General features: G+C 45.4%; 3 protein-coding genes across 9 annotated transcripts; 2 read left to right on the forward strand and 1 right to left on the reverse strand.

Moving 5' to 3' along the window:
* The first annotated feature begins 1,847 nt into the window (after positions 1–1,847).
* On the forward strand, positions 1,848–40,725 carry RNF185 (ring finger protein 185). Of its 5 annotated transcripts, none has more exons than XM_046025730.1 (9): positions 1,848–1,983; positions 25,377–25,427; positions 27,732–27,952; positions 30,626–30,644; positions 31,818–31,930; positions 33,409–33,463; positions 36,592–36,709; positions 38,216–40,227; positions 40,258–40,725. In XM_046025730.1, the coding sequence occupies exons 3-8, from the start codon at positions 27,777–27,779 to the stop codon at positions 38,311–38,313; spliced, it is 579 nt and encodes a 192-aa protein (XP_045881686.1). In that variant the 5' UTR covers positions 1,848–1,983; positions 25,377–25,427; positions 27,732–27,776; the 3' UTR covers positions 38,314–40,227; positions 40,258–40,725. The 5 variants fall into 5 exon arrangements, with proteins under 5 accessions (XP_045881686.1, XP_045881681.1, XP_045881683.1 ...); XM_046025725.1 differs by having other exon boundaries at positions 25,377–25,423; XM_046025727.1 differs by having other exon boundaries at positions 1,848–1,979; positions 25,377–25,423.
* Positions 40,726–44,609: 3,884 nt separating this feature from the next.
* On the forward strand, positions 44,610–104,843 carry LIMK2 (LIM domain kinase 2). 2 transcript variants are annotated; one of them, XM_046024449.1, is made up of 16 exons: positions 44,610–44,770; positions 56,526–56,625; positions 88,187–88,322; positions 88,984–89,093; positions 89,669–89,857; positions 91,036–91,141; positions 91,512–91,708; positions 93,598–93,784; positions 94,615–94,701; positions 95,595–95,726; positions 95,888–95,944; positions 97,978–98,043; positions 98,990–99,164; positions 99,887–99,942; positions 100,956–101,113; positions 103,001–104,517. In XM_046024449.1, exons 1-16 carry the CDS (start codon positions 44,755–44,757, stop codon positions 103,143–103,145), a joined length of 1,917 nt encoding a protein of 638 aa, XP_045880405.1. In that variant the 5' UTR covers positions 44,610–44,754; the 3' UTR covers positions 103,146–104,517. The 2 variants fall into 2 exon arrangements, with proteins under 2 accessions (XP_045880405.1, XP_045880406.1); XM_046024450.1 differs by lacking the exons at positions 44,610–44,770; positions 56,526–56,625 and adding an exon at positions 78,264–78,665 and having other exon boundaries at positions 103,001–104,843.
* Positions 104,844–105,967: 1,124 nt separating this feature from the next.
* On the reverse strand, positions 105,968–117,234 carry PIK3IP1 (phosphoinositide-3-kinase interacting protein 1). 2 transcript variants are annotated; one of them, XM_046024452.1, is made up of 6 exons: positions 117,048–117,234; positions 115,976–116,092; positions 115,763–115,882; positions 114,617–114,781; positions 114,440–114,518; positions 105,968–107,655 (listed from the first exon to the last, which is right to left on the reverse strand). In XM_046024452.1, the coding sequence occupies exons 1-6, from the start codon at positions 117,115–117,117 to the stop codon at positions 107,451–107,453; spliced, it is 756 nt and encodes a 251-aa protein (XP_045880408.1). In that variant the 5' UTR covers positions 117,118–117,234; the 3' UTR covers positions 105,968–107,450. The 2 variants fall into 2 exon arrangements, with proteins under 2 accessions (XP_045880408.1, XP_045880407.1); XM_046024451.1 differs by having other exon boundaries at positions 105,972–107,655; positions 114,617–114,817.
* Between the last annotated feature and the right edge of the window lie 24,437 nt (positions 117,235–141,671).

Genomic DNA, 141,671 nt, shown 5'->3' on the forward strand with positions numbered 1-141,671 from the left:
TAAATATTCATTGAATTAATGAAATAATGAAAATGTCAAAAACTCCAGAGAACAACTGTCTGGGTGCAAATTGCATCTCCACCACCTATCAGTATGTGATTTGGAAATTCTTTTAAAAGATTTTATTTATTATTTATTTGTCAGAGAGAGAGAGCACAAGCAGGGGGAGCAGCAGGCAGAGGGAGAAGCAGACTCCCCACTGAGCAAGGAGCCTGATGTAAGACTCAATCCCAGGACCCAGGGATCACCACCCAAGCTGAAAGCAGAGACTTAACCAACTGAGCCACCCAGGCATCCCTGGAAATTTTTAATTAAAATGATAAAATTGTGTAAACTTTAAAAAGTTTTCCTTTACCCATTTGTAAAAGGGAGATAACCACCAAAGCCATTCAAAGGACTGTTGTGAGGGTCAAATGAACTATTGTGTGGAGTGTGCTTAGTTAGAGTTCAGCAATGTTAACTACTGTTATTTTCATGATATATAGTCTGTTAGTTTTGTGATCACGTGTTCAATATTTTTCCCACTAGGCATGAAAGCAAGATCTTGTCTCTTATCGCCAGTCCCTAACACAAACAAATGTTTGATAGATAAATAAGTAAATTGGCTAAAACCCAGGAACTCCCGCATTTAGGCAATAAATTTTAGTAATTTAAATAAAAGTTGCAAAAAGTATATAAGGAACTCCCATGTACCCTTCACCTAGATTCACTACTCTTCAATATTTCACCTCATTTGCTTATCATGCCCCCTCCACATACACGCATTTTTCTCTGAGTAATTCAAAATTAAGTTGTGCCCTTTTAACTCCAAAATACTTCAGTGAGTATTTCCCAAGAACAAGGGCATTCTCTTAACAAAGCCACAAGAGAGTGATCAAATTTAGAAAATTTAACATTGATACAATAGACATTAAGAACTAGTCCACAATCCATATTCAAATTTGTCACTTATCCCAATATTGTACATCACACCTATTCTGCTTCCCATTCCCCCTCCAGAATCCAATTTAGAATCACACACCACATTTTGTCGTCAAGCCTCTTTAATCTCTTTTAAACCAGTGTAGCTCCTCAGCTTATCTCTGTCACAACACTGACAGTTATTTTGTAGTGTCCTCGATTTGGGATTATTTCATGCTTCCTTGTGAGATTTGGGTTATACATTTTTGACAGAAATATCACGGAAGAGATGTTGTGTCCTTATCAGTGCATTTTATTGGAAGGACCATGATCTTTACTTGACCTATAATTTGGATCACTTTGAGTCACTTGCTCTTCGAGGTTACACCTCGTAAAATTACCATTTTCCCTTCGTAATCAATAAGTAATTTATGGGAGATACTTTTAATGTGTAATTACCCTGTTCCTCTAGTTCTACCATTCATTATTGTTTTTCTAGCTCCATCAGTTTTGTTAGTTGGGATTCTCCTAAAAGGAGGGGTTTTCCCTTCTCCTTATCTATTTACTTCTTTATGTATATCAGCAAAGACTCGTGGGTTACCATTTTATTTCATTAGTTACACTCTGTCACTATCATCATGTATTTTGATGCTCAAATTGCCCCTATTTGGTCAGTGGTATCTCCTTCAAGTTAGCTCCTGTGTCTTTTAACACGTTCTCATCATTCTGATTCCCATCATCCCTACATTCCGATTCAACAAGATGTTCCAAGCTTAGCTGGTACTTTCCCTGCCCTGTCTCAGGCTCTTTGAAAAAGCTGCCCACCAGCCCCCTTTTCTCCGTTTCCTGCCCTCAGGCGGAACCTTAGAGCCCCTGACCTGGGCGGGAGAACCGCGCAGCGGACCAACCTTTTCCGGTTATGGCCGGAAGTCCTCGGAGAGGGGCGGCTTTGTGTCAGGTGACGGGAGTCTGCGTAGGAGTGATCGCAGTTCTTACCCCGCAGCCTGAAGAGACAGAGTGGCGGGGCATCGGACGGACGGATAAGCTGGGTTGGCCTCAGCGGTGTTAGCTGAACAGAGGCAGGTACATGATGGGCTCGGGTGGTAGTTTAGGGGCTGTCGAAGTTGAGGGACGCGGGCAGGGTTTCGGCCTTATTTCTGCCTTAACCCGGCCCACAGGCTGAGACACCTGGCCCAGCGGCGCAGAGACAACAACCCAGGCTCTGCTGGGGACCCTCCGCTCCAGAAGAGAGGTGCAGTCGGCGTTGTGGTCTTTTATGTGATTATAGTTTTGGGAAACTGAGGCCCCGAGAAGAAAAAAGACAACCACGAGCTCTCCTTTCCGGGCGGGGACTCACTTTAACTTACTTTCTGTCCCCGGCTCGAGACAGCCTTTCTCAGGTGGATATGCTTTAAATGATTTTGCACCGTTGGGCTTAGGAGTGAGAGAGCCGAGAGACTTCGCTGCATACCGCCAGTTGTGCGTTATGGGCCCAATCCATTACCTTTGTTGAGCCTCAGTTTCCTCATTTGTAAAACAGGGCAGTGTGCCTAAAATATGGTTCTTATACTGGTTTGTTTTGAAATGTCTCGGGGTGCATGCTTCATAGCGCCGTTCTTAAATAAGACTTCTGATTTAGAATCTGGGTCGGAACCTGGGAACGTTTTGAACATAACACCTTGGGGGTCCTGTACACACTGATGTTTGAAGGCCACTGATTTGAAGTGCTTTCCTGCTGTGAGTACTAGATATCCGTATTCTTTGCTTTGAGGCAGCTGGAGCCGTCTCTGGATCTTTGAAAGAATTGGGATGTTTAGCCCAGAAAAGAAAAGTAGAAGGAAACTGTCTTTAAAAACGGAAAACAAGGGGGCACCTGGGTGGCTCAGTGGATTAAGCCGCTGCCTTCGGCTCGGGTCATGATCTCAGGGTTCTGGGATCCAGCCCCACATCGGGCTCTCTGCTCCGCAGGGAGCCTGCTTCCTCCTCTCTCTCTGCCTGCCTCTCTGCCTACTTGTGCTCTCTCTCTGTGTCAAATAAATAAATAAAATCTTAAAAAAAAAAAACAAAAACGGAAAACAAGGGGCGCCTGGGTGGCTCAGTGGGTTAAGCCACTGCCTTCGGCTCGGGTCATGATCTCGGGGTCCTGGGATCGAGTCCAGCATCGGGCTCTCTTCTCAGCAGGGAGCCTGCTTCCCTCCCTCTCTCTCTCTCTGCCTGCCTCTCTATCTACGTGTGATCTCTCTCTGTCAAATAAATAAAATCTTTAAAAAAAAAAAACGGAAAACAATTGCTATGGTGAAGAGTGCTTCACTTTTTATCTTTGGGGTTGAAAGTGGCAGAGCTAGGACCAGTAGGCGGATTCTCTTGGTTTAATAGAAGAACTTAATGCTGGTCAGAGGTGACCAGCAATGGAATGGATTGGCTCCAAAAGTAATGAACTTCCGGTTAAAGGAGGTATATAGATATTAGATATCTAATAAGCAGGAAGGTAAACACCAGCAGGAAGTCTTAGCTCAAACACAATCTATTTTTCGGGAGGGGGATAGGATGTGAGCAGAACTGGGTCATAATATGGAATCTTTGCTCCATAGGGCACTCTAAATATTGTTACAGGTTTTGTAAGAAATGTCTTTCCAACCTGAAATGTCTGATTCTGAGTAACTCTTAGAATCTTTCTGGTGCTGACTGACTTATATTTTCTGCCATCTTTTCTTGACACCTCCATCACCCCCAGCCTACATTTTCTAGAAGTAAGGCCAGTGGTGTGAATTAATGTAATCTGTCCCTGTGCACCATCTTTTTTTTTTCAGGGACTTTGGAATGGCCCATCTGACAAGGGCTTCTTAAATGTTGTTGAATAACTAAGGAGGTACCCCACCCCATTGGTTTGTAGCTTATGTTCTTAGAATAACTTGGAAATGCTGTTAAAGAGTTTGTGTTTGAGGGCACCTGGGTGGCTCAGTCAGTTAAGCATCTGCCTTCGGCTCAGGTCTTGATCCTGGGCTCCTGGGATCAAGTCCCACTTTGGGCTTCTTGCTCAGCGGGGAGTCTACTTCTTCTTCTGCCCCCTGCTCATGATCTTTCTTTCTCTTTCAAATAAAATCTTTTAAAAAGAGAGAGAGAGAAAAAAGAGAGACTGTGTTTGATCAGGAGAAGCCAGTGAACTCTTTGGATCACAAAATTGAGAAGTCTCTGTCAAGAAGGGCCCCTTAGGGTTGTTCAGGCCAGCCTTTCCTCCCTGGGTCATAAATCCCTCTTTAATCCTCTCTCCACCAATGTATTTATATAGCTCTTGTATCTAATGAGAGAATTTTTGCAATCTGTCAGCTAACTTTTCATCCAGCATTTAAAACCAGTCCTCCGGGGCACCTGGGTGGCTCAGTGGGTTAAAGCCTCTGCTTTCGGCTCAGGTCGTGATCCCAGAGTCCTGGGATCGAGCCCCGCATCGAGCCCCGCATCGGGCTCTCTGCTCAGCGGGGAGCCTGCTTTCCTTCCTCTCTCTCTGGCTGCCTCTCTGCCTACCTGTGATCTCTGTCTGTCAAATAAATAAATAAAATCTTAAAAAAAAATAAAAAAATAAAACCAGTCCTCCTAGGGATTTGACTTGCCTGCCAGTTGATCTTCCCTAATGTGTAATCTACAGGTAATGCTTCTAGCATATCTTTAGTGTTCTTTTCTTTTTTAGATCTTATTTCTTTATTTGAGAGAGGGCAAGCAGGAGCTGTTGGGGTGGGGAACAGTGCAGAGGGACAAGCATATTCCCCATGGAGTGCAGAGCCCCAGGCTAATGCTTGGACCCTGAGATCATGACCTGAGCTGACCGAGCCACCCATGCACCCCTAGATTATCTTTAGTTTTCTTTTTCTTTTTAAAATTTTATTTATTTATTTGGAGAGAGAGAGCGTGCGCTAGCGAGCTCAGGCACACAAGCAGGCAGAGTGGCAGGCAGAGGCGGAGAGAGAAGCAGGCCCCCAGCCAAGCAAGGAGCCGGATGTGGGACTCGATCCCAGGATCTTGGGATCATGACCTGAGCCGAAGGCATTGGCTTAACCAACTGAGCCACCCAGGCATCCCTGTCTTTAGTTTTCTAATCAAATGTTGAAGTTCCTAAAAGCAGGTCACATTTTCAAAACCTGTAAGAATATTTAGAGTGCCCTATGGAGCAAAGATTCCATATTGTGACCCAGTTCTGCTCACATCCGTCCCCCTCCCGAAAAATAGATTGTGTTTGAGCTAAGACTTCCTGCTTGTATTTACCTTCCTGTTTTGTTTGTGTTTCCTAGGATTAAAAACAAAATCGTGAAATGCTTATTCAGATATTATCCAGGTGCTGGTTTAAAATGATCGTAATTTGGTGATATCTTCAATGCTTAATAATCTGAAATTTTCCTTTTAAAAAAGTACCTGAATCAGCATTTCCAAAGTGTGTTCTTCAGGCCACTACTTGGAAGCGATGCCTCTGAAAAGAAGTGTTCCATAGTAAAAATAAGTTTGGAAAATGCTGTATATCATTATCTTTTCTTGGAACTTCTCAGCATATAATACCACATTAAATGTACTGAGATGTCCTGTAATAAAGAAACATACCTAATCTTGTTTCACCTAGAGTTGCCAAACTTAATTGATGTGCATGCAACACTTCTTTTTTAATTGAAGCACACATTGGCAAATTCTTTTTTTTTTTTTTTTTTTTTTTTTTTTTTTTTTTTTTTAATTTATTTAAGTAGTCTCTACACCTATTCTGGGGCTTGAACTCATGACCCTGAGATCAAGAGTCTCATGCTTTTCTGGACTGGACCCACCCTGGTGCAAATTCTCATCTGGAGAGTCTGCAGTTTATGGTATGTGGGCCAAATCTGGCTCTATTGCCTGTTTTTGCATGGCATGTGAGCTAGGGATGGATTTTATATTATTAAATGGTGGGGAATAAATCCAAAAAAGAATAACGTTTGTGATATGTGAAAATTACAGGAAAATTAAAACTATAAATAAGATTTTATTGGAACACAGCCACACCCATTAATTTACATATAATCTTTGGCAAAAGAGTTGAGTGGTTGCCCCAAAGACCATATGGTTTACAGTCTAAAGTATTTCTGGTATGCCATTTTACAGAAAGAATTTACCAGCCCCTGACTTGCATTGTGTACATTTTTTTAAGTTTTTTCATGTACATTTTTTAACTCTTTGACTTTTTTTCATTTTTAACTTTTTTAAACTTTTGTATAATTTATTTTATTTTGAAATAATTTTAGACTTACAAAAATAATACACAAACTTCCTGTATACTTTTCACCCAACTTTCCCTAATGTTAACATTTTACATAGCCATGTTAAAATTATCTAAATAAGTAATTTAACATTAATACAATACTACTAACTAATCTATAGACTTTATTCAGATTTAGCCATTTGTCTGCTAATGTTCTTTTTCTGTTCCAGGATCCAGCCCAGTTTCCCACATTGCATTTAGTTGTCAAGTCTCCTGAGTCTCTAGTGATCTGAGACAGTTCCTCAAGTCTCTTTTTTTAATATATATAAAGATTTTACTTATTTATTTGACAGAGAAGTCACAAGTAGGCAGAGAGGCAGACAGGGGGGGAGAGGGTAGCAGGCTCCCTGCTGACTAGAGAGCCTGATGTAGGGCTCCATCCCAGGACCCTGAGATCATGACCTGAGCTGAAGTCAGAGGCTTAATCCATTGAGCCACCCAGGCACCCCTCCTCAAGTTTTTTTTTGTCTTTTATGACTGTAAACTTTATTTTTTTAAGATTTTATTTATTTGTTTGAGAGGGAGAGAAAGTATAAACGGGGGGAAGGGGCAGAGGGAGAAGCAGGCTCCCCACTGAGTAGGGAGCCCCATGGGGTGGGGGTGGGGGACTCAATCCCAGGACCCTGAGATCGTGACCTGCATGACCTGAGCTGAAGGCAGAGGTTTAACAGACTGAGTCACCCAGGCACCCCCAACTATAAACTTTTGCAGAGGACTGACCAGTTATTTTGTAGAATGTCTGTTGATTTTTTTTTTTTTTTAACATTTTATTTATTTACTTGACAGACAGAGATCACAAGTAGGCAGAGAGGCAGGCAGAGAGAGAGAGGAGGAAGCAGGCTCCCTGCCAAGCAGAGAGCCCGATTCGGAGCTCGATCCCTGGACCCTGGGATCATGACCTGAGCCAGAGGCAGAGGCTTTAGCCCACTGAGCGACCCAGGCGCCCCTGTTGATTTTTTTTAAAAACAGAATTCACATGTTATAAAATTCACCATTTAAATAGTACAATTCAGTTTTTTTTTCGTATGTTCACAAGGTTGTATAATCATCACCACTATTTTAATCCCAGACCATTTTCATGTCCCCCAAAAGAAAACCTGCGCATGTTGCAGTCACTCCTTGTTCTCCCCTCTTCCATCCCCTGGCAGTCACTAATATGGATTCATATAGTATGTGCCCTTTTTTACAATGTGTGGCTTTTTGTGTCTGGCTTCTTTCATTAAGCATATGTTTTCATAAGATTCATCCATGTTGTGGCCTATATTGGTACTTCATTATATTTGATGAATAATATTTCATTGTATGGTTATAGCACATTTTGTTTATCCCTTCATTAATTGATTGACATTTAGGTTGTTTCTGCCCTTTGGTTATTATGACTAATGCTGCTGTGAACATTCATGTTCACATTTTTGTTTGAACATATTTTCAGTCCTCCTAGATGTGTTTCCTCAGGAGTGGAATTTGCTGGGTCATATGGCAACTCAATGTTTAACTTTTTGAAGAACTGCCAAACTTTTCCACAGCAGCTGCACCATTTTACATTCCCATTAGCAATATATGAGGGTTCTATTTTCTCCACATCCTCTTCAACACTTGTTATTGTCTCTTTTTGTTGTTATTATTATAGCCACCCTAGTGGTTGCAAAGTGGCATCTAATTGTAGTTTTTATTTTCATTTCCCTAATGACTGATGATGTTGAACATCTTTTCATGTGCATATTGGCCATCTGTGTGTCTTTGGAGAAATGTCTATTCAAATCCTTTGTTCATTTTGTAATTGAGTTATTTGTTATCACGCACAGTTTTGCATGTAAATATTAAAAGAGTTTGCAGATTGCCTGAAGCCCCTTGAAGTAACTGAGAGTGAGCTGAACTGCAAAATCTGAGACAATGCCAGTAACTCCCTGATCTGAATGAGGTTGGATTTGGACATGCTGAAGTACAGAGTAATTGTTCCTTTGAAACTGCTGACCATTCAAAGCTTCTCTCAGCTCCAACCACTGCTAATCATGCAGAGGTAGGATGGCCATAGTCAAGTAAAGGGGGTACTACAGTATTATTTGAAATGTGATAAGACCACTAGGAAGTCCTGCCATCTGAGAGCTACTCTGGTGGTTGTCTGGTCACAGTCAAGGAGTAGAGGAGTCAGTGGTGGTTTGGAATACTCTGGACTTGTGATATTGGGCACCTGCTTGGGGTGGCAGAGCTATCAGTGCACCCCTGCCTCTTTTGACTCCAGAGCATTTGGCTATACCCAAACCATCTTGAACATATAATTAAAAAATGAAACAGGGGGGCGCCTGGGTGGCTCAGTGGGTTAAGCCTCTGCCTTCAGCTCAGGTCATGGTCTCAGGGTCCTGGGATCGAGCCCGGCATACAGCTCTCTGCTCAGCAGGGAGCCTGCTTCCCCCCTCTCTCTCTGCCTGCCTCTCTGCCTACTTGTGATCTCTCTCTCTGTGTCAAATAAATAAAATCTTAAAAAAAAAAAAAAGAAACAGGGGTGCCTGGATGGCTCAATTGGGTAAGCATCCAACTCTTGATTTTGGCTTAGGTCATGATCTCAGGGTTGTGAGATCAAGCCCTGCATCTGGCTCTGCATTGTGTGTGGAGCCTCTCCCTTGGGGTTAAGCATCTACCTTTAGCTCAGATCATGATCTCTGGGTCCTGGGATCAAGTCTCACATCGCTCCCTGTTTGGTGGGGAATCTGCTACTTCCTTTACCTCTGCCCCTCTCCACCTCTTCCCACCTTGTGCTCTCTGCTCTTTCTCATGCTCTCTCAAATAAATAAAAATCTTAAAAAAAAAGATTTTATCTGTCCCTCTCCTTCTGCCCCTTCCCCTAAAAGAAAGTTTTTACAAAGAAAAAAGACACTTTAATTTTCAGTGTTTCTAATGTTTTAAGTTACAGTAAACTAAATGAGTATTAATTTTACTTTTTCACTTCACTGAGCATGTGTACTAATAGTAAGAGTGTTTTTAGTGTGATAAAATTTTTAAAATTCACAGATAATTGTGATTTTCCCATTGATTATTATGACCATTTTTCATAGTATCAGTTTGCATTTTTATTGTTCTGCTTTACTGTACCAAACAAGGGTTGTCTGCATTTTCCTCCAGCATTTTATTTGTTGGTAGAATTCATGTCCTTAATAAAAAAATGTAGTCCAAAATGCAGAATCTTTACATTTAACTAAGAGGAATTATTCAGTTAGACTAATGCACACCATCCCCCTTTTACTTCAGACTTATACCAGATAAAGAGCATTTCTAGCATTAGGGGCCTGAAGCTCTCTGACAGATAAATAAAATCTTTAAAAAAAGAAAGAAAGAAAAGTAAGGATATGTTTCCTTTTCCAAAGATTAGAGGAACTGGGGGATGAGGAATGAGATACGATAATCCTCACAATTAGGAACTAGATAGAGGCATATTCCTGAGAACCATTAATTGAGTAATTCACTCATTTAACAAGTATTTTAATAAAGTATGTAGAAATTAAGATGGGAGACATTACAGTATAGATAACACAGATTTTTCTTATTGATTTAGAAATAAAAGATTTAGCCAAATGCCAAACTTTAAAGATGCAAGGAAAAAGGTATATTTTGGGGAGCAAATACCTTGAACAGGTGAGAGGAAATGTAATCCATGGTATGAGTGGGTAGTTTAGCCTTAGTTAAGAGCAGAGATAGTTCATGCATGGTAGTAAAGAGAGAAATAAGAATATAAGACTACAGACAGAGCCAAGTCGTCCTGTTTGGAAGTAGAAAGATAAGGCAGCTCTCTTGTTTTTAGTTTTTTCAGGGAAATAATAAGGATGGTCATTAGTGAAGGTGAAGAGAAAGTAGGGGTTGTTTATAACTGAAGAAGTAAAAAGTTATGAAACAGCCATCACAGACTCATAAATTTCATTGACTCAAAATATGGTGAAAGGATTGCTAAAAATTGCAAGGGGTCTGGAGTGCCTGGGTGGCTCAGTTAGTTGTTGGGTGTCTACCTTCTGCTCAGGTTCCTTGCTCAGCAGGAAACCTGTTTCTCCCTCTCCCACTCCCCTGCTTGTACTCCCTCTCTTGCTGTCTCTCTGTTAAATAAATAAATAAAATCTTAAAAAAAAAAAAAATTGCAAGGGGTCTTGAGGTCATAAATTCAAGGTAAGCTGATCAGCAGAAAATCTCCTTAGGCCTATTCAGTTCTTTTAATATATCAATAAATAGGAAGGCATTATTTTACTGATTTACATTTTTTAAAGTCCTTTATGGTAACTAAGGGGGGGGGGAGGAAATTATGGAGGTATGCATATGGAGAAAAGGATGGACCATGAGATCTAAATAAGATAAAAAGGAACAAAGGACTTGAAGAGCCTTAATGTGCAGTACAAAGAGGGTAAAGTTAGTGAACCAGCCATCACAGGTATTTGAAGTCTTATCAAACTGAACAGTTAAGAAGGAATTTGCTAGAATTTGGGAAGTGGTTGTCAGATGATGAGACTACTGAAATACATGTTTTAATAGTCCAGTAATAGTTAATGACAAATTTTAGAGCCTGGCCACAGACCGGGGTTGGTGAAGTTGAGCAGAAAACAAGATATTAATGAAAAGCTTTAAGAAGCAAGTGGTTGGATCAGGTACCAGGCAGGTTATCTCTGGAGATATTGAACATACTTTTAAAAATAATGGGAAATGTGGTGGAGAGAAGTGCAGTTAGGCAGATGCTAAAATAGAGAAATTAAAGGACATGACCAGCTCAGTCAAAGGAAATACGTGCACTGATTAGATTAGACTTGGTAATCAGCTACACTGATAATCTATTGATAAGTTCTATTTAATACTTTATTCTTTGAAGTGATTTGTGTGTGTGTGTGTCTCTGTGCTATAAATTACACAGTGTTCTGTGAGGAGTTTGTAGAGAGGTACCTTTGCAGGTGTAAGTGGGGGGTCTGCTGACCATCATTAAATTTTTCTTTGTTCACTGATCAATCTAGGGTTGGAACTATGTTGTGAAGAAGTCAGAGGTGTTTAACAAGGAATTAGGGCTAAATGAAATACAAAGGTTTCTTTCAACCTAAATAAATTCTCTACAGTTAATTTTGGTTTTTAATAAGCCCTATTTCCCCTATTAATTGGTATCATCATTAAATTTTTCTTTGTTCACTGATCAATCTAGGGTTGGAACTATGTTGTGAAGAAGTCAGAGGTGTTTAACGAGGAATTAGGGCTAAATGAAATACAAAGGTTTCTTTCAACCTAAATAAATTCTCTACAGTTAATTTTGGTTTTTAATAAGCCCTATTTCCCCTATTAATTGGTATCACAGTACCTTAAAGAGGACACATAACTTTGGAACTTGTTTTTTGAAACAATTAGGAAGTTCTAAGTTGAAACTGTTTTGGGTGAGAGGCTCAAAACAGTAATTTTAATTGGGAAGGTAATACATGCTCATTTTGAGAAATATAGAAAAGCTTCCCTCTCTTCCTACCCACATTGTTTCTGAAAAGAGCTTTATTAAGTTGCTTTTATTTCCTTGTTTATCCCCCAGTGTGTACATTTTTAATGGTTAGAACCATTCAGTGCACATAGTTCTATAGCTTGCTTTTTCCTGTTAGCATTTTTTAAAGATTTTTTATTTTTAAGTAATCTCTACACCCAAGGTGTAGAGCCCACACCCTGAGATCAAGAGTTACACACTCTAAGGAAGGACTGAGCCACACAGAGGCCCCTCCTGTAAGCATTTTAATGTTGATGTCTCTATGCTTTTGTCAGCCTTTTTTGTAAGCGTTACTTCTGATACATACACTTAACCATTCAGTTTTTCAGTAAGTTAATAAGTATTGCTTGGGTATATAGAACAATGACTCAGCATGTTCTTAGTGAGTGGAAGTCTAGTTTCTTTCTAATAAGGGGCACAAATTCTTTTTAAAAACTTTTATTGTGATAAAATATACATAACAGAATTTACCATTTAACCATTTTTAGGTGTATAATTAATTTGGTGGCATTAAGTATATTCACAGTGTGTGCAACCATCACCGCTATGTGTTTCCAAAGCTTTATTGCTACACCAAACAGAAACTCTATACCCATCAAACAGTAACTTCCCATTCCCCCTTCATCCTAGCTCCTGGTAACCTCTAATTCACTTTTTATCTCTATGAATTTGTCTATTGTAGATCTTTTTTTTTTTTAATATTTTATTTATTTGACAGAGAGAAATCACAACTAGGCAGAGAGGCAGGCAGAGAGAGAGAGGAGGAAGCAGGCTCCCTGCAGAGCAGAGAGCCCCATGCGGGGCTCGATCCCAGGACCCTGGGATCATGACCAGAGCCGAAGGCAGAGGCTTTAACCCACTGAGCCACCCAGGCGCCCCTTTTCTTTTTTTTTTTTAATTAAGACAGCATTCACCCATTTTTACTGAATTTTTTTATTTTTATTTTTAAGTAGGCTCCACACCTATCATGAGTTCAAGAGTCACACACACTGGGGCACCTGGGTGGCTCAGTCATTAAGCATCTACCTTCGGCACAGGTCATGATCCCAGGGTCCTGCGATCAAGCCCTACATTGGGGTCCCTGCTCAGCGGGAAGCCTGCTTCCCCTCTCCCACTCCCCCTGCTTTTGTTCCCTCTCTTGCTGTGTCTCTCTCTGTCAAATAAATAAAATCTTAAAAAAAAAAAAAAAGTCACAAACACTACCAGCTGAGCCAGCCAGGAACTCCTGTTGTAGATGTTTTCTATTAATGGAATCATAAAATAAATGACACTTTGTGGAAACATAGGGATCTTTTTTCCAATTTTTTTATTGTAGTAAAATACATAGAATAAAATTTATCATCTTAAGCATTTTTAAGTGTATAGGTCAGTGGTATTAGGTACATTCATATTGTGCAGCTATTACCACCATCCATCTCCAGAACTCTTCATTTTTGCAAAACTGAAACTCTTGTACCCATTAAACAGTAACTCAGGGGTTCCTGGGTCACTTAGTAGGTTAAAGCCTCTACCTTCGGCTCAGGTCATGATCCCAGGGTCCTGGGATTGAGCCCTCGCATCGGGCTCTCTGCTCAGCAAGGGACTCTGCTTCCCCTCACCCCCCGCCTGCCTTTCTGCCTACTTGTGATCTCTGTCAAATAAATAAATAAACTCTTTAAACAAACAAACAGTAACTCACTGTTCCCTCCTTTCCCATACCTCTGGCGACCACAGTTCTACTTTCTGTCTCTGTGATTTTGACTCTTCTAAGCACCTCATATGACTGGAATCCTACAGTATTTGTTTTTTTGCAACTAGTTTCTTTCACTTAGCATAATGTCCCCAAGGGTCATCCATGTTGTGGTATGTGTCAGAATTTTCTTCCTTTTTAAGACTGAATAATACTTCATGGTATGCATATATCACATTTCGTTTATCCATTTATTTATGTGTGGCTGGATATTTGGGTTGCTTCCATGTTTTAGCTGTTGTAAATAATGGAAATGTTAACATGGGTGTGCAGATATTTCTTTAAGACCCTGCTTTCAGTTCTTATGGCTATATACCCAGAAACAGAATTGCTGGATCATATGGTTTTTTTTTTTATTTTTTTTAATTTTTAATTTTTTAAAAAATTTTAATTAATTTTTTTATAATAATTTTTTTAATTTTTTATTATTAATAATTTTTAATTTTTTGAGAATTGCCATAGTGTTTTCCACAGCAGCTGTACCATTTGACTTTCCTACTGAAAGTATGCTAAGGTTCCAGTTTCTCCACCTCAGCAACACTTGTTATTTTCTGTTTTTTGTTTCTTTCTTTTTTTTTTTAAGATTTATTTTATTTATTTATTTATTTGACAGACAGAGATCTCAAATTGCGGGAGAGGCAAGCAGAGAGAGAGAGAGGAGGAAGCAGGCTCCCCACTGAGCAGAGAGCCTGATGCAGGGATCGATCCCAGGACCCCGGGATCATGACCTGAGCGGAAGGCAGAGGCTTTAATCCACTGAGCCACCCAGGCACCCCTCTTTATTTTGTTTTTATAGTAGCCATCTTAATGGGTGTAAGGTGGTATTTTGTAGTTTGGATTTGGATTTTTGTAATTAGTGATGTTGAGCATTTTTTCATGTTGTTTTTTTTTTTTTTAAGATTTTATTCATTTGACAGAGAGAGAGAGAGCACAAGTAAGCAGAGCTGTAGGCAGAGAGAGAGGGGGAAGCAGGCTCACCGCTGAGCAGAAAGCCAGATGCGGGGCTCGATCCCAGGACCCTGAGATCACGACCGGAGCCGAAGGCAGAGGCCCAACCCACTGAGCTACCCAGGCACCCCTTTCATGTTGTTTTTGGCCACTTGTATATCTTTGGAGAAGTGTCTATAAAGTTCTTTGCCCATTCTTTTTTTTTTTTTTTAAGATTCTATTTATTTGACAGAGAGCGTAAGCAAGGGGAGCAGCAGGCAGAGGGAGAGGGAGAAAGCAGGGCCTCCCCCCCCCGCCCCCCCCTCCCCGCCCAGCAGGGAGCCCAATGCAGAATTTGACCCTGGGATCATGACTTGCTTAACCGACTGAGCCACCCAAGGGCCCCTCCTTTGCCCATTTTTGAAATGGACTGTTGTTTCATTGTTGTTGAGTTTTAGGAGATGTTTTTTTGTTTGTTTGTTTTTAAGATTTTATTTTTTTATTTGACAGAGAGAGCACAAGCAGAGGGAGGGGCAGAGGGAGAGGGAGAAGTAGGCTCCTTACTGGCAAGGAGCCCACCGCAGGGCTTCATCCCAGGACCCTGGGATCATGACCCGACCCAAAGGCAGACGTTTAACTGAGTCACCAGGGTGCCCCAAGTTTTAGGAGTTTTCCATATATTCTGGATATTGATCCCTTAGATACATGATTTGCAAATATTTTCTCCCATTCTGTGAATTGCCTTTTTATTCTGTTTAGTGTCTTTTGATGAGCAAAATTTTAAAAATTTTCATGAAGTCTAATTTGTCTATTTTTTCTTTTTTTGCCTTTGCCTTTGATGTTTTATCTAAGAAATCATTCCCAGAAATATAATATTTAAAGGAGGGAAGAAGCTTCCAAGTGGGTTCTGGCTTAAGAGTCTCTGAAGTGGCCTGAATTGTCACATAGCTACTACCATGACCCCCACTTTTCTACTCTTCATATCAGCTAGGATGTCATGAGTACATCTCATTGAGCAGTGGGAGGAAAGCACGACTGAATGGTGGTCTAAGGACGCACAGAGGTCAGAAGCAGCAAGCTGTGACTTGTTTCTGTGGAAATAGTCTAGTGGTCTGGCTGGCATTCCACTCTTGGTGTCATTCACCAGGTTGACTCCCCTGGTAGTCTCTGTAGCACCTGATTATTTGATATCCATGCTCCCAGTTGCTCCTCAGAAGTGCTGTGTGGTATAGGCATGGGGGAAGTTTTTAAAGAGGAACAGCTCTCTCAATATGGGAGCGGGTCCTGGGCAAAAGCCCAGGAAAATGACTTGTCTTTTCTTAGCACTACCAGCTCTTCGGAGGCATTTTTCAGCGAGATTCTTTTTTTAAAAGGAGTTATATTATGACTAGACCATAGATTTCTTGAGGGCAGGAATCAGAACTTTGTCTAATTTATTTTTATCATTAAGCATAGTCCTTGGTATTCTCCAAATATTTCCCAAACTGCTCTGATAATTAACATCAGGTGCCTCAGGGCACAAACCTGATTTGTAAAAGTCAGTATTACATATTATTCAAAATGGTATCATTTTGGTTTTATTACTTTAAGCTATAGTTGGTTTATCATATATATGTTCTCTTTTTTTTTTTTTTAAGATTTTTTATTTATTTATTTGACAGAGAGATCACAAGTAGGCAGAGAGGCAGGCAGAGAGAGAGGAGGAAGCAGGCTCCCTGCGGAGCAGAGAGCCCGATGCGGGGCTCGATCCCAGGACCCCGAGATCATGACCCAAGCCGAAGGCAGCGGCTTAATCCACTGAGCCACCCAGGCGCCCCCATATGTATGTTCTCTTGATGGTCCTTCTTTGGATCTCCTTTTCAAAGGAAAAGTGAAATCATTGTTTTGTCGAGTATGAGCTAGGTGTTATTAAACTCTTAGGAAGTGTTCTCCTTAATTAGTTAAATCTTATCTTTGGATATTTTCTTTTTATACTCTACCTTCAGGATATTTTAGAGCTCTTTAGCTCAGCCTCAGGTAAAATCTGAATTAATGAGATTATATAGATTCTGTAGTAATAAGGATTTACTGACCACATGAAAACAAAGGCAAAACTCTCATTTTGAAAACTTTTCTGAAAAAAAAGGAAGGGCAGACACAGTTACTCTATTTGCAAGTGAGGACCCTGGCTTAGTGAGTGGCAGAGCTGAGTGTCAGACTTGTTCTTCTGGTTCCAGATTTTTCCTTTCACTGTATTGTACTAGAAATCTACAGCCCTTAACTGAGATCTGTCCAATTTGAAGATTTTTTTAAAATTTATTTGATAGGGAGCACAAGTAGTTAGAGGGAAGCAGGCTCCCTGCTGAGCAGACAGCCCAATGCAGGGCTCTATCCCAGGACCCTGAGATCATGACCTGAGCCGAAGGCAGAAGCTTTAACCCACTGAGCCACCCAGACGCCCCTGAAGATTTTTATTTAATACAATATTTTATGCATTTGGTTTGAATTGAAATTGGTTAGAGCCCCATTGTTCATTCACGTACATTTATCAAACATTTGCTTTGTGTCAGGCACTGTGCTGGCGGCTCTAGGAGGTGTCTAACTTAGAGTGTTTACTAGACAGATAAATGAATAATTAGCACTCTGTATCAGTAGTTATCTCTAATAGAGGTGGTACCAATTTGGGAAACCCCAAAGCTTTTTCTGGTTGCAGATCGCCTGGGTGGCTCAGCGGGTTAAGCCTCTGCCTTCAACTTGGGTCATGATCTCAGGGTCCTGGGATCAAACCCCGCATTGGGCTCTCTGCTCAGTGGGGAGCATGCCTCCCACTCTCTTTCTCTATTTGTGATCTTTCTCTCTGTCAAATAAATAAATAAAATATTAAAAAAAAAAGGGAAAAGGATTGAAGTTTAAACCAAAAAATGTTTCTTTTTCATTTGTTTCAGAATTTTGAGCAATACTAAAACTTTATTACTCTAAAACGATTATGTGATATTTCCAGTTCTGAAAAACGTCCCTGAAGAATATTTTGTTCTTTTAAGACACTGATTTCCACAACTTCAAATGGCTAAATTGTGTCCGTTTGAGTTGTATAGTTCTAAGTCTGGCTATCAGATCTATCAAGCCACGCACATTTATGAGGTGTTCTTCAGGTTCCTGGCCCTGTGCTGAGTAAGGCACCTGGAAGCTGGGACCAAGGACGGAGACACACAAACAGCTCACTGAGATGTGTTTAGCACATTGGCTTGGGAGTTGGGAAGCTTTGCCTCTGACTGGCTCTGATCAAATGACCTAACTACTTTTAACCTTAATCTAACACACCAAGGGATGCTAACAATGATATCGTAGTATTTACCACAGAGGTAGGTTATGAAGATTAAATGAGATAATTCATGTAAAGAATGCTGTGTGTTAGCTGACATTATTCATGGTAATAATAAATATTAAAAATGGCTCCTGATTTTAAAACTTTTGGTGAAAATCTGATTTTGCCTGAATCAAATTAAGTGTATCCCATTCTGGATTTTTCTCATACACAGTTCTGATGTTGCACCTACTATGCCTTCAAAGAATCATGGCCATTCAGAAAGGGAAGTTGTGACTCATTCATTAAGCAAATTAACCAAGTACCTGCTGATTACATAGCTCTGTGGGGAATATAAAAAAGGATGACTTTTTTATATTTTGTGAGATCTTTGTGTACTTTGTGAGATCTGACAGTGAGGGTGAGATTAACATTTTTCAAGCACTTAAGTCTGCTGGCACTGTGCTAGTGCCTTATTATTTTATCTCTTTAATTCTTATAAACTATCCTGGGAGAAAGGTAATAACACGTTTTACACATAGGAGTAAAATAAAGGCTCGGAAAATAATGTCTAAAGTTACCAAGTAAATGGCAGAGCTGAGATTTGAACCCAAAGCCGTCAAATTCCTCTGCTATGCTAGTTTTGTTTTTTGTGTTTTGTCACAAAATTCCTTGTCATCAAATTCCTCTGCTATGCTAGTTTTGTTTTTTGTGTTTTGTTCTTTAAAGATTTTATTTATTTTAGAGAGAGAGTGTGGGCACGTGAGCTCTAGCACAAGTTGGGGGGAGGTGCCCCATAAAGAACATGTTAACGTGATAGAAAGGGTGATAAAAGGCAGCTCTCGGATGACCCATAAAAGTTTGTACAGTTGATCATCCAAATCTTGCTTTACCTTTTCTTATGAAACCTGGTAAGCTTTAAGGAAAAGCTTTGAAGGGGTGCCTGAGTGGCTTAGTCAGTTAAGCATCTGCCTTCAGCTAGGGTCGTGATCCCAGGGTCCTGGAATCGAGTCCCACATGGGGCTCCTTGCTCAGCGGGGAGTCTTCTCCCTCTCCCTCTACCCCTCCCCTCCCCCTGGCTCCTTCTCTCTCTCACTCTTTCTTTCAAATAAATAAAATCTTTAAAAAAGGGGCACCTGGGTGGCTCAGCAGGCTAAGCCTCTGCCTTCAACTCAGGTCATGATCTCAGGGTCCTGGGATCAAATCCCACATCAGGCTCTCTGCTCAGTGGGGAGCCTGCTTCCCGCTCTCTCTCTCTCTACTTGTGATCTCTCTTTCTGTCAAATAAATAAATAAAATCTTTAAAAAAAAAGAGGGGGGAGAAGGATTGAAGTTTAAACCAAAACAAAGAAAAACCCTTTCTATGCAGAAGTACCTGAAGACAACGTGAAAAGGTAGGAATAGCTGATCCCACAGTCCCCACTCAAATATGAAAGGCACAAGGACTCTAAGGCCTTTCTCGCTGCCTCAGTCCCAACCCTTGCTGCCTTACCATGCCCGTATGTGCCCTGGGCTCCAGCCACTGTGAACCAGGCACAGTGCATTGTCCACTTCTCCTGTGTTCTTTGTCTCCCCAGCATGCCCTGAAGTCATGCCCTCTATGCGTATTTCCGTCAGCACTCAGCAAGCTAGGCTGCCTTATTTACTTGTCTGTGTCCCCCTTTAGACTGAAAGCCTTTATCTCTTTATCCTGAATGCTTGGCATATAAGATCTTCAGTAAATCTTTTAAGATGGCGTGTCTGGGTGGTTCATCCAGTTAAGCATCTGCCTGCCTTTGGCTCAGGTTATGATCTCAGGTCCTGGTTGGTCTCCCTGCTCAGCGGGGAACCTGCTTCTCCCTCTCCTTGTACTCCTCCCTACAGCTTGTGCTTTCACTTCTATCTCAATTAAATAAATAAAATCTTAAAAAAAAAATCTTTGAAGTTAAGTGAGGGGTTAGTTGAGCCAGATAGGGAGGTTAAAGGATGTCATAGAAAAGGAGCAGTGCTGCCCCAAAGAAAAGAGGCCAATCTCAGCTTCCTCTGTTGTTTTGGACTTGGAAGGTCATTCATACCCATGATCCTGTATTTGAGGGCCACACCTCTCTTTAGGGACCTACCTAAACAACATTCAGACTCTTAAAATTTTAGAGCCTGGTTTCTGTGTGTTCCAAGTTCCAATCAACTTACTTAGATTTCTTTCTACTCCAGTCTTCTGTGAGTGTGATGTAGACATTTTCAGAATGTAGTTCTCATCTCTGCCTACACGTTGTCCAGCAGGAGCCTAATGAGCAGCACAGATAGGCTTGGGCAAGCTACAGTTCCTGGCAGAAAGCTTCCACGTGAGGGCACGTGAACAAGCATGTGCCCACAGGAACAAGAACTCTTCTGGGTATCCTCTGGGATTGTGCTAGTCATTTATCACCCAAATTTATAATCTTCATCACTAGGATTAACTTAGATACCTCGGCATACGCTGGTCCAGGAATTCTTAGAGTTTAAAGGCACTGAGAAGGCAGATTTTGAATGCCTGCACTTCTCTAGAACCTAAGAACTGAATACAAGAATGCTACGAAGAGATTTCTTCATGAGGTCAAGTTCCCCAGTGTTTCCTGAAGGTATATGCAACTTTTGCGTTCTCCTCCTTGCTCGGTTCCTGTGAGGTAGACCAAGCCAGCTCTGGGAAGGTAATAGGAGTGAGGATGCTGGGTCAGCAATAACAGCTTCCAGGCTCTGCATTCTTAAGGGATCATTAAGTATTGCAAATCTGCTTTAATCCCAGTACCACTTGTGCCAACCTGGACATCTCAAATTTAGGAAAGTTTTTTGAAACTAAGTATGAATTTGTTTCTTTAATGATAAGTTTTGTCTTAGATGGACCAGAAGTGCTGACTGGTCTGAGATCTCAGCTGACTTGTTTGTCTCCCATCCCCCAAGTTTATCTGACCTCTTTGTACTGTAGCTGGGGTTTGTACATTTGTACATTTTGAAGGACAGGCCCACAGGTTGCTGTCCCTCCCAAACTCTGTGTTGCTGTCCCTCCCAAACTCAAAATTACTTTGTGCTTAGGAGCTGGGTTTCCAAAACTTCATCAAAGAATTACCTGATGTGAAAGGTAGGGGCACTTATTTGAAAATACAGATTCTTGGTCCAGATCCAAATCCTATTTAAATCACTGAGTGGGAGGCGCCTGGGTGGCTCAGTGGGTTAAGGCCTCTGCCTTTGGCTCAGGTCATGATTCCAGGGTCTTGGGATCGAGCCCCGCATCGGGCTCTCTGCTCAGCAGGGAGCCTGCTTCCTCCTCTCTCTCTGCCTGTCTCTCTGCCTACTTGTGATCTCGGTCTGTCAAATAAATAAATAAATAAATAAATAAATAAAATCTTAAAAAAAAAAAATCACTGAGGGGTCTAGGAGCCAGATTTCTGAGAGAGTGCCTTGTTTAGGAAAAACAGGCAAGTTTGATGGAGCTCCTGGGTAAGAATTCTTATAATTATCTATGTGTCTTCTTTAGCTCTTATTCCAGATTCCAGAGCCTCAGCTTGGCTGTGGTCTTTGTGACTTCCCTCCACACACACGCAGCTGGTAGCCCCAAGCCTTAAATGTAGTTGGTGCTAGACATATATTGATTGAATGCATGAATACATGCGTCACACTCACTTCAAAGAACACAGAAGTTACAGCATTGCACAATAAACTTGATGGAAAACAAAGGCCAGGTATTTAATTTTGTAAAGCTGTATGTTAAAGCATAACATGTAAAAGTGAAAAGAGTGCCAGTGTTGTGTTGGAAAGTCTGAATTTGGCGCTGAATGGTGGCCTGGCCTTGGACAGGTCCTCCAACCTCCCTGGCCTGATAGCCTGATCTATAAAATGGAGTGACAATCAGAGTGGAAATAGATGTGAATGTGCTTGAAAAGCAGAAAGTAGATTCAGATCAGGAGTGAAGAATTGTCCTGAGCAGGATTGCTGTGTGGTCAGGTTGAAGTTCATTGTCTCTACTAGGACCAGGAGAAAGTTTCAGTAGGATGGCAGCTCAGCCATGCTCAGGACCTGCTTCCCTTCATTCTGTGCACTTCCTGAGTCAACCAGGGTCCTCTGGCCTCTAGCCACTGTCCCACTTCTGCTGGGTACAGAAGGATGTGGTCACATTCTTTCATTCTGCCAGTGTTTTGTAGCTAGTCCCCAGGGAAGGTTGCTCATCTCTGCCATGCTGCCTTGGTGTGGTGAGGTTCCTTTACATGAGGGTGGGAGGAGATGAGGACAAAAGGCTCCACGGATAGGTGCACAGCTCTAGGGCCCATGATGTGTTGCAAAGAGAGGTTTGTGAGCAGCTGGCCTGTTAATCAAAACCAGTCACACATGCCCACACCCACTCACTTCGCAAACATTTGAGTGCCTACTAGGAGAAGGCTTTAGAGCCTGAGTAGGGACCACGTGGTCAGTCTACTAAGAATTAGAATGAGAGTTAATGTGGTCTGCTTGGAGCTGAAATGTGCAGGCCTGTCCATCGTCTAACCTGCTGCAAGCCTGCTGCTATCTGCAAACTGACCTGTCCTGTTACAGACCTGTCCTGTTACTGACCCCTGACCATTCCCACCCTAACACCTGCCTTGATCCTGACTGTCCCATTAAGCCTTCTGTCCCTTAGGAGTATGAGTCATGCAGAGCCTTGTTGGGTCCAGGGAGTAGGGAGGGTAATGAACCAGGATAAGGGGTGTCTATGTACATCTGCCCAGTAGTAGTGGCCCCCTCCTACACCAACAACAAGACAGAAGAAAGAGAAATTAAGGAGTCAATCCCATTTACAATTGCACCCAAAACTATAAGATACCTAGGAATAAAACTAACCAAAGAAGCTAAGAATCTATATGCAGAAAACTATAAAGTACTCATGAAAGAAATTGAGGAAGACACAAAGAAACGGAAAAACGTTCCATGCTTATGGATTGGAAGAACAGATATTGTGAAAATGTCTATGCTACCTAAAGCAATCTACACATTTAATGCAATCCCTATCAAATTACCATCAAATTTTTTCAAAGAAAAAGAACAAATAATCCTAAAATTTATATGGAACCAGAAAAGACCCTGAATACCCAGAGGAATGTTGAAAAAGAAAACCAAAGTTAGTGGCATCACAATTCCAGACTTCAAGTTGTATTACAAAAGCTGTAATCATCAAGACAGTGTGGTATTGGCACGACAAAGCAGGAAAGAATGTCCAATGGAAGAAAGACAGTCTCTTCAACAAATGGTGTTGGGAAAATTGGACAGCCTCATGCAGAAGAATGAAACCAGACCATTTCCTTACACCACACACAAAAATAGACTCAAAATGGATGAAAGACCTCAGCGTAAGACAGGAATCCATCAAAATCCTTGAGAACACAGGCAGCAACCTCTTCACCCTCAGCCACAGCAACTTGTTCCTAGAAACATCACCAAAGGCAAGGGAAGCAAGGGCAAAATGAACTATTGGGACTTTATCAAGATCAAAAGCTGTTGCACAGTATAGGAAACAGTCAACAAAACAAAAGATATTCGCAAATGACATATCAGATAAAGGACTGGTATCCAAAATCTATAAAGAACTTAACAAACTCAACGCCCAAAGAACAAATAATCCAATCAAGAAATGGGCAGAGGACATGAACAGACATTTCTGCAAAGAAGACATCCAGATGGCCAACAGACCCATGAAAAAGTGCTCCGCGTCACTCGGCATCAGGGAAATACAAATCAAAACCACAATGAGATACCACCTCACACCAGTCAGAATGGCTAAAATTAACAAGTCAGGAAACAACAGATGCTGGCGAGGATGTGGAGAAAGGGGAACCCTCCTACACTGTTGGTGGAAATGCAAGCTGGTGCAGCCACGCTGGAAAACAGCATGGAGGTTCCTCAAAAAGTTGAAAATAGAGCTACCCTGCTGGGTATTTACCCTAAAGCTACAAATGTAGTGGGGCACCTGGGTGGCTCAGTTGGTTAAGCAACTGCCTTCGGCTCAGGTCATGATCCTGGAGTCCCGGGATCAAGTCCCACATCGGGCACTCTGCTCATCAGGGAGCCAGCTTCTATCTCTGCCCCTCGCCCCTTGCATGCTCTCTCTCTCTCTCTCAAATAAATAAAATCTTTAAAAAAAAAAAAAAAAGCTACAAATGTAGTGATCCGAAGGGGCACATGCACCCGAATGTTTACAGCAGCAATGTCCACAATAGCCAAACTATGGAAAGAACCTAGATGTCCATCAACAGACAAATGGATAAAAAAGATGTGGTATATATATACAATGGACTACTATGCAGCCATCAAAAGAAATGAAATCTTGAATTTGCAACAATGTGGATGGAACTAGAGGGTATTATGCTGAGCGAAGTAAGTCAGTCAGAGAAAGGCAATTATAATATGATCTCCCTGATATGAGGAATTTGAGAGGCAGAGTGGGGAGTTTGGGGGTTAGGGAAGGAAAAAATGAAACAAGATGGGATCGGGAGGAAGACATACCATAAGAAACTCTTAATCTCAGGAAACAAACTGAGGGTTGCTGCAGGGAGGAGATGTGTGGAGAGGGTGGTTGGGTTATGGACATTGGGGAGGGTACGTGATATGGTGAGTGCTGTGAAGTGTGTAAGCCTAACAATTCACAGATCTGTACCCCTGGGGCCAATAATACATTATATGTTAATAAAAATGATAATTAAAATGGGCACCTGTGTGGCTCAGTGGGTTGAGCCTCTGCCTTCGGCTCAGGTCATGGTCTTGGGGTCCTAGGATCGGGCCCTCCGTTGGGCTTTCTGCTCGGTGGGGAGCCTGCTTCCCCCTCTCTCTCTGCCTGCCTCTCTGCTTACTTGTGATATCTCTCTCTCTCTCTGTCAAATAAATGAATAAATAATCTTTTAAAAAGTAATTTAAAAACAAAAGAAAAAAACAAAAGCGTGTTTTTCCACATTTTAAAAGACATTTTCTAATATTTATATTTCATTATTGTTACTAATGTAATATTATACATACATTTTACAGTTTTTTTAAATGTACTTGTAAAAGTAATAACCTGCTTGTCATAAAACATTAAAGCAGAATGAGAATGTAAAATTCGAAGTTCCGCATTCCCTAATCCCAGAAATAATTGTCAATAGTTTAGTGTGTGCCTTCTAGACGTTTTCTTTGCCTGTGTGTGTGTGCGCATGTGTATGTATATATGTGTATATTCTTTTATATATTTTGTATTTTACCCAAATAAGTTTAGACACATACTTTTATGCACCCTCACCTGTTTTTTTAAATTCCTTTTAATATGGAAATGCGCAAGCACACACAAAAGTAAGCTAACAGGATAAACCCCCATTCATCATCTAGTTCCAGCAACCTCCACCTTCCCTGTTCTTAGTCTGTTCTTTCCATTTTCACTTCTCCCCCTGGAGTATTTTAAAGCAAATCCCAAACATCATTCCTTCATAAATATTTAAGTATATATTTCTTGGGGTGCCTGGTGGCTCAGTTGGTTAACCGTGTGTCTTTGACTCAGGTCATGATGCTGGGGTCCTGGGATCTAGCCCCGCATCGGGCTCCCTGCTCAGTAGGGAGCCTGCTTCTCCCTCTCCCTCTGCCCCTCCTTCCTGCTTGTGGTCTCTCTCTCAAATAAATAAAATCTTTAAAAAAATATTTCTAGCAGGTGAGTATTTTTAAATTATGCAATACCATTGTCATACTCAATAAAATTAACAGTTATTCTTCAAGATCAACTAATACCCAGACTAAATCTAATTTTAACAGTCATCTCACAAATGTCTTTTTACAGGTGGTTGGTTTGAACCTGGTTCCGGTGAGGTCCATACACTTTCAGTGGTCAGTATGTCTCAAGTCTCAATTTAGAACTCCACATCCCACTGTTTAGTTTTTAAGAACTTGGATTATTTGTCTTTAAAAGATCCCGCATTCTGGAGATTGTCTTCTGGAGTTGTTAAACACGTCCTTCTATGCCCCGTATTTTCTGTAAATGGGTAATTTATTTTGGAGACATCATTAGAGTCTGGTTTTTTGGGGTTTTTTTTAAAGATTTTATTTATTTATTTGACAGACAGATCATAAGTAGGCAGAGAGGCAGGCAAAGAGAGAGAGGGGGAAGGAGGCTCCCTGCTGAGCAGAGAGCCAGATGTGGAGCTTGATCCCAGGACCCTGAGATCGTGACCTGAGCTGAAGGCAGAGGCCTGAACCCACTGAGCCACCCAGGCACCCCTAGAGTCCATGTTTTAATATATGTGCTGCCGAAGTGAGCACAGAGTCCATGTTTTAAGAGTGCTTTATTATTGGTGATACGTACTTCCTATTGCATCACATCAGGAGACTATCATTAAGTTGATCAGTGAACCTGACTTTATGATTGTCTTTTCACTTCTGTATACATGGTCCTTAATGTTAAAGGTTTTATTTATTTATTTGAGAGAGAGTGAGAGAGAGAGATCATGTGCAGCAGGGAAAGGTAGAGGGAGAAGCAGATTCCCTACTGAGCAGGGAGCCTGATGAGGGACTTGATCCTGGGACCCTGGGATCATGAACTGAGCTGAAGACAGATGGTTAACTGACTGAGCCACCCAGGTACCCACACAGTCCTTAATTTTAAAAGATAAACATATTTTAAAGAAGCTCGCACAGGTCAGGTACTTGAGCTGGAATGACATGTGAAGGCCATAACATGGCCCTCAGAAGCAGGCTCTATCCTAAGAAGAAGAGAACAGTTGTATGTGGAGAGGAAGAAGCACTGGGTCAGGGGAAAGGTCTTGGAGCTGAGACCAGTGAGGCACTGGTGCTGCCAGCAGCCAGCTGCCCTTCTGGGACATTATGTAAAATGATGTAACTGAGTGAAAAAGTGGCTGTGAGCCGGTCTCCTCTCTCTGCCCAAGTCACAGAGCTGCTGTGGTGGTGAGGGATGCTCATGAGTCCAGAGTTCTGAGTTGGTGGTAGGAAGGCTTGTTGGTCTGAGAAGACTGGCTTTTTGGTCCTTCACGTCTTCAAACTTTGGAAGCTGAAATCAGAGCGGTCTTTTGGCACTCCAGTGGTGAGTCCCACACTTACGGTAGGGGCTCCCTACTTCGGAAAGAGCGGATGAGATGACCTGGAGTAGCACAGCAGCAGAGCTAGAAGGAGACAACTAGGAAACAGTTTAAAGATGAGGAAACTGTGACCCACAGAGGAGAAGGGAGGTTCTTAAAACATCTGCCAAGCTGGAGGCTCAGCTGAAGCCAGCATCCAAGCTGGTGGTTCTCTGGCTGTGATAACCAGCCAGCAGTTCCCGCTTAGAATTTCTAAGATGGTGGGGGTGGCCCAACCAAGCTTTTCACAGATTCTTAATCTGCACCCAGAATTTCTGGGTGTCCTTGGTGTTGGTCTTATCTACATTCTTGTTCAGTTCCAGGCAGGTTTTTTGATTTGGAGGCCGTATTAAACAGTGGTCTGTTTCTCTCAGCATTTGGCGGCCAGCTTGATCTGTGGCAGTGCATTAGTCTGAATACAGACTGGGTGTCATGAGTTCCCGGTCTCAGCTCCACATTAGTCAGTTAAAGGAGAGGTCTTGGGCTGCAGTTTCCTGAAGAAACTGGACCAGATCAAGTTTGCCCAAAGCATTATATGAATGTGCCACATGATTTGTATGAGGATAAGCAACTTTTCTGTCATTATGTATTTGTATTTATTTTTCACTTATGGTAACTAATAAGTAGTTTTTTATGTATAGCAGTGACATAAGCCTTCTGGTCTAAGCAGATTCACCCACCAGTATAGAGGCAGTCCAAAGTTAGAGGACAGTCTGTGAACATTTAGTTTTATTGAGCACATATTACCTGGGTTGGTTATCCTGGGAGAATGTAAAGACATGTGAGAAAGGGTCTCAGTTCCTTTGGAGAGCCATCTGCATGGAGGATGTTCTGTTTTTGTGCAGTATGTTTTGTGTGGTACTTTCTAGGCTATTCATGAAAGTTTTTGAGTCACTGTTCTCTGGGTGGTGCCCCATGAGTATCATCCTCTGCAGCCTCTGCAGAGTCTGTGTAGAGGTTCAGTCATCTGAACTTCTGGAGTTGAGAGAAGATTAGGGTATTTCTATGGAAGCTGGGGAGAGTGGTCTGCAGAAATGGATAATCAAGGCCTCTCTGCCTTTCAGGATTTTCCTGGGGAGAATCTTCAGTCAGTTTGCTGACAGCCAAGGATGGCAAGCAAGGGGCCCTCGGCCTCTGCCTCCCCTGAGAACTCCAGTGCAGGGGGGCCCAGCGGTAGCAGCAATGGTGCTGGCGAGAGTGGAGGGCAGGACAGCACCTTCGAGTGCAACATCTGCCTGGACACAGCCAAGGACGCTGTCATCAGCCTGTGTGGCCACCTCTTCTGGTCAGTACCCCTGCCACCACCCCCAGAAGACACATGGCCATGTTTAGAAAGCCTGTGGCTTGGGCAGCTTTGGAACAGGAGGTTTCCCACCCACTTTGGGTCTTCTGATACGATCAGGTCCAAGAAGCAGAAGCCCTGGGTTCTTATCCCAGTTCTGCTTCTGATAAGCTGAGTGATCTTGGGCAAATCCTGTCCCCACTCTGGACTCTGTACCCCCACCTCTAACGTGAAAATACTTACCAGTTAGTGAGCAATTACGATGTGCCACTTGCTGTGCTGAGTGAAGAGGCAGTATGTACAGTGGTTATACTGTGGTATACCATTCAGCAAGGACAGTGGAACCAGACTTCCTTGTTCTGAATCCCGACTCTGCCACTTCTGTCCTGGATGACCTTGGGCAAGGTGCTTACATACACTCTGTTTCATATTACAGGGTTGTTTGTGAGCAATCAAATGACTCAAAATACATAAAAAGCTTAGAAGAGCACATAGCACACACTGCATACTGTGTGTTAGCAATGATCCTAATAATTGTTGCTATATTTTATGTATATCAAAATGAAGTGGGAGGGTTAGTTTCATTCTGGCCTCCATCATAGGAGTCCCTCATGGGTCTGAGGTTCTGGGTAAATGTTACGATTTTATTCTTCTCCTTTAATTTTGAGCTGGACCTTGAAGGGTGAATTGGGCTAAGTGGAGGGGTAAGAATGGCAGATAAGACATTGAGTATGTGCCCCCCAGGGCAGACATTTTCTAGGGATAGACATACGCACTTTTGGGTATGAGACTTTAAGACCCTGAGACTGCTGTGTACCTCAGATAGCGCCCTGGATAGGGGACTGGGAAGTGTTAGGGAACAAGAGTGGTTAAGAGAGGGTTGGGCCAGATTATCAAACCCAGATTTGATTGAATAGGACATAAAGCTGTGGGATATTTTTGAGCAGGGAAGTGGTGTGAAGAAAGGGTCATTTAAGTATTTAAGGTAGTTTAAGATAAAGAGATAACTTTATTGAATTAACAGAATGGGGCATATTTTGTTCTGGCAGCTCTTGCCCTAATCATTAAGTTTTATGCAGAAACCATTGTTTGCTAGAAATTGAAGATTCTCTGGGCCAGTATAAAACCAGGACTTGAAACAAGTGACAAAATTAAGAATAAATCAAGGTACCATTAAGAACAGACTCTAAAATGAAACAGATGCTTCCTGTCAGAGTGGTTTATCCCTGGGAAAATCTGCAATCCTCTTTCTACCTCAGTATCCTCTTCTATAAAATGGAGTTAATTACACTTTGTCTTAGGTTAATATGACCCTCCAGTGACATTAACAAATGGAAAGCTAATCAGCCATGTCCTGGCACTCAGTAGTTGCTTAATAAATTGAAACGATCACCATCTTTGTTATAATTTTGAACTTTCCACTAAAGGAAAGTCACCTCCACTTCTCCCCCATAGACTTCAAGGGAAGTTGCCAGTGGAGGAGATCTGTGCTTTCGGGTGCATTGGGCTCAGTTTGGAATGACATTGCAAGGTTAATGTAGGAGTCAGATGTCAGGTGTCTGTTACATCCAGGAGAGTGCGTGTCTGGATGGTGGGGCTAAACTGTGGGTCAGGAACTGGGAAAGGAATTAACCTCTGAGTCCAACAAATTTTACTCAGCTAAAGGAGTTGTGTTTTATGAGGGACAGAAATTGTGTCCACATTCTCCACTGTCCTGGCACACAGGAGGTGTGCAGTGGATATCTGTTAGTTGGATGAATAAACCAAGAGAGTAAAAATGAAAAATCTAAAGTTAGAGTAACTTTTCCTTCAATTCTGTGAATGTCATTTTTTGCACTCAATGCTGGGTGATAGAAGGGACAATAAGCTGAAAGTCAGGAGACTTACTTTTCAGTCCTGGTGCCACAGGCAAGTTGTTTCTGAATTTGGTTTCCCCATTTGAAAAATGAGAGACTGGGCAGCTGTTCATTGTAGTACAACTCATTAAGCTGTGAAGGTAGCCCTTTCTGCCAAGCAGCATCCCTGTTTTCATTATTTAAAGATTTTTTTTAATAGTAAACTTGAACTTTTAAACAGTTTCCTGCCAGCAGAGCACTCAAGGTTGAGGACAGCCTGAAGATTCTCTTAAACCAGATCTAGAGTCACACATTGTGAGTCTTTGGTTAGGAACCCACTGAAATGGAGTCTAAAATATGGTGTGTTTATGTGTGTGTGTGTATGTGTGTGTGTGTGTGTGTGTGTGTGTGTGCGTGCGCACACGCGTGCGTGCACGCTGTGCGTATGAGAATGCCTCATGAATTTTTCTGCATAGAGGGTCTTTAGCCTATATTGGATTCCTTCAGAGGTCACAATCCCTCAGAGGTTGACTTGTAGAGAAGCTGAGTCTGGGATGGTCTGGGACCTGGGGGTCCTTTACAAATAAGATCCCAGAGGTAGAGACTGGGGTCTTGTCTCTATTGCCTGATTTTTCCTGTGATTTTAGTCCATGCTTTTCTGATTTCTGGTACTAGTGATTCCCCACAGACACTCAGGGGGGTTGTAGTGCTCCATAGTTCCACCCTGTGTTCCCATTTTTTCTGCTCCCACCCTTGGTGTTTTTGCTAATGAAAGCATTTTTCTTCCTTTACCCCCATTCTCTTTCTCCTTGATGACTGGTTGCCCTGGGGACTCTGGCAGTTGGCCGTGTTTACATCAGGTAAGATGCATTTCATTTTACTTTGTCTTTCATCAGCTATGGTTGCACAAGACACCCCTAATCTCAGGGGACTACTGTCAGAAGCTGCAATCTCCCCTGTTTGTGGACTCATTTGATTGTTTTACCCCCCTCAACCCTCTTTATACACCTGCCCACTGACAGGTACTTGCTGAAAACAAGGGGTCAGTATAGTACCTGGGATGGTCCTGACTCTGTTATCGATGGTCTTTGTGGCCTTTACCAGGTCTCTGGCTCACAGTTCCCTATCTGTAGCTTAGCTTGGATTTGATAGTATGTGTGGGTTTTATTTCTGAGATTCTGCCTCTACAAAAAGAACCTCCTAGCATATCAACTATTCCCCCTACCTGTAAAGGTCTTGAAAATGTTAGGAAGGAAGAAATTTTTTTGGTCTCAACAGAAAGTTTTTGTGTGAGGGGGAAAAAGTCCGTTTTCTCAGCTTTAGATCATTAGGAAAACCAGTCAGTTAAGTATTCACCAAGACCCAGGCACATGCTTGGTGAGACAGAGCAGGGCCCGGCATTCACAGCTGGCTGTGAATAATCACTGTGAGCCGACTGTCTCCACGGTTGTTGGCAAAAGAGCACCACACTAGTAGGTGGCTTAGGAATGTAGGGGGAGGACAGAAGTTCCAGAGCTCTAGAGTCTCAGAATCAAGATAGGAGAAAGAAGCAAAGGAAGGAAGGGAGGGGTTCCCACTACGTTTAGGGCTATGCATTCTGACCTCCAGCAGAACCTAATAAATTTATAAATTTATCTGCTGGAAATTTGTAAAGGGCACATAAGTTTTGAAGCTCTCAACAGTAGGATAAAGGAAGTGGGATATAAAATCATTAAATGCTGCTTTCTCCTTGACCCCTTGACACAGCTCTAGGCTTGCAGTTCTTCCTGCTGTGTTGCAGGGAGCCCCTAGAAGTAATGAAGCATGAGGAAGCCTGTTTAATTATGAGGTGTTTACAAGCAATTTTGATTTCACCGCTAGTAAATACTTATTGAGTACCAGGAGCAGGAATCAGAGAATTGAGTTCCTTGAAGTGTCCCGTGCTGGTATCAGTGTTTCCAGTTTGAGGCCCCTGGCCCATGTTGTTTCACTGTCTATGATTGCTCTGTAGTGGGCTTAAACACCATTCGTGCATTTTTCTCTCCTGTTTGCAGTGGCTGGAGACCAGACCTAACAGACAAGTGTGTCCAGTTTGTAAAGCCGGCATCAGCCGAGATAAAGTGATCCCGCTCTATGGCAGGGGCAGCACTGGGCAGCAGGACCCCAGGTGAGGCCTTGGGGCACCTCTCACACCTACTCCTCCCTTTGGATATGAATTTACTTCCATTTAGCACCTTCTCACTCCACCCTCTAGTTAGTGCTTACAGACCCTCAGTTTTGAGGCAACTGGGATCCAGATGGGAGTTCGTCAGGGAGGGAGGGAAGCCAAGTTGCTCCTCACTGGGCTATAATATGAATATCCACTGAGCATCTGCCAGCGAGCAGGCAATGTGCTAGGCAGTGCACAAGATAGCAGAGTTGTAAGTATGCAAAGTGCTGTGAAGGAGCAGCTTGGGAAGCATGGTGTCTAGCAGGAGAGTCTGCAAGGAGGGGGGTTGCTGCAGCAGTGATATATAAAGTACAGAGGGAAGAGGGGACAGGAGGTCTGGGAGGCTTTGTGGAGTTTGGGGTGAGGATGGGTCTGTCATTCTACAAACACAAGTTCTGAGAGCCCCTCATCGTCTGCTCACACAACGTGCACACGCTCACACACCCCCAGACTCTCCCAGCAGTGTCTCATACCATCTCTTACCCCACCCCAGCATACCCTGTATCCACATACACTGGACTTCTCCTAAAGGAACTTAGCCTTTCACATTCATGAGCCTTCATAATTGTTTTCCCTCTGCCTCTTCTGCCCTCCCCAGTCCTGCTCAACACCCTCCTCCTCCACTAATTTCGGTCCATCTTTAAGGAGCAGTCCTGAAGTTACCTCCTCCTTGAAGTGGCCCTTCTTCCTCACATCAGTTGCTCTCACCCGTGCTTCCACCCTATGTGGTTGAGATCTCTGTTCAAGAAGTCCCTTCCCAGCAGGTTTCCGTAGTGTAGTGGTTATCACGTTCGCCTAACAAGAAGTCCCTTCCCGTGCCGTATTGTCATTTGGTTGTGGCCTCTTTTAAACCATAAACACCTCAAGAGTAGAGTCCATCACGGTCTTAGTATTGGTAGTGTCCTGCCTAGTGCTTCATGGCTAACAAGCCCTCAGTCCAGTATGTTGAGGATGAGTGATAGAAGAGGCTAAGACACAGGGGCAAAAAGCAAAGTGTATAGAGTACTTACCAAGGAATAGTGGGAAGTAGAGCTGAAGTTAATAGGGGCAGATAGAGAGATCCTGAATCTCAGCCCTCTATGCTGAAAGGCCATTCCTGTTTCAGTTTGGATTTGGGATTTTTAACATTGGCGACCCCTATTTACACAGGTCCAGGGAAGGTGACTGGCTAGCATTCATAACCAGTCTGAGTCAGGCTCCTGTGAGAGGAGTAGGCTCTAGTGCAACATGATGAACATCTTAGAATAAGCAGATTTTTCTCTCTGCTCTTCTGTATAGTTGGCAAAATAGTCGCAAGTAGAATGAAGATTAGGATTTGGTTTAATTTGGTATAAGTTCCTATGCTGCGCATAGTGGACCTGACCCTGAGCTCCTACCCCACTCGGAGCAGCTGAAAGTATTTTATAATTACTTATTTTACAATGTTTCTGTTTCAGAGAGAAGACCCCTCCCCGTCCTCAAGGACAGAGGCCAGAGCCAGAGAACAGAGGGGTGAGGAACATTCTAGGAGAAGCTTCTAGAAATGAGCTTATGGCTTTAGAGGTTTCCATCTTGGCCCTATATTTTTTCTCCTTGATTTTAAAAGTAATGGAAAGATTGAAATACACAAAGGAAAGGAGGGGGGATAAAATCACCTAAAATCACACCATCCAGAGATAACTACAGGAAATATTTTGGCCTATTTTTTTCTATTCTATAATTATATACACACACATGTAAATTTTATAGATCTATTTATGTGCATGTATTTTATAGCTATATTGGATATACACATATTTTTATTTTTAACAATACTTGACTCCTGTTTCGTAGCTCTTTTTAAAAATTTCACTCATTCTATATTAAGTGCCTTCAGTATGCTGGGCATTATTCTAGGCACTGGTGATAGATCAGTGAACATAGCAAAGATTCCTGGCCTTACAAATTTTTATCACACAGAGGGAGACCTGTAATGAATATCTTGAGATTTTACACGCCAGGCTGTTTACTGTCGAGTTGTATGAACTTAACATTATTTGATCCTTTGTTGGACATTCAACTGTTTTCTTTTTTTCATTTAAAAAATACTGTGATGAACTTATAGATACATTTTTAAGCAGGTTCATGGTTATTTTACTAGGATAAATTCTTAGAAAAATCACTAGCTCAAAAATGCTAATTTAAGTCCGATGTTAGTGTTAAATTTTTCTTTTTTTAAAGATTTTATTTATTTGACAGACAGAGATCACAAGTAGGCAGAGAAGCAGGCAGAGAGAGAGGAGGAAGCAGGCTCCCTGCTGAGCAGAGAGCCCCTGATGTAGGGCTCCATTCCAGGACCCCAGGTTCATGACCTGAGCCGAAGGCAGAGGCTTTAACCCACTGAGCCACCCCGGTGCCCCAGTATTAAAATTTTCTTGTTAAAATATTGAAGAAATTGTAAAAGCAGAATATTTATCCACACTACCAGAATCCCCAAACAAGTATATTTTCATTTCTCCAGATTAAAATATTAAAAATTTTGAGGGAAAATACCTATCTGTATCTTGTCTACATCCCTACGTATTGTCCTGAGGATTCTTTTGACCATAGTGTTCAGTTTTGTCTGACAGTGTGGTCACAAGAGTTTTTCATTTTCCCACAAGAATTAAGAGCATGGGTTTTTTGGACCATATTGACAGGGTTTTTTTGGTTTTGTTTTGTTTTTTTAAAGATTTTATTTATTTATTCGACAGAGAGCACAAGTCGTCAGAGAGGCAGGCAGTGGAGGTGGGGGAAGCAGGCTCCCTGCTGAGCAGAGCGCCCAGTGTGGGGCTCGATCCCAGGACCCTGAGATCATGACTTGATCCGAAGGCAGAGGCTTAACCCACTGAGCCACCCAGGTGCCCCAGGATCATATTGACAGTTGACAGTTTTTGATCTAAACGCTATTGACATATTGACAGTTTTTGGTCTAAAAGCTACCCCCTTGACTACCAGGTGACATCACTTTAACTTTCACAGACTCTGTTTCTCAACAGAGAGCATCAGCTCCTAACCTCAGGAAGCCAGAGGTCCTGACCTTAATGACTATAGTGCATAGCTGTAGCACATACAAGTACCTGCAGCCACCAGTGATGCTTTTTGCCTACATTTTCCCAGGAATATAAACCCTGCAAATGTGAGGGCTTGTGGAATTGTGTAGAGGTTGCTAAAAGGGAGGCCAGAGGGTCAGTCCTCGGGATTGCTCTCAGTGAAGTGGTAGTTCGTGATGAAACAGTTGCACCTTCCTGGGTAAGGCAGCCTCGGTCCCAGGAGCCCTCAAACTCAACCATGCTGGGTCTGAGTAGGAGGCATCTGCACTGAGGAGATGGAAAACTGGTTGTTTTTCTTCTCTCTAGGCTTACCCTCTTGTTATATCTGTTACTACGTTTTATGTAGGTAGTGCTGCCCAGCAAGATGTTTGGAGCTGGATGCCAGGCTGCTTGGTATGGGATAGGGAACAGCCACTTTCATGACTTGCAGAAGACTCATAAATGAAAGCCAACCAGCTCTTTGTGGAGCGCAGTTGACCCAATACATTTTCTACTTATTATTTTTTAATCATTTGCTCTAAAGATCTACTTAGGGATGTAGGGGAGGAGAGAAGATTTAATAAGATGTGCACAGTAATTAAGAGCATGGGTTTTCAGATCATATTGACCTAGTTTCTGGTCTAAACTCTACCCCTTCTACTATCTGTGCAACCTTGGTCAAGATAGAAAACGGGTTACTTTTTCACAGTGTTAGAATTCCTACTAAGTCTTTTCATATGAAAGATGATGTGGTATAGGGGAAAGTTGAGGGTGGGAGAAGGAAGGGGAAAGCTGAGGATGTTACACCATGAGGATGGTGAATAAGGAGACCTCTGACTTTTTACGTCAATTATTCCTCTAATGTGTAAGTTTCTTATAACAAGCATATATATGAAAATAATCAGAAAAAAATAGTGTCTTGTGTTTTTTTAAATTCTTAAAAATATTAAAACTGAGGGAAAATACCTGTTTATATCTTGTTCCCATACCTGCATGTTGGCATGTACTTGTGACCATAGTGTTCAGTTTTGTCTGGTAACTTGGTCACAGGAGTTTTTCTGTGTTGCTGCATAGTCAGCATGATGGTCTTTAGAGAGTGTGTATCAAGATTTTGATCATGACCTCCATTGTTGGTTAATTAGGGTTCCACTTTTTTTTTGCTATTATCAGCAATGTGCCGCTTGTTCCAATGTTCCCTTGTAATTAGGTATAGGGGTTGTTGCCAGTTTTGCTTGTTATATTTCATATATATATGCAATATATATATATAACATGCATGTTATTAAAGCATGTAGAAAATTTTATTGACTAGGGTGGGGTTCTGGGAAAAAACCTGGTGCTCTAAGAACCCTGACTTGCACCAGCAGATTGTTTTACTTTGGGCAAAAGCCAGTCCTTTCTGGCATTCACAATTCCTTAGCTGGAACCCCTTGCAGGCCAGGAGGGCAGAGGGGCCACCAGGGTTCCTCTGCCTTGCAATCTAAATGGGATTGGAAACAGGTGACAGAGGGTAGGGAGGAGAGGCAGGTGCCACCTGTGGGTGACATGTTTGACAGGTTGCTTGTTCTGAGTTGCATTTCTTCCATACAGGGATTTCAAGGATTTGGATTTGGAGATGGTGGCTTCCAGATGTCTTTTGGAATTGGAGCATTTCCTTTTGGGATATTTGCCACAGCATTTAACATAAATGATGGGCGGCCTCCTCCAGGTGAGACCCTACTTCCTTGATAATTCTGCTTGAAGGCTGTTTGGAATTCATTAGTATGCAGATTACAGATAACTGTCCCTGCTTGGTCAGTCAGCCTTTTCAAAATGTGAACTCTTTTCGGATTACTGGTAGTCATGATAATGTATATTGCCCACTTACTAAATATTAGGCATGTTCAAAGTGCTTGTCATCACAAATGCAGGGGATCCTCACCATAAGCCTGTGAGATGAGTGTTCATTTAGCTCTCTTTTACAATCAGAAAATGCTCAGTATGTTTTCCAAGACGTACTCTGTGCCTATAAGATGAAAAAGAATAAAATGATACCCAGGATACCTAGCTAAAGACCCAGGATACCTAGCTAAAGAAAAGCCTAGTCCTGTGCATGTCACATTTAGGGACAGAAAGGAGTGAGGCAACCTACCAGGATTCAAGGCCTTTCTATTCTGTGGTATCTCTGTCCAGCTTCCCTCAGGGTACATGTGGGGCTTGGGACCAGCCCCCTTTCTCCCTTTCTAGGTCTGTTACCTGCTACTACCTTTCTCTCCAGACAGCTTAAAGGTGCCAGCTGCACCTTGCTGGGCAGCAAGGTGGGTGCTCTATATTTTGTCTTAATCTGGCACCTGGGCCAAGATCCTCACCACGGAGTCTGCAGAGGTGCTGAGGTCATTTGCACTCTACTTGGACTCACTGGAACCTCCTGTATGCTGGGCACAGTGTGTGGTGTAGAAGGGATCATTGTGTGGTTCCTGGTCAGGAGCTTATGCTCTAAGGACAGAAACCTATTCCTGGATCATCCCAGGAATTTTCCTCACCCCCTATCCTGGTGCTTGGCACATTGCAGGCAATCAGTACAAGTCTTTGTTGACTGACGGCCTGCATGAATCATCAGAGCACCTACCTGGGGAATAGTACAGCCCCAAGAGATCTTGGAATGCCCTTCTTTACCTCCTCTACCTCAAAGGTTTCTCCTTTTCTCAAAGGAGACCCCAAAGGGCAGGGTGTGCTCTGCTCTGAAGGAGGGACAGGGCACTATGGAGGCAGCAAGAACCCTTGGCAGCTTGCTTCCCTTCTTGCTTCAGGGCTCACCCTGGGTTCCTTAGGTAAAGAGAGTTCTACAGTTGGCTTGACTCTGGATCCCTTTATCTCCTTGCCACAATCACAGTTTTCCTTTGTCATATTGGATAAAACTTGCCCATCCTGGATATAGATTTCTTACTCTCCTTTCCCCAATGTCTGGACAGCTACGTAGTAGCTTTTCTCAAAGCAGGGAGGAGTGGAAGCCTAGCTCTGCACCTAGTTTGCTGTGTGATAGGCAAGACAAGTCACTTTGCTTGTCTGGGCTCTACTTCCCCTCCTCTGGAAAAGGAAGACACTCTATGTGAGGCTCTCTGCCATTCTGCTGTAAAGAGATGAAGATTGATGCTCTCGACTTCTGCCCAGTTTGGCAGCAGTGTGCACAGCTGCAGCGTTCTGACAGCCTCTCTTTTCCCTCCTGTCTCTGCAGCTGTCCCTGGAACACCCCAGTATGTGGATGAGCAGTTCCTGTCACGCCTCTTCCTGTTTGTGGCCCTAGTGATCATGTTCTGGCTCTTGATTGCCTAATACTGGGCTCCCAGCCTACATCCATGGCAGGGCCTCTGGACTGGTGACATGCCACACCCACTCTTGGTGTTTGGCTTCCTGGCTAATCCTGACCCCTGGAATCGGTGGCGTCAGTAACACATCAAGGAGTTTTGCTTCTCCATCAGAGCTTAGGGACTCAAGACCAGTTGTCAAGGACTTTAGAGTATGGCCACTGCTGTAAACACCCTGCTGTAACCTCAGTCCTTGGCATTGAATCATCTCTCATGAGTCACACCCTCAAGTCCTGTTCCAGCCAGCTCAGCAGGTCCTGACTCTACACAAGGAAGAGGCAGGAAGAGAGAAACTGTCAGTACAATTTCACCTGAGTTTGATACTAGGAAAACAAAGGGATGAACCAAATAGAAACTTTGTTTCATCTCTTTAAATACCCTTTGGTAAGTGGCCTCCCAAAATCAGTGGACTCCTCTTATAGAGGTTCCCCCCCATATCCCAGTGCTCCTCGGCCCTATCTCCTCCTCCTGAGCAGAAATGCAAGAAATTGCTGTTCTATGACGATCATAATTGCAGCAGCTAAAGCTGGACTCATTTCATAAATTAACCAGAGATCCAGAGATCTTGTATTGGCTCTGAGCCATGCTCAGTCTCTTTGGCTCCAGAAAGTGGCTTGAATGACCTCCTGGTTTCTTGGAGTAGATTATCCCCAGAGATATGTGGCTTCAGTCACAGATTTCCCATCATCTTTCCCTCCCAAAGTATGCACATCTGCCAGAGGACCCACAGTGGAGACTACTGCTGAAGCTGGGACTGACTGCTGCTCATTAGGAGAGACCTGCCAGTGGGACTCTGGTGGGATTTGGAGCTCTGCTGCAGGAACAGCTGAACAAGCAGCCCTGTCCCCAAGGCTACAGAAGTTCTGGGTGTATCCAGTGGAATGCTTTGTCAAGTCAGCTCAGCTGCATGTTGAAGACCGTCTTCCCAGAAGCCAGATTGTCCTTTATGAAGAGGCAGGAATGGGAAGACCCACATGTGACCCCGGTTTTGCTATGGTTTTGGTGGATACCCCTGAAAACTCCTTGTGTGTGTGCTAAAGCCAGAGAAGCATGAAACTGCGGAGCAGGCATCTCCTGATGATTTCTAAAGCCAAGCAGCAGGGCTTAGAGAACCTTGGCATGATGATATGATGTGGTCTTCCCCAGGAAATTTCCAGGGGAAATCATCTTCCCAAGCCCTTGACTTGTTTTTTTTCCATTTCATAAACTTTTTCCTCAGAATCTGATTGAGGGAGTGATTCCAGGCAGGAGGACAGTTTAATTGTAGAATGGTTCTCACTCTGCTGGTCGGACCTCTTCCTAGAAATCCAGTCTCTCCCAGGATATTCCAGGGCTGGAGGGCGATGGACATCCTCTGGAGGTCTCGCTATCACTTTTCCATCCGCACTGCTCCTGGCTCACCTGCAGCCATAGCCAACAAGTGGTAGAAAGCCCCACCTAATGGTTTTTTCCAGATGTGGCTCTGCATAGCATGTGGAAACCAACATGTTGAAGAAGATGAGGGAGGTCCTCCTGTCCTCTCCATAGGCCCCACCCCTTCCCCTCTGTACCTGTCAGTACCAGATTTCAGTGTTTAATCAGACAAAATGTAAGTATTGAATAGGTGGTTGGTTTGCCAAATTCATTTGGTAGGACTAAGCCACTAGCTTTACAGTGTCCCTGATGGATTTTAAACCTTGGGACACCCACTCACGAGTGCTTTTTTTCCCTCTTTAATCACCTCCTGGAAATCCCCAAAGTTGGGAAAGTTGCAGGGAGGGGGATGTCCTGAATTCTCAGCACAAGTGGTGAGGATCTCTCAGTGTGGTAGCCCCACCTAGTGGTGAGAGAGGACTTCCGTCAGATGGGCCCAATCAGAAATGGGTTTCCAGAAAGAAGAAAGGTTAAAAAAAAAAAAAAGAAAGAAAGAAAGGTTAAAAAAGAAGGGTTGTGGATAGGAAGAGAAATCACTTGGACTCTAACAAAGTAATAAGCCCAGGAGAACTCCACCAGCAAATGCATCCCAGGAACCTGTAAGCAAAGCCAGGTTTGTCATGTGCCCTCTGATTTTGAACTTTCTAGGTCCCTACTCCGCTTCTATTGGGAGTTGGGGCAGGAGAGCCAACTTGGGACTGCTGGCCCAGCCCCAACAGGAAACCCCCTTCCCACCACCCCTCTGCAGGTTCACCACCTTGCCCCTCTACCAAGGCAGTTTTCCTTTCTTTTGTATGTTGTCTATGTTCTTGGCCTCCACCCCCTTCTGCCACCTTTGTGGATTAGGACCAGGTCCCACCCACAGTCAGAAAATGACACCATGTACAGTGGCACACCTTGACCAGTCACTAATTTTCACTGTTGTGAAAGTGATTTGATTTAGAATTAAACAAATGGTTTTACATTACTGTGAGTTGTGGACTTGTCTGTGTAAGGGGATGGGGTGGGGCATGAATGGAATGGAGAGTAGTCACACTGGTCTGGCCTCTGAGAAACAACCCTGCATACATGAGAATGTCACATTGAGGAGCAAAGACTCAGGTAGCCATCGATAATTAGAGATGAGAAGTGCTTCATACACAGCCCTGCCCAAGGTGTGACCCATCTGACGGTCCTGGTCCTGACAAGTGTATGGAATTCCTAAGCTTGCAGGCTACCATGATGGAGCTTAGTTTGTGGATAGTCAGAACCTTGAGGACAATGACAGGTTATTCAGTGTCTGCATCTCCACGTGTCCTGCAAGGGGGCAGATGGGCCCCTGGCCAAGCCCTCTACCTAGAGCAGTGGCTGTGCAGTTTTCTGAGGTTCCTCAGTAGCACAGTATGAGATGGAAGATAGTGAGGTTACAAACCTGGCCTAGCCTCAGGCTCCCCAGCACACCAGAGCTGCAGGTCATCTCTCTGAAATGGTCTCTTTTCTTCCTCTCTTCCACTTTGACCTAAGAGTTATCAAGTTGAGTAGCACCAAGATTTGGTAGGAGATACGAAGGTGAGGGATTTCCAAGAACTTCTGAGCCCAATAAGAAATGGAAAACAAAATCTACACTGAAGTAGAATAGGACAGTTAAGCCTCTATGTACTAGTGACCCAACCCCAGTAATCATCAACTTGTGTCCAGTCCTGTTTCATCCCACCCTCACACTGCTTCCTCTCTCCTGCCTGGACTATTTTGAAGCGAATCCTAGTCCTATGCCATCTGTTAAATATTTTATTTTTTCATTAAGTATTTTAAATATGCATCTCAGTGGTAAGGATTTTTTTTAAACACAACCAAAATACTTTTTAATGTACCTTAAAAAAATTAACAATAATTCCTAAATGTCATCATGTATCAAGTCTTTCTGGTTGTCTCAACTTTTTTGTTCAGTTTGCTTGCACTGAGATCCAAATCAGATCCATACCCTGGTATCAGATTTCTCTTCAGTCTCTCTTACAGCCATACATTCCCTCTTTTCTTTTTCTTGCAGTTTATCTGTTAAAGAAACCAGTTCATTTGTCCTGTTGATTTTTCCCACAGCTTCAGTGTGGGAGAACTAGCTATATGTATCACTGTGGTGTTAAGAAGCTCCTCTTCCTCTTATATTTCCTGTAAATTGGTTGTTAGAGCCAGAAGCTTGACCAGATTCAGGCTTGTTTTTTGGTGTAACTATGTCATAAATGGTAGTGTATACTTCTTGTTGCATCATTTCAGGAGGCACATAATGCCTGGTAGTCCCTCTTTGTGATGTTAACAGCCCGTCCTGATCATTGTCTAAAACAGCACTATCCAACAGAATTTTCTGCCATGATGGAGATGTTCTCTATCTGCACTGTCCAACACAGTAACCACTAGGCACATGTAGCTAGCAAGCACATGAAACATGGATAGTGGACTGAACTTAATTTTCAGTACTATTTCATTTTAACTTAAATAGCCCCTTGTGGCTAATCGGGCTATCAGTGTGGATTTTGTTAATGTACAGGGTTTGTAAAATGACATAATTGAAAATAATGTGTTAAGCATTTAGAGATGAGTGGGTAGAATAGGGCAATAAAATTACAGAGAACATGGGTTATAGGAATGGCAGAGTGGTACAAGGGCAGAATGTATTCAGGAAAAAGAGTTCTGGAGTGAGGGAGAGAAGGCTGCAAAGTGAGATGTAGTTCACTCATGAGGGTCTGGTTTGGCCTTTATTTTGTTGGTAACAAGGAGCTATTGAAGGTTTTTGAGAGGCAGAGTCTGAACCTTAAGGCGGTTTTCAGTGTCCAGGTTCTCACTTCTATAGGTCCAAAGAGTTGACTGTGAATCAGTCAGCAGGATCTGGCCTCAGGGACTGACCAAACTATGGTCAGGTAATCAAACTGAACAGGTGACTTGGGCACTAGAAACCCCCATCTTCTCCCTACACAGGACTTTTCTGTCCTCCAGAAGTTCCCCTCAAGTTCACAAGTGATTTGCGACTATTCTTTGGATCTATATTGGAATGCTATCTCTTGGTTATACCATTTCTACAGATTACTTTCTTTACATTTCAATTTGTGTTTCTCAAGAAATACCTAAACTTACTTGGAGGGAACTAGGGGGAGTTGGTTATCCCTGCACTCACTGTTAGGGAACACCTGGAGGCTGGAGGTGGGAAGGAAGTGGAATGAGAGAGTTAGGAGGGAGAAGAGACAGACCTGAGTGTGTTGCTATGGGGCAGAGGAAAGGGGGCAAACAGGGGTCTTGGTTCCAAGGCGTCAGTGCCTGTGAGCCTGGGAATACAGCATGATTTCTTTGCATGTATAGGATGAATAAAATCCCTTCTTCCTTTATGCTAGCCACAGGCGGCTTGTCAGGGTCCCCTGGAACCCTGTCACTTTAATTCAACACATAATCCTGTGGCCATTATAATCAGAGATTTCCTCACTGTAAAAACCAACCACTGGAGGTTCCCAGGAACTAAAGGAAGTCAGGCACATCCCCTCTCCCACCCCCTCAGCACTTTCTCCACACACAGGACTTCAGGAGCCACCTGCCACACCCAGAGGAGAACCACTGACCTGCATCCGGTTTGGATTATAGAGGGCAGGAAGAAAGAGAATTGTGCTCACCTTTGCTTACTCAAGTGCTGGAACCAGATACAGCATGATTGAACTTTGTCCTTGGTAGGAGCTTATGATCCATTTCCTTGAGCCCCATCCCTGCCTCTTCCTGGTCATTTGGACACTTTTCCCATGACCTAAATCTAGTCTGAGGAAATGACAGCTGCCAAACATTCAGTACCAGAGAATTAGATGGGAGGGACTGCAGGTCCAGCTGATGTAGTCCATCCTTTGTCACATGGAAGACCCCAATTCCTTACTAAGCCCAATGAAGGGAAGTGGTTCTCAAGATCCCTCAGCCAGCTAACAGCTGCCAGGAACCAGGCTGCTGTTCTAACTCCTTTTCCACTGCTCTTTGCTCCACAAAGAGGAGCCAGCAGGGCAAATCCACTCCACAAGTGTTTCCTTTGGTCTACATGACTTAAAAAATTTCCAAATGTTACCAACATTTAAAAAGTGGGAAAATTCACCGAAGTACCTGGAGTTTTGGCTTATCTTGAAAAACTGGAAGATCTGGTGTGCTGGATTCATTTATATACCTATTTGGCTTCAAGAAGGATCTGCCCCTGGAATGCTGGTTGCACCACCTTCATACCATCTTTGACCTAGAGATTATCTACTGGGTGCCAGTTTACTCATAGTGGTGCAGATAAGTGGCTTCTCTGAGCTGGAAGCTTCTAAGAAAAGTCCACCCTCAGCCTCCTCAGTTTTGTGGGGTATCTTCTCCATATTCATTTTTTAAAAGTTTTTTATTTTTAAGCCATCTCTACACCCAACGTGGGGTTTCAAATTTACAACCCTGAGATCAAGAGTCACATGCTCTACTGACTCAGCCAGTCAGGCATCCCTTCATACATATTCTTGATTCCAAACACTACTGGAAAGAGCTTTTGCCTGGGAGTTAGGAGACCTGGGTTCCTATCTCACTTCTGCTTCTAATGAGCTGAGCCATTTCAAGGTAGTCAAACTTGTTCCCTCGGGTCCTAGGCTGCCCGCATCTGTAAAATGGGCTGAAGGTACTCTGATGAGACCTCCAGGGAGTCCTGAGGACTCTCCTGAGGAGCCAGCTCAGGGCCTCTGACAACCACCTTTACCAGCTCCGCGCCAGTCGCAGTAGGAGGCGTCAGGGTCCCCACAGAGCCCGAGCCAGGGGGCGGGGTCTGGCCCCGGGGGCGGGGCGGGGCGGGGCGGGGCGGGGTGTCGGCGGGCGGACCCCGGTGCCAGGTGCGGTTTGGTCCTCCCCGGGCGCCGTAGGCTATGCATCCCGCTTGCGCCCGGGGCTGAGTTCCTCCGGCGCCTGAAGCGGCTGGCTGCGGGATCTGAGAGTAGCCGTTGCGGTCCCCGCCACTTCCCCATTTCCGCGTCCCGGGACCATGGCCGCGCAGGCGGGTAAGGAAGGGCCTCCCCGTCCTGTCCCGCCGTTATCTCGGAAGCCCGGGCCCAAGACGCCTAAGGGGAGCTGGCAGCCTCGGGGGTTTCGGGCTGAGTGGACTCCCGTCGGTTCCCGCTCCTTAGCAGAAATGGGGGGCGTGAGCATAACACTCCGCGAGGAGGTTGTGGGGCTTCGAGAATTGGGGGACCGGGAACAGAAGGCCCCGGGGAGCAGGCGGGTTGGGAGGCTCTCCGAGAGTTGAGGTCTCTGAAGGAAAGGATGCTGGCTCTGTCAGGGGGCCAACTTTTCTTGTGGATCTGGTGACCACAGGCCCTCAAATTAAAACTCTAAGAAAGCTGGGGGTCTGGGTTCCCTTGGCGTGAGGGATATGTGGAATATGTGGAGGGCGGGATCTTCAGGGTTTGGGGCAGTTATAAGGGGATAGAGAGTTACCCTGATTTCTGCGTTTTCTGTGGGAAATGGAGAATAGTATGACTTCTCCGACCGGATCCAAGGCTTCTCGCGGATATCTTGGTGCCTGTGACTCTTGGTCCTTTGCCAGAACCCGGAGCGTGGGCTCCCTTGGCGTTTAGGAAACGGATTAGAGGTTAGAGAGAGTTTGGAGCATTATTCCTGGGGAATGTAGGCCCCGTGGGGTTCTGGGGCCTCCATGGGAACTGGGTCCTCCTTTGGCCTCTCTGAGACAAGAAAGAAATGTGGCTAAACCCCTCTTGGAAGGAAGAGTTGTCCAGAGGTGAATGGTCGCTTTAGAGTTAGGTTAGCCAGGCCTGCAGTCCCTTCCCAGTCACCTCACACACCACCCACCCTACAGCTTCCTGCCCTTCTGGCCTATCCTCCCTACACCAGGACTTTGTGTTGGCTATGTTTCCCAGCCACCTGTGCGGGTGGCCTAGCCTCTGGGTCGACCAGGGTCAGCGTCCAAAAGATTTCTAGAGGTGGCAGGAGGGAATGGTGGAGGAGGGAGGCTGTCTTGGATATCTGCCCCCACTTCCTGGCTTTCAGCTTGTGGACAGTCACTTCCTCCATCCTGAATACAAGGACCAGGCCACCAGTGGGTCACTTCCTCACCATGGAAGCATGGGATTTTTCTTCTCATTCTTGATAATAGGCTTCTGGAGCAAGAGGGCTGGGGTATAAATATCCCCTGTCCCTTTCTCTGATTTTTTTTTTTTAGCTTCCAGAGTTCTTCAGCTCAAATGATTTCCAGTGACTTTTCTAACCTCTGTGTACATTCCGTTTTGAACCTTGATTCACAGAAACTTGTAAAAGATCCTAGAGGGTGATAGTGTTTATTAGATTCTCTGAACCAAAAGCTTTCTAGAGGTACTAAAGTGTCTCAGTGCATTAGTTTAGACATTTGTCCATAAAAATATTTGTTGGATACTTCTGTGCCATGCACTTAACCGAGCGCTGAGTAGTATAATGGGCTATAATGGACTGTATATACTACTATAAAGTAGTATAATGGACACAGTCCTTGCCTTTGTGGTGGTTACAGTTCTAGAAACTAAATAATTGAGGTAACAAGGGAAATAAATGCTATAATAATTGAGATAAACAATGGAGGTAAATGCTGTAAGAGTAAGGGGTTGGAGAGTGAATAAAGCAAATTTATGCTGTTCCTTGAGGATAAGTAGAAATTAGTCCAACAAAGAAAGGGCAAAGAACATTCCAAGTAGATGTAACATCATAGAAAGGTGTCTTTGAAGAGTTGAGAGTAGGCCAATATGACTTTTTTTTATGTGTGGGGAGACTCAGGCTCAGAAATGACTTGTTCAACGTTCTGTAGCCAAATAAATGGCAGTGGTTCATATTGTCCAACTTCAAATTCAGTGATTTGTCCTCTCACAAACACCAGAATCCTTTATTATCACAAACACCAGAGAACTCCCGTGGAGTCAGAGAAGGAAGTGGGGCTTAAACTTTTACTTGTTCTGTCTAAACTGTTCCAAGACTACTCAGGTTCCTGTGTAACAGGAGAATCAACAACAAAGAAACCAAATATTTACTGAGTACCTGTGATGTCTAAGGCACTGAGCTGGGCCATGTTTTACCTCTTATAAATTTTAACAGATGCTAGAGCCAGGAGAGACTTGAGATAATGTAACTCTCCTGGTTTTACATATGAAGAAACCCAGGGAGAAAAATGGATTTGTTAAGGGTCACTCAGCTAATGGTAGAGACAAGACTAACCTAGGATTTCTCCTCCCGTGCTCTTTCTGATATTCTAGCTGCTTGAGGTAAAGAGTCTGGTACACAAAAAGTCTGTAATAAATATTTGTGGAAATGAATAATATGTGGTTTGTCCCTTTCACTCTCTCTCTCTCTCTCTCTCTCTGTCAAATTAAATATCTTAAAGAAAGAAAGAAAGCCTGTATGTGATAACATTATAGAATTTCAAAGGTAGGGGAGAACTCTATTCATACATCTATCCTAACAAACATATATTGAATTCATACTATGTGCCAAGCATTTCTAGGCCCTGGTGGAATCAGCAGGAAACTAAAGAGACCAAATCCCTTCCCTAATGGAGAGTATGTTCTGGTGGGAGAGATAGACAATATGTAAATATATGAATATTAAACATCAGTCATAAATGCTCTGAAGAGAAAGTAGGATAAAGTCGTAGGGATAGTGGGAGGTCAGGGAAGACTCCCTGGTTAATGACATCTAAGCGAGAAATGAAGCAAGGGAGTGAGCTATTTGGATATCTGTGGGAGGAATGTTTTAGGCAGAGGGAATAAAAGGGAATGAGCCATGGCCCTGAGCCAGGAATGTGCTTGGCATGTTTGAAGAAAAGCAAGATATCCAGGGTGGCTACCAGATCTGGCCAGGAAATGCTGACCAAAATTTGAGGTAAAATTTGTGAAGTGTTAGGTAGATTAAAAGTGACGTGGAGGGTGGAGTTGGGTATGATAGCCTGGTAGAGAAGAAACTGGAAGTAGGATGCCTAGCTGGGCAAGTTTCAAGGTTTTCACAAGGGATAGTGAATTGATACGTGTGTAGAGGCCAGAATGCACAAATGGGGAAATTACAGGAAGTGAAAGATAAAGCTGAGAGGGTAGGTAAAGCCAGACCATACAGGGTTTAATGCTAGACTTGTGGAATTTGTAGAGACCATAGGTTTAGAGACTGGGAGAGTCATGATGTATTTTATTTTTAGACTATAAATCTGACATTGGTGGGCATGATGGATTGGACAAGGTTGAGGAAGGCATTAATCTGGGGGTGGGTACAGTGGCCCCTGTGCTTAGGTGTTAGTGACAGGAATGGGGAAGGTAGCACAGACCATAGGAATTACCTCATGTTGGGCAAGGCAGGGTGACTTGGATGCCGAGGATATGGGATGGAGGGAGCAACATAGTGTCCAAGAGGACCACAAAGTTTTAAAGCTAAAAAGAAACCCATCATGTTCAAAGGGCTCTGTTAGGTTTCCCATGTCTTCTGGTGGCTGAGCTGATTACCATTGCAGAGCTGGCTTTTGATCAGTGCAAACCTGGAAAGGGCTAGGGTTCAGGGGCATATTAGGAAGGGGTGCTGCATCACTTTGGCATTTCGGTGAGAGGACCTGGAGCTCTAGGATTCTTTTACAAGCCTGTCAACCTTCTCACTCTTAACCTTTGTTTATATAAAAACAAGAATTAGACTCTTTTACCTATTAATATATACCCAGCAGGAGCTAGAATATGAAACCATCGCCTAGTTCTGTTAGAGTATTCCTTGAGCATCTACCTTGGCATTTTATTGTCAAGTCTTTCTGCCTGTAATTTCTTTATTCTAGGAAAGAAAATCTAAAATATAGTTAAACACATAGACTTTGGAGTTAGCAGACCTGTGGTCTAAACCTAGCTCTAACACTTGTTAGTTGAGCTTTTTAGCTTCATCTTCATAAAATGGAAAGAGTAATAGTCCTTCAGTATGAGTCTTCATCTTATAGGATCTTTATATTCTATTAATTCATGCTCACATGTGCTTAGGACACCACTGTCCAATTATAAGGACTCAAAAGTAGTTGGTTTTTTCCCCATATCATTGACAATGGGTAGAGAACTGCTGTTTGGGAACATATTAATTGGTTAACCAGTTCTCTGATAAGAAAATGCCTTCCCCCAGATAAGAAAATGCCTATTCATTCACAGTTAAGGAGACTTATGGTTGGAAAGGAGAACCTGAACGCTAGAAAGCCACAGGAACCATCTCTCTCATTTGTTTCTCTACCAAGTGTCTTATTACTCTACCAAGTTTGCACTGCTCTCAGCACCTAGTTTGTCCCTCTCTGACATGTGTTATTTCTGTACACATCCTTGTCTCTTACACTCCATGACTACTCACCAAGGACCCCAGAAGTTCATGACCTAGTCTTTGTCTTGCACACGGGTATGTAGAAAACATTTGTTGAATTTGTTTTGAAAACATTTCCTTAAGATCTTAGAGGTTAGTGTAATTCAACTCAACCTTTTCCCTAGCCAACTCTCTAGATATACATGAAGGAAGAAAAGAAAAGCTTTCAGTTGCCAACTAAGTGCCAGGCACCGCAGGAGGTATTTTCACAACCATTAAGTTATTTCTCTTCATCTTCTTGGTAATCTTGTAAGGTAGGTGGTTATCCTCTTGTTAAAGATTAAGGGACAAGTTCAGAAAGGTTTAATAATTTTCCCAAGGACACAGAACCAGGTTTCAAACCTAGGTCTAGCTCCTGCTCTTCTTCTTGACCCTTACAAGGTTTTTCTAATAAAACAAAAGGCAGATGGAAACAACAGCAAGAATGAAACCTTCTGAGATGTCTGTGTATGTGTCTTAAGCCAAAAAATGAGAGTCCCCTGGTTTGGTGTCACCAACTCAGAGCTAGAAGGAATAATTTGATCCCTCCTCTTATGAAAGAGAAATATAAGGTTTGGAGAAGTCCAGAAGCTCCTTTAAAAATCATCTAATCCTTGCCGGTGGTAGGTGGGAGGGGGTAGGAAGCCAGTGGTGGGGTTATGGACATTGGGGAAGGTATGTGCTATGGTGAGTGCTGTGAAGTGTGTAAACCTGGCGATTCACAGACCTGTACCCCTGGGGCTAATAATACACTGTATGTTAATAAAAAAAAATCATCTAATCTTTTTTTCCATAGACACTTGGTAATAGTTGGTAAGCTAGTGAGGAGGAAAACCCTTTGGGATATAAAGGAGAGTATCTAGAGGAATGTTAATCATACTGTTAGTCTTGTTGGTACTCACTTCATTAAGGTGTGATCTTTTCTCTTTTGGCTGATCCCTACCAGTTGCTGCTCTGCCCCTCTGCTTCCTTCTTTATCCTGGGACAAGTGGGATTTATACACCTGACCTGCCAGTTCCCAGGGAGCACAGCAGTTACCATACAGGTTGTTTTGTGCTGCACTGAACTGGCTGGGTTTTGTTCCTGCTTCTCATTGTCTAGTGGAACATGAGAAGCATCAAAGATTTTTCTCAAATGAAAGGATTGGGTCTGTGCATGTTGGTTCAGGCTAGGCTTTATGGTCTCATGAGCTTTCAGTACCTGGAATTTTCTCACCACTTTGAAGTCTGAAAAGGGCTAGTTTGCAGAAACCCAGTTCTTAGACCAAGATTAAGGTGAACGTTAGTGTCTTGTGAGAAATGCACTGGCACTGAGCTGGGGTACCAGGCTGAGCCCTTCCACTGAATAACTGTGTAGTCTTAAGCAAGTCCTAACTTGTCTGAGGCTGCATATGATAATAAAAATGCAACTGGTCTAGTAGTTTCAAAACTTGGATTTGAGCCCCTCCTGGACCAGCTTTCTGATGGTTAGGCAACTCGAGTTTCCTTCTTCAAATCCATTTTTCTTTAAGAAAAATAGAAAGACTGGAGTAGAGTAGATGATTTTGAAGGGCCCTTCTAGCCTCACCTTCCTGTCATCCTACTGCCTGCCCCAGTGGATTCAGAGATTATTTGAGGGCCACATCACCAATTATTAAGGCAGGAGAGAGAAGTGTGTATAAGCTGAATATATGTCTGTATTTTTCAAATAAATATATTTTATGCCAGGATTCAAAAGATCCTGAGGGTGAGAACCTTAGTAATGAGCCATTTATTGTAGTTCTCACCCTCTTTGCATTGCACACACATAACTTCTTTAAAGCATCAAATTGCAATAAGAACTGTGAAATCATTTTCTGATTATTAAACTCCAAATAAGGGCCCCTTATTGTTTTGAGGCTGCTGGGGACATTTAATTTGTCAAACTCCTTTTCTAGCCTCTGACAATCAGTAGGCACGGTTGATAAGTCTGCAAATATGAGAAGTAAATATTGTAGAAGTAGAGGGTGAAGGTCCTGGTGCAATGAGGTGTTTTCCTCATTGACGAAATATTTTCCAGGCAGACTGGACTCTGGATCGGTCTTTTACTGGGCCTCACAGAAATCTCCAGGACTTTGTATTATTATATTTCTCTTGCATTCCTTAGAATAAAGGTCGTAAAAGGGTTGGGGCACCTGACTGGCTCAGTTGGGGGAGGATTCAGGTCTTGATCTTAGGGTTGTGAGTTTGAGCCCCACGTTGGGTGTAGAGCCTACTTTAAAAAAAAAAAAAAAGTGGTAAGAGAGTTAAGATCATCAACTTTCAGGGCTATAGAGAGCTGAAGAAGCCAAGAGTTTTCTTTTAAAGAGTATCTGGGCTTGAGAAGCTGAAAGCTTTGGGTGAATATTCTTGCTCAGGTACTTTTTTTTTTTTTTAAGATTTTATTTATTTATTTGACAGGCAGAGATCACAAGTAGGCAGAGAGGCAGGCAGAGAGGGGGAAGCAGACTCCCCACTGAGCAGAGAGCCTGATGTGGGACTCGATCCCAGGACCCTGAGATCATGACCTGAGCCGAAGGCAGAGACTTAAACCCACTGAGCCACCCAGGCACCCCTCTTGCTCAGGTACTTAACTGAAAAACAGTGTGAATGCTCAACAGAAAAACAGGCCTGTGCATCTATATGTGACATTACCCATAGGTAGTTATCCTGAGAGCCCGAACCCTTATTCAATGGAATCATTTCTCTAACTATTGAAGTTTATCTTTGGAAATTACCTTTAGAGTTGGCAGTTGGTCCAGCTTTTCAGGTGGATTTGCCACACAAAGGAGTGTCTGTTCTGCATCAGGTTTTATGCTAGGCTCAGGAGATTTAAAGATGGTCAAGATGCAGCCTTTGTCCCTTAGATCTAGGAGTGGGGATGGAGAACACAGAGAGGGAGGGAATGAAACATAATGAAACATAATGAACTATAATCACAAAACAAATGATATAAAGCAGGTATAGACAAAGTGAAAAAAGTCCCCCTCTGGGGGACCATCAAAGAAGGATAGAAGTTTGATTAAGGAAAGAGACAGTAAAGTATCTTAAACACCCAATAGCTTGAGATGTGAATGTCAGTATGCAAGAACATGAATGTATGCAGCAGAAACAGAAAATAGATCTAGATGTGATTAGTAGGGTGCCTTGGTGGTTCAGTGGTTCAGTTCAAGCCTCTGCGTTGGACTTGGGTCATGGTCTCAGGGTCCTGGGATCGAGGCCCACATCATGCTCTCTGCTCAGCAGGGAGCCTGCTTCCCCTTCTCTCTCTCTGCCTGCCTCTCTGCCTACTTGTGATCTCTCTTTCTGTCACATAAATAAATAAAATATTTAAAAAGAAGATGTGATTAGAGCATCCCTTTGTAATGGATGTGAGAAATAAAGGTTCTTTGGAGCCACATTGTAGAGGGCCATTCATTCCTTTAATATTATACTACTCCCTTCTCACATACCCACCTGGTTCCACCTTCCAGATGTCTCTCCAGTCCTTCCCTGTCCTTCACCACAGCCTGAGTTCAGGTCTTTCACTTCTTTTCCCTATCTACAGTACAGTCTTAGCTGGCTCACCCAGACTTCCCAGTGTCTACAGAAGAAAGGCTCAACTATTTCGTATGGCACTCCTGTTCTAGAGTCTATCCTATCCCATCTCTCAGAAGATGTGCACTTTCTGTTATCTCTACCACTACTCCCTTCCCCATTGGCTCCTTCCAGTTATCATTTATATTAGTTCAAGTCTTTCCCATTTAAAAAAAAAAATCTGGACCCTGTTTTCTGCTTGAGCTACCACCCTTCTCCCCTTCACAGCTACATTTATTAAAAAGTTATCTACACATCACTGCCCTCATTTCCTCACTTCCCACTTACTGCAATTTGACTTCCGCCCCCACCATTTCTCTGAAACTGTCTCACTGAGGGTCAGAGTGACCACTTATTGCTAAATTGAATGGACACACTTTAGTCATTCTTTCAGCAAATATTTATTCCATGCCAGCTATGTGTCGTGTTGGGAAAGAGCAGCAAATGAGAAAGAGATTTAACCTAGATTTTTTTTTTTTTTAAAGATTTTACCTATTCTTTTGACAGAGAGAGAAAACAAGGAGGGGAAGTGACAGGCAGAGGGAGAGGGAGAAGCAGGCTTCTCACTTAGCAGACAGCTTGAGGTGGAGCGTAATCCCAGGACCCTGGGAGCATGACCTAAGCCAAAGGCAATCTGGAGTTAGGCCCCTAGAGCTTAGCATAGAGCAGGTGCTAAATAAGTGTTGGTGGATGGCTTTGGGTTTCTCAAGACAAGAAAAGGCAGGTTCTGGAGGGTGTGTCAATAACAACTTATCTTAAATATCCTCATAGTGGAAAGTCCTGATCATTTTTGAATTTCATAAATAGCCAGAAGTCATTCAGGGCCAAGATGCTGAATTGTTGAGTAAGTGGGTGGTCAAGTTAGAGACCATTCCTTTGGGTTAAAAAATAAAAATTAGAAACAAGATGTGGCTTAAAATAATGAGGTTTGCTGGGGATAGAACAAAATAGTTCACAAACTGACCCAAAAACCCTTCCCTTTAAGAGTTCCAAACACGTTTCAAACCTGTACCTCTATACCTTGGAAGATTCATTTGGACGTCTGTCTTCATTGAAAACCTGGGTGCCTGGGTGGCTCAGTTGTTAAGCATCTGCCTTCGGCTCAGGTCCTGATCCCAGGGTCCTGGGTTCAAGTCCCAGATCGGGCTCCCTGCTTAGAAGGGGAGTCTGCTTCTCCCTCTCCTTCTGCCCCTCCCCATTACACTTATGTTCTCTTTCACTGGCTCTGCACTCTCTCTCTCTCTCTCTTTCACATAAATAAATAAATAAATAAATAAATAAATAAATAAATAAATAATTTTAAAAAGAAAAGAAAACCTTACAAATTCATTGCTTGTGCACTATCCATAACCCAATTTGAGTAAGTCTCTCAGACTTTGTACCTTTGAGTTTGTGAGGATAGTAGTGCATTCTCTGGGTCACTGCCACCCAAAATACCAAAAAGGCCCCTCTTGAGAGTCTGAGAATTTTTAGATTCATGTGGTGATGGACAGCTATGTCTTACCGCTGTGGAACTGGAGGAGAGGAACAGTTGGGTCAAGGTTTTAAAGCCTTCTGCTAGCTTGTTTAAGCTGCCTGTGTCCTGGCTGTCCCAGAATGCTGCTGAGCAATCTTGAAATGTCTGGAGCTGTGCATTGTCTATTCATGACCCCTGAGCCTGTGAAACAGGGTCCAGTGACTGTCACCGTGCCTGTGGCAGTCTGGAGTTACCCAGAGAGAACAAAGCTGCATACACGGAGCATACAAGGGAGTTTTGTAACAACCTTGTCCTGCTTTCTAGGGCTGAGTCAGGTACCACAGCTTGATCTCAGCTGCCTTCTTTATTTCAAGAAATTGGTATCTGAGCCACAGCAGGGATATTGTGTTTTGTCCTTTTTGGAGGGACATGGATTCACTCTGTGTTACTGCGCATGCTAACCTCTCAGCCTATACAGCCCTTCCCCATCTTTACTCAGCCTCAGGCAAATCTTCTCCATCCTTCAAGGTTTAGCTCAAGTATTAGCTTCCCTTACAAAGACTTTCTTGACTTCGCTAAGTGGAATGAGCAGGAATCAACATGGTAGAGTGAGTGGAAAGAGCCTGGGCTTTAGGATGAGCTGGGCCTGAGTTGGAATGCTGGACTGCTGCTTGGCCTGACACCCCCTAGCCCTGGGTTTCAAGTCTCCCACCCCTAGAATAAATTTAATACCTGTTTTACAGGATTGTTTTGAGAATTAAATGAGATTGGGTCTCTGAAAGCACCTAGCACAAGCCTTGGTATATAGGAAGTGTTCATTAAATGTTCTTTCCCTTCTATACCCATAACTTCTTTCTCCAAACTGAAATAGCACTTTGCTTCTAACTCTGCAATAATATGTAAGGGGAAAATTACAATGTGGAAGAAGGATTCCTTTTCAGTGCGTTTGCTCCTTGAAGATCAGAGATGATGTTATCTAGGAGTCTCCAACATAGAGCTTGGAGAGGACCCATGGGTCCATTGAGAGGACCCATGATGTTGGTTGAATGAATGAGCTCCTGGACTCAGTGATGGAATATCTATACAACCAGGGCTTTTGAAGAATAGGAAAAGGCAATAACACGTTTAACCCAGAGAATTTTTTCTGGGTGCTGACTGGGAATAGTCATAGGAAGGCCTGACCCTGAAAAGAAAGAGACCTTGTTCATTTTATCTACTCAGAGCTATAATAAGTAAGGGCTGAAATTCTAGGAAAAGGCAGGTTTTGTTTCTATGGAAAAAAGGAACAATCAGAACATTTCTAGAAGATGGAATGAGACTCAACTTTTTTTTTTTAAATTAACATATAATGTATTATTTGCTTCAGGGGTATAGGTCTGTGAATCCTCAGTCTTACACAGTTCACAGCACTCACCATAGCACATACCCTCCCCAATGTCCATAACCCAGCCACCCTATCCCTCCCCACCACCCCCTAGCAACCCTCAGTTTGTTGCATGAGATAGAGTCTGTTATGGTTTGTCTCCCTCTCCGGTCCCATCTTGTTTCATTTTTCACCCTCCCTCCCCCCACAACGCCCTGCTCTGCCTCTCAAACTCAAATTCCTCATATCAGAGAGATCATATGATAATTGTCTTTCTCTGACTGACTTATTTCACTTAACATAATATCCTCTAGTTCCTTCCTATGTCGTTGTAAATGGCAAGATTTCATCTTTTGATGGCTGCATAGTATTCCTCTGTGTGTGTGTGTGTGTGTGTGTGTGTGTGTGTGTGTGTGTACATACCACATTTTCTTTAACCATTCATCTGTTGGTGGACATCTAGGTTCTTTCCATAGTTTGGCTATTGTGGACATTGCTGCTATAAACATTCGGGTGCACATGCCCCTTCCAATCACTACATTTGTATCTTTAGGGTAAACACCCAGTAGTGTGATTGCTGGGTCGTAGGGTAACTCTGTTTTCAACTTTTTGAGGAACCTCCTCCATGCTGTTTTCCAGAGTGGCTACACCAGCTTGCATTCCCACCAACAGTGTAAGAAGGTTCCCCTTTCTCTGCATCCTTGCCAACATCTGTCATTTCCTGACTTGTTAATTTTAGCCTTTCTGACTGGTGTGAGGTAGCATCTCGCTGTGGTTTTGATTTCTATTTCCCTGATGCTAAGTGATGTTGAGCACTTTTTCATGTGACTCAACTTTTAAGGCCATGAATTCCTGTCCCTGCGGAGATGAGCAGGCTGGCTAAGTGCTTCCCAGAGAACTTGTGGAATTATGCATTTATCCGAGCACGAGCCAGCCCTTTCATTGTAAGTCCATTAACTCAGTCTTACTCTGCATGATAGGAATCCTGTCCTAAACCTCCTGCTACTTTGGGCCTCTAAACTCCCTGGTTTTGTGTGCAGGTGAAGATACCTGGAAGTGTCGGGGCTGTGGGGACCATGTCTCTCCAAGCCAGAGGCGGTACAGGACTGTCAACGAAGCCTGGCACAGCTCTTGCTTCCGGTAAGTGGGTCTGTCCTCTTATCTTTGCCAGTGTACTATAGGCCAGCCCCTACTTCATGTTCTGGAAAATACAAAAACAAGTTTCTGACTTGAGAGTTCCCATTTTGGTGTGGGTTGAGGGGAGGGGGAGGGATGTGCCAAGGAAGAAAACGTGAGCAAATGTCTGGTGTGAAAGTGAAAGAGTCACAAATGGGCTGGGTACAGCTAGAAGTAGGGTGAAGCCGTGGGAGCAGCCTCTCCAAGGTGTCCCAGCACCACCCTCACTTTACAGATGAGGAAACTGAGACCCAGAAAGAATGAGTTTCCCACAGCTACACTACTCATTATGCAGGTGCCTCAAGGGTTGTTTTTAGTGCAGTTGGCAGAGTCAGCCCTTCACCGCAGGATGCCTCCCTAGTTTCCTGCTTTTTGTTATTTAATTTTTTTTTTTAAGATTTTTATTTATTTATTTGACAGACAGAGATCACAAGTAGGCAGAGAGACAGGCAGAGAGAGAAGGGAGGATGTAGGCTCCCTGCTGAGCAGAGAGCCCAATGCGGGGCTCGATCCCAGGACCCTGGGATCATGACCCGAGCCAAAGACAGAGGCTTCAACCCACTGAGCCACCCAGGCGCCCCATTGTTATTTAATTTTTATTTTAGCTCTTAGATTATTGTTTGAAGGAAGCTCTGTTTCTTAAAAATAACAACAGAGACTTTAAAGTTGGATTTGTTCCTGTTGTCTGAGACTCAGTTTTCTCATCAGGAAAACACGGATGTTAAAAATTTATCTCATAAAAAAAAAAAAAAAAAATTATCTCATAGACTTGTTGAGATCGAATGAAATCATATATGCCAAGGGCCCAGCTCATGGTAGGCACCCACTGAATGGTTATTTCTTTCCCCTGTGAGACTGGAATCTTCAAGAGTGGGAGCCTGTCTGCATTCTCCAGAACATAAAACAGTGCCTGGCCTACAGTCATTCCACACTGGAGGCTGGGTGGGCATGTGTGCCCCCGTGGTCTGAAGTGGTAGGGCAGTTGCTCACATCTTTAGAATGGGACAGACTGTAGACAGGCACCAAGTGTTGTAGATTCCAGCTCCCACGCACAGCGCATGTTACAAAGCATCCCCCATGCTGATATCAAGTAATGTAATTGACCTTTAAGCACTTGCCTCCACCCAGGAACCATGTGGGGGGTTTGGCCTAGAGAGCTCTGGCCTCTGGAAGAGTTGGGGAGGAACTGCATTTTTCTGCCCTTTAAGTTCAAACTCTGGCTCTCCAGTCTTCTCTGTGGATCTAATTGCTTTGATTCTTCTTTTACCCTCAGGGAAGTTGATTCTTAGTAAGGGCTGGAGCAAAAATGTCAGAAATATAAGGGACCAACAGATAAAGCCTTTGACTTGCCCTTTCATTTAGAGCTGACGCGAATCCTAATGGGTTTCTAGGCCAGGGCTCACCTTGGCACCTAACCCATATAGTCATATTTATTCCTGCTCTTTTCCTATTTGTGTTAACATTTTCTTTTTCTTTTTCTCTTCTTTCTTTCTTTTTATTTATTTATTTATTTATTTGAGAGAATGGGAGAGAGAGAGAGCATGAGAAAGGGGAGGGTCAGAGGGAGAAGCAGACTCCCTGCTGAACAGGGAGCCAGGGACTCCAGGATCATGACCTGAGCCAAAGGCAGTCGCTTAACCAACTGAGCCACCCAGGCGCCCTGTGTTAATATTTTCTATCCAAAATAACCAGGACAGGGTAGAACAAGTTAATTATGGGGATTTCTGGATTCTCTGAACACTAAAGAAATTCAGAACCAGAAGGGACCATCTATTGTGTGATATAACCCTTCATATCACAGTTGAGAGCCCTGAAACCAACAAGACAAAAAGAGTTACAAAGACAGGTCATGGATGACCAGAGTTGACCTTAGAACTGAAGTGGGGGGGGGGGGGTGAGTGGGCGGCGCCTGGGTGGCTCAGTAGGTTAAAACCTCTGCCTTCGGCTCGGCTCGGCTCCGGTTGGGTCGTGATCCCAGGGTCCTGGGATCGAGCCCCCATGGGGCTCTCTGCTCAGCAGGGAGCCTGCTTCCTCCTCTCTCTCTGCTTGATTCTCTGCCTACTTGTGATCTCGGTCTGTCAAATAAATAAATAAAATCTTAAAAAAAAAAAAATGAACTGAAGTCGGGGCGCCTGGATGGCTCAGTTGTTAAGCATCTGCCTTCATCTCAGGTCATGATAGATCAGGTCCTGGGATCGAGCCTGCATTGGACTCCCTGCTCAGCAGGGAGCCTGCTTCTTCCTCTCCCACTCCCCCTGCTTGTGCTCCCTCTCTGTCTCTCACTGTCAAATAAATAAAAAAATCTTTTTTAAAAAAAGAATTGAAGTCTTAGGTCAAATTAGATGCTAGTTTGTTAGGGAACGTGTGTGTGTGTGTGTGTGTGTGTGTGTGTCAGAGTGGGGGGTAGAGAGAAAAACCATACGCACATGTTCAGAAAAAAGTAAGGTACGTGGGCGCCTGGGTGGCTCAGTGGTTTAAGCTGCTGCCTTCGGCTCAGGTCATGATCTCAGGGTCCTGGGATCGAGTCCCGCATCGGGCTCTCTGCTCGGCAGGGAGCCTGCTTCCCTCTCACTCTCTCTGCCTGCTTCTCTGCCTACTTGTGATCTCTCTCTGTCAAATAAATAAATAAAATCTTTAAAAAAAAAAAAAAAAAGTAAGGTACGTGATCCTGGTGGATGAGTGCAGGTTCTGGAATGAGATTGTCTGGTTTCAAATCCTGGCTTTGCAATTTATTAACTGTCCTTGGGTGACTGCCCTGAGCATTAGGCACCTGATCTATAAAATGGAGATACGTACTCATCCCACAGGCTGTCAGGGAGGATTAAAAGTGATAATCTATATAAAGTGCTCAGCATAGCATCTGACACATAGAACTCCCATAATATTCAGTAGCTGTCACTTTACATTATATTTTGAGTGTTTGTATACACCTACATGCATGCATTTCTTTCTCTTAATACACACCCATTGGTCTTCTAATGTGGAGCCTCAGAGATTAAGGTTAACTTTGAACTACCCTGGCACAGTTACACCAAAGATCATGCCTGTGGGGAAGTAGAGCAGGGTAGGTCTCCTAGTTACATCTTTGTCTCAAGGACAGAGTCTCTCTAATCCAGCTCTATTGAAGGAGCCTATTTCCTGACTCCTGAGCTTTCCCACAAAAACTGGATGACGTGAAGTCCTCAGACAGAGCCTGGTAATTTGCCCTGGGGAGACAGGCTGCTTTGGAGCCAACTGACTTTTGCCCAGATTGGAGAAAGATCTACAGGGCTGGGAACAACTGTATCTGACCCCAGAAATAACCTGGTTATAAGGATCATGAGGCATCAGCTCAATGTCTTTTAAATTCTCTGATAAATTCAGTGCCTAGGCACAGACCTGCTAAAAGCAGGACCCTCTTCCCTGCATGGTACCCAAAGAAATTCATTTTTCATGACTTCCTTCCAGCCTCGCTCTTACCCAGTTGAGTTAGTTACAATAAAGGAAATGACTTTTCTTTTCCCCTTCCCCCACACCTTTGTTTTTCTAGTCACAGGGCGGAGCTGGGTATTCAATGGAGAAATTGCTGGGGTTTGGCCCAAACTCCCCTCCCTTCACGTCTCCTTATATTACCCCATCCCTCTCATCTGTAGCAGTCCGTAATCCTGCCTCTGATAAGCTTCCGCCAGATTCTCAGGTGCCTGGGACAATAGGAAGTCACTGAAGGCTAGAACCTGGTACTGCACAGCAGAGGCCAGCTGACAACCTCCTGGAAGTAGCATAGTCTGGTGCAGTTGGGCACCTGGCCAGGATCCTTCTGATCCTGGATGCTTGTCTGAGTAGCCCTCCTGCCTCTTCTCCGCAGCCTTCCCAACAGGCCTATTTGGACTCTTAAGTACCTCTGGCCTTCCCTTGCCCTGAGCAGTGCCACTGGTTCTAGAATTGGGACCATTCTCTCTGAAGCTCTCTGGAACTGGTTTTCCTCTCCATGAAGGAGGCCAAGAAGGCAACCAGACTGCATGCTGTTTGTAGCTGAGGTTAAAGTATAGAGCTGGCATGTTTTTAATGGTGACTTGGCATGTTAGAAAACCAAAGAAACTTGACAAGTTTTCTGATGATTGTCCTTTAACCCTCATCAAAAGTGCTTAGCCAAGGAGGAGGGGTTGTGGAAAAAGGGAAAACTGCCTCTCTTAATTCATCTTTATCGCCCTTACCTGAGACTCTCTAGCTTGACCTGGTTCTTAAGGACATTATCAGAGGGAAAATACTGAAGTATTTTCCATACTTAAGGCTTCTGGGAACATTTCAGGCCTCCTTTCATGGGATCATGAACACAGACTCTTTGAGCTTTCTCTTTTTGAGAAGTGATTTCTAATGCCTATGCTCTGGAAAAGGAATAATGCAGATACAAAGCTGTCATCATTTTATCGGGCAACAGACTATTTCTGCTAAATTTGTGACTTCAGGATAGGTGAAAATGAGCAGCCAGAGACTGTGGTGTGATGGGCTGGTGACAATAGGATAGCTTCTGTGATGCTGAAAGCCATGCTCATTTTCTCACCCACACCCCAACCTCAACAAGCATAGTACATCATGATTATAGTAAGACTACAGTTTATTGAGTGTTTACTATGTACCAGACATTGTCCTAAGCATTTCACATTTGTATCATCTAACTTCATTCTTTCTTTTTTTTTTTTTAAGATTTATTTATTTCAGAGAGAGAGAGATAGCAGTGATGGGGGAGGGTGGCAGAAGGAGAGGGAGAAGCTCAGCAGGGAACCTGATGTGGGGTACCATCTCACAACCCATGAGATCATGACCTGACCCAAAACCAAGAGTCAGATACTTAACCAACTAAGCCACCCAGGCGCGCCATCTAACTTAATTCTTTTTTTGTTTGTTTTTTAAAGATTTTTTAAATTTATGTATTTGACAGACAGAGATCACAAGTAGGCAGAGAGGCAGGCAGAGAGAGAGGGGGAAGCAGGCTCCCCGCTGAGCAGAGAGCCTGATGCGGAGCTCCATCCCAGGACCCTGAGATCATGACCTGAGCCAAAGGCAGAGGCTTTAACCCACTGAGCCACCCAGGCGCCCCATAACTTAATTCATTTTTTTTTTTTAAGATTTTATTTATTTATTTGACAGAGATCACAGTAGGCAGAGAGGCAGGCAGAGAGAGAGAGAGAGGAAGGGAAGCAGGCTCCCCACCAAGCAGAGAGCCCATACGGGGCTCGATCCCAGGAACCTGGGATCATGACCTGAGCCAAAGGCAGAGGCTTTAACCCACTGAGCCACCCAGGCGCCCCCCCATAACTTAATTCTTATAACAATGTAATAACTATAGTACTGGTCATATCTATTTTACAAATAAAGAAATGACGTTTACTTGCTCATAGTCACAGAGCTAGTAAGTAGCATAGCTGAGATTTGAATCCAGGCATTCTAACTCCTTGCTTACAAGAGTCTCTGCATTCCTGAATATAGTCTTGTCATTTAACCTCCCTGAAGCTCAGTTTCCTCTTCTGTAGCTTCAGAATAAAATATACTCAGGCGCCTGGGTGGCTCAGTGGGTTAAGCCACTGCCTTCGGCTCAGGTCATGATCTCAGGGTCCGGGATCAAGTCCCGCATCGAGCTCTCTGCTCAGCAGGGAGCCTGCTTCCCTCTCTCTCTCTCTCCCTGCCTACCTATCTACTTGTGATCTCTCTCTGTCAAATAAATAAATAAAATCTTAAAAAAAAAAAAAATAAAATACACTCACCCTGCCTGTCACACACTGGTGGTATCAGATAACACTGAAGGGTACTGGTTCAAAGGCTTTATGAACTCTCAAGTGTCAAATAAAAGTGCTGTTAGGTTTCTCCTTGGTCTCTGGCTCCTGGCATAGGAGTTCCTGGAGCAACCCTGCCCTCTGCTGTTGTAATTTTGATGTTGCTCCTGCATTTATGGACCCAAGCCTTTGATTTTAGTTTGCTTATTTGTCTAGTTTATCTCTAAGGAAGCAGCCAGCCAGCAGCTCATTAAGGCTGGCAGTTAAACAGGGGACTGGGGCGTGCCTGACAGAGGACAATCACCTGGGCCTTCCTCTGCCCACACGAGGGAGTCCAGCATGAACACAGAGTGGGACTCTTAGCATATAGCAGCAGTATGTGACCTTCAACATACCTTAATACTGCTCTGTTCCTTGGGAAGAGAGAACGAAGATCCCAAAGAAGCCCTACAGCTACTGTCTGGGCAGAGATGAAGAGGAGTAGAGTGGAGCCAGGGATGGATGACAGATATTTATTAAGCATTGTATTGGGAGTTTCACCTTAGATTACCTGATTCAACCCTTACAGTAACCCTACTACCCTACCCATTTGACACAAAACAGCAAGGTCCAGAAAGGTAGAAGAACTTGCTCAGGGTCGCACACATTTGAACTCAGGTCTCCCTGGCTCTGAAGAGGGTCCTCTTAACACTGGGACGCCCCAGAGGGAATAGTAGACTTGGAGTCAGAGAAGCTGGATTTGAATCTTAGCTGAGCCAGGCTGGCGGTGCAACTGTGGGCAAGTTCCTTTGTCATCGTGAGCTTTAGTTTCTCATATATAAGATGTGGTAAAAGTAGGGGCACCTGGGTGGCTCAGTCAGTTAAGTGTTTGCCTTTGGCTTAGGTCATGCTCCTAGGGTCCTGGGATCGAGTTCCACAGGGGGCTCTCTGCTCATCGGGGAGCCTGATTCTCCCTTTCTCTCTGCCTGCCACTCCCCCAGCTTGTGCTCTCTCTCTGTGTCTCTGTCAAATCAATCAATCAATTTTTTTTTAAGTTAAAAAAAAAAATGTGGTAAAGGTAATCCACCTCATGAAGAAGTTGTGAGGATCAAAGAGGTGATGGATAAGAAAGCACTCTGAAAACTGGAGGATGGTATGTTGTAAAGGGTTAGCAGCAAGCAGCACATGGCAACTTTGTGCTGCTTACATTAGCAGTTCACATATAATTTTGAGCATCATTTGCTATATTAAAGTCACCAAATTAGATTATATTGGGGATACAGATTTAACATAGTGGCCTCGTCTCATAACTGACTCCCTCAGACAGCTAAAGAACAGGTAATAATACGGAGCATTTCTAATAATGGGCTCTAGTCTGGCTTCCATTCTCATTCCCCTGAAACAGTGTTCCCTTGGTAAGTTTCCAGGGGACAGTCACATTGGTCCATTCACTGGCTGCTGTTCAGGCTTCATATTGTATGACCTCCCAAACTGCACTAGAGGTTGTAGAGACAAGTGAATGAGTTTGGAGTCAGCCTGCTTGGGTTTTCATCCTAGTTTATCTTGAGTTAGCTGACTTTGAGTTTCTTTGCCAGTTTTCTTACCTAGGAAAGGGGAAGAGAAATGCTTCCTACCTCAAAAGGTTGTGCTGATTAAATTTGATCATGTATTCAAAGCCCTTCACACAGTACCTAGCCGTATTGGGGTTTAATAGATGTTAGCATTTATTATTATTGTCTTTGTCACTCTTGAAACCCTTGGCCTCCATGACATTCCATACTGTCCTGGTTTCCACCCCCATACACATTCTTCTGGTCATTCCAGTTTGCTTATCCTCTGTCTGGCTCTGAAATGTTACTGTTTCTCCAGGCACATTGTTTCTTCCCAGGCAGTCTCACTCACACCTATGGCTTCTGTTGTCCTCCACACTCTGATGACCCTGAAATTCATATCTGCAGTCTGAACCGTTCCACTAGGCTCTAGTCTTGTCTGTCTTGCTGTCAACTTCCCCTGCCCATTTGAGTGTCTTTCAGACATCTCAGACACAGCTGGACTTTTAATCTCCTCCCAAAACTGGCTTCTCTTCAATATAACCTGTCCTGTTTAATGGCACGACCATCCACCCCTCTGCCCAAGTCAGAACCTGGAAGTGCTTCTTGATAGCTCTTTGCTCTTATCCCATATCCACACCTGTCAGTTTTATCTCCAGATTATTTATATATATATATATACACACATATATATACATATATATATTTAAGATTATTTATTTATTTGACAGACAGAGATCACAAGTAGGCAGAGAGGCAGGCATTGGGGGGGGGGAAGCAGGCTCCCCGCTGAGCAGAGAGCCCAATATGGGGCTCTATTTCGATCCCAGGACCCTGGGATCATGACCCGAGCCAAAGACAGAGGCCTTAACCCAATGAGCTACCCAGGCACCCCTCCAGATTATATTTTGAATGTGTCCATGTCTTTCCATTTCTCCTACCACCAACCTGTTCAGGCTACCATCATGTCTCACCTGGATAATTGCAGTAGCCTTCTAACTGTGCAGTCACTCACACTACCCAATCCATTCTCCACAAAGTGGCCAGAGTGAATGACCTTAAAAAAAAAAAAAAATCTGTTTTTTGTTTTTTTTTTTCACACTGCTATCTCTCCATCCTTATGTATCTCCATGACTTGGTAGCACTCTTGGATAAAGACCAATCCTTAATGTGGCCTACAAAGCCCCTTGTGGTCTGGCCTCTCCCTACAACTTCCTGCTCTCTCTATTCCAGTCTCACTGCTTTTCTTCACAGGGCCCAGAATACACCCTGCTTCCTTCTGACAGCCCCTTGTTCCTGCTCTTCTCTCTGCGTGGAATGCCCTCACTCCCTTTTGGCCTAATTAACTCCTCCTCAACCTTCAGGTCTTTACTTGGATGTCTCAGGGAGATAGTAATAGAATAGGTCATGGCCCCTCTTCTATGCTTTCACAGACCTTCCATTTGAAGCTTTTTTGTGGTTTTAACTTTACATTTATTCATTTGATCATCTTCTTAATGATATCCTGAGACCTCTAATATTCCATAAGTGTAACCTAGTCATGAACCATGGGACATTTTGCCCCTCATTGTGTCATCACTGAGCACATCATTGGTATGGGGGAGATATTTGTCATATGAATTGCCAGGGGTGGCCAAGAGATATGATGTAAGTGAGGCTTTTCCCTGCCCTTCTCCATATCCTTCCCTTAGCAGCCACTGTGGCTGCAGTTACTGTAAGTGGCAGAGAGGAGTAGTTTCCAGAGATTGGGTTGCTTTGGAAAATTGCCTGCAAGTGTCCAGGCAAGAAGTTAAAACTTTGTCTTCTTCCCCTAAAGGAAATAAGGATGACCCAGAGTTAGACTTCTCTGTAGGTACTGGCCAGACAGGAACAAACACTGGAGAGAAAAGCAGTAGAGGGAAGAATGAGTTTAACTACTGTAGACCAAACAAATTTGAATTGAAATCTGACAAATTTCATAAGTTTGTTTGTTTGCTTGCTTAGTGGGGGAGAGAGGGATAGAGAGAGAGAATCTTATGCAGGCTCTATACCCACCACAGAGCCCAACACGGGGCTTAATCCCACAACCCTGAGATTATGACCTGAGCCCAAATCAAGAGCCATATGCTTACCTGACTGAGCCATCCAGATGCCACTATATTTTAATTTATTACGGAGAGGGAGAGAATGAGGAAAGTGCATGGGGGGAGGAGGGGCAGATGGAGAGAGAGTCTTAAGCAGACTCCATGGTGAGCATGGAGCCCAACACGGGGCTCAATCTTAGGACCCCAATATCACAACCTGAGCTGAAACCAAGAGTCAGACCCTTAAATTACTGTGCCACCCAGGTACCCCCATGTATTTGTTTTTTAATATTTTATTTATTTATTTTAAGTATTTTCTTTATTGGAGAGAGAAAGCATGAGCAGGGGGGAGGAACAGAGGGAGAGGGAGAAGCAGACTCCACAAAGCAGGGACCCCAATGTGGGGCTTATTCCAGGACCCCAAGATCATGACCTGAGCGAAGGCATACACTTAACTAACTGAGCCACCCAGGTGCCCCTGTTTTTTATATATTTTAGAAATCTTTGAAGGATAACATTAACTAAAGATATACATAAGTAGAGTGTGGAAAAAATGGCTTACAAAGTATCTTTTACTTATGGGTAATTTTTGGTAGGGAGTGGGTTAATAGGTTGGTGATTCTCCAAGAAGTTAGAAATGAAATTTGTCCTCTGGAGGTTAAATACTTAGATCTACATGTAATAGGAGTGTCATGTGGTCATTAAGAGCACAGACTCAAACCAGATTGCTTTGGTTCACATCCTGATTCTGTCATATTTATTAGCTGTGCATGCTGGACAAGTTACTTACCCCTTCTGTGCTTCGTTTCTTTATCTTTTTTAAAGATTTTATTCATTTATTCGGCAAAGAGAGAAAGACAGCGAGAAAGGGAACACAAGCAGGGGCAGTGGGAGAGGGAGAAGCAAGCTTCCTGCTGAGCAGAGAGCCCAATGCGGGGCTCAATCCCTGGACACGGGGAACATGACCTGAGCCAAAGGCAGCTGCTTTGGTGCCCAAATTTCTTCATCTATAATATGGAGAACTAACCTTCTGCCTAGTTCCTAATGTTATCGTGGAGGGGTAAATGAAGGAAGTCCTTTGTAGTATTGGGTAGGAATAGGGCTTCACAGGGAGTCAGCACTCATGAGTGTTAGCCATTTTGTTACTAGCTACTAGGGAGCCACATGTCTCTCAGAGCTGAATAATATGTGAATTGGTGATAAGTATCTGAAGAAGTAATGCTATTTTTTCCATTAAAAATTAGTTGAGGAAGCCTGGGTGGCTCAGTTGGTTAAGCCTCTGCCTTTGGCTCCCATCATGATCCTGGGGTCCTGGGATCAAGTCCCACATTGGAATCCCAGCTCAGCGGGGAGCCTGCTTCTCCCTCTCTCTCTGCCCCTCCCCCTGCTCATGCTCTCTCTCTTACGCTCTGTCTCAAATAAATAAATAATGTTTTTAAAAAATGAGTTAAAATCCAGTGAAGTGTTGAGTGGCCAGATAAAAATATTGAATCTGGATTTGGTCACCAGAAGGGGGTTCTTTAGTGTAAACAGGGTTGGTTGGGCTAACGCACTTGTGCCAGAATGAAATTTCTCTCCGTGGCTGCTCATCTCCCTTTAAGTCCATGCTCACAGAACAACCTTCTGATGCCTAATTCAGATTCTTGCACTTCTTGATAACTGGAAGGGTCTGGAGGTGGTAACTGTAAGATGATATAGGTGTTCTAATTTCAAGTATGAATTCATAAATGGACTATGGAATTGATAAATGGTTAGAGCCATCCTAGATTGTCTTCACCTCTCTGGGTACCTGTTTCTGGACCTCAGAGGCCAAAAATGAGGCCTGAATTAGGGTAATGCTAGCCTTGGAAAGGTCCCTGGGTGATCAGCCAGTCAACCTTTTTCTGACCACAACCCTTCCTTGTGTCTTCAGTATTGGCGAACCGTTGTGGAATTTTTTTTTTTTTAACCTAAATCTTTCCTTTTACAGAGGAAGAAATTGAAGCCCAGAAAGGTTTAATGGCTTGCCACAGATCACATAACAAGTCTATTTTTAGCCAGGTCAAATTATCAGGTCTTTTCTTTCAGGCCAGGGTTCTTTTCCTGGCATCACCTGGAGATTTATTAAGGTATCCAAAGCATTTATTTTCCAGTGCAGCCAAGAGAAGAATGTCTATGTAAACACAGTTTTGGACACTGAATGTTGGACATTAAGTTGTATCACAGAGCAACAGTAGATGATTATCTATAAGGGGTCACAACCTCATTCTTAAGTGCTTGTAGCCCATACAGGCAAATTTCAGCTGATAAAATGAGCAGCTCAGTCTCTACTGTTGCCTGAGGATGAAGCCATAGTTTGCTGTTTGTGAACACTAACTGGCCAGCAAACTTCAAGTGGGCATATCCGCAGCCAGTGTAGACTTGAGACATTCAAGGAGACAAACTGACCACTAAAGACCAGCACTGTCTTTGGTGTTTTAGGTTTTATGTTCCATTTATTATGAGCCTCTGGTTGCTTCAACACCTCTGATAACTCTTCACTGCCTGTGGGTGACTCTTTCACCTGACAGACCTGCCTCTTAGTGATCTGCCCTAGCCCTCTCCCACCATCCCAGCCTCCCCTCTGATCACCTTTCACATGTGCCCTGCTCTGCAGTTTAGGGACCATACTGTGTTATGCCTCAGTGCATTTGCACATGTTGTTCCATCAGGCTGGAATGCCTCTTATCTGCCTGGTAATCAGCCTTTAGATTCAACTGATACATCTTGTCCCCTGTGGAAGAGCCTCACCAAATCCACCCTGAACCTTCCCCACCAAACAGAGGAGCCTTTCTCCTTTGTTATTCTCATATCTCCGTTATAGTTCTGTTGGTATTTGTTTACACGTCTAACATCACTCCAGGTCTGGAGCCATATCTAGTTCGTCTTTGTATCCCAGAGCTTAGCAGAGGGCCCAGAGCAAAGTGGGTGCTCAGTGCTTGTTAGGCAAATGGTGTTTTTGTCAAATGACCACCTTTCTCTTTGGACATGTGGATGAAGCCCTTTCGGTATGCATCATCACCATCTCTTTGCTCTGCGGTTTTCTCCTAAGCAAGAGCTTTCCTTCTGAAGTAGGAGCCTGGAGACATAGGCAGACCTCTGCCTATAAATGTCATTACAAAGCCTAAAACCATCAAAGCTCAAGGGATGGCATGGCTTCTGTACTATGGCAGCTAATTTGCCTTGTATTTTTCCCCCAAGGGCTAATAGAATCCCCTTTCCCTTGGGCAGTACTGGAGGGTGCTAACAAATGCTCTTCCTCCACATTCATCACTATTACCAGGAAAAACTTCCCAAGTACCTCAAACCAGATTTGAGGACAGTTTTCTTCTCTCTGTCAGTCATCTTCTGTTCATACCTTCCTGAGACTGCTCTGTAGTGATCCAGCTTAGATCGGAGGGTGCTCAACTGGGCCCCCCTCAATAGTACTGACTCTTACAGTGGCTTCAGCTGTTTCTGAAATTGGCTGATGTCAGCACTTGTGTTTTGTTTCAGTTCCAAGGGTGGCCTTGCATGAGATGACCCTATATGCTGGAGCCATCTTTTCCCACCGCATCCTGAATACCACTATAATGTCACTGAAGAAGAAAGAGAGGCAGCTACTGTGGGGTTACAAATGAGTAAGAACAATACCAGGAAGGTGAAAGTCCCCAGTGAGCCAAAGGTTTACAAAATGTAAACCTCCAAACATTTATTTTTTAAGCTCAGTCCACAATAAGAAGGCGAACAACCTACCTGAATCGTTTCCTCATTTGTAGCCAGGGGTAATAATGACCTATCCTGCTTGCCTCTCAAGGTTAATGTGAGAGAAGAATGAAATCAAATGGAAGAGCCCATAGGGAAGAGTAAAGTAGTGGATTCAGTCTTCAGTGTGCATCGGGGGCTTGTTTAAAATGCGGATTCTTGGGCTCAGTCTAAGCAATTCTTACTATAGGTTTCCGGGTAAGGCCCTGAAGTCTTCACTGCCAACAAGCTGCTCCCAGGAGTCTGAGGCTGCTGTTCTCTCAACTACATTTCAGAAATACCCTGCAAATGAAATAGCAAGTGTAAAATAGTTATTTGAGGCAACTTTACTGTCTTAAGATCTGGAATCCAAGGACTTGGGTTAAATCCCAGCTCTGCCAATTCCTAGACCCGTGACCTCGAATCACAGCCTTCTCTGTGAACCTTAGTTCCTCATATGTGAAAAGGAGATGGCAACCTCAACCCCACAAAGTTCTGAGAATTAAGTGAAAGCATATATGAGCAAGCCTATCTCAGTGCCTAACTCATAGAACTTAGTCAGTGTTTTGCAGAGTGGGAACTAAGTGTCCACAACTTCTGGAATGTGGTGTCATGTTAACAAACACCCAGCAAAAGATAATCCTTGGCATCCGACTTAAGTGTCATGGAAATCTGGATAGAACCTTAGAGATTTAGTCCAATCCTTTGATTTACAGCTCATCGGCTTGAAACTAGGAAGGGAGGATGGGAAGCCCAAGATGCACGAGGGTACCCAATCACATGAAATGTGTTTAGTTTTTAGACAGAAAATTATTTCCCAGTATACTGAAAAAAGAAAAAAAAAAAAAAGAAAAATCTTCGTGACATAGTAGCAGAACCACTATTTGTAACTTTTTGGAGAAACCTGGTAGAATGCGGGTAGTACCCAAGTATAATGATTATTTGATCCACACCTGCCATGTACCAGGGATCCATTAACAAAATATAGTGGAAATGGCTAACTGGCTCAGTCTTCAAAAAGGAGGAAAAAGAAGTCCTGGAAAAAGCAAACTCATAATCCTTTTGACTTGACTCCCTCATCAAATCCTAATGGAATTCTGTGGAATTTTGCAGATGATAGACTAGGTGGACAGGGAGCACTTAGAAAAGAGCCCATCACTAGGATTCACCAGTAGTGAGTAAGTCATGACTTCATGTTTTCACTGGGTTGAAAGTCATGAGACCCTCTCTTGACTGCCACAAGACATTTGGTAAACTCTTTCATGATCCTGACAGTAAGAATATGGGCAGGAGACCTAGAAAAATCAGATGCAGGAATTCAACACACCCAGCAGTTTGGGGCTCTATACTGGAGAGGTGGGATTCCTAAACACCTTGCTAGGTAGGGCTCATGTTGAGGAAAAGGCATGGGATTTGAGGTCAGCAAGGCAGCTTTTAATCTCAGTCTTGCACTTCCCAGCAGTAACCTTGGATGAATCACCTAACATCTCTGGGCTTCCCTTACCCGGTCTGTGCTATAGGTAGTCCTCATGAGGTTGTTTAGATGGTGAGTATAAAAACCCTCTGTAAACTGAAAATGCGTTATAAACATTAGTTAACATTGTCATTCTAGTATTGTAGTTGCTCATAAGGGGGTTCCTGAGTCATATGTTTCGTAGTGGCCATCTCTGGATGCAGGGCGAGCCTGGTATGGGCCTCATGTAGTTTGATCTGATACTAGACAGATACAGGCTCAGAGCTCTTCCTGCGTGTGGTGCTTAGGGACACATCATGGGAACTCTTCCCAGAGGTGATTGAGTGCTCTGGTGAAGTTAGACATGGAAAAAGGAGGAGACAGCCACCAGCCTGAAGATGGAGGAGCTAAGACAGCAAAGGCTTGGGCAAGCCTATGTCACTGGGTCAGGAAGTGGAATGGGGCAGGAGGTGGCCAGAGCCATGATCCTGCTGGGGAAGCTGAAGAAAGAACCCCAGGAGGGGCTCAGTCAGTAAAGCGTCTGACTCTTAATTTCAGCTCAGGGCATGATCTCAGGGTTGTGGGATCAGGCTTCTTATCAGTGGGGAGTCTGGTTCTCTCCCTCTTCTTCTCCCTCTTCCCCTTCCCCCCACTCCTGTGCATGCACTCCCTCTCTCTATATTTATTATAAATAAATAAATCTTTAAAAAAAAAAAAAAGAAGAAAGAAAAAGAAATAGCCCCAGGAGTCTTCAGTGCAGTGCACACAGGCAGGCTTTGTCTTTGGACAAGAGCACTTAGGAAAAAAGTGTAAGGAGGTATTTGTTCTAAATCTTGGAACCTCTTTTGGTTGTTATCCATTTATCTTTTTTTTTTTTTAAGATTTTATTTATTTATTTATTTGACAGGGAGAGAGAGACAGTGAGAGAGGGAGCACAAGCAGGGAGAGTGGGGGAGAGAGAAGCAGGCTTCCCACTGAGCAGGGAGCCTAATGCGGGACTGGACCACATGACCCCTGGACCATGATCCAAGCTAAAGGCAGACACTCAACGACTGAGCCAGGCGCCGCTCCACTTACCATTTTATTTTATTTTATTTTTTAAAAGATTTTATTTATTTATTTGACAGAGAGAGATCACAAGCAGGCAGGGAGGCAGGCAGAGAGAAGGAAGCAGGCTCCCCGCCGAGCAGAGAGCCTGACGTGGGGCTCAATCCCAGGACCTGAGATCATGACCTGAGCCGAAGGCAGAGGTTTAACCCACTGAGCCACCCAGGCACCCCCCACTTATCGTTTTATTTTTTTTTTAAGATTTTATTTATTTATTTGACAGACAAAGATCACAAGTAGGGAGAGAGGCAGGCAGAGAGAGAGACAGGAGGAAGCAGGCTCCCTGCCAAGCAGAGAGCCCGATGCGGGGCTCGATCCCAGGACTCTGGGATCATGACCTGAGCGAAAGGCAGAGGCTTTAACCCACTGAGCCACCCAGGCACCCCCCCACTTATCATTTTAAAAAGCAGCACTTAAGTGTAAGAAAATAATGCAAACAGTATCAAAATGGTAGAAAATCAATGCTGTTTTTATCTCTGCTGATAGATGTCTCACTGCTTGAAAGGAGAAACTGATAACCAAGTAGTGGGGTCTTTCAGATGTTCTTTAAGGATTGTGCACATTGAGTTTTTAAATAATGGAATTATAGTGTACACTCTCTCTGACACTTGGATTTTTTATGTAACACCTTACCTCATTATTTTTAACAGCTGCATAATATTCTATAGTGTGCTTATATAATTGTATTTAGCCCACTCCTATTTTTTTTTTTTTAAAGATTTTCTTTATTTGACAGAGAGAGAGAGTGAGCACAAGCAGGGTGAGCGGGAGAGGGAGAAGAATGAGGGGCTCAATCCCAGGACCCTGAGGTCATGGTCTGAGATAAAGGTAGATGCTTAACTGACTGAACCACCCAGGTGTCCCGAGCCCACTCCTATTAATAGACGCACGACTGTTCCTAATCTTTTAGTATTAAACAGTGCTGGATATATTCTAGCTCATTTGTAGGAATATTTCTCTGGGCAAGATTTCTTTCTTTTTTAAGATTTTATTTATTTGAGAGAGAGAGAGTGAGTGCATAAAAGTAGAGGCAGGGGCAGGCAGAGGGAGAAGCAGGCTTCTGGCTTAGCAGGGACCCTGATGACACAAGGGGTGGGTGTAGAGAGGGGGGCCTCAGTCCCAGGACCCTGGGATCAATGACCTGAGCAGAAGGCAGATGCTTAACTGACTGAGCCACCCAGGAACCCCTTCTGTGCAAAATTTCTATCAGTGGAATTTCCAGGACTCCTGTTTTAGAAAGATGACTGCTATAGTCATGTTGAAAGAGAGGAGGAGGGGCACCTGGGTGGCTCAGTGGGCTAAAGCCTCTGCCTTCGGCTAAGGTCATGATTCCAGGGTCCTGGGATCGAGCGCTGCATCAGGCTCTCTGCTCAGCAGGGAGCCTGCTTCCCTTCCTCTCTCTCTCTCTCTGCCTGCCTCTCTGCCTACTTGTGATCTCTGTCAAATAAATTAATAAAATCTTTTAAAAAAAAAGAGAGAGAGAGAGAAGGAGAGAGGAGGAGCAGAGACTGATGGTCAGAAAATGGGGGTGGCAATGCTCACCTTTCAAGGCTCAGAAGCTATAGAGTCCCCAGAAGCTCTCTTCCTTGGATGGAGTCCTCCCGACCAATAGAGGGCCCCACACAAACACAGTTTCTTGGGCTTCAGATAATCTAACCAGAGCTGCCTTCTGAGGGGAGGTCCCCGTGATTCATTCATTCACCACTCCTCAGCCGAGTGCTCACTTGGGTCTGCCAGCCTTGAAGGCTATTGCCTTCAGCCTCTCGCATCCCATCTGGTTCTGAAGAAACAGTTTGCTGGGCTCCTCATCAGGTTTTGAACTTATGAAATGTGCTGGAGATTAGTACTTCTCCTGCCATCTTGTCCTGTCCGTAACTGCCAGTCCAAGGATCCTTGCAGTTGCCTCTGTCATCTGTAATTGCTGAATCCTCTGCCAGATGCTGTAGGGACCTAGACGAGCAGCTTTCCACCCAGGGCCAGTATCCAAAGGCAGGAGGGGGAAGTATAGTCTCCATTGTGACCTTTCACCTCCCAGTTCTGGTGGTTTAGGCCTTTGAAGTTCGCCTTGAGGAACCACGCACTTGGGTCTGAGTAGCCAACAGCTTATCACATCTGGTGATCAGTCCTTCAGTGGTTCCTCCTGAAGTCTGGGATTTATGGAGGTCAGATGGATTCCACCTAGGAGGGGCTTCCGCTCATGACATGGGAGACAGCTGCCCCTCTTTGAGGGGGAGGCAGTTTTCCTAGCATTCAGAAGCCCTCACACTAGTTCCCCACAAACCCGCCCACCCACCCAGCGAGTCCTTTGTAAGCAGAGTGGGGGGAATAGAGAACGCCTGCAGCCTCCTGCTCGCATTCCTAGACACCGACTCACTGCGCCCGCCGCCGCTGGAACAGCAGAGCTGTGTGAAATGTCAAGAGGAGTTATGCTCATGGGCTCTCTGGCCCCAGTCTCTTTGTGGCTTGCATTTTCTTCCATCTGTACTCTGTTCATCAGATGGAAATCAGAGGGTGCAATTAGAAGATAATTTGCTAGTTCCAGACTTAATTTGGGGCCCCCTTCTGGCCTGATCAAATTACAAGGGAACATAATAGATTTTTGGTGAGAAATAGTTGGCTCTATCACTGGGAGAAAGAGAGCTCCCAGCTTTCCAGCTGGACAGGCCTTTTGGTATCCTGTGTGTTGTTTACCCTTTCTACCCTGCCCGACATCTTCTTTTGCTCCTGTGTGACCCCCAGGTTGGGATCCCAATCACCTCAGAGCTGGCTCAAGAGGTTTAAACTCAATTTGAGACCCAAGGAAAACAGGGAGCCCTCTGCAACCTCAGAGAGTTGACAAATGTTGAATCCGGAAGCTATTTAGAGACATATAACCAAGGCCCAGACAGAGTCTGCGACTTGCTGAAGGCCACATAGCTAGCCCATAGTGGTAGTAACAATAGTCTTAATGATATTAGCAGCTAACATTTATCAACCCTTAATGTGTTCCAGACTCTGTGCCAAGGGCTTACACACACTGCATTGTCGCATTCAAACCCAGACAGTCTGGCTCCCGGCCCAGACTGGGCTCCAGCATAGCGATGGTGGAGCTCAGTATAGAAACTGTGGTTCGAATCCTGGCTTGTCCTTTCACTTATACAACTGGGTGGCCTCATACAAGCAATTTAGACTCTGTACTTCAGTTCCTCCCTCTGTAAAAAGGGAGAAAGAGTTGGAGAGGAGAAGGGAGTTGGGGGAAATCGGAGGGGGAGATGAACCATGAGAGACTGTGGACTCTGAGAGACAAGCTGAGCGTTTTGGAGGAGGGTGGGGGTTTGGGTGAGCATGGTGGTGGGTATTAAGGAGGGCATGTATTGCATGGAGCACTGGCTGTGGTGCATAAACAATGAATCTTGGAACACTGAAAAAAAAGTAAATTAAAAAAAATAGGGAGAAAGTATAGCACCGACTAGTGTAGGTTAAAATTCATTTTTAATGTATGAGTGGTGTGAGCAGGGCTTGGTGTAGAGTGAGCGCCTGTCCAGTGCTTACTCCCTGCTGGCTGCCTCTGGGTCTGGAGTGTGGTGTCTGTGTGCTAGTAGATAGATGTGGCTGAGCTCTGCACACATGCCAAAAGCTGGTCTTCAGTATTAGGGGCAGTTAACAGAGTGGTTGAGTGCCTTGGCTACAGCGTGGAGGATGGCAAACTATAGCCCCTTGCCTGGTTTTGTATGGCCTGTGATTTTTACATTTTTTAATGACGGTGGGAGGGGAGAAAAAGAATGTTTCATGGCACATGAAAATTCCATGAAATTCAATTTTCATTGTCCACAAATAAAGGCTTATTGGAAAACAGCCATGTCCATTTGTTTATATTTTATATATGGCCAGTTCCGCACTGCACTGACAGATTCTGTATTTGTGTAGGCCTGCAAAGCCTAAAATATTTGTCTCTGGCCCTTTAGGGGAAAAGTGTCTTGACCCCTGATCTACAGTCACACTGACTAGGTTTGAAACCCAGCTGTGGGGCACCTGGGTGGCTCAGTGGGTTAAGCTGCTGCCTTCGGCTCAGGTCATGATCTCAGGGTCCTGGGATGGAGCCCCACATCTGGCTCTCTGCTCAGCAGGGAGCTCTCTGCTCTCTCTGCCTGCCTCTCTGCCTACTTGTGATCTCTCTGTCAAATAAATAAATAAAATATTAAAAAAAAAAAAAAAAAAGAAACCCAGCTGTACCACTTACTAGCTGTTTGTCTTCAGGTTATTGATATAACCCTTCCAAACCTCAGTTTCCTCATCTGTTAAGTGGGATGATAATATCTACCCTGTATATTAGCAGTTTAAGTATGATAGATAACAAGTGGGGAGCACTTAACAAAGAGCCTGGAACATACTAAGTGTTTAATAAATGGTATCTTATAACAGGGTTTAAACACAATCTCTCATATCACATTCATTGTTACCTGTGGGCCCAATCAATAGAGGAATGGAGAAAGGTTCCCTTGCAACCCAGCCACCACCTTTGCCACAGATTTTCCTGTCACGGTGACAGGGTGACTTCAGTAGAGAGGAATGTGTGCCTGGTGAGAGAGAGCTGCTGTTACTCCCTCAAGTCCAACAGTGAGGTCTGGACATATCCCACTCCAGCAGCCTTGCTTTCCCCCTCACAGTCCTGCAGGCAGAGGAATAAGGGGCTTTCTCAGTGGTGGGCTCCAGTTTGGTCATCCCCTCAGCTGTTACTCTTCTGCCAGGCCACCCTCCAGATACCAAGGCACATCATCCCCCAAGACACTTGTCCTCCATCATGCCCCATTTTTCAGTTTGAGAAGCCTGGTTGCCATGGCACAGCGGAAGAAGCACCACTGCCCCCTGGGGCCAATGGATGGCATTCTAGCAATGAAAGACAAAAGTGAGAGAGGTTAACGGGTGACCTGGGCTCCAGTTCCTGCGCTGTTTCCAACTTGAAGAAAGGCTTTGAGGGAGATATTTCCCCTTAAAGAGTCAGAATGAGCTCTGGCTGTGGAGCTCTCATGGGGGCCTACATTTAAATCCCAGCCCTGAGCGCCTGGGTGGCTTGGTCAGTTGGGCATCTGCCTTCCACTCAGGTCGTGATCCTCCAGTCCTGGGATTGAGCCCCGCCTCGGGCTCCCTGCTCATGGGGAGGTTGCTTCTCCATCTCCCTCTGTCCCCCACTCACTCTCTATCTCAAATTTAAAAATCTTTAAATCCCAGCCCTGCTACTGAATAATATTTTGGCCTTGGGTTAGTTACCTAATCTCTCTGAACCTTGCTTTCCTTGTTAATGGAGATAATTCTCACCTTGGAGAAATAAGAGAGTGCCTTACAGGGCTTGCTACTTGGAGAAAAGTCAGGTGTCAGTTAAAACTCTACATCTCCTTTCCTCATGCTTAGCACAGCTCTGCCCAGAAGTGGAGTGGCAACCCACATTGGCTAGCTCTGGGGGCTGTCCCCAGGCCAGGCAGAGGAAAGGGAGGAATGGGGACCTAGCGCCAGGACCCAGTAGATACCAGCCCGGAGCACAGAACCTAGAGGGCAGCTCTCTAAACCTGGCTTTCTGGTCTCTAGACCTGCCTCCCCTGCCCAAGAGACCCTCCACCCCGGCTTTTGGGGGTGGGCGTGGCTTGGCTTGGCATTGGTATCCTGTGCTTTCCTTCATCTCTGAGCAGAACGACTATCCTTTGGGCGGCTCCTCAAGCTGGGGACACTCGGAGGCAGATGGGCTCCTTTTCTCTCCCAGCAGTGCCCTTCCCCAGCTCAGGGGTGGACGCTCAGCCAGTCCTGGTTATTGTCTGCGGCGCTAGCCTGCAGCCTCCCTCCAGCCCAGCTCCACCCCTTGCCTGCAAGGTCTATTTCCTAATAGCTGCTCCAACCACACACCTCGGTTCCGCGAGGAGCCCCTCCTCTTCCTCCCTCCCTCCCTCCCTCATCAGGGGAGGGACTGAAGGAGAAGGCTAACTTGACAGCCGCGCTTCTTTCTTAGCTAGTCACCGGCCCGGCCCAAGAATCCCTGTATGTGTGTAGCCTCTGCAGAGAGGTGTTTCTCCCGGAGTCCCAAGGGTCCGCTGGAGCTTCTGAGAACTGGGGAGGAGCCGTCCCAGTCATGACCCCCTGCGGGAATCTGCTGGGGGGCAAGTGGCCTGGAGTCCTCACGCCCCTCCGGCTTCTCCGGAGGGAGAGGTGAGCCCTGGGCAGCCCGCCCACAGCCAGAGGTGCCGGGAGCCCTGGGCCTGTCATGGTGGCCGTCCGCAGCCAGTCTGAGGCACTCCCAGACGGGTTTGCAGCTGAGCTTGTTTATCTGGTGTGGGAAGAAGATGGGGAGTTACTTGTCCGTCCCGGCTTACTTCACCTCCAGAGACCCCTTTCGGTGAGTTGGGCTCTGAGTCCCCCTCTCCATCTCCTCTTCTGGCCCCTGGTCCTGAGGGGAGGGCCGAGGTCTCCCTGAACCTGCTTCTCAGATTTCACTTGTCCCTTCACCATCGGTATTGTCAGGCAGAAGCTAGCAGAAGCTCTTCCCAAGCAGAATAGGCCTGGTGAAGGCTTCCACCATGTTCTAGGAATGGTGAGGTGGGGGATATGCCCAGATGGAAGCTCCTGGGGAACTCCGGCTCTTCTTCCTTCCCAGGCACACCTGGAAGAGCCTCCAGAAGATGCCGGTGACCCTGCCTGTTCTTACTGCTTCCGGGGGAAGAGCACAAATAGGGTGCTTTCTTCCAGCTTTCACATGTCTTACCTGCAGCCCGTACTGTCTGCCAGGAATTTGTCCCAACAAACAGGATAGGCAGGTTTTGTCAAACAGCATGGAAGAAGCTGGCAAGGCCTGGGTGTGGGCAGCCTGGTACACAGTAGGTATTCTATAAACGTTTTTTCTGTTAATGGCAGGCACATTTGCCTCTGGCTCTGAGGGCTTCTAAGCTCCCAGGTGAGTACAGTTGCTAGGGAAAGGCCTGGGCAGGTGCTTCCAAGACTGGGGCAATTGGTTTTGGAGTGTTCTGAGCTTCTGCCTACCACCCCCCCCAACACCACCCCACGCAGGCCAGGTCCCCAAGCCTGAGACCTCTGTGGGCCTTTTTCGGTAGGGCTTCTCGAGGGAGATGTAGAAACTTTCTACTTCTGACCTGCCTTTCTTTGCTTCTGCCCCACCCTACCTCCAACAGAAACTCCCCAGGGGGTTTCTGGCCCTCAGGGTCCCTCCTGAATGGAGCCATTCCTGGGCAGGGTGGGGCTTGTTTTCATTCTTCGGGAGCAGCCTGTTGTTCCTAGGGCTGCCTCCCCCTCACTAGTGGTCCTGGTCGACCTCTCCCTTTTGGCTTCCCCAGCTCAGCTCCATGCCCAAACCTCGCTGCCAGGATACTAGTCAGGTGGCCATGCCCTGAGCAGAAAAGCAGAACACCATGCGGTTTTCCGGAATTACTGGACCCTGGTAGAGTGGTGGGAAGCCTTTGGATTTGGGGGAGGGGGAAGGGAACCCGTCCTCAGTGCTGACTCTTCCAGGCATTCTGCTAGGCACTTTTTTTTTTTTTAAGATTTTATTTTTTTATTTGATGGAGACCCACTGAGAGAGGGAACACAAGCAGGAGCAGTGGGAGAGAGAGAAGTAGGCTTTCCACCGAGCCGGGAGCCCAGTGTAGGGCTCCATCCCAGGACACTGGGATCATGATCTGAGTCAAAGGCAGACTCTTAACGACTAAGCCACCCAGGCACTCCCCCACACCCCCACCCTCGCTAGGCACTTTATCCTTTGATTCTCTCAAAGCCTGTTGGAACTATGTATCCCCATTTTACAAAAGAGGCAACCACTTTCAACAGAATTAACATGTAGGGGGGGGTGTCTGGTCAACTTTTCCCGTCTTCCTGAGTTTGTTTCATCCTTCAGGAGGCTGCATCATCCTCTGTTCACACCTCCTGCAAGGGCAAGTCTCAGATTTGCTTTTCTCTCCCAGAAGAAAGAGTCCAAAAAGGGGCCCCATAGTTTGCCTGGCGCATTGAAGGGATGGCAAAAAATTCTTTTCTGAAGAGCAAATGGGAATTGATCTTGAGTTTAGGAGTAGGTTTTACCATGTGGAATCAAGATGCCAAGTGTTTGAAGTAGCCACTAGTTTAGACCAGGGCTTCATTAATCCTTTTACTCTTAATCCTGGAAAGGCAGCTTGGGGGAGGGGTTGTTCCCTTAGGAGCAAGGAATGCCGTGCCCCTTTTAATCTCTGGGACCTGGACACAACTCAGGAGCTAGAACAGATAATGAACTCTCAACCTGGACCTTTTGAGGGTCATGCCACCAATGCTGGCCAGGTCTACCTGTTCCTTGCCTTGCTCTCTCCATGCCTCTGGGGAACTGACTACCTTCTCTCTGCCCCAGTTCTTGTTTGCCCAGCTGGAGTCAGGGGTGTACTAATTCACTTTAGCACCCCCCCCCAATCATCCCCAAGTGAGAGGCCACATTCCTGGAGCCACTTCTGAAGAGATAGCCCGCATGCAGGGCCCTGTGCCCCATAGGAGGGATCACCCAGACCTCTGCTCTCCCAGGTATCATTCTAATCAATCACCACTGTCACTGGTCAGAAAACTGCTCCCACTATCTGCCTCCTCCGTTATTACAGGGCATCCTCAAGGGCTCCTCACTGACCAGGGGCCAGTCCTCTCCCTGGGCCTCAGTTTCCTCTCCTGCAGAGCATAGGGTTAGACTTCCTGGGCTCCTGAACACAACCCTTGACAGATTCCGTGAAACAAATTAAGTCCTTGACCCCAAGTATCTGGGGGAGTACAAAGTCCACAGGAGTTCTAGGACCGTGGTTGCAGGAAAGTGACGCAACCAAATTCCACGGGGACATGATCAGGCGTGACAATGCACGAGGGAGGGATGAGGGAGCAAGGAACGAAGAATGTAATTTCTGTATCCTGTATAACCCTGCCTGACAGACTGCACTCAGCAGAGTGCATGGTCTTCTCTGCCATTGCCCCTCATGAAAGGGGGGAGATACAATTATAGGTGTGCTCCCAAGTAAGAAAACGCTCAAATTGGAATTTACAGAAGAGGTAAATTAAGCAGTGACTTTTGTTTATGTTTAAAGGACTTTTTTCTTACAGAATTTCACTTAATGTCCAACATTGACTTAATGGATTTGATTTACACATTGTCTCTTGAAGAAAACAAGTACATCTTTGTTTTCTAAAGCAACCCATGGTTTGTTTTTTTGTTGTTTTTGCAACCCATGTTTGTTTGTTTTTAAAGATTTTATTTATTTGACAGAGATCACAAGTAGGCAGAGAGGCAGGCAGAGAGAGGCGGGGAGGCAGGCTCCCTGCAAAGCAGAGAGCCTGATGCGGGGCTCCATCCCAGGACCCTGGGATCATGACCTGAGCCGAAGGCAGAGGTTTTAACCCACTGAGCCACCCAGGCGCCCCTGCAACCCATGTTTAAAGGGAAAAATTATTCTTAACTCTGCCCAGCTTAGCAGTAACATTGGCAGCTGCCTTAGGTCCTCTAGGACTCTTTTTATCTGGAAAGTGAAGGACTTAGATCAGGTGAGTGATTTCCTGTAAGTCCGCAACTCATGTGGCTCTTCAGAGACACACAAGCTTTTTTCCACTTTTTCCTCATCATGAAGGCTTTACCCTGAAGTGTGACTACATGCATTACTTGAGTCTACAGGTTTCCTGGCTTTTGGTTGGAACTGAATCAACATACTCTGGTAATGCTTATTTCTTGCTGATCAGAGGCTCATGTGTTTGGTTAATTTTTTTAAAACTGGTAACAACATACTCCATAATAATTACAGCTTCATTGACAGCCTGTTTCAGTCTACAGGTTCTGCAGGAAGAGGAGTAATAAAAGGTTGTAGGGGACTGAGTTCTGATGGTCCAGTGTCACTAGGCCCCTGTTACATCTGCCCTTCTGTGCCTGGGGGAGAGTTGGCATTCCTGGTCACAGTACCCTCAGGCTGTGACAGAGAGACCTGCCCATTTCCCCTTTTTAGCCCGTCAGAGCTCAGAGGCAAGGGGCTGGAAACATCTGCTCTCCAACAGTCTGTTCATTCAGGAGGCTAAGGATGCGCATCCAACCAGGCCTTTACCAGGACATGGGAGGGCTTGTTCTTTAACCTTTGTAAATACACTGTAATAGTGGCTGCTTCAACCACATAAGGTTGAAAATTTAACCTGTAAACATTTGGTCTGAAGAATGCGCATGTGAGTGAGGGCTGGGCTGATGTCTTGTCTTACTTGGCTTCTCCCAGCACAGAGAAGCCTTGCCTGTTTGGTCTTGCACATCGTAGATGCACAGTAACTATTTCCCAATTGATAGAAATTGATGATAATCAATTGCTTTCTAACTAGTTTGATAAATAATTCATTTTATGACTTTCTTTACTTACAGAAGTCTGTTTGGTCATGGGCCTGGGTACAGATCCATACTGCTTAGGCACGGAGGGAAAGGAGTCTGCTTGCCTTTGCCCTTGTTCTCAAATTAAAGAGGGGAGGGAGGGAAATGAACATTTACTGGACACCGGCCTGGGATCATTCTAGGCATTTGTACGTAATTCTCATAAACTCATGAGGTTTTATCATCACCAGTGCACAAATGAGGACACTAAGGCCCAGATCATGAAATAACTGGCTTGAGGTGACACAGATAGTAAATGACAAAGAAGGAATGTAGACCCAGGTCTTGAGTTATTTGTGAGAATCTCAACCTGATTATCTTTTTTTTTTTTTTTTAACTGTGTGTTCCCTGATGACTCAGAAGTCCTGAGTTTGGGATCCCTGGCAGGATTGGTTGGTGGAGCATGTGACTCTTGATCTTGAGATTGTGGGTTCAAGCCCCATATTGGGTATAGCGAGTACTTAAAAATAAAATCATTAGGAGCACCTGGTGGCTCAGTGGGTAAAGACCTGACTCTTGATTTCAGCTCAGGTCATGATCTCAAGATCCGGGGATTGAGCCCTGCATCAGGCTCCATGTTCTACAGGAATCTGCTTCAGATTCTCTCCTTCTCCCTCTGTTCCCCCACCCCACCCTACAACCCGCTCACCCGCTTGCTCTCTCTCTCTCTAAAATAAGTAAATAAGGGTACCTGGGTGGCTCAGTGGGTTAAGCCTCTGCCTTCGGCTCAGGTCATGATCCCAGGGTCCTGGGATCGAGCCCCACATCAGGCTCTCTGCTCTGCAGGGAGCCTGCTTCCTTCCTCCTCTCTCTGCTTGCCTCTCTGCCTACTCGTGATCTTTGTCTGTCAAATAAATAAATAAAATCTTTAAAAAAAAATAAGTAAAATATTTTTTAAAAAAGGCCTTAGTTTGGATCTGAACTGCTCACTGAACTGCCCCCCAAGTTTCAGTTCACTTGGCGGCTACCCGGGCCCACTTTAGTGCTTTGGGAGAGGAATTTTGGAGGTTGCCCTTAGTGCATGTGGACCTCTTGTGATCTCTCCTGGCTGGAGGGTTTCGGGTCTATTCACTCTGGTTGGTTGGGAGAGGGTGTTGACCAATGCCTCAGACCTTGATTTATAGCTCCACTACTTCTAAGCTGGATGCCCTTGGGCAGCCCATAGCTAGGGCAGATTTTGACTGTCACTTGAAACTTTAAAAAAATTGAAAGCTGGGGAAAAAGCCTTGGCTTTGGAGAAATATATTGTGACCATGGCCTCCAAGAATCTGAGGGGGGATTTTTTGGAGTAGTTCCTTAAATTTCCAGAGTGTATTTTAGGTTCTTAAAAAGGCAGAGACTGCTGGGGAACACATAGCTGTGGACTAAAGGAAGGAGAGAATCATTGTGCCATTTAACATTCAGTACTTGTATTTAAAGAAAAACCTCATTATGTGTTAACCCCCAAAGGGACTTGAGCTCTCAGGGCTCCAGACTACCTTATTTTCACAGATGCAAATCCTGAGGTCCAGCTTAGTGAATGTGCTGCATTACTCTCGTGATGCAGTCTGGTGGAAATGGCTTCATGGCCAAGTACACACAGGTTAAAACTCCAGCTCCATCAATATGTATTAGGCGACTTTGCAGATGTGATTTGACTCTGCTTTTCAGTCTCTGGTCTTAGAATAGGGATAATCCTGTCACCTTGCAGGATGTGATCAAGATTAGAGATGGTGGAAGTAAGGCACCTCATACAGTGCCCAGAATACGGTTGGCATTCAAGTAACAGGTAATAGTAACTCTCCTTAATTTCTAAACTAGAACTCTAAGTCTACCACTCCAGTGACCTAAGAACCAGTTGTGACAAAATAGCTTAGGGACCCACAGCCCTCCTATCAGCTGTTCAGCTTCCTGTTCTTCAGATACCTGTGACAGCCAACTTTGACTATATAGCTGGCCATACCCTCCAAAGGCATTTCTTGACACAGATGTGTGCATTGGTGATGTCGTTCTCCAGGCAGGTGTTCTTCCCAGAAGCCTGGCGTGGCTCTGGCTCTGTCCGGCATGTCTGCACTCGTTTCTCTCCCCACTCTCCTGGGCCTGGCCAGGGCTACGCGCAACAAACAAAAGCAGGATATTGGCAGTGGAAAGGAGGACGTGTTCTGGTACTCCTGTGCCCTGCAGCACACATACCATTGAGAGGGTGTAACAGGGCCCAGGCCTGCAGTTAGGTGCAAATACATGTGCACCAGCTTTTCTCCACTGCAGACAGCAGAAGGGCAAGACCTGGTGACCGTGAGCCACAGAACGCTTGTGCTCCCATCTAGACTGCCTGTTCTTGCCACTCCCACCATTTTCAGTTTGGAAACATCTGCCAAGGGCTTACTCTGCTAGGCCTTTTGTTAGGTGCTGAATCTACCAACAGTAAATGGGACTGCTCCTGTCCTCAAGGAGCTCACAATCTAGTGAAGGAGAAAGACTGGTCAGAAGCTGGGAGGCAAGAAGGAAGCCCCTGCTTCTAGTGCTGGCCATTTGCTAGGCTTCTCACAGTCATTCAGAACTGGATTTAATGTCCTCACTGCTACCCTGAAAGTAGGTGGTGTCGTCATTTTAAGATGAGAAATGAAGCCCCCAGCCCAACATCAGTTAGGTGGTAAGTGGTGATTCTGAGATTTGAACCTTGGGTCATTTAGGGAAAGACCTGATACGCACAGGATTAAGGGGAAATGGGGTATAATTACCTCATTTTACAGATGGGGAAACTACGCAGAGAGAGAAAGAGCCTTGTCCAAGGGCAGGTAGCTCCCAAGAACTTGAACCAGACCTCATTCTTCCCAATTCAGAGCTCATCTTGCATGCCTTTTACACTGAAAGAAATTTTAACTGCTTGCCCAGAACAGAGTCTTCCTCCACCACCTCCTATAATTCATGGTTCTGATTATACACCATTTTAGGTACTGCATACCCATACTCTTCATGCTATACCCAGCTCTCAAGTCCTTGAAGTTCAGCATCCAAAGAACAAGAGGAAATGCTATAGGATGGGAATGACTGATGGCAGAAGCCATCGGAGTTGAGCACCCAAAGGGAACTGGACACTCCATAAAGAGAAATTCTCAGGGTCCTGCTTCTCTAGACCTCCCTCGCTTGGTTGCTTTCCACAGCTGCTTCAATGCCTTCCTGTCTCCCTCCTCTACCTCCTGCAGTGCCCGGAAGTGGTAGCACCCACGGTGACCTCTCACCTTCCATTGTAAAGTTTTGTTTAGACTTTCTCTTCCCTAACTCTTTATAAGCTCTTGGAAAGTGGAGTAGGGAAATTTGTACATCTATCTTTTCTATCTTCAGTGCCTGCCAAGTCACTGTAACAGTACACTTGCTTTGCTCTTCACAGTTTGCAAAAGGCTTTCCTCATATATTAGCTCACTTGATCCTCACAGTGCTCTTTGTACTAAGATGCTGTTGGTCACATTTTGTCAAGGAGGAAAAGCAAATGAGAGAAGTTGCCCAGAGCTACCCAGCTAGTGGAGGAAGTGGCAAATAATGTTAGCGGCTAGCATAATTATCATCTTTAAGAGCAGTTAACACTTGCTGAGTTCCTCCTGGACGTAACCTTTTGTACAAACATCTGTATAGTTCAGTATGGGTTATTTCATTTTCACAGTAGTCCATTTCACAGATGAGGAAACTGGGTCAAAGAAGTAAGGTAACTTCTCCAAGATGACATGAGTTGGCAGGGTCAGGATTCACACTAAGAGGTCACTCCCTCCTGCCTCTTAGAAACAAGGATGTGGCCAGGGTGGGTGGTACAAAGTCTTGACAACAAGAGTAGATTCTTCACTGGAAAGATAAAAGATATAAGATATAAGCAGGCCAGGAAGCCCTTAGCTCTGGGTCCTGGGAGGCTCCGAAATGAGGAGGAGCTTATCTTCTGTACACTTGGCCAGAGAACACACTCAACCTGGCTGAGGGGTGGAGCTTTACAACCAGGTAACTTGGAGGAGAAAGGAGCTGTGGGTCTAACATGTGTCTCACAGTGCTAATGGAATTTTGTCCCCCACAGTTATTTTATTTTAAAATTTTTCAGTTATATAGAAGAGTTGAAAGAATAGTTCAAAGAATACCTATGTATCCTTCACCTAGATTTGTTAACTTCAAGCCCTTTTTTCTTTAAGTATGTACACACAGACATGCACACATACAGTGTATTTTATTTTTGCTGAACTATGAAAAACTAGGTTGTAGATAACTTTCACCCTTATTCTAACAATGTTTCTTCTAAAAATTGTTCTATATAACCAAAGTATCGTTATGACACCTAAGAAAATAATAGTAATTTCACAATATAATCTAATGTATAGCCCAAATTCAAATTTCCTCATTTGTTCCAAAAATGTCACTCATGGCTATTTTGTTTTTCAGTCCAGAATTGAATCCTAGGTTTAAGTGTTGCACTTCGTTGCTGTGTGTCTAGGCTTTTTAAATCCCTGTACCTTTATTCCTTCATGACATTAACTTTCTGGAAGAGTCAAGACCAGAAGTCTTACAGAATGACCCACATTCTGGATTTGCCTGATTGTTTCTTAATGCTTAACATAATTTTTTCACAAGAGTGTTAGATCAGTAATGGTGGTAGTGGTGGGTAGGTTTTTAAACAGAGGTGATTTTTGAGCTTTTTTTTTTTTTTAAAGATTCTATTTATTTATTTGACAGAGAGAGATCACAAGTAGGCAGAGAGGCAGGCAGAGAGAGTGGAGGAAGCAGACTCCCTGCTGAGCAGAGAGCCTGATGCGGGGCTCGATCCCAGGACCCTGAGATCATGACCTGAGCCGAAGGCAGTGGCCTAACCCACTGAGCCACCCAGGCGCCCCGTGATTTGAGCTTTTAAAAGTTCATCAAGATATCTGTGTAGACCAGAGGTTTTTAACTGGGTCCATGACTTGGTTTCAGTCCTTGACACACATATACATATACACACACACACCACACACACGCCCCATACCTAAATAATATGCATATTTTCAGGGTGCCTGGGTGGCTCAGTGGGTTAAGCCTCTGCCTTCAACTCAGGTCATGATCTCAGGGTCCTGGGATCGAGCCCCACATCGGGCTTCCTGCTCAGTGGGAAGCCTGTTTCTCCCTCCCTCTCTGCCTGCCTCTCTGTCTACTTGTAATCTCTCTCTTTCTGTGTCAAATAAATGGATAAAATCTTTTTTAAAAAATGCACTTTTTCCCTGTGTGTGCCTTTTTCTGAGACTTCTTGACCTTTGTTAGATTCTCTTAAGGGCTTGAAGACCCAAAGAGGTTAATGTCTTCTAGGTGAGGCAGGCAATACAGAACTGGTTTCTGGGATCTTCTTCACTCTGAATCAGCTTCCTTTGAGGGGATAGCAGTAAACCATAACTTTCCCCCATCCTGGCTTTGGATCAAAGAGAGGTCTGTCCATTTTGTTGTTAAACCTGGGAGCCAGAGACAGCCTGTGTAGCGTGGTTCCAAGGATCCAGAAGAATTTCTTGCCTCATGCCTTTCAGGTGTTCAGAATGCCAGGATTCCCTCACCAACTGGTACTATGAGAAGGATGGGAAGCTTTACTGCCACAAGGACTACTGGGGGAAGTTTGGGGAGTTCTGCCATGGATGTTCTCTGCTGATGACAGGGCCTGTCATGGTGAGTGAGTCCCTCTTGGTCATCAGAAGTCCATTGACGGCACCTCTGGTGCCCCATGGCCTTTCATCTTCTAATCTTCCATCAGCCAAGCCTTCTCCTTTTATTTCTAAAGTCATTTAACAAATGTTTGTTGAATTCACCAGTTAAGTGCCAGGTAAGATCTTTCCCTTAAAAACTTAACAGTCTGATTTTGGATGTGGATGGGTGGACAGGGAGGAGACACAGTACAGTGCAGTGAAGGCCTCAAAGGAGAGCATCACAGGTTGAGGAGGATACACTCACATTGTGTGCAGAGAATCAGAAAAGGAGACCCTGGAGTGGCATGCTAGAGAGAAGTTCCACCTTCCCTACCTGCTCCAGAAAAGGGCTTTAAGCCTAATCACAGATTTGCCAACCCTGTGTTGGAGGAACTGTGCTTTTCTAGTGGGGATGATGACTTCTGGTGACTTGCTTTCATGGATTAGACCAAAACATTTTGTAATCTCAGAAATGATAGAGAGGCACCAATCTGACTCGTCCACTGGATGCTCCTAGGGCAAGGAGTGCAAAGGTAGATTGTGACTGGGACCTGTACATCCTTGATTGAAGGTCACCTCACCTCCCCCTACCCTCTAGCGGTGACGTCTGTCATCTGTCTTCCCTTCTCCCTATCTGCGAACAGGTGGCTGGGGAGTTCAAGTACCACCCAGAGTGCTTTGCCTGTATGAGCTGCAAGGTGATCATTGAGGATGGGGATGCGTACGCCCTGGTGCAGCACGCCACCCTCTACTGGTAAGGTGGTGTCCATCCTCCCCCTGCAAGAGTGGCCAAGAGAGAGAAAGGTGGCAGTGTGGGTTGGGCAGAAACAGGAGCATATCACAGCACTGGATTCCTGTCATTCCAGTGCCTGTAACCACCTCTGTAATCTGTAAGCAAGACAGTTAACAACTCTCTGCCCTCTGTCCTCACCTGCTGTGAGAATAATGACACTTGGCCCTGGAGTCCTCCGGAGGGAGAGTGGCTGGGAAGATGCTCTCAGAGAAGGATCCCAGAAAGTTAAAGGCAAAAGCCCCTTAAAATTCACTTGGTCCAATTGCCTCAATTGACAAAGAAGTCAGGCTGAGGCCCTAAGAGGGGAAGGGGGCTTGGTTCTCACTGTGAGTCAAAAGCAGAGCAAAGAGAACCCCAGGCCATTGCACCCACATTCCCAGCCTACCCTAGAGACCCTGGGCTCCTCATTCTGAGCAGATAAGGATGGTAATAGTGGGAATGTGGGTACTATTGCTTGAAGCCACATGGTGCAGTAGTTACTGGGAGCTTCCAGGTGGGGCCCAGGATCTTAGCCCCCTTTATGTTCCTCTTCCCAGTGGGAAGTGCCATAATGAGGTGGTGCTGGCACCCATGTTTGAGAGGCTCTCCACGGAGTCTGTTCAGGACCAGCTGCCCTACTCCGTCACACACATCTCCATGCCAGCCACCACCGAGGGCAGACGGGGCTTCTCCGTGTCCGTGGAAAGGGCCTGCTCCAACTACGCCACCACGGTGCAAGTCAAAGAGTGAGTACTTTGAGGACCCCTAGAGCAGGACTTGTTACACAGAGCCCTTAGATGGAGCTCCGGGGTGCGGAGTTCCCTTCACCCCCATTTCATATCTTCTCCTGGAGCTCGCTATGCTGCAACCCCACATACTCTTCCCTCTCACTAGGTTGCTTCCCACCAGATACCAATGCCAGAACGGCTCACCTTTCACATGTCAAGTTTCAGATCATGTTTGTTCTTTGAAATTATCTGGCTTGAGTATGTGTGTTAGTTTATCATCTGTCCTCCTGATGAGTTCCTTCTGGAACTTAGTCTTGTTCAGTATTGCATGCCCAGGGCCTAGAATGGTGCCTGGCATGTAGTACATGTTCTTTGGTTATTGTTTTGTTGGTTGAGTAAATGGAGGAAGGAAGAGAAAAAAGTTAAGACTTCATCCTAGGTCCAGGCCAGAGACCAGATAGGGAAAGAGTCTTTGTTTGTCTAATACCATTAATGAGGCATCTGTGGCTGCCAGCCCTGTAAATAGTAATTGTGTGTTTACTGTGTGCTGACCACCAGGTGCTTGCAGTATAGGTGAGAGGTATGAAGGTTGGGGGAGTCATCAGGAAGTGATATCTGCACTCAGACCTCATTAGATGAAGAGGGGAGGCTGTTGTGTTCAGTGCAGAGGTGGGAGTCTGTGATTGTGTCTGGTATAGATTGGGTGGTTGGGAATAGCCCGAAGGGGGGCTATTAAGACAGATAGGGATTATGAAAACTCAGGAGGTCTTTTGAGGGATAAGCAACAAGGTGATGCAACCCGGTTAGTGTTCTAGAAGGATTGCTGGGATGGATGCTGGATGGGAGAGGCGCAAGCCTGGTATTGTAGAGACCATTTAGGAGGCTATTGAAAGATCAGGTGAGAGGTGTTGGTAACTGTGGTTGATGAAGTGAAGACAGGGCTTTTGAAGACAGAGAGGGTTGGGGGACCCCAGGTAGAGAAGATGCCATCCAAGTCTCTGGCTTAGGCCACTAGGTAAGTGGTGGTGCCCTTCACTGAGGGCACCCTATAAAGGGCATTGCATTTCTCCTGTGAGTGGTTTGAGTCTTGAGAGCTGCTAGGAGCCTGGGGCATGGTGAGCCTTCCTGCACAAGTGAAATTGGTCAGGTACATTTTTAGGATGTCTTCATCCTGCCTCAACTCTTGTCTGGCCCAGGGTCAACCGGATGCACATCAGTCCCAACAACCGCAACGCCATCCACCCTGGGGATCGCATCCTGGAGATCAATGGGACCCCTGTCCGCACACTCCGAGTGGAAGAGGTACAATGTGTGTCCTGTCTGTCATGTGAGGATGGGACATGGAACAGACCCTCTGAGACATCATGGTATGGCCTTTGCCTTTCTCCACCCCCAGTCTATCTCTTGTCTTGCCACAGAGCTTGTGACACTGGTGACCTCCTCTGTCAGGCTGGCACATTCCCAGGACAGCAGGGATGGCCTGACAGATGAGATATCTGATAGGATGCGAGGGACAGGGCACTGGGGGCTCCTGGCAGCTGGAGGCCACCATTAGCAAGTTGAACGTTGGCCATAGTGTGCTTGGATCATCTGGGATCATCTGGGCTGATGGGTGGGTGGCCTGGGTTGGGACAGCTTGTGGGAGCTAGCCTTACATTGCTCTTGGTTACAGGTAGAGGATGCAATTAACCAGACAAGCCAGACGCTTCAGCTCTTGATTGAACATGATCCTGTCTCCCAGCGCCTGGACCAGCTGCGGCTGGATGCACGACTCTCTCCCCACATGCAGAATGCTGCACACTCCCATACCCTCAGCACTCTGGACACCAAGGAGAATCTGGAAGGGACACTCAGGAGACGCTCTCTGAGGTGCTGCCTCCTAATCCTGATTCCATGCTGACCCATGCTTATCCCTCGGATGAGGTCGAGCTGGCTTCGGGAGGCCGGCAGGGTTAGGAAAGGAAACCGCTGGCCAGGGATGGGCCATGAGGATTGTGCTGACCCAGATCCCCTCATGGGAGTCATAGTTTATAGCCAGGGCCTGTGTGTGATCTGACCCAGCTGTCTGCCAGGTTTCCTTAGAAGCCGGAGAATCAGGACCTGTCCACTGAACTGAGCTGAACAGGAAGCACCAGTGCTGGCTCCTAAAGGATCAGCAGAGGGAGGCATGGGGCTCAGAGGCTGGAGTAGGGACACGGGGAGGATTAATAAGTATAAGTAAGAACACTGAAAACTATAAAGCAAGAGATGAATGTAAGCTGTTTTAGATTTGAGGGACCAACAGTTAAAACCTCAGAGTTGTCCAGGTGCAACAGGAGGGAGCACTCGCCCTGGATCCAGGTGCCAAGTAGGGAGACTGAAAGAACAGGAGTTAGACGCAGCAGCTCTCTACATAGACACACTCCTACCATGCCTTTGAGCTGAGCTCCCTCCCTTCACAAATCACATCATCTCTGAGCTTCTGTTTCTGCACCTATGAAGTGGGGTTGTAAGACAAAGATGACTGTCTCACCAATTACATAAGGATTCGGTGTGGAAATGGATGCAAAGTAACACAGTGCCAGCAAAGGGTCAGCACTAAGTGAGGTGTTGTTAGTATCATTAGGAGTCAAGTTCTCTTTCCTCCCTCCTGATCAAACAGACTGAATCACTCAGGGCACTTGCCTGGCATCTGTTGGAAACAGGGCCCTCCTCACAGGTTGCTGGCATGAATTTCTGGCTGCCCTCTTGGCCTCGGCACAAGTGAGCTGGTAGAGTAGTGCGCCTGAGGGCAGAGAAGCCTTGAGCATGTGGGGGTAGCCGGAGAGCTGCTTAGATATCTGGAGGGCCATCATTGTGGGAGAGAGGGCAGCTCACCTTGTGTGCTTCTGTGGGCGTGGTTGGTGGGCAGCAAAGAGAGTAGAGCAAGGGCTAAGAGGCCTGTGGATGGTCCTTTCTCAGAGCCCAAGTGAGACGGGATGTACGGGAGAGAAGTTTTCAGGGTTGCAGTTCACCTGCAGTGGACTTCAGCCTTCTTGCCCCTTCTTCAAGAAGTCAGCAACAGTTACCAACCATTACTGTTATGGACTGCTCTTAAAAATGTAAATACGCTGGCTCTGTGGCTATAAGAATCATACATGCTCATTACTTTAGAATTTGGGAAATATAGACAGGTAGAAAGATGAGCAAAATAGCCAGAATCCCATGTCATTTTTTGGGTGGTGGTAGGCTCTCACTCTAACCCATCTAGCACTTTGACTCAAGCAGACATGGGAAGTGGTGGATTGCCACCTTACGGCGCTGTCGCATGTTGAGCGCTGTAAGCTAGTAAAGTCTAGTCGATCATTCCAGGTGAGTGCTCAGGGTTCCTGCTTTTTTTAAAATTTTATTTATTTATTTATTTGACAGAGAAATCACAAGTAGGCGAGCAGGCAGAGAGAGGGGAAGCAGGCTTCCCACTGAGCAGAGAGCCCGTTGTGGGGCTCGATCCCAGGACCCTGAGATCATGACCCGAGCTGAAGGCAGAGGTTCAACCCACTGAGCCACCCAGGCACCCCGAAGGTTCCTGCTTTGATACTTAAATAGACTGCTGATGTTTGCAGCCCCAAAATGGCACATCCGTCTGACGTAAGAGTTCCTTCCCCTCATCATAGCACCAGAACTACAGACATTGGGATTGGTAGGGTAGTAGGGTGGCCTTGAGGTTTCTACTTCCAGGGTTTTATTGGCAGGTCTCTGAGGACTACCTTAGCCCTACCCTCATCTTTCCTCATCTTTAGGCGCAGTAACAGCATCTCCAAGTCCCCTGGCCCCAGCTCCCCAAAGGAGCCCCTGCTCTTTAGCCGTGACATCAGCCGCTCAGAATCCCTCCGCTGTTCCAGCAGTAACTCACAGCAGATCTTCCGGCCATGTGACCTGATCCACGGGGAGGTCCTGGGGAAGGGCTTCTTTGGGCAGGCCATCAAGGTGAGCACAGGCAGCAGCTGCTCTGCTCTTCTGCCCCCAACCTCTCTCTCACCTTCTTCCGGGGAGTTCTCATCACATGCTCTCACTCCACACCCTACAGGACACCAGGCCCCTTTCCTGGCTGCAGGTGATGGTGTGAGGGCTACACTCTGGCCCTCCCAGGCCACTTAAAGGCAGCGTTGCTGTCACAGTGAGCTTGGACCTGGAGACCCAAGTTGGGATGAATTATGCCCATGGTTATGCCACCTCCAGTCAACGGGTGTTTTTAAGTACCCTGAGGCCTCAGTGCTAGGCATATTGCAGGGAGCACACGGGGGAGTGGCTCTTGCCGCCCTGATGAACAGTCTTGGGGACTAACCTCTCTCTCTTTCTCTCCTCCTCCTCTGCTGAGAGCTGGGAGGGGGGGTCAGGTAAGCCGTGTGTCTCAGGTTTCAGGGCCTTGGGGCTGGAGAGCTCACCCTGACCCACCCAGCTCCCTGGTGCATGTCTGTGGCACTGACCCTCCTGTCCCTAGACTTCTGTTCGCCCAAGGGATTCACTCCTGTGTCAGATGACCAGAGCCCCTGCTTGGCTTGGCAGTGTCCCCTCCTGCCTCCTCCACTTCCCTTTTCTGCATTCTCGCCTCGCCTCTGTGCATGCCCAGCTCTCCAAGGAAGAGGGTATGCTCCCCTCTGAGTCCCCTGTTACCTCATGCTGTGTCTTCTACAGATGAACTGTCAGTCTGATATGGCTCAGTGTGTCTTCCAGGGGATGGGATGCCCAGTTGCATATATTTCCACACAGTTCACCAGGGCTCTGCGCCAGTAATAGTTGCCCTCCTTTGTAACTAGGTAACACACAAAGCCACTGGCAAAGTGATGGTCATGAAGGAGTTAATTCGGTGTGATGAGGAAACACAGAAGACTTTCCTGACTGAGGTAAGAGGATGGGGTGGTGGGAGTTAGGAGTTCAGTGTCACCGTTGGAAGAGAGAAAGATCTTAATAAATAACAGTTTCGGAGGAAACTTTTTTATTTTAAGATCTTATTTATTTATTTGACAGAGGAAGACAGCGAGAGTAGGAACATAAATAGGGGGAGTGGAAGAGGGAGAAGCAGTCTCCCCGCTGAGCAGAGAGCCTGATCCAGGGCTCTATCCCAGGACCCTAGGATCATGACCTGAGCTAAAGGCAGACACTTAATGACTGAGCCACCCAGGTGCCCTGGGAGGAAACTTACTTTAGAGTCACTTTCTTAAAAGCCGAGGAGAAAAGAGCTCTAGAGGAATGGGTAATTATCTGTTCAGTGAGCATTTACTAATGACAGCATGATCTGGGTGCAAAGGATATAGTAACAAATGGGATGTGGTTCAGAGCTTACAGCTAGTGGGGGTGATGGCCATGAAAACAGACCAGTTTAGGACAACTGGGAGTTACGCTCACCACCTGAACACCCTGCTAAGGGAGCCTAGAGTGGGGCCTCCCAGAGAATTGTCATCCCTGGAGTGTTTACACAGTTTTTACCACCCTTCCCAAGTTGTCCATTCTTTTTGGTTGGTACTCCTATGGTCTGGCCATTGCCCTCCAGGCCTTCGTTTTACTCTCAAACCCTCCCATTCCAGTTCCCCCCAAATAAAATTCCTAGAAAAGCAGGATCCCAAGGGTGAGGCCTCTGAGGCATCCCTATCCATGTGGAAGTATTCTACCCCATCACATAAGACTGGAGGTAGGAGATGCAGGGGACACTTGTCAGACTGACTCCCTGGAGGGAAGGGGATAAAGAAGACATAGTAGGAAGTAACCATTCACCCTCCTTGGCCTCTACCACCCCCAGGTGAAGGTGATGCGAAGCCTAGACCACCCCAATGTGCTCAAGTTCATTGGTGTGCTATACAAGGACAAGAAGCTGAACTTGCTGACAGAGTACATTGAGGGGGGCACGCTGAAGGACTTTCTGCGCAGTGTGGTAAGCAAACCACCCTCACGGCTTTGCTTACAAAGGGTCATGCTGGGCAGGACTGGACACAGGCAGGGAGGGTTCACTGGCAGACCACATTCACCCGTGGGGCCTGGATTCCAAATGGGACAGGGCCCCACAGCCTCTCATGGCATTCCTCCCTCCCATAGGACCCATTTCCCTGGCAGCAGAAGGTCCGATTTGCCAAAGGCATCGCCTCTGGAATGGTGAGTTCTGCCAACAGCTGCCAAGGGTGGCAGTTGGGGGCCAGGCAGGGTGGGGAGTCAGGATAGCTGCAGGGATTACAGGTAGGGGCTGGAAGGCAGAGCCCCCAGCCTGGGCAGCTTGTGTGGGCTGGGTCAGTCAGCAGCTATTTAATGAGCCTCTCTCAGTGCCTGTGAAATTGTCCCCAGTTGCCTTCTCTTCACTCACAACCTACTCAACGAGTTCTAAATCTTCAAGGCAAACAGGGCATGGGTAAGGCAAATTAGTAGTGTCCAGCTGCTGGGGGAACTTGGCGCAGGTAGAGAACCTCACGGCCTATGAAATCAGAGAGGGGGATATATGTTCTAGTTAAGCCTGAAGGATGGATCGGAATTAGATAAAAGTTCCTCTTGGCAGAGAGGCCCCAAGGTTGAGGTGATGACAGCAGCAAAGACTCGGGAGGAGGGAGGAGGAAATAGTGTGTTTCACCTGGGAAAGGTGACCGACCAATTACAGTAGTAATACCAGTGACTGTTGCTGAGTGCTTCCTATATGCCGGCACTGAGCTGAGGGAGTAACATGTATGTATGTGTTCCTCATGACAACCCCAGTTTCCAGATGAGAAGCTGATGCTAGAAAGGGACAGAGCAGGGAGATTAGGATTGTCAGTCTGACCCCCAAGCCTCAGATTTTAATCCCTGCTCTTCATGTGCGGTCCATGAAGACTGTTAGTCTGGAGATACATGAAGATCCCTGTGTTTCAGACTACAGAGTCTGGATTTTATTTAGGAAGCCAAAAAGACAGGTGTAAAAGATACTTAAGAAAGTTTTGTGAGCAGAGCTGTGTTTTTTAATTTTATTTTAATATGAGTCTGGTGCAATCAGGTGGGGGTCAAGTTAGGAGAACCGAAGACAGGGAGACCAGGGGTGGGGCTAGTGAAACATTTCGCGTTTCTGAATTAAGGTATGGCTGTGGGGATGGGAGACTGGGAGGCAGGGTGCAGAGAGACTGGTTGGCAGCAAGGGAGCAGAGGTAAGGGGAGGAGGAGTTGGGGTGGCTTGAGGTACCTAGAAGAATGGGGGTCATTTACCAGATGTTTGCTGGGGCAGTGATGTTGGGGAAACAGGCGTGGGAAGAGCTAGTGTTGGCTGAGGCTGATGTGTGGTTAGTAGGGGTCAGCATGTGTGGAGAAGGTGGCTCTGAGGAGGCTGGAAGGAAAGTGTGGGCACGTGAAGATTTCAGGAGTAGGTATCATGGGAGAAGTGCAGGCAGCCTTTGGAGAAAGGACAGGCAGGCAGGTCACAAGAGCTACAACATTCAGGAAGTGCTCCCTGGGTATGTGAGCAGAGCCAGGAACCTCTGGGATGGAAGCAGTATTGTAAGGGAAGTGACTGCAGAGTGACAAGAGCCAAGAGTGGAGGCCTGATGTTGTGGGGGCGGGGAGTGGAATAGCAGAGATTTGCATGAAAACATTGGGGTAGGAAGAGGGAGAAGTTAAGAGAGTAGACAGAGAAGAGCAAGGAGCCGTGCTGAGACTCAGGGAAGGAGAATATTAGGAATATAGAACCAGCTAACCAGGGGGAAGTCACTGCTTCCCCCTGTCAGAGGCAGGAAGGATCCAGGGCAGCTGAAGCCAGAGATTGGACTGAGGATGGCAGTGAGGGGGCCTAGGAGCAGCGCATCTGAGGGCACTCACTTCAGGGGGACCGTATCTACATAAAGTGGGTAGAGGGGCTGGGAGCATGCAGGAGCCAGAGCCCAAGAGTTGGGGACTTCAGGAGGGAGCTGTGAGGATCTAGAGCAGCCACTGGGTTGGGGTCAGTGAACAAAGGATGGTCAGAAGGTGGTAGCAGGAAGAGAGAGGAAGCCCAGGCAGCCTTTGGCTTTCTGTTGCTGTTGGAACAAGGGAGTAACTACAGGAGGCCCTCGCCCTAGGGTCCAGGTTGGGTTCTGAAGCTGAGTAGGGATGCCCTGGGAGAAGAGCAGCCCCCAGTTTCGGAGTCTGCAGCTGCTTCAATTACTGGCCATTGGCCTCAGCTGGTACTTCTGTTCCAGGCCTATCTGCACTCCATGTGTATCATCCACCGGGATCTGAACTCACACAACTGCCTTATCAAGCTGGTATGTCCCACCACCCTGGGTCTCCCTGGGGCCAGCCCTCTTGCCGTGTCACAAAGGAGACTTACTGTCCCCTTGTGCTTTGACCTGAGTTGTCACCTAGGACTCCTGTCTTGCCCTTCCTGCTGCCTGATGCTCTCCTCTGTCTTCTGGGGCTCTCAAATAGATGCCAACACAATTACACCTCCTCCCAGTAGCCGGCTTTGAAATCCTTTGGTCAGAGGGAGTTCCAGAAGTCCTTTAACTGTATATAAAGCCCTGTTGTTTTTCCTGGTTCCACCCCATGGTAGTTCTGTAATGCAGCTCCCTACATACCCTGTTCTATAGCTGTGGCACCTTGAAGCCTCACTCTGAGGCCACAGAGCTGGTAAATATAGAGTGGCCAGTTTGGGGACAGCATTTCTCCCACCACCCATCAGCTCTGGTTGTCAGCAAGTCTTTTCTCCTGTTAGCTTGCAGTCTAGCTCCCTGGGCGTCCAGTAACTGGCCCTGGCTAGATGACCCTCTGGGTCCATACTAAATAATCTTAACCCTTTTCAGCATGACTGCCCTGGAGCTATTTGAAGAACTTATCTCCCCCCAAGTTCCCCACTGACTTCCTCCACCTTATCTTTTTCTGTCTTATCCTGGTTCTAGCCATGCCTTAAATCTGTTGGGGAACAAGGCAGAATGGCGAAAGAAGAGAAAAATCCCTTTTCTGCCCCTGAGTTCCACTCTCCAGATCCCAGAGCCTTACCCCTCCAGGCTCCAGGATATCTGCTGTGAACACCCCAAGGTCTGGGGAATCTGTTACGCAGATGCAGACTGTTAGAAAACAAATAACTAAGCCTTGTCAGCCAGAGAGATCTTTAGCTGTGACTCCCCTTTACTACATAGCTTTTCTCCCCTTCTCAATGACTTTTCTTGGGAATGTCCTCACCAAGCCCTTACCTGGCCCTTGTCCTAACAGGACAAGACCGTGGTGGTGGCAGACTTTGGGCTCTCACGGCTCATAGTTGAGGAGAGGAAAAAGCCCCCAGTGGAGAAAGCCACCACCAAGAAACGCACCTTGCGTAAGAATGACCGCAAGAAGCGCTATACGGTGGTGGGAAACCCCTACTGGATGGCCCCTGAGATGCTGAACGGTGAGTCCTGACACTGGACAATGGAGGGGAGTTTGGGGTCCACATCTTGGATCAGAGTCCTGGGTGTTCCAGGGGAGGCCTGTGAAGTGTAAGGCCACGTACCCACAGCTGATGGCTAGATGATTTATCCCTTGGCAGACTGGACTTCATAAACTCCTTCCTCCCTGATCTCCTGGACCTAGGGTGAGATCTGACTGACTTTTGTGCCCCAGGGGTAGCTGAGAACTCAGGGTGTTTATTGCCAGAGATTTTGCCTTTTCTTTCACCCTGCTGAGATCTGAAGTATGGTGCCCCCTTGTGGACAATGTTCAAACCGACCAGAGATTACTGGGGCTGGAATTCTTGCACTGAACTGGGTTGTGAGGCCTCAGAAATGGCCTAATTCGACCATTTTATGGAGTCGGAGGCCCAGAGAAGTTCAGTAGCTTGCACAGGAACATACAGCTAGCTAATGACAGAGTGCAGGTCAACCCTGATCCAGTTCTCTTTCACTGTCCCATACAGTTTCATTTTCGGCAGTGTGTTTTATAAGACTCTGAGGCTGCCCACCCAGGGCTGAGGAAAGACAATATTCAGAAGGCGCTTTGTCCTGGGCATCCTTTACGGCATCCCAGCGGAGCCTGTTCTAGCCCTGGTTCTTGGCTGTGGCCTGGTTTGGCCCAGACTCAGTACAGAGCATGTAAGAGACTAAACCTAACAGCCTGCTCTCCTGTGTTCCCCAGGAAAGAGCTATGATGAGTCGGTGGATGTCTTCTCTTTTGGGATCGTTCTCTGCGAGGTGAGCTCCAGCCAGCACAGAGGCCAGGCCTGAGGCAGCAGGCCTAGTAGTTCTGCCCTGCCTCAGTACTGGGACTACTGCTCCTCATGATGAGCATTTCCACCATAAAATCAGCACGAGTGGTATAGGGTTGTACAGTTTATCACACATCTCTTGACACACTGGAATCTCCTTGGTCCCATGAGAAGGATTGGGTAGGGTTTTTTCAAGTGAGGAGACAGGCTCAGAAAGGGGCAGGGACTTGCTCTTAGTCCCACAGCCAGTAAGGGGCAGATGAGAGGGTCCTTACAGTTGTCCGACTAGCTCTTGGTCCAGATGCAACCTTTCCCTTTGGTCTCCCTTCCCTGGGTCCTAGTAGTGCCTTGGTCCTCAGCCCCACAAGTGGAAGTAGCCACTGCAACAAGTGCCAGCCTGTCTAGCACAGTACTGAGCACTAGGGGTGGACACAGTGAGTCTTGGAAAGATCTCTCCCATTAGGAACTTAGCTCAGTGTGTCTTGAAACAGTCAAGCACATATGTTCAGAGTCTTCTGTAATTCCTACAAATGGTGAGAGGAGACAAGGGACAGTTGGAATCATGAAGGAGGGTTTTTTAAAAATTATTTTCTTTAATGGAAGTCAGTTGAACATTTATTGTGTGCAAAGCACAAGGCTGCCACTGAACGGCTGCAGACACGAATCTGACCCAGGACCTCACTTCCCAGCCTGAACTCTGACAGGGGACATAGACATGAGGGGACACAGCAGGACAGAGTGGGATGTGTGGAACTGCCTCTCCAGTTTGAAACTTCTTGCTTCTACTACAATGAAGCCTCTTCTAAACCCTCCTCAGTAACCAGATTCTGAGTTGAGAGAAGTCTGAATTAGTGACATTTGGGCATGGGGGACAGCTCTCTAATCTTGGTTTTTATCTCCCTCTTCTACCCATCCTTCCTGTCCATACACTAGTATCCCACTCCCCTGTGACTGCACCCACCACAGTCCATTCCTGACCAGCCGTCTTCTCATCTGCAGATCATCGGGCAGGTGTATGCAGATCCTGACTGCCTCCCCCGAACACTGGACTTTGGCCTCAACGTGAAGCTCTTCTGGGAGAAGTTTGTCCCCACAGACTGCCCCCCAGCCTTCTTCCCCCTGGCTGCCATCTGCTGCAAACTGGAGCCCGAGAGCAGGTTGGTATCCTGCCCCTTTGCGCCAGCTCACACAGGCCTGGGATGGTTGCCCCAGCCTTGGCCATCCCCAAGCCCTTCCCAGGTGCAGGGGTGGCAAAAGCCTTGAGCTCAAGGATGCGACTGTCAACCACTGAAGCCGCCCTAACAGCTCTGACATGCCCAATGGGGTGATTAGGGGGACAAGGGCATAGCCATGAGTGACCTAGATATAACACAGACACAGCCATGAAAACAAATTCTAACAGAAGAAAATTCACAGAGTGTTTTTCATGTTCACCTGTGTCCAGATACATATAGTTATACTCTCAAAGAAAGAAAAGTTTTGTATTTTGCCCTGCATTTTCCTTGTTACTACCCAGTCTTCCTGTTTATCATTTTTTTTTGACTACGTGAACTTCAGTTCAATAGACTATCTGAACATATTATAATATACATAAGGTAGATACTCGGGGGTTTTTTTTCCAGTTTTTCCTTATAATAGGTAGTACTGCAGTGAATGTCTTTATGCATTCAGCTCATCATCTGCTTTAAAGAAAATTCTTTAAATGACCTTTATTCATCTCAGGTTATGGTTTTCATTATTGTCAGCACTACCCCAGTTCTTTCCAAGTTTCTGCATTAGACAACCAGAATCTATGCCTTTTTTTCCCTGCTCTCAAAAATCCTGTTTCCTGTAAACAAATTCAAGGGGCACCTGGCTGGCTCAGTCAGTGAACCATCTAATTCTTGATCTCAGGGTTGTGAGTTCAAGCCCACTTTGGGCATAGAGATTATTTAAATAAGTAAGTCTTCAAAAAAAATTCATATATGACTAAAATATATAGCACAGAAAGTGCACATTTTCTGTGATTATCTAACCATCATGCCCCTCAGCTCTCCTCATTCTCCTGCTCCATCCCCTCAAGATAACCAGTTGGTACATAGCCTTTACTTTAAAATGGTTTCCAAAGGCCCATGTTAGAGTTGGAATTTGCTGGTGGGAGGCTCTACATTTTGTTCCTTCATGGGCCAAAGGACTACAGTCCTTCAATAATACCAGAGTAAGAGCATGAGGAGAAAATGTGAAGCTACATGGTATTTGTTTGCTAATATCCCTTCCTAGTCATTTTAACTGTCCATGTTTAATTCACTCAGAAGATACTGAGTGCGTACCCTGAGCGCGACATGGTCCTGTCCTCCTGGAACTCACATTCTCTCAAGGAGAGCTGATAAGCAATAAGTAGAATGCCCTTCACTGAATATTAGGAAGTGACAAATGGTATGGAAAAAAGAGCAGAACTGAAGAAAGAGGGATGTGTAGAGTGCAAATTGTAATTTTAAATACGGTGGTAAGAGTGGGCCTTGCTGAGAAGGTGACAAGATGGTTAAACACAAACATGGAGGAGGTGGAGGAGTAAGCCTGAGCTGGCTTAGGGTTCCAGGCCAGCTAAGCTGTTTCCACAGCACTGGGAACCTGCTGCTTGTTTTCCTCTTGGGAAGAGCTGCTGAGTATGAAACGTCCCTACCTGAGCAGATCCACTGATGTGGAAACAGTCTTGAGGACTGGAAAGAATCTTTAAAAAGGCACTTAGTCCAATTCCATCTTTGATGATTGCATTTTCTCCAAGACAGGAGACGAGCTTTTTTCCCCCTGGACTTCCTTTTTTTAAGCTACCCCCTCGAGCAGAGCCAGCCTTGTCACAGTGCTATCTCTCATCTTCACAGCAGCCCTACAGAATAGCTGTAAAGTTATATAACCTCCCCGCTTCCTGCAGAGGCACAAGGTTAAGGGGTTTGCCCAAGGTCACACAACTAGGAAGTGGTTGAGCTGCAGGCCTTACACAGCATCCTGTGGCCCTGCCCTTGTCTCACCTGTCTCCAACTCACTCCCCCTTTTTTTTTTAATAGACCACCATTCTCAAAACTGGAGGACTCCTTTGAGGCTCTCTGCCTGTACCTGGGAGAGCTGGGCATCCCGCTGCCTGCAGAGCTGGAAGAGCTGGACCACACTGTGAGCATGCAGTACGGCCTGACCCGGGACTCACCCACCTAGCCCTGGCCCAGCCCCCTGCAGGGGGGCGTTCTGCATCCACCATTGCCCCCTCTGCGCCCCATCCCTGCTGTGCGCAGGGTCACCCGAGCTTCCTGTGGATTGGCAGCTTGTTTAGAAACAGAACAAGCCATCCCTACTACCTCCCCAGGAGGCGACCGGGTGCAGCACCAGGAAAACACATCAAGGTTTGGGGGCCTGGTTACTGTCTGTAGATCCAACACTCGCCTGAAAGCTGTGAAGAAAAAAAAGAAAAAAAAAAAAGGAAAAAAAAAAAAGCGTGGCCCATGGTCCAGGAGGAATCTGTTACTTGTGACCACTTGGGACCTCCCTGGCATTTGGATTCCAGGAGGCTCTTCCTTACACTAATCAGCATGACCTGGACCTGCTGGGCAGGATTCCAGGGTGAACCTGCCTGTGGGCTCCGAAGTCTCTAGTCCAGCTGGGTACAGGAGGACTTCAAGTGGGAGTGTGGACAAGAGAAAGACTGGTGGCCAGGCGGCTGTCCGAGGATGTGAAATGACAGTGGTGCTACCCCTCCCCTTCCACTCTGTGTCCCACCCCCCACCCCCCCGGGATAGGGGTTGAGGCGGCAGGTTTTGAAGAGTCCCTTAGTTTGTGGTGGAACTGGCCAGGAGTCAGGGGAAGGGCTAGTTTGCTCATCTCCCAGGCCTAGGGGCCACATCAGTGTGAGGGGGAGCTTCTTCCTCACACTGTCAAACTGTACTGCTAGAGGCTCGCTGAGAGCTCTTGGGCCTCTCTACCTGCAACAAGCACTCACTTACAAATGCAGCAAGAGACTGGGGCGTGGAGAGAAAGGGGCCCTGCCCTCTAGAAAGCCCATATCCTGGCTGCTGTCATTCGTACCCTGGTGGGCATCTCAGTCAGAAGCCCAGACCTTTAGCTTGGTGTTGGGTGGGTTCTGGAGGATTGTGTGGCTTGCCACAGGCCCAGCATATGAGCCAAGAGAATGGCTGTCTCAGCAATCTCAGCCCTTCTCTTGTGGCAGCCATTGCTCCCCCTTCACCATGCCTGGGTCCAGGCAGCAACTTGGGCAGGAAGAGGTGGTGGCAGAGTTCAGAGCTGGGATGCTGGGGGAGGCTGCTCCCTGAGCTGGGCTTTCTGGCTTCTACCTCCCTTGTTGGTTGGCCCAGCTCACTAGCTCCTTGTAGCTCTTGGTTGCAGCTTCCTGGCACAGCTCCGGGCACTCAAAAGCCCTGGAGGCATCCTCTACATTGGCTCCCAGAACTTCAGGGACCCTTCAACACAACAAAATTGGCTGCCTCCTGTGTATCTGTGAGCTTGCACCATATTTAACAAATTGGGAATGGGTTTGGGATATTATTGCAATGTGTGGTGGTTGTGTTTTTTGGGGGGATAGGGGAAGGTAATGGGGGGAGAGTGATCCAGGAGAGTGGTTGATGTTAATACCGTTTTTGTTGCTTTATCTGTTGGGTGATATGTGAAAAAACTGTACATAGACCTGATAAGTTGTGGGATTAGATGTCCTCTTTGGACAGAGTTTACCTGCTTTATAGGCCATACTTATGTGTGGAGTGTGCAAGCTTGCTGTAGGGTTGAGTCCTGGCTCTGAGCAACCCTAAGTCAGCTGGTTGTGCCTCAGCTGTCCCCAGCAAGCATGGGAATGGTGGGCCCATGGTGGGCCATTGAGCAGACCAAATAAATTAAGCAGTTAACATAAGTGATGTTACTGAGAATGAAAAATTGACTTGCGGCCTGACTCAGCAGGAGGGTACACATGTTGGGGTGGGGGGTCTGCTGGCCACTTTCAGGCCCCTCCACACATGATGACTCCCCACAGCGGGGGGACTCTCATGCCCCACCCCACCTCCGACTCCCTTTTATATAGACACCAGTCTGCTCCAAGGAACAAGGCAACCCAGTCCTTCCTTTGGAGACAGCACTTCCACCCTCTGATGCCCATATACTCCTATAAACCTGGGTATCCTCTCTGCGGGGCTGGGTGCCACCTTCATAAAGGGAAGAAATGAATGCAAGTCACCTCCACCCCTTGTGTTTTCCTTCAAGTGATTGAGAGAAGACCTGCCTTGCTTCTGCACAGGGGAGATGTGGAGCACTGGACAGGATAATATCTGGCCAGTAGGATCCTGGGCACAGTATAAATCCATATAACCCGAAGGTGATTTCTCACAAAGCTGGGGGAGTTCAATTTAAGGACAGAACCTGGTTTCTGGCTAAACTGATAATCTAGGGTATCCCTTGTTTGTAGAAGTATAAGCAATGTCTAGGCATGGGCAGAGATCACCCTGGGTGTTCCTAGAGGTAGAGAACATGTTGCTGAAATCTCATGCTGAAAGTCCAAAAACTTCTATTGGTAGCTTCTGGAGCCCTAGGAGTTAACCCCACAGGGCCTTCCTCTGAAGCTAAAGCTGCTCCCTGCAGCCCAAGGACCATTCTCTTTGGCTGCTGCAGCACCATCATCCATTACTTCTGTCTTTCAGCCCCTGCTAAGGGCTGCCTGGATGTTCATTTTAATTACCTCCACCTTGGGAAGAATGCTGAGGTGGGAGATTTGCAGTGACCAAAACCACCTGTGGGGAAGCCAGCACACCCATCTTTCCTACAGCTTCAACCTGAATGATTCCTAGTGATGACAGAATGCAGGGGCAGCAGTTACCCACCCGTCAGTTGCCGCCTCCCAGTTACAGGGCCGGGGTTAACGATGGACAGCCAGCACTTGCACACAGGTGTGGACAAGGTAACCAAAAGCCAGCCATCTTATAGGAGGAGTGTCCTGGCACCCCATGAACACTTGGCAATACAGAGTTTTTGTGTGTGTGTTTTTTTTTTTTTTTTAATTTATACAAGTCAAATGCAGAGCAACCTCCTGCACTGTATATGCAGGAATCAGAATGAGGTATATAAAACATGTACACAGAGAAAATGCTTTTATAGAAAAGTAGAAACCAGTAATGTACTGTTCTTCTCTTCAGCATCACTAACACCAAGGGACCCATGAGGCCTAGGTCCCCTCAGCAAACCACTCCTAGAAATAGTCTGCTGAAGAGAATGGGCCCTACTGACCCCCCTCTCCCTGTGGGGCAGTGGAAGGGCTTTGGGAAGGAAGCACTGGATAGGGAGCACTGCTAAGGCCTCCAAGTGTGACATCAGGGCTTGGAGGCCCTATTGAGCCATTGGCTCAGGGCAGCACAGTGCTGTGAGAAATGTTACTCTCCTCTTGGCCATGCCAGCAGCTTGCTCCATGACCCTGAGCATTACTTTCCCCCGTGGACCCCTGTGTCCAAAGACTTGAGGAACACTAAGGTCCCTTCCAATGGTTCTGATTGTTTTACAAGTTAGGGGTTGTGACCCTAGCTCTGCTACCCCAGAGGAATGCACTGGCCTGGAGGCCACAGAGCCACCTGCAAACTCTGAGCTTAGTTTCTGAGTTAAGAAGCAGAAGCAGCTCACAAGGCCCCACAGTGTAATTCCCATAGGTTAGCTGTTGTCTTACCCCTGAAAAATGAAGAGGTCATTATCCACCCTGAACAGAGACTGTCTAGGGTACCCCAGGTCCCCCTCAGGTCCTGTGGCCTAAAGCAGCCACAGATCCTTTCCTACCCTCTTCCCCAGTGGAATGTTCAATATGATTCTGAATCCCTTCCCCTCTTTTTGAAATAGAGTTCCTGGGCCCAGGGCCAGCCCACGGTTATCAAGGCACATCACCACCAGCAAGCTGGAGCACCCCCAGGAGCCCCCAGCCTAGATCCCATTCTCAAGCCACAGTTTTGACTTCTGTATGAACTCATTTCTGGTTCTCGGAGGTCAGTTGGGAGTTCCATCCCAACTATTTTAAAAACTAAATATATTTTTTAAATACTGCCTCTTGACCCGCTTGACCTGAACTATGGATAACAGTATGCGCCACTCAAGCCCACAGAGAACAAATGGAAGGGCGGAGACTGAGGCCATCTTAGATAATAAAGCAGAGAGGAGCCTGGGGGAGCTCCTTGTCTGTCCCTGGTTCAGTTCCAGGGCACAGGCAATGTTTGGAAGCCCTTGTCAGCAGCACTGCTGTGTGAGCTGCTGCTGTCTCCAACCATAGGCAAAATCCTACTCCAAGGGATGGAGGAGGAGCGCTGGTAAGACCCTGCCCAGCCTCGTCCCCCTCAGCACGACACCTGCTTCTGTTTTAGAATTTAAAAAAAAAAAAAAAAGGTCGAGGGTCGGTTTTAACCACAACAAAGAGTGTAGCTCCTCCCAACTGTAGGAGGGTAGGCTGTCCTGTACCAGTATCTGCCTGGGCTCCTGCCCATTACTGGCGGCTCAGGCCCCAGGAGTGCCTGCCTGCCCCATGAGGGGAGCGCTGCCCTCCTGAAGGTCCACTGGAGTCTGGTTGGTGTGGACCACAATAGTCTTCTCATCCACGATCTCACAGGTAGGGTTGGTGAAAGCAGACAAGGGCAGGGTAATTCGCTGCATCTCCCTCTCACACACCTGCTGGTCATGCTGCTCTTTCAGGTCCTTCCCCCTGGCAGGAAAAGAAGGAAGCATTCAGGCTGTGCCTCCCGCGTGGCTTTGCTCATTAAATAGCATTGCTGCACCCAGGAAGAGGCAAGGGCTAAGCATAGTCAGAGCAAATCGGTGGCTGATGTATGAGATTTCCATTCTGCCAGACTGCCCTAACAAGAAGCTCCCACACCTGTGGTCTCTGCTTCCTCATCTGTAAAACTGGTATATAGTAGCATGAACCTCACACAGCTGCAGACAGGCTCAGTGAAGACAGTGTAGAGGGGAGAGACTGAAAGCAAGATATGGTTTTGTTCTTTCGGCCAAGGGCTCCAAGAGACCCAGAAAACCATCTCAGTGAACCATCTCAGTCCTAACCCATAAAGTTGTGCAGAAAACTGACCTATTCCAAGACAGCTATCTTTTTTTTTTTTTTTTTTTAGATTTTTTTTATTTATTTGACAGAGATCACAAGCAGGCAGAGAGAGAGGAGGAAGCAGGCTCCCCACCGAGCAGAGAGCCGATGCGGGGCTCGATCCCAGGACCCTGAGATCATGATCTGAGCCGAAGGCAGAGGCTTTAGCCCACTGAGTCACCCAGGCGCCCCTCCAAGACAGCTATCTTATTCTAAAGTTCAAGGAAGATGTGAGCACTGGCTGGAAACAAGGACTGTCCCCAGCCCATGCAGGGGGCAAAAGGGACTAAAGGCTGTTCAGGTCAACAGGAGACAATGAAACAGTGACTATCAGATCCCTCCATGTTCACAGACCTTTGAATTCTCATGGTGCTCAGTGACCCAATCAGACCATGACATTGCCCATTTTATTCAAATGGGAGGGCTCACTCCATGCTAAGAACTTTGTGTACATTATTTCACTTCATTCTTGGCTGAACCCCAGCAATTAGGTCTTATCATTCATTTTAGAGATGAAGAAATAGCTCAGAGAAGTCAAGGAGCTCTCCAATAATCTCTAATGGGCTCAAACCCAAGTCCATTGGACTCCACCTGATACTCAGAGAAGTTCTGACCTGATAAGGGTCATCCCAAAGAAATGGTGGCATAGGGACTCAAACCTAGTCTTCTGGCTGCACACGTAGGGCCCTTCCCACTGGCCTGGACCACGTCTGTTGCAGGCCAAAGAGTTTGGTGAGTGTAGCACACTACACACCAGAACCAATACTCAGGACCCAAATCAGCATACTCTGAAGTCACAACTAGACACATGGGCTCAACTGTCAGAGGAAATCTTCCTAGAAGGAGCCCACCCCAAAGAGGCTTTGAAACAGGCAGCTGATGGGTGACTTGGTGAAATAACACAGGCCTACTTCAGACCTCGGGGAGAGCAGATGGATTCCACATCCATCATATGAGGTTACAATGACAAGTTTCTAGAGACTAAGGGATAATGAGAAAACAGCAGGACCTGGAGGGGGTGGAGTCTGCACAGGTGCCTCAGAACTATCTGTAAATCAACCAATTCTATTGCATTCTAGTACCAGCTCAGCCTTGGCTGAGTGACACCTGACAAAACACTTAGCCTTGCTGAGCCTTGGTTTCCTCATCTGTGATATGGGACAATATCTGTCTCAAAATGAGATAATGAATGTGAATGCATTCTGAAAACAGCAGAACTTCTGTAAAACGCACAGAGGAGGTTATTATGATTTGCCCTGAATATGACTTGACTCACCAAGCCATGTTATCTTAATCTGTTTCCCAAGGAAACTCCTACTGACCAGCCAAGGCAATTATTGTTTATGTGACCTCAGCAGCTCCCCTTCTTTCTGGACCTTAATTTTATCATTTGTAAAACAAGGACTTGGGCTTGATAACCTTCAGGACCCCTGACATGTAAGATTCCTCACTTGATATGTTCTCTGATTACCTATTTTTCATTGTAAGGTCACAGAAGGCAAATTTGTGAGCTCATCTCCCTGAGTCACCCTGGGTGACTGAGTTTCTGCATACGCAAGCCTGAGGCACTTACCCCATCCTTATCATTAGCCTCTGTGCTGGATACCACCAACTCCTGCAGCAAAATAACTCCCAGAGCACCCGGAAAGGAAATGGAGGGACATGGGAAGATGGCTGTCTGGCCCAAGTGTATCCCCACTCAGCCTGATTCACTTTGTCCTCTGCTCATCAATTACAGCTGCCACCACAGAAGGAAACACCTCCTTCCATAATCAAACAAAAAGCCAGATTCTTCAAGGTTGCCCATGTAAGGGTAAGGAAAAACTTGGAAGGTCTGGATTTAATTTTACTAAGGGAACTCCAAGTCAGTAGAAGGCCAAAAGGCAATTAACAAAAGCAGAGGAGCATGCAAGTGTCCTTTGCCGAGGCCTGAATTTCAGAATCTAAGGGGCTGGAGGAAGAAGGAAAGTGAGAACTCATACATCCAGAGTACCTAGTAAGGTGCCAGGAAATGACCTTCCCATTATCCAAGATGAAAAGAGCTACCTACGCACCTACTGGATGCCACGTACTTTACATATGTACCACTTCCACACCAATTTTGCAAGATAATATTATCCACATTTTATAGATAAAGAAACTAAGGCTTTGGAGTTGTCCTGCTTTCCTCAGCTACCTTCTTTACCAAGCACCTGGCTATGGCCAGCTATTGATAATGGTCAGGCTGTCTTTAGGGGACAATATATCAGTTCATATTAATGGAGCAGAACAGGACTGGAAGAACAGCCAAGGGTAAAGGAAGGAGGTACTGGGATTCATCTGGATTATAGTCTCATCCATTTAGAGCCTCAAAACACACCCAACCCTAGGGGCCTCCTGTTAATGGTGCTTAGGAGTCTGGAGATGCAGAGGCTGTCCCTAGCTCCTTTCAAGATCCAACACAGACCACCAGGCCTGCCGTATTGACCATCAAGCAGCTCAGTCCCTTCCTACTGCCTTGGTGGTGGGGGAGGGGGTGGGCAGCCAGGCTGTTGTCTGGCAGCCAAGAAGGAACAAAAGGCTTATTCACTGACTCAGCTCCTCTCCTAAGAGGGTGGAGTAGTGTTGACTTACAGTTTTTCCCTTGCCTTTTTATCAGAAAATAAACGCTCCCTCCGGATAGCACAAAACACCGCTCTTGGGGCCGGGACCGGGAGCTGCAGACTGGCTGGCCGAACCCTGTAGCCTAGACAACCATGACAAAGACCCGACAAGGCTGAGTCTTCACCCACCCCCACCTGTGGCCCTACTCCCCTGAGAGGAAGCCTGGTTCCTGCTCGCCCTTCCCAGCCAGGGGAAAGCTCCATCCCATTAGCCTCCTGGTCCTTTGCAGAGTTCAAGGGTTACAGTAATTCTATCCATGACTACAACAGAGCCATGATCAGGAGCTGGGCTGGCCAGAGTCAGCTGGTGTGAATGCAGCTGCTGCCTGCCTCTGACTCCTCTTTGGGGTGATGGAAACAGCCCAGACTTCCTTCATGCAACATAGGTTTCTTCCAATTATTCTTTCACTATTTTCCCAGTTGGAAGTAGTGCTGTGCCATACTGCTGCTCAGGAAAAGTTCCTCAAGGTAGCTAAATCTATGCACACAAACCCTATGCCCAACTACACTGTCTAACTTCATCCTCACAACAAACCTATATGGTATCTATTAAGATCCCTGTTTCAGAGATGGGAAGGCAGATGCAAAGAGGTTAAATTATTTATTTAAACAAATAGCAGAGCTGAGATTTGAACCCAGTACTGTCTGTAGCCACCAGCAGGTAATATTGTCTTTTTAGGTAACATTAGAACTCAGAGGATCATCACATCTGACCTCCTGCCTTTACACCTTTTACAGATGAGGAAACTCTGAGGAAACCAGAGAAGGTAAATTACTTGTCCAGTGTTGCACCCAGAACTGGCAACAGTTCCAAAACTATGTCCTGGTTCTTTTGACTTCCAGGTCCAGCTATTTTTTCAAAGTTTCCATTTTTCCTACTGTCCTTTGCAATTTCAAAGCAAATTTGCGTGACGCTGCTGAACCTCGCTGGGCTTTGGGGAGATACTGATAATCCTTGGACACACTTACTAGCTATGTAAATTAGACATGGCACTTAACTCTTCTAGGTCTCAGAACAGCAGCTTACTGTAGCTTACAGCAGCTTACTGTAAAACGGTGTAAAAAGTGAGCCTTGTGAGGTGCCTGGGTGGCTCAGAGGGTTGAGCCTCTGCCTTTAGCTCAGGTCATGGTCTCAGGGTCCTGGGATCGAGCCCCGCGTTGGGGTCTCTGCTTGGCCGGGAGCCTGCTTCCCTCTCTCTCTCTGCCTGCCTCTCTGCCTACTTGTGTTCTCTCTCTGTGTGTTAAATAAATAAAAATCTTACCAAAAAAAAAAAAAAAAGTGAGCCTTGTAAGTATGGTCATGAGGCTTGAGCTAGATCATCAGGGAAGAGCACTCAGTAAGGTCCTATTTATTTAGAAAGCATGCAATAAATGCTGGCCGCTCTCATGATTATCTAACCTGACTGGTGTTCTGCTTATATTTAATACTTATGATAATCCTGGGTGGGTGGGTATGGGTGTATGGAGGGGGATATATCCCCATTCAACAATCAAGAAACTGAAGTGCAGAGAAACAGCAGAACCTACACTCAACAGCTCTTTCCAGGACACACTGTTCTCTGACTTTGGAGAGAGATGGGAGCTGAGAGCTTGCTCTAGCCCACATGTGGTTTCCTGTTACAGTCTGTTCTCAGAGCACTTTTGCTGAGGAAAGGGGTGGTCCGTTGGTTAGTGACAGGGAGTCTGGTGACTTGGTGCCTTGCCCTGAGTTTACAGGACAGTAAATTCTAGGCCTCAGGGCAGTCCTGTGACAGCCTAGAGAGCAAATTTAGAAGAAAAAAGGCCTGGATTCCTTATTGGGCATGAGAGCTAAGCTCAGAATGAAGAACAGTTCAAGCACCTGGAAACTTTAGTCAGTTCAAGCACCTGGAAACTGTCACAAGATTGGAGAAGAGCCAACTGCTATCCAATGGCTGAGGAAGGAGGAAATATTTCAAGGGCTCAACTCAGCCAACAAGTTTGGGTCTGATTATGAACTGTAGGCCAGGGCCACCACATCATTTTCTCTAACTCGCTGAAATGAACAAGCAGGTGTCCCTGGACCTGCCATGTTAACCATTCCACTAAGGGCAATAGCCTCAGAACAGAAATCAGGAGAGCCTCTTAGGTCAATACTTGATTCTCTCTGAACCCCTGCTTCTGAATCATAGAAAACCAGAGAAGGAACAAGGGCCCAGAGAGTGCTAGTACAGGACTCACATTTTACAGAAGAGAAAAAACAGCTATCACTTATTGACCACTTACTATGTGCTACACAAGCTAAGCTCTGCAGTAGGAAACAGAAGCAACTTGTCCAAAATCACACAGATAGTTTGTGGCAAGACTTAAGACTTGGCTCCACCAAACACTAGGTGTGTGACCTCATGCAAGGTACATAATCTCTCTTGTCTGTTTCCTAATGTGTAAACTGGGGATAATAACAGCATTTGCCTCATAAAGGTGATTGTAAGAACTGAGTTAAAGCATGCAAATTGCTTGAAGCAGGGTCTGGCATATGGCAAATGTTCACTTTTGCCGCTATTGTTGTTGTTATTATTGTTAGCCAACACTTTCCCCTTCTTCATCTGTAAAATGAGGAGGGTAACTAACTACAGTCTCTAACGACACGCTAGGTTTATTTAATGCTGGGTGACCCACCAGGGCTGTGAGCTCAGCCATAGCTCTTACCACTGGAAAATGCTGGCTACCATGCCACTTCCCTTTCAGAAAGCCTTCTCAGACCACAGAAGAGAAATATCACAAGCACTCAGGGCTAGAAGTCAAACCTCCTGATATTGCCCAGACTGGCAAATAATTTTCTTAATGCTGTAAAAATGAATGCAACTCTGACTTATCACCATGCACCCACTATGGACTTTGAGAGTCTTTTCCACACGATATTTCAGAAAGCCTCTCAAAATGAGCATTTCTCCCCCTGTTGTTCCAGCCACAGGCCAGGTCCCTGAGTTTCCCAGGAACCTCTCTGGCTTTCTCATATGTGGTGATGAATAGCAAACAGGTTCTATGTCCTCCAACTCATTTTTTCCTCCTGTTCTGAAGGAGATCCCACTGCTTAGGATCCAGGAAATTCAAGCCCCAACTGCAAAAGGAGTGGCTAGGAACCTTTTATAGTAGGATTTATTTTTATGTATTTTTTAAAATGGGGAGGGGTGGAAGGAATCTTAACAGGCTCCACACCCAGTTCGATGGAGCCCAATGTAGAGCTCAATCTCACAACCCTGAGATCATGACCTGAGCTGAAATCAAGTTGGATGCTTAACCAACTGAGCCGCCCAGGTGCCCCTCTGGTAGAATTTTGTCACTCACAGAAAGAAAGAAATCAACCTCTGGGACTCTACAATGAGTGTTCAGCCTGATTTCTGCAGCACCACTCACTTCATACCAGGCATTTGGGTTAGACAGTAGAGAATCTGGTATCAAAAGAGCTGGGTTTGAATCTTGGTTCTGCCACTCCCAGGCACTGCAACCGTGAGCAAGTCAATTCGCCTCTCTGATGAAAGCTTTCTCATCTGTAAAGTGGGAAACCAGAGCTCCTACCTGACAAGGCTTTTGGGTGAGGAGTAGAGGCACCAAAGGAAAAGGTTTGTCCAAGGTCACCTGCTAAAGACTAGAACCAAGTCTGTACATCTTAAGCTAGTTTTCCTCTTTCAAACTTCACTTCCTTTTTGGGCATGTATGCCACAAAGAAGGCGGATTCGGCTTTATTCACCTTCTTCCCCTCCTGAGAGCCCAGAAGAGAAGCTACTGACCTCTTGTAGGTATAGCCCAAGACGATGCCAGCTCCGATGGCGATGATGATCACCATCATCGTAATGCCCAGCACATAGCCTGCCAAGGAGAGGGCACAAGGTCCCATTAGCCTCACCCCAGATGATCAGAAAATACTTCTTGATGATTGGCACAAGGAGGGGTTGGGACAATCATACCGAGGGTTCCCAGGTCTTTTTTCTCCTTGGAGTTCACCCGCACCCGCTGGCTGATCCCAATCACTGGCTGCACGGCTGCTGCCTCACTCCGGGCAGGCAGGGCGTTGGCAGGAGCGAACACCTGCACCTCCTCTCCACTTGGCACTTCAGACGCCTCCTCAGTTTCTGTTGTGGAGGTTGGAGGGGACAGGGAAGTGGTCTCTGGAGGTGAAGGGTAAACTATGTCTCATTAGAGTGGCCTGAGTGAATTTCACAGCTGAAACTGGCCTGGAGTGTTGGGGGAGGTAGGGAGAAGGGAGTTCACCTTAGGATGCCTACACACACTGAAATCCATCCTTGCCCCAGGGGCAAGACCAAGTCTGAGAGGGCCACACTACAGTTGGGACAAAGCAAATGTGAGAGGAAGGACTAAAAAAGAGCCTCTCTTTCTTTATCTTTATCCGTTCAAATCCTTGCCATCTTTCAAGGCCCGGCTCAGTTTGCCTTCAGTTTGTCTTCTCAAAGGGGTCTCCCTCTGCGCTAAAACAATCCATGAATCCACATTGTTTACCAGTCCCTGTTATATGCGTTACACATCCCATTTAATCTAATTTCAGAGAACGGTCTAGCCGCCTCAGGAGCAACTACCCTTCGCTCTGGAATCTAAGAAACTTCAGATTCAAATCTGGACCCTGTCATTTCCTTCCATGTGTCGCTTAACTTCTCTGAGGCTCAGATCCCCCCAAACACCTTCTTTCCAGGGGCGCTGCGAGTAGAGTGCCTTAATACACAGCAGATGCTACACAAACGACCACTGCACACTGAGGGACTCGCTAAGGGTGTGGGGCCTGGAGTTAAGACCCGTGAGCTCCCGGAGGCTGCGCACCAACGAGGAAGCGCGCGGCCAAGAGGTGGGGCCTCGCCTCCCACGGTTGTTTACAAGGCGCTCGCGGAGGATGAGCTCACTCGGAGAGGCGGCAGCGGCCAATGGGCTTTAGGCCCTGAGGCCTGGAGACAGCCCTGGCCAATCGAACGGCGCGGGGGCGGGGCGGGGCCGGCCGGCGACGCGCGGACGCACGTGCGCGGCGGGTGTAACGGCCGCTCCCAGGCCTCCTTGGGCGTGGGGGTTGCGGGGGGTCCCCAGGTCCTCGGAGTCCGGGCAGGTACCTGGGCAGCGCAGGTCCTCGCAAGGCCGCTTCTCGGGAGCGCCGGCGTTGCCGCTGACGTAGCACCAGGGCCCTCGCGAGTCCTGGTCCGGGTTCCGGCAGTAGCTGTGGTTGCCGGCGTCTGAGAGGGGAGAGAAGGCGCCATGGGACGGGGCCAGGACCCAGACCGCGCCCGCGGCCCGCCGCCCGCCCGCCACCCCCGGCGGACACTCACCCCACTCGGGGGCAGACGCCAGGCCGCTCTGTGCCTGTAGCCAGTTGAGGCAGCGCAGGCCCGGTGCTGGGGAGGGCTGGTCCGCCCGGTACAGGTGGCCGTTGTCCCAGAAGCAGTCTGTGAGGAAGAGGAGCCCCACCGGACGCTGAGTGAGCAGCAGTGGAGCCGGGCCTACCCAGCCTGGGCGACCCCGGCCCGGCTGGGCCTCCCTGACCTCACGTGGAAAACCCCTGCTGCCTTGATTGATGGGTCGTTTTGAGTCCCGAAAAAGAAGGAAGAGAAAGCGGGTCTAAAGCGCCTCTCTGGTGCCCGGCCCTCACTCAGCGGTCAGAGCATGTTAGCTTTGCTTTGGTTTTTGTAAGCCGGAAAGCACTGCACAAGTGCAAGGGGTTGTTATCCTGGAACTTGTGGCCACTTTGGAGGAGTGTGAAGGAGAGGCCTGGGTTCGAGTACCTTTCTGGAGATGTTGGGAGTTTTGAGTCGGTGGGTGGCCGGACCTGAAATTCATCCCTGTGTTGTAATTCCACGTTACATAAACTGGGGTATTCCTTTCACGGATATGGCCCACTGGCACTGGCAACACTCCCAAGAGAATTCTACAAAAGCCTTGATTCAGTCAGGCAAAAGAGAGCCTCAGACTGGAGGGAACCTACCTCATCGCTGCTTGGATGTGACTCCAAACTCCCACTCCCCTCAGCAGGAGAGCATGGGGAAGGAGGGCCTGTGCCCTAACCGTACCATGCAACGCCCCTGAAAAGAGCAGGACTTAGGGAGTAGGGGAGATGAATCCCAAACTTCATGCATTCATGAGCCACAGGCAAGGAGAAGGACAGAGAAAGTGGCTACTTGCCTTTGTTCTTAATGGCAAATATGGAGCTGCAAGTCCCTGACAGGGAAAGGAGGAAAAAGAAGAGGAAAAAAAAAGGGGGGGGGGAGCCTTCTTAGAACGAGAGAAACCAGCTAAAAGCTTCATTTCCAATGATCTTCCTGTCTAGCCTTGCCATGCTTGGGAAACAGCTTTACCCTTTCTACTTCATTAAGTTGCTGCAGGAAGGAAAGATTGTAATCTCACCTCCAGATCCATAGGCTTCTGCTAGGAGCATGTTGCTGATGAGGAATGTTTGCACCCAGGCCAAAAGCATCCTCACCTCCTTTGTCTTGCGGGTGATTGACCAACCAGTGTCCAACCGGGGTCCCCTTGGCGTCGGCTCTGCCTCCCAGTCCCAGCCTTGCAGTCAGACCTGCCCTTGTTATGCTCTTCTGGTAAACAGCCTCTCTTTAGAACTGGGAGCTTCCCAGCTAGCTTGCTGCAGCGAGGTGTTTTCGGCTGAAAGGCGCCCCCTGGGTCCTAAGCCTCCTATGCCGTGCAAGATCACTAAGCCCATAAAGGAACTCCACCCAGATGAGAGAGAAGCAGAGAAGTTCAGGTTGTACTTAGCCGAGGATCAATTTGAGACCTACACTGACTGCATCCCCAGGGCTTTTCATCTCTTCTGTTTCCATTTGTGTGAGTACAGAAAGAGTAACTCTGTCAAAAGGCATCGTTGTGGGGAGGAAGGTTTGAAGTTATAGTCACAAAGGCAGAACAACTTAGGACATGCTAACTGCACAAGCAGGAGGAACTCAAGACCACGTAGGGGGCTCAAGTAAGAGTATCCAGGTGGAAGGAATACTTTTTATCCATTTCTGGAAAAAGAAAAAGGGCCTTTGTGGCTTATACATCTTTATGAACACTGACTTTTTTTTTTTTTTAACAGTATAACTTTGCCAAGATCAGATCAGTCATTTACATTATTTATATTTGGGTTTTGGGGGTGTCATGTATAGTAGGAATACAGAAGGGGTCTCTAGTTGAAAACACATGTTATACAAACATTGGGACATTTGCTTGGCTATATTTAATAGTGTACCCTTTCTACAGCTCTGAATTCATATAAAGGAAGTTAAGTCAAATGTTTGACTTTTTTCATTCACCCTGTGGGAAATCCATTCACAGTGATTTATATCCATCATTAAACCTCACCACATTCATATGACTTAGGCCTTTTGGAGTTAGGCAGAAGGGTCCTCTTCCTGTTTGGCTGACAGTTTGAGTTCCCAGGCAGTCTCAGTAAATGGAGAGACAGAGCAGAGTGATTCTCCAAGACTACCTTGTGACTCAGACAAATCTCAAAATAGAAATAGGAAACTGTTTCGATCTGAGGGCTTGTATCTTTACAGTGTAATTTAGGCAGTAATTTAGGGAGAAGGAAAAAAAAAACCACTAACTTTCAAAAGCTTTATCAAGGAAGAAAGCTAATGTCAATCCATCCAATCTGAAGTAAATTTGAATTTACTACAGTCAGATTTCAGATATGGAAAGGACAGAGATAAATTTAGTTTACTTTTACAGAAGTTTGCTGACTGTGTTTGATTCCCTCAGTCCATTTAATAAGACGTGTTGCTTTGTTTTTGCAATCGTGCTTCTGTTTCTCCACACAAGCTTCTGATCTTCTGACTCCTGACTTGGTCTATGCTGAATATTACCCAGAATCTATAAATTTACTCACATATACATATACACAGGTATGCCAAAATTTTAGGATTTAATAATTCTAATATATTATTCAGGTGCCTTTTAAAAACACATTTATTAATTTTATAATTTTTTGAGAACTTACTACATACTAGATACAGTTCCAGATACTGAGAACATATCTGTGAACAAAATACTTGAAATCTCTTCTCTTATGGAGCTTGTATTCTAGTTGGGAAAGGTAAGTGATAAATATGTAAAGTGTCAGGTGGTCTTAAGTGTCATGAAAAACAAAGTGAAATGGTCAGGGAGAAAGTAACAGGGTGTATTTCATTTGCTAAAGAAAGCTTACATTATTTTTCAGGGAATCAGGATATTTCTATAGGCAGAAGGCTGGAGGAGAAGGGCTCTTTGCACAATTTTCCTTGAGGATCCTAAATCCTCTTACATCACTGCAAGAGAAGTATAATGTACATCCTGTTTCATTACATAAAATATATAGGCTTGAGAAAATGAGAATGCATTTTTTAATTTCAGAGTAACAGGGAGTTCTTTTGGATTGATTGCTCAGCATCTAATCTATTACCTGTGGATGCAGTGAGTGTTCAGTTACCTGATGAAATGCAATTATTAATTAATTATTAATTATTAATGCAGAGCAGACTCTCAAGGGTTACTTCTGCCAAATTATAATACTCTCCCCTCTGATTATAATAGAGACAGGCTATACACGGGCCGGCAGTTGTACCATTTTCAGATTATCTATTGTGCCATGTAGGGGTGCCAGTATTTCTTCCTCAGAATCTCAAACTGCATTACCTGTTGCTATTATCTAAGTTTTCTATTCGGAAAACTGCTGTCTTCTGTAACTTAACTTGATATACAGAGAAACCATATTTTGTGCCATGTGTCTTATCAGGAATAGCACTACCTAGAAAAGATATAAGACAGGCTAGAGGAGATTTTTTTCAGTTTAGTCATCTCTGCTTTTTCTCCCCTGTAAGACACTTATCTGCATGATTTGATTTTTTTTTTCTAGAATGAGAGACTGGTTTCTCAGTCCTTCAAAGACATATTCTATTATAATAAGTTCAGTACTTATTCCTTCCTCAGGGAAATCAGATTTAGTTCAGAGATGTGCCTTTCATCATCATTGATGATGTTTTGGTCTTTTTCTTATGATCTAGTTTTGAACTTTGCTTCATGTATTGGTGCAATATGGCCATATTTCATGGCCTATAGTTACTCCAAATTCCATATTTCTTCTAGAAATATTACTACAATAACAATATGATACAGCACTACTCATATACTCATTTTGAATAGTATATATCCTTGAAGACAACATTGTGAAATATAATACTCATATTTTACTAAATATTTCAGGGATGTTTGATTCTCCGTTTTATATTAAATCATTACTGATCCAGAAAGACAAAGCCATACTGTTAATTCAGGAAATAACCTCCAGAGCATTTCCCAAGAAAGATGGGCAGTTCATTTTGATAACAGGGAATGTTAGTGGAAGAGCTCTAATAAGTCTTTTTTTTTTTTTTAAAGACTTTATTTATTTACTTGACAGAGATCACAAGTAGAGAGGCAGGCAGAGAGAGAGAGAGAGGAGGAAGCAGGCTCCCCGCCAAGGAACCCAATGCGGGGCTCGATCCCGGACCCCGGGACCATGACCTGAGCGAAAGGCAGAGGTTTTAACCCACTGAGCCACCCAGGCGCCCCAAGAGCTCTAATAAGTCTTAAGAATCTTTTTTGTCAGCAAAAAAGGCTAACATGTTGGTAAAAATCTTTGGAGTAAGATCTAATGAGTTGGCTCCAGCTACTCTCTTCATATAATGTGTTGTAGAAGTAGCTACTGAGATTTTGCTGCAAGATACTTGGGTGTATAATTGCAAACTGAGCAGAGGATGACTTTATGAAGCTTGTTAAGGAAATAATATTCCAATATCTAAACCCCAAGCCCGTTTTCTTTGAAAATATGGCCTTCGATGAGTTAGGTTATTTGCATTTTGATACACAGTTAAGTATTTTTTTTTTTAAGATTTTATTTATTTGACAGAGATCACAAGTAGGCAGAGAGAGAGAGAGAGAGTGAGAGAGGAGGAAGCAGGCTCTCTGCTGAGCAGAGAGCCCGATGTGGGGCTCGATCCCAGGACTCTGGGATCATGACCTGAGCTGAAGGCAGAGGCTTTAACCCACTGAGCCACCCAGGCGCCCCCACAGTTAAGTATTTAATAAATGTTTGAGATAAAGGGGGAAAGCAGAGTACCACACAAACATAAAGAGTCTAATAAGCCTAAAGAGGATGGTAATTTTTTAAGGGTAAACAAAACAGCCAAGAGGGCTTGTGGATCATAGGTTACTTTCAGAAATAAGACCTTCTACACTGAGGAAATGAGGAGCCACAAAAGCAGAGAACTTGGGAATATCACATAACAGGTTTTGAAAAATAAAGGGAATAGTAAATTTCTGAATGAGAGTCAATTTTTACTTAGAGGCCAGTCTTAGGAAACATGGGTTTTCACACTGAGAAAACACAGTCTTCAGTTTTGCAGGAATAACACTAGAGACTATATAAACTAAGTTGGCTTATAAGACTAAGCTGTTGATATTTAGGGTAAATTAACCCAATAAGCTACAGTGATGCCTCTTTGGGAAGGGAATGTAATATTCTTCAATCTCGGGAAACCATAGAGGCAGCTTTTAAAATTTATCAACACCCAGTATGCATTTTAGTGCTGACATTTAAAGCAAGAGAAGCCATATGCCAAATAGTTAAGGGTGTAGGCTTTGGAAAGACCTGGGTTCCAGTCTCAACACTACAGTATGGTCTTGGGTAAATTACTTAGCATCTGTAATTCTGTTTCCTCAGCCTGTTCTTACTGTGGTTCAGAGTACAGGTACCAGGGGTGCCTGGGTGGCTCAGTGAGTTAAAGCCTCTCCCTTCAGCTTCAGGTCATGATCCCAGGGTCCTGGGTCCAAGCTCCACATCGGGCTCTCTGCTCAGTGGGAAGCCTGCTTCCCCCTCCCTCTCTGCCTACTTGTGATCTCTGTCTGTCAAATAAATCTCTAAAAAAAAAAAAAAAAAGGTACAGGTACCAATGTCAGAATTCAATCCCAGCTCTATCACTTACTGGCTATGTCATCTTAGGGAAGCTACTAAATTCCCTATGACTCTGTTTCCTCAAATGGAGGTTGAGAGAGATAAAAATAGTACGTACACTGGATTGTCGATGTTCACTCAGCCCTGAATAAATACTAGTTGTGTGAGTCTTTGTGTCAGCAACCTCTAACTCTGAAGTACTGAGTATATTTGCTATCTTCCAGAAACTCAGAATCTGGTCATAAAGATCAGGCTAACACATATGAAAATGAAAATATTACACGGCATTTGTAAGTAGGTGTTAAAGAGTGTGATACTGACAATAAAGGCTTATTGATTCAGTGATTATTAAATAGCCACTGCATACCAATCAGGCACTAAGCTGAGTACTGAGGATACAACAGTGAACCCTACAAGGTCCTTGTTCTCAAGAAACTCATAATTTTGTGATAGAGCAGATATTAGTAAGCAAAACAACAGCGAAATAAATGCTACAGTGGAGATTAGTACTGGGGGCTGTGGGAATGCACGGGGCGGGGGGGTTACGGCCTAGTTTTAGGAGGTTAGAAAAGGCTTAGCGGAAAAAGTATAATCTGAATGGGGAAGGAGTTAGTGTTCTTGGCAGGTCAGACGATGTGCAGAAGCCTGGAAATGCAGGCTATCACTATGCTAGTGGGGCAGTCAGGATGGTGGTTAAAATGAGGCCAAAAAACAAGCAGCCAAAGAGGTGAATACTTGCTGACCAGGTTATGGAGGTCCCTGAGTGTAGACTTCATCCTGAAGGCAATGAGGAGTCAGTAAAAGTTTTAAGCAAGAGAGTGACATGTTTTAACAAATCACTCAGGCTGCAGAGTAGAGGATTAGAAGAAGCCAAGACAGAAAGGTGGAAGACCAGCAAGGAGGCTTTTGGACTAATGTAGGTAAAGGAGAATGGTGGACCTGGACCCAGAATTAAGTCAAGCTGCCTTAGTTTGAATCCTCCTCTGCCACGTAATAGCTATGTGACCTTATGCAAGTTACTTAACCATCCTAGGTCTCTTCCTAATCTGGAAACTGGAGATGATAATAAAATTCACCTTAAGGGCTTGCTGTGAGGATTAAAGCACCTAGAACACTCCTGCCTGGCACATAGTAAGTGCTCTACAAATATAGGTAATGAAGCTGAAGAGAGGCAAACTAGGAAGAAGAATAGGTAAGACTCCATGACTGATGGATGTCAGTAGCAAGTGAGAAGCCAAGGAAATTGGTTTCTGGGTTTAGAAACTTAGGAGATGGTGGTGTCATTCATTGAGATAAGGACAAGAGGAATAGCTGGTTTGGGGGAGGCTGAGAAAAAGCAGTCAAAGATGGGTAGATTGCAGTCAGGAGAGTGTGGTGGTAGAGAAGCTAAAGAAAGAGTGTTGCAGGAAGGAGGGAGTGGTCAACATTGTTAAATGCTACTAGAAGGTCACTTAAGAATCCATCAGTTTTAGCAACAAGAAAACCATTAGTGATTTTGTCAGAAGGAGTTTTGTTTGGATGGGGTTGTTCGGGGGAGCTAAATGTATGGATTATGGAAGGAAAAGGAGATGATGAAGGGAGAATGTGAGAATGGACAACTGCCTAAAGAAGTTCAGCTGAATAGGACTGGAAGTGGCTAGAAGGATTATGGGCGAGGCTGACATTGGACCCAATACACTGATCTGGCTTACCGGCCGGTAGATCCAATTGTACTTCCATTCTAATTGACCCATAGCTATGCCAGGGAGGTTGAGAGGGGGAGCTGATTTGGGCATAAATAATGGATTTGGCCTCAGTGGGTTTTTTTTTTTTTTTAAGATTTTATTTATTTATTGACAGACAGAGATCACAAGTAGGCAGAGAGGCAGGCAGAGAGAGAGGAGGAAGCAGGCTCCCTGCTGAGCAGAGTCCGATGCAGGGTTCGATCCCAGAGCCCAATCCCAGAGCCCGATCCCAGAGCCCCGGGATCATGACCTGAGCCGAAAGCAGAGGCTTTAACCCACTGAGCCACTCAGGCGCCCCTGGCCTCAGTGGTTTTGAATTTGACATATGCATGTAGAAATGCCCAGCAAGCAGTTTGATATGGAACTAATGGACAGAAAAATCTGAGTAAGATGCAGGTTAGTGGGGATGAACTAAGGAGGTACCAGAACAAAAGGAGGCTGGGAAGAAGGCACAAAGGAGCTCTAGATCTAGCCTTAGAACTCATGAGCACAATGAGTATGTGTGAAATCCATGAAGGCAGGTGCTGGTGGGTAGGAAATGGGTCTCAAAGTGGAAGTGAGAAACCAAGCCAAGAGAATCCACAATAAACAGAGTTGCTCAGAGATGGATCCCAGCAGTTCTAAACTGTCAGGGAGAGGGAGCAGGAAAGGAAAGTCCTGAGTTTGGAGTTGGAACAATTGACCTTGGCATAGGCTCTATGGGTTAACTTTAGGAAGGCAACACTTTAGTCCTACTATTTGTTCTGTCTTCAAAGTGTAAAAAGAACATTCATCTGTGTATTTCAGGCATGCCAAGCCTGGACTGTGGTGTTTGTTTGTTTGTTTTAAGATTTTATTTATTTATTTGAGGGAGGAGGAGAGCGAGCGAGTGAGTGAAAAAGAGAGAGAGAGAGCACAAGCGGGGTGAGGAGCAGAGGGATAAGCAGACTCCCCACTGAGCAGGGAGCCTGATGGCGGGACTTGATCTGGGATCGTGACCTGAGCCGAAGGCAGACGCTTAACCGACTGAGTCACCCAGGTGCCCCTGGACTGTGGTGTTTGCCATGAATTACTTTTAATTTATCATTTAGTGTTATAATTAGCATTTGTATTTACATAAACAATGTGTAAGTCTGATGTTTATCTATTAAATGTATGCTGGGTCTGGGAGTAACAAGGTAGCTGGGAAAGTACGTCTGTTCCTCTTTTAGAATCCCGGTATTTCTTTCTCCTGTTACTGTTTAATTCTCTCAGTCCTCAAACAGCTCTTGAGTATCTTCTGTGTCAAGCACTGCTTTTCCTTTTATTATCTATCTCAGTTCCCTCCTGGGTGTCTCTAGCATGTTGCACAGTCACGTGAACTATTCTCTTCAAAACTTCCTTCACGTATCTTTTCTCATGGTTGGCTCCATTCCCTCTCCTCTTGAGATCCTCTGAAGGATTTGTACGTCAGGGAATGCTAATATATGTTACATATTCTTCAGACTCTGTTACAGTGAAATGGAGAAAAAAAAAAAAAGGAATCCCAAGCAAGATCCAAGATCACAGAACAATTGTGGCTGGAAGGAAATGCAAGGACAGGAGAAATCAACATCTTGGTGCTTTGAGGGCCAGCCATAAGAGATTGCTGCCCTAATTACCTCCGTGAAGCTCAGATAACAGAAACGAGCAGTATTATAGGCACGAGGGGGTGTCATAAGTGAACTCAGACTGGTCCCAGCATGGCAAGACCCTGAGTTCAATAATAGAAGGTTAAGTACCAGCTTCAAACACTCAGTGTGTTCTCTGAGTTCCTAATGATATTTCTACCTGGAGCTTTCTTCTACATTTACCTTAATGGCTCAGCTGGAAGTCAGCCATCCCTGCTAAGAGTCTTGAGTTTTATGCAGTATTGGCAGCAACTTCCTTATTATCCTGACATTAGAAATAGAAATTCTGCCCAGTTGCAGACACGTTGTTGATACCTTGGTGGTGGTGGAACATTTCCACTTTCTAGGATCTTGTCCTCTCCAACACTGAGTGGTCTAACCTTTTGTCACCTCTATAAGTCACCAGATTTATGAGAAAGGCTCCCATTCCTCGAATAGCTCTGCCATTTTTTGCTCTGAGCTCCTGCTATCTTGGATATAGTAGGGAAATCTCCAATAAACATTAAATTGTTAATATATGTAAAGCATTTGGAAGAGCACCTCACATACTAAGAACTTCTGCTATTATTAATGTTGTTGTTTTTGTTGTTGTTGTTGTTGTTACTGCCACTTCTAGGATCAGAAGCTAGAGCCAAGCTGAACCTCTGATTTTGCTCCTATTATGCTGGATAGTTTAAGCAAGTCCAAATTATCTGGAAATGGAATTGAAAATATTTGGTTTCCTCTGTTTTATAACCATTGTCAGCTCAAAGAGTCTTAAAAAGGTCAAAACATGATCACACTAGTATTTTTACTTATTAGAGCTTTAATAGCTCATCTCTGGATTCCTTTTTATTTTTTAAGATTCTAACTATATATTTGAGAGAGAGAGAGAGAGATGGAAGCGCAGAAATAGAGTGAAAGGGAGAAGCAGTCTCCCCAGCCCAATGTGGGACTCGATCCCAGGACCTCAGGATCACTACCTCAGCCAAAGGCGGACACCCAACTGTCTGAGCCACTCAGCTGCCCCTCCTCTATGGGTTCCTAAGAGACTATAGTCCTCCCTTGCCAGTGAGTTGGATAATCCAGCAATCTCTGCCTAGAATGATGTACATTTTATCCAGCCATCCAATATTTACCAAATAGTAGCTCAGATTGTGCCAGTAATAAAAGCATCATAACTAAAATTTATTGAGCACTTAGTATGTGCCAGATACTGTTCTAAGAGTTTGTTAAAATTTTATTTATTTGAGAGAGAGAGAGAATGAGTGAGAGAGAGGAGAGGGAGAAGCAGACACCCCACTGAGCAGGGAGCCCGATGCGGGGCTCAATCACAGAATCCTGGGATCTTTTTTTTTTTTTAAGATTTTATTTATTTGACAGAGAGAGAGAGAGAGATCACAAGTAGGCAGAGAGGCAGGCAGAGAGAGAAGGGAAGCAGGCTCCCTGCTGAACGGAGAGCCCGATGCGGCGCTTGATCCCAGGACCCTGAGATCATGACCTGAGCCGAAGGCAGAGGCTTAACCCACTGAGCCACCCAGGTGCCCCGAACCCTGGGATCTTTACCTGAGCTGAAGGCAGATGCTTAACTGCGTAAGCCACTCAGATGCCTCATAAGCATTTTTTTATATACATCTCATCTATTCTCCATAAAACCCTATGTGCAAACACAATTATAATCCTCATTTTGAGATTTATTTATTTGACAGATAGAGACCACAAGTAGGCAGAGAGGCAGGCAGAGAGAGAGGAGGAAGCAGGCTCCCAGCTAAGCAGAGAGCCCGATGCGGGGCTCGATCCCAGCACCCCGGGATCATGACCCGAGCTGAAGGCAGAGGCTTTAACCTGCTGAGCCACCCAGGCGCCCCATAATCCTCATTTTGTAGATGAAGAAATGATCATAGGTTAAGTGATTTGCCTAAAGCAAAGGATAGTAAGCGGAAGAGCCAGGATATGTACCCGGCAGTCTGGGCCCATAGCCTATGTTAAAACCTGCCTTACTGTACTGACAGGGAGAAGCCTGGAATTGCACAGAAGCCCAGTTCTGATCTCAACCCCTCTACTCCATCACTTAACAAATGGAATGATCTTGGGAAAGTTACTCAACATTTCTTAACCTGCTTATTCATCTGTAAAATGGGGATGGTAATATACACTTTACAGGATGGTTGTAAAGGTTATTTGTTATATACTCTGCACTAATAGGCATTCCATCAGTGTTGGTTTCTTCTCTTCCTACTCTGTTCTAAACACTACACTGGTGGTAGAGATGGAATAGGAAAGCTGTGCCTCCTCAGGGTCCTTGTCTGAAGTGAAGAGGGAGGAGGAAGGTAAAAGGACAGCCATGGCACTAAACCATTACAACAGAATGTAAGAAATGCCACTATAGAGGAACATACAGAGAGAGGTACAGAGAAAGTACATTTTCTGAGTTGGGGTTAGGGCAAAGTTGGAGGAGTTTCAAGGCACCAGTGACATTTGTGTTAGGTATTGAAAGACAAGATAGGACTGGATGAGGTAGACCTAGGGTGTGAGTGTCCAGACAGAAGCAGCATCATAAGTATAGGTGCTAAAGAATGAAAGACCATGGCGGTCTGTGTTCTGTAATGGCTAGGGGTTTGGTACGCAGTTGTGGATCAGGGATGAGACGGAAAATGATGATGACAAATGAGTTGCAAAGAGATGGACGCAAGCCTTCAGATTTCAGTATATCCCTGCACCATTAAGACCAATGACACATTTAAAACACATTTAGGGGTGCCTGGTTGGCTCAGTCAGTTAAGTGTCAGCTTTCAGCTGAGGTCATGATCTCAGGGTCCTGGGATCGAGCCCCACATCAGGTTCCCTCCTCAGCGGGGAGTCTGCTTCTCCCTCTCTATCTCCTTCAGCTCCTCCCTTCCCCAGCTCATTCTCACTCTCTCTCAAATAAATGAAATCTTTTTTTTTTAATGTAATGAACTTTAGGAAAATTTAACAAAAAACTTATGAACGCTCTACTTGTTAAAATTGAGCTATAGTGCCTTCTTAGCGCAGTAGGCAGCGCGTCAGTCTCATAAAATTGAGCTATAATTCACATACTATAAAATTCAATTTACAGCTACAATTGAGCAGTTTTTAATACATTAACAAGGTCATGTAACCATCATCACCATCTTTATTCCAGAATATTGTCACCACTCCAAAAAGAAACCTACTCTCTGTTAGCATTCACTCTCCATTCTCCTTGATCTACTTTCCCTGTCTAGGGATTTGCCTATTCCGGACATTTCGTATCATTGGGATCATTCTACATTTGACCTTTTGTGTCTGGCTTCTTTTCCTAGAAGTAATGTGTTAGAGATTCATCTGTGTTGTAACATGTATTTCATTCCTTTTTATGGCTGAATAATATCCCTTGTATGGGTATACCATATTTCCTTGATCCATTAATCCGTTGGTGGTTTTTTTTCCACATTTGACTATTATGAGTAATGCTGCTATGAACATTCATGTACATGTTCTTGTTCGATATTTGTTTTAATTTGGGAGGGGGGTATATTCCCAGGAGTGGAATTCCTGGGTAATTCTGTGTTTAACATTTTGAGGAACTGCCAGTCCACAGTGACTGCTCCTTTACATTTTTACCAGCAATGTGGGAGCATTAAAATTTCTCCATATCCTTGCTAACACTTGTTATTCCCACTCACCCCCCACCTTATTTTATTATTGTCATCCTAGTGTGGTAAAGTGGTATCTTATTGTGGTTTTGATTTGCATTTTCCTAATAACTAATAACAAGATGTTGAGTGTCTTTTCATGTGCTTGTTGGCCATTTATCTTCTTTGAAGCAGTGTTTATTACAGTCATTTGTGCATTTTTAAATTGGGTTGTTTGTCTTCTTTGTTGTTGAGTTGTAAGGGTTCTTTATACATTCTGAATAGATTTTTATCAAATATGAGATATTTTCTCCCAATCTATGGGTTATGCTTTCACTTAAAATTTTTTTACAGGCTTATAAAGATTTATTTATTGATATAAGAGAGAAGCAGAGAAAGTGTGTGAGCAGGGAGAGAAGGAGAGGGAGAGAAAGAATCTCAAGCAGACTCCCCACTGAGCGAAGAGCCCAACATGCGGCTCGATCCCAGGACCCTGAGAGCATGACCTGAGCCAAAATGAAGAATTGGACACTCAACCCTCTGAGCCACCAGACGCCCCTTTTAAGTTTTTATTTATTTATTTATTTTTAAAAATAAATTTTTAAAATATTTTGTTTATGTATTTGACAAAGAGAGAGAGAGCACAAGTAGGCAGAGTGGCAGGCAGGGGAAGAGGGAGAAGCAGGCTTTCCACTGAGCAGGGAGCCTAATGGGGCTGGATCTTAGGACCCTGGGATCATGACCTGAGCTGAAGGCAGATGCTTAATGACTGAGCCACCCAGGTGCCCCTAAAATAATTGATTTTTTAAAGTAATCTCTATACCCAACGGGAAGGCTTGAACTCATGACCCTGAGATCAAGAGTCACGTACTCTACTGACTGAGCCAGCCAGGCACTCCAGAGCTCTCATTGTTTGTTTGTTTGTTTTTTAAGATTTTAATTATTTATTTACTTGAGAGAGAGAGAGGGGGAGAGAGAATCTCAAGCAGATTCCACATTGAGTGTGGAGTCCCACATGGGGCTCAGTGTGGGGCTTGATCCCGGGACCCTGAAATCATGACTTGAACCAAAACAAAGAGTTGGACACTCAACCCACTGAACCTCCCAGGTGCCCCCCACTTTTATTTTGAAGATTTATTTATTGGGCTCCTGGGTGGCTCAGCCGGTTAAGCATCTGCCTTCAGCTCAGATCATGATCCCAGGGTCCTGGAACAAGTCCTGGATTGGGCTCCCTGCTCAGCAGGGAGTCTGCTTTTCCCTCTATCCCTCCCTCAAGCTGGTGCACTCTCTCTCTCAAATAAATAAAATCTGATTTAAAAAAAAAGATTTTTATTTATTTGACAGAGAGAGAGAGAGAGACCATAAGTAGGCAGAGAGGCAGGCAGAGAGAGGGGGGGAAGCAGGCTCCTTGCTGAGCAGAGAGTCCAATGTGGGGCTCAATCCCAGGACCCTGAGATCATGACCTGAGCCAAAGGCAGAGGCTTAACCCACTGAGCCACCCAGGCACCCCTAAAATCTGATTTTAAAAAAAATATATTATTTATTTATTTAAGAGAAAGAGCACAAGCAGGGGGAGGGGCAGGCTTGCTGCTGAGCAGGCAGCCCAGTGCAGGGCTCCATCCTAGGACCCTGGGGTCATGACCCAAGCCAAAGGCAGATGCCTAACTGATTAAGCCACCACCCTCTCTTCTTAAAAATATTTTATTTTTAAGTACTCTCTACACCCAACATGGAACTCAAACTCATAACCCCAAGTTCAAGAGTCCAAAGCTCCATCCATCAGCTGAATCAGCCAAGTACCCCTGCTTTCACTTTCTTGATAGCTTTTTGACGCATACAAGTTTTAAATCTAGTTGTTTTTTCCTTTGGTTGCTTATACTTTTAGTGCCGTATTTTGCATATGTCTATCCAACTGTCCCAGCACCATTTGTTGAAAGACTATCTTTTTCCCCGTTAAATGGTCTTGGTACCTTGTGGAAAATCAATTATCCATAGATATATTATTTTATTCCTGGATTCTCAGTTTTATTCTATTGATATAAATATTTATTATCCTTACACTGGTACCATGTTGTTTTGATTATTGTAGCTTTGTGACTTCTCTACTTTTATTACTGCAAGCATGCTTCTTGCAAAGTACATTTGTGTATTGTGATCAGTATTTTGTATTTTTCTTCTCACTTTTTTTGGAACACAAATTTCTGTGTGGATCATTTGTATAATCAGTACTCTTGTCATTTAAAATAATTATGAAGAGTTTGTTTTATTTCCCCGCTCTGCTGTGCTATTTTTGTTAAGCTCTTATTTCACCCTGTTTTCTGGGTTGCTTTTAACTTTTCTAGATAACCTTGTTTTTGCACTGTTTCTTCTGGATCCAGACTCATTAGCTATCAAGCATCATCCCCCTAATGTCAGAGAATGCTGGCTGCTGTTTTTAGGTCATCCTCATAGAAACACAGACTACTCCCATCTACCTCAGCTCAGACCCAATACTTCCTGGCCAGTTGTGAGTTGAGTCTCTGGGGTAGGAGGCCTGCTAAGAAAACCTCTTTCTTAAATCAGAGCTCTCCAGAGATCAAGAGTGGCACCAACTTTACAATCTACTGTAGGCTTATTTGTAAATAACCATTCCTGAGATGTCATACTGATGAGACACATGGGAAAGAACCCGTCTCTTGAACTTTTCTCATGCTGCCAAAACAAACATTCACAAGTACAGTTTCCATATGTAATATGTCCTTGTCTTTAGAAAGGAGGAGTTTCCAGAGATTATGGGATTTGTTCAAGGTTGTCCAGTGACCTTACATGCTACTGGGAATAGAATTAATCCCTGACTCCCACTGATCCCCTTCTCTTCATCATTACCACACACTCCTTCCTTATTGGGCAACAGAAGATAGAATTTACTTCTCAGTATTTTCCCCAAGGGAGGTTTTGAGTTTCTTCTTCCCCGCTTTGGTAAGTAACACAGGTAAGGAGCCTCAGGGAATAACTTGCATTCATTGTGCCATTCTTGAAAGGATCAGCATCCTGGACTCTGGCAACAGACCTATGAGAGAAGTGGGGACAGGAGAGAAAATGTCCACAGCCTCAGTGTGTTCTGTACTCTTCGAGAATTTTGGAAGAGCAGAGATGCTCAGTTTTCTCCTGTAACAAATACGGTATCTTCTGTGAAACTTGTCTGTAGTGGTTATTGACCAAGTTGTTGGTACGTATGAACTTTTCCTATGGGAGTTTTCAAAGATGTGCAAAAGTAGAGAGAATAATATAATGAATTAGCAGGTACCTGCCACCTAGCTTGTGGAATCATCAACATGTGGCCAATCTTGTTTTATCTCTACTTCCATCTACTCCTTATCCCCACTGGATTATTTTGAAACAAAGTCAGTATATTGGTCAAGTTTTCAGTTTCTACTTGTTGAAGCAATTTTCCTTAGATACTGGGATGTGTGCTGTCATTTAGATTGCTTTTAGCAGTTTTACTGGGCCTCACATTCTTTCTCTGGCAGTTTTTTGCATTGGTAGAATCAAAGGACTTTTCTGGCCTTAAACTCTGTTCCTTTGTCTTTCCCGCTCCCAGAGTTCTATAAAACTGTCCTGCATCTTCACTCTGATCCAAGTGCCTAGACCTCTACTTACCTATTCTCCCTCCTAGTTCATTAACCCTAACGTATGAGGTTAGGGACTTCCCGCAGTCTTTGTCATTAATTACTGTATATGTAGTACCTAGGCTGGCATGTAGTAGATGCTTAATAAACAGTTGATGACCGAATGGATGAATTCCCTTTGGCTTTCTGCTCACCTGAACGTCACAATCAGTTGTTTCAACAGTACACTTGGTTCTGTATATCTTAAATGAGGAGAAAATTACGTGAACCTCTTGAGAAGTAGCTTTTGACCCCTTTTGTCTCACTGAAGAATCCAGATTTTCCTTGCTCCCCCTGCTGGTCTCTCCCGGGTAGTTGCATACAGGTGCCTCTGGTGGCAAAGGATGGGAGCCAGAGCCAGGTTCTGCCAAGGGAAAATAGAACATTGTTGTGGAGTGCCCTAGCCAGTCCAGGCAGGTCTGAGGAGGAAGAGAACAGCTTGTTGAAAACAGTTCAGGGAAGTGCAGCTTTCTGTGTAAGGGGCAGGGAAGGTAACCCAATGCCAGCTAAAGTCAGAAGAGTGGGGTTGGGGGCGCCTGGGTGGCTCAGTGTGTTGGGCCGCTGCCTTCGGCTCAGGTCATGGTCTCAGGGTCCTGGGATCGAGTCCCACATCAGGCTCTCTGCTTGGCGGGGAGCTTGCTTCCCTCTCTCTCTCTCAGTCTGCCTGCCTCTCTGCCTACTTGTGATCTCTCTCTCTCGCTGTCAAATAAATAAATAAAATCTTTAAAAAAAAAAAAAAAAGAAGAGTGGGGTTGGAGCCTGTAGCACCTGAAGACAGGAGTACCATGATCACGTGTACCCATAAACGAGCTGGTCATTATGAGGGGATCAGCCTCTATGTTAAAGAGAATAGAGACATGCTCCTTCTCCCCTTAAGACAAAGCTCCCTGAGGTCAGACATAGTTATCACACAAATTGAATGGCTACTGAGTTTTCTTTTGGCCTCCTGTGAAAACTGAACCAAGTGGGGTGGCAAATGTAGATGGGAGCGTCCCTAGAGTTCATGGTCTTATGTGACCCCCATCTCCCACCTCCTAATACCAGTAACATCTCTGTGGATCCCCGGGTGTACATTCTGCTGGGTCCTCCTCCCTCCACCCTCTGTAAATACAATAAATGCCCCACACCTACCCACTTCCTAGGTCACACTTTTTGGTCATTTACGTGTATTTGTCTTTACCACAGCATAACTTCCCAGAAAGTGGGCTGTGGCAGAATGCATCTTGCCAGACTCCAGCCAGCTATAGACATCAGGAAGAGCATCAGAGATGGTCAGACACTATGGGCGAATCCCCTCCTCTTCTCTCCAACCCCAAACTTCAAGTGCCAGGATAATTACCACTTAAAGTTGAACATAGAAATGGGCTTTGTTACCCTTCAGGACCTAGAAGGAAGCATGTGATTTTCCCCAATACACAAAAAAGGGAACCCAATCCAGAAGAACCCAAGGGAATTAAAATTGCCACTGGACTTGGGCAGGTTTATCTATGAAATGGTCATTATTAGAAATATTAGAAATATTAGAAATATTAGAAATATTAGAAATATTAGAAATGCTTGTAAGTAATTCATTTCTTTACTTAGTATTGGGGATATAACACTGGGCAAAGCCCTGCATTTTAGTGGGAGAACGCAGACCATAAGCAGATAAATATGTAACATGTCAGGGGTGCTAACTGCTAAGAAAGGGGGAAAAGCAGAAAAGAGGGATAGGGCAAGAGTGTGTTGTTCTAAATTTGGTGATCAGGGAAAACAACTCTGTTGAGGTGAGGGAGCAAGTCCTGTAATCATCTGGAGAAAGACTATTCATGCCAGAGGAACGAGCGAGTACAAAGGCGAGTACAAAGGCAGGAGCTTACTTGGCTTGTGGAAGAACATCAAGAAGATGGAGCGGCTGAGGCTAATTGAGGGAGAGAGTGGTAGGAGCAAGGTCAGAGAGGAGACCAGGGCCCAGATCATATGAGGCCTGGTATACCTTGGCAAGGGCTTTGGGTTTTACTTTGAGTGAGATGGAAAGCCACTGAAGGGTTTGGAAGCAAAAGTAATGTGAATCAACTTAGGTTTGACAAGCTTACTCTGGCTGCATTGTGGAGCTGCTCACAGGGAAGCAAGGGTAGAGAAGGAAGACCAATTGGAGGACGGTTGCCCAAGAGAGGTGAGATGGCTTGGACCGGTAGTAGCAGAAGTAGGAAGAAGCTATTGACTTGTAGTTTTGGTTTAAAAGTCAGCACGGTCAGCTGAGGGATTGGATGTGAGTGGGGTATGAGAGAAGGAGAGGGCCACAGCTACTCGCAAAGGTTCAGCCTGCATCACTGGAAGGATGGAGTTGCTCTTTAACTGAGACGGGGCAGACTGGATGAAGGGCTGGGAGGGCTGGGGGGGGGTGGTATTCACCAGTTCTGTTTCTACCTATTAAGTGAAATACCTATTTGATCTCTAAGTGGAGGTCTCCATTTCAAATAATAGTAGAATTCTGAAATAGGCCTCTCAAAGTAATAATAATAGAGAATATTGTTTACACAGTTTCAGCTTTACATGTTGAACTTTACATATTCCACTTTGCAGTTGATAGTGCTCCCACATACATTATTTTATTCTGTTTCCACACCACCCACATAACAGCAACTGTTTTCTTTCTGTTTTAGAGGTAAGGAAGGTGAGATTCGAAAGTTCTGCACAAGAGAGCCAGTGTTTTGATGGTGCCAGACGGAGGAAGATGGCAACCAGCAGCCAGTGAGCCTTGAAGAGCAGCGGCCAACCATGAGAGAGACCATGGCTTCCCCACGGCTGTCAGATAGGAAGACCTGGGCCTCCCTGGCCCTTTCCCCAGCCCTCCCACGGAGAGGAACCAGCAGGGAAGCCGAGGACAGCCTGTGTTCCTCCACCCTCTCCTCAAACCACCAGAGCCACGGCCAGGTCTAGCCTCCCTGGGGAGGCAGTGGGGCAGGAGCTTTGAAGGGGAACTTGAGATGGACATTTCAAAAATGAGTATTTTTATTGTGTAAACATTTAAAATTAATCTTAAACATCAGAAGGAGACTGATTATTCTAATTCCTGGAAGTAGCTTCCATCATTAACGCCTACCCAGTGAGAAAAGGGCGGGTGACATTTTGTCACTGAGGGCAGCTACTGAAAAAGACCCCAAACCTTCAAGTTTATACAGGAGAAGATGCTGGAATAAACCAGTAGCAACTGCATTTCTTTCCAGTCTTTTCCCACGTATCTTTTTAACACTGTTCACATCTTACCACAGAGGGAATTTTGTTTTTCCGTAACCTGCTGTTATCTCATCGCTACTTTTGATACAAACATTTCCCCCCATGGTACTAACATTTTTTGTAATAATAATTTTCAAGTGACTGTTTATTAACCAGCCATTTAGGCTGCTTCCACAATTTATATACAACTTTGTACATTAAGCTGGTGAAGCTTACTTTGTTAGGTATCTCCCCAAAAGTAGAATTACCATTTTAAAAGATATAAATATTTTTAGGCTCCTGATAAATTCTAATAATTTTCCAGAAAAGTTCTGCCATTGTTATAGAAAAGTAAGAGTGAGTCTTCTGATTCTAATCTCAGGCTGTTTAACTTTTTTCTGTGCTGGATTATGAACTTCGGATTTCTTCTTGTGAAATGGAGAAAGTACATGTGTCAGGTCAGAAGCCTCAGAACTGTGTCCTCAATAAATAGCAGTAGTTCTTGTTATAATGAAAGGAGATTTGCAGAATTCCCCTAGGAAATTGTCTTTGTTCAGTCACCCACACTGGCCCCCACACTGGGGCACAGTCTGCCCTGACCAGTTCTTCTTCCCAATCCGACGGCTGGCTGACTTTCCCCAGCAGCTCCTACCCAGCCTGAAATAGTCCTTTTCTCCCTCACCGGCATGAGGGGATTTGTCACTTTGATTATCAGCTGGTATCTGGACTTTAGGTACTTCTGGGCTGGTATCTGCTCGTGCCCCTCCTTCTCTGAGCCCCCTTGCTCTCCACCCGTCCGCCATCTTCAAGTCCCAAGGCTGTGGCAGGGTCGTGCTCTAAAGGCATCTTCTCAGATCTGGCTGGAACATCATCCTTCTCCAAATCATCAGAGGGGAAAACCCTCACCTCTCATGTTATATTGTCTCTAGTGGTACCGACGTCTGTTTATGGGTACGTCCCATGTCCTGTAGTACTCTGTATGCTTAAGCTCCTTAAGAACAGGAATTCAGTCTTTCTTTGAACACAGACAGAATCTGTTGGATGAATCAGTGGTTGCTCAGTACCAAGCATTGTTCTAGGTATTGGCGATACAGAAATGAATTATGTCTGCATGAATCCCATTTGCAAAGAAACCTGGTCTCATATGGGGAGATAGAGTCATAAAAACGCGATGCCAGAGTAGGAATATGTGCAGAACGGGGAGATGGCACAGGGGGAAACATAGTGATGGAGCCCTGGGCTCTACAGTCTGAGCAGGTCAGGATTCCAGTTGGCTCTGCCAGCTTCACAGCTATGTGACATTGGCAGTTACTTGGTATCTCTGGGCCTCAGTGAGAACAAAACAGTAGCTACCCCACAGGGCGGTTGATATACGTAAGGCCTCTGGCTCATTGCATGGCACATAGTAGTGAGGGTAATAATTGAAAACTCTCTTTCTTCTGGAGGAAGCAGAGAAAGCTGTACAGACAAGGGGGCTATGTGAACTGAGCTTCTGAATAAAAATTCCTCAGGCACACAAGAGATAAGGACTTTATAGGCAGAGGAAACCACGTGAATGAGCATATAGTTTATCATCATCCAAAAAGAAAAAAAAAATGAACACAAGCCCTGCCACTTGCGGATCTTGTGCTCCTCACCACGGACACCGAAGCATTCAGCAAGCTCAGGGCGCAGATTTTGACTCAAGAAAGGAGAAAGTCAAAAGAGAATGCCATTGAAGGAAGGAGGGAGATGTCAATAATCACACAGTTTCCTCTTCAGCACTGCCACAGGCTTTGACCTCTGCCCGGTGTGGACTGGCCGTGGGGTAGGGCACAGGATTTAGGGAGGGCAGCAGATTTTCCCCGAAGCAAAAATAAGTTGTTTTCCTGTTGTACCCATCCACAGTGATACAAAGAAGCTTTATTCAGAGGCACCTACCTCCACACTGCCCTGTCCTCAAAGGAAACATGTTTTGTTAGGACAGATTTCTTCTCTTAGATAAATATTTGGCATTTCCCTTCACAGCAGTTTAGCAAGAGATGCAGATCCAGACACTTACTGCTCTGCCCTCCTCCTCTCCAGCCCCAGTAAGAGCTGCTTCGCAGGGTCTAAAGGCGGCCTACATTCCAGGAGAGGTCCAGAGGAGGGTCAGAGGATGCCATGAGAAGGGGAAAGGAGTGTGTAAAGACTAGAATTCTGGAGGCTCTGCTTCCGGGCACTCAGTGGCCAGGCAAGATTATGTAAATCGGAGGAAATCCCACCACCCTGCTTTTTCCAAGGCCCAGAACGGATTTTAGAGATGCTAGTAATAACTTCAGGCAGGTTTTTGGTAACTGCAGGGTGAGTGCTGACTACTGTCATTCAAACATAAGAAGGGGCATGACATGGAATTTCCTCCTGCAAGGGGCACTCAGGAGAACTGTGCATTCTGAATTCACTGTCCAAGCTAGCAGCCTGGGCCTTCTTCATCTTTAGTCCTTCGGAGTCCAGAAAAGCCAGGAAGCAGAGACAAATAAGCCCCAAGGAAGAACTGGGGCAGGCAATGACACGGCTCCTACAACTCCTTCCTCTTGCCAGCTCCCTGCCTACCTTCCTCCCTTGACCCTCCTCGTCTCCTTCTACCCCCAGGAGACATAATTGAAAACAAAAGGACCAGAAAACAGGGTAGGTGACCTGGGCAGGCCGTTCTTGTTCTGAGCACATTAGGCCCTTCTTTGCATGGGCTCTGGAGTTCTTGGAATGACCTTGGTTGGGGGATGTGGTATTGTACTCTGAGGGGATCGATGGATTGATCGGCAGACCAAGAAATCACAAGCTCTGGGTGTCAGAGCAGCTTAATTCACATGAACCATGGTAGGCTGGGACCCCAGTCTGGATAAAATCAAACATTTGCAATCCAGGGAGGGCCTGGAGAAATGGCTCTGGGCAGTAGTCAGTAACTAACTCTGCCAACCTGTTTCTGTACAGCCTGTGAGCTATGAATGGTTTTGACATTTTTTAAAAAGATTTTATTTATTTATTTGACACAGAGAGAGAGAGAGAGATCACAAGTAGGCAGAGAGGCAGGCAGAGAGAGTGAAGGGGAAGCAGGCTCCCCGCACAGCAGAGAGCCTGATGCAGGCCTCGATCCCAGGACCCTGAGATCATGACCTGAGCTGAAGGCAGAGACTTTAACCCACTGAGCCACCCAGGTGCCCTGATTTTTACATTTTTTAATGGTTGGGGGAAAATCAAAAGAAGAATATTCTGTAACATGTAAAAATTACATGAAATTCAAATTTCAGCGTCCTCAGTGAAGTTTATTGGCACAAGCCATGCCCAGCCATCTACGTATTGTCTGTGCTGGACTCCTCTTACACAAGGGGCAGACGTGAGTAGCTTTGACAGAGACCATAGGGCCCACAAAGCTGAAAATGTTTACCCTCTGGCTATTTACAGAAAAAGTTTGCGGACCTTTGTTCTTAGGAAGGTGTAGTTTGATGACCGAGATAGTACAGGTCAACTAAAAGGGAGCTTTTTGAGTGTTTCCTGACGTGCTCACAGGTACCAGTCCGTGTAATCCTCACAGCGGCCATGTGAATGGGGAACTGTTATCCTTGTTTTCCACACCAGGAAAAGGAAACGTACCTGCCAAAGGTCACCCAGTTGGAAAGTGGTGGTACTGGGATCTGCACCCAGCTGGCCATCCCTGGAGACCACCGTGAGCCAGGGCACAGTGGTGACGACCCAGGAGAGAAGCGCCAACAAAGGCTGTGAAAAGGGTTAGATTCAGATGCCCAGAGCTGCAGATGAAGAGCCTTCCAGGCAGAGGGTGTTCCGTGGGTAACGGCCCGGCCCTGGGAATGAATGGTGTGCACTGAGAACGGAAGGCGCTGAGTGGGAGCTCCCAGTGCCGCTGGGGTCAAACCACGGCACTCCGGCATGCAGGGCAGGAATGACAGACTCTGGGCCTAAGTTCAGATCCTCGATGTACCACTTAAAGTTGTGTGTTTTGGCTGAGTTGCTTAACTGCAAAAATAGTGCCTACCTTGTGGGCAGTTGTAAGGACAGACTGAATTAATATATGTGATGTATTCAGAAGGGCACCTGGCACTTAGTAAACACGACATATGTTGTTATTAAGGTTATTATTGTCAGAAACTGGATGTGACTTGAAGGTTGGCATAAGTAAAGGCCTGATACAGGAAAAATGAAAGCACAGTGGGGACATGTGCTTTGGGCATACCAAGCAGGAAAAGTGTGATTGGAGCCAGGGAAATACAGAGGAGCAAGTTGCTGTGGAGAGTCAGTTTTGGGGGTCCCCCCAAGGCTCTAGAGGGAGAATGGTAGAGAGCAGGAACAGAGGGACCAAAGTTCATTCTCACTCGTGGGGAGCCTGGCTTTGTGCCCAGCACCTGGTATACGTTATTAATCCTCACTACAACCCTTCCAAGGCAATCCTCCATCATCCCCACTTTACAGACGAGGAAGCCAAGGCTTGGAGAACTGCTGGAATTTAAAAGTATCTCACAAAGTATATCCTGGGACTGGCCACAGCCCCAGACCTGCCAGGCCCCCAGTCCCAGCCACTTCTGCCTGTCAGTGGTCAGATTTCTCAGTAGCCCTGTGCAGCAGGGTTCCTTGGTGCCATGGGGCTTCCTTAATCTCTGTCAGGGGCAGAGGTGGGTGATCATTGCTGTGGGGAAGTGGGACCAGTGCCCAGTCTTTGCCCAGGCCATCAGGTAGTGGCTGGATGGGTTCCTGCTGTCACAGCTCTGCCTGGAGCAAGTGATTTGGAGTGGGGTGCAAGTTACCCCAGAGGGTCACCTAAGCATGAAGAGTGTTTACCCACAAAGGGTCTCTGGGCACTCCTTCTGGCACGGGCCCTGACTTCCTCCACGGCTTTCTTCTGCTGCACTGGGCAAACCCTTGTCCCAAGGGCCTGGCCAGGTAAGGGCTTGCTCTGTGCCCAGTGTGGTAGTGGGCATTTACCTCTGTGTAAAGGCACTGTCACGGGAGCTTGGGAATAAAGATTCTGGAGTCAGAGGACAGACCTGAGTTTGTATCTTGGCTCCAACACTCACTATGCGACCTGGGGGCAGAGGTGGGAGGGCTGCCTCTACCTCTCTGAGCCTGTTTGCTGATCTGCAGGAGGGGAATGGTAAATTGGAACCAACTTTACAGGTTGTGTTGAGAATAAGGCACAGAAAATGTTAGCTCACGATGGTCTCCCTTAATCTACATGCCTATTGTACTGATGAGGAAAACTGAGGCTCAGAGTTTTGTCCAGGGTTGATGGCAGATGGTGGAGCCAGCCAGCCTAAGCTCAAGCTCTTTACCCTTGACCATGGCGAAGTCATTCCATCTTTATGCACCCATGTTCTGTACAGCGTTCTTCCATGTGGCCTGACGGGCACAGGTATACAGAGGAGACAGAGGTTGGGGAGCAGGCAGGGGACTTCTTCTTGCTGCTCGGGCCTCCAGGTGAGTAGTGCTTTTTAAGAAGCACCCTGCGGGTGCCTGGATGACTCAGTGGGTTAAGCCTCTGTCTTCAGCTCAGGTCATGATCTTAGGGTCCTGGGATCGAGTCCCGCATCGGGCTCTCTGCTCGGCAGGGAGCCTGCTTCCTCCTCTCTCTCTGCCTGCCTCTCTGCCTACTCGTGATCTCTGTCTGTCAAATAAATAAATAAAAATCTTAAAAAATATATATATATAAAAAAAATAAATAAATAAATAAAAAGAAGCACCCTGTTTGCTTTGTAGTTCCCCTCCTGCCATGCAGAGATACTGCTACCTAACTGTGGTCCCAACACGACATGATCAGGGGTTAGGAGGGGGGCAGGACTGATAATGTTTCAGTTCAAGGCCAAGTTCTCTGCTGTAATGCTTGATGGGTGCTACCCCCAGCTTGTGGTGGACCTTGTGGTGGTCACAAGGCCACATTCACAGAGCCTCAGCATTTTAGGGTCACCCTTTCCTTTAATACTACTACCAAGTGACCTGAGCCTCCATCCCACACACTACATAGAACCCCAGCAACTTACCCAAGATTTCATGTAGGTGGCTTAGAGGTTGTTTTTTTTGTTTTTTGTTTTTTGAATCCAGCTCAGAGTCTTTGCTCTAAACCAGAGCAATGTAATTAATAATATAAATGTGGGTCTAAATCATTTTATGCCGTTTATCCTTCCTGGTCCATATTGATTTTTCTCTCCTTTATCACTTTTCCCCCTACTTGTTTGGAGGTTAAACGTTGTTTCACTGAGTTGAGGCGTTTCCTTCTTCCTCAAGGTCTCT

The sequence above is a fragment of the Meles meles genome, chromosome 12 (genome assembly GCF_922984935.1).
Source record: "Meles meles chromosome 12, mMelMel3.1 paternal haplotype, whole genome shotgun sequence".
Taxonomy (NCBI): Eukaryota; Metazoa; Chordata; class Mammalia; order Carnivora; family Mustelidae; genus Meles; species Meles meles.

Coding starts and splice junctions, on each gene's coding strand:
- RNF185 (XM_046025730.1), top strand. CDS start 27,777: ATGGCAAGCAAGGGGCCCTCGGCCTCTGCCTCCCCTGAGAACTCCAGT. Junction 33,464..36,591: donor CAGAGCCAGAGAACAGAGGG/GTGAGGAACATT, acceptor TCTTCCATACAG/GGATTTCAAGGATTTGGATT. Junction 36,710..38,215: donor TGATGGGCGGCCTCCTCCAG/GTGAGACCCTAC, acceptor CTGTCTCTGCAG/CTGTCCCTGGAACACCCCAG.
- LIMK2 (XM_046024449.1), top strand. Junction 95,945..97,977: donor AAGGCATCGCCTCTGGAATG/GTGAGTTCTGCC, acceptor CTTCTGTTCCAG/GCCTATCTGCACTCCATGTG. Junction 98,044..98,989: donor ACAACTGCCTTATCAAGCTG/GTATGTCCCACC, acceptor TTGTCCTAACAG/GACAAGACCGTGGTGGTGGC.
- PIK3IP1 (XM_046024451.1), bottom strand. CDS start 117,117: ATGCTTTTGGCCTGGGTGCAAACATTCCTCATCAGCAACATGCTCCTA. Junction 116,093..117,047: donor AGAAGCCTATGGATCTGGAG/GTGAGATTACAA, acceptor TCTTCCTCACAG/ACTGCTTCTGGGACAACGGC. Junction 107,656..114,439: donor TTGGGCTATACCTACAAGAG/GTCAGTAGCTTC, acceptor TTTTCCTGCCAG/GGGGAAGGACCTGAAAGAGC.